Source organism: Ptiloglossa arizonensis, chromosome 4 (genome assembly GCF_051014685.1).
Source record: "Ptiloglossa arizonensis isolate GNS036 chromosome 4, iyPtiAriz1_principal, whole genome shotgun sequence".
Lineage (NCBI taxonomy): Eukaryota > Metazoa > Arthropoda > Insecta > Hymenoptera > Colletidae > Ptiloglossa > Ptiloglossa arizonensis.
This window is the reverse complement of record NC_135051.1, coordinates 28,330,683-28,454,902: the sequence shown is the minus strand read 5'-3', so window position 1 is coordinate 28,454,902 and position 124,220 is coordinate 28,330,683. Positions and strand designations below refer to the sequence as shown.

Sequence of the window (124,220 nt, the reverse complement as noted above, 5' to 3'; positions counted from 1 at the left end):
GGAGAAGAGTTTCGGAATCGGGGACGAAGAATCGAGAAACGAAAGGGAAAGGAGGAAAAAGCGAGCGCGTTCGAATCTTTGTACGGATTCGATAACGATCCGAAGAACGGCGTAACGACGATCCCCTTGGTGGTTTTGAACGAAACTAGACGGAGAGAAGATTGGAGAACCGGCCGTAAGAGGACGACGAGGACAGAGCGGAAGGAATAACTGGAGAATCCGTGATGGGTCGATCAAGGGGCACGGTTGTCGGCGTTCCGTCTTTTTACGGTTTCTTCTACTCGATCCCGTGAACACGGTCCGTCTTTTCATTTTTCTTTTCGGCTCGTTTTTTCCGTTTTTACCTTATATCGAATTCCTCGGTGTATCTCGGCTAGGGTTCAACTTCTATCGGAATTCCTTACACTCTAACGGGACCTGACGTCAACCGTGGATCTTAACGATCGATCGAACAGCGAGAATATTCGAGGCCTCTGAACGACCTACGAGGAAACGGTCAACGAAACGACGAACACGGTATCGTCGACGAGAAACCGAGAAAACGCGTGGATATTTTTCACGATATAGAAATTTTGTACACCGTCGAACCGCCAACTGGCTAACGGTTGTCGGTTAAACCGATATTCTTGTCACGGTTTAACGCGGTGCTGTTACCCGCAAGGGGGCAAGGCCCCTTTACGCGTGCGCGCGTGTGTATGTCTATGTATTATGGCAATGGACATCGATCGGGGGAAGGTTTCGATTTCCAGAGTTCACGTTCGATAGCACCGATTCTATTGCCCGTTCGGAGCTTTATTAAGTACCAGCAACAGTTTTTTTTCTCCAATTGTACATTGTACATCGATCGATGAAAAGGGCCGACTCGAAGAGCAATGTACACATTTGACGGCGATGCGATTCGAATCGTCTCAACGGATCTTGTACCGAGGATAGAACTTGGAAAAGTCTTTGAACGTGTCTCGTAAACTTTGCCAAGTATCCACCGAGTTCGGAATATCTTTAAAGTCTCGAAAACTGATGATGGATATGACTGATGACTATGGATATCTCGAAAGAGATATCCAACAAAGGTGAGAACAAGAATTTAGTCCGAGTACCACCGTTTTTCGGTTCGTTTAATTTTCGATACCGAGAATCGTATCGTTGTTACATCGTATATTGTACGACAGGAACGAATCTTATCGTTCCAAGATTTTCAACAGTTTCGATGCTTACGAGATCGATCGAGACCGTGAAAACGTGTCGCTGTACTTTGGTCTCTTTGGAGATGTTTTGAAAATTTGTATCGATGTCTCGACATTGATACGTGGCTTTAAATCGATTAAAATCGACCAAGTAACGTGTACCTAAATGGTATCCGTGAACGTTGCCATTCGAGGTCGTTGAAACTTTCCCTCGACTTCGCGTCGATGATACAGGGTATATCGTAAAATCATACGATACGTTTCTTCTATTTACAACAGGGCTATTTATATTATACACTACACTCGTCCTAATCATCGGACAGATGCTCCTGATGGCAAGGTGGAAGAGGATTTACTACCCAAGGGTTCCGTACGAGAAGTTCCGAAGTCATCGTGTTTTCCAGTTATCGAGATACATACGTGGATACCAGGATTCACGCCATAAAATGTGAGCCAACGGTTAAACTACTTGAGGATTTCGTGGACGAAATTTAACAACGGCGAATCGAAACTCGTTGCATCTTTGGCCCGAGCGGCGATGACAACTGGAAAAGGTATAAACGATATCCGGGAACGTTTCTACGCGAAACCCTTTGGTTTTCTCTTCGTAACAACGTATGTACCTATCGTAAATTTTAGGCAATCGCGCTACAATATGTATCTGTATACACGCGTGTGTATATATATATATATATATATATATATATATATATATAATATGTATCTAGGTATATCTACTGGCGAGCAGCACTTGTATATATGTTTCGCTTCACGGTACAAAACTCCGATTCAATGTGCATCGTCTTTTTTACCACTAGCGTGACTGGGCGTTCTTCGAAAGACCGCCCTTTCTACCAACAGTGTGTATCGTACTTTACAAAGTTTCGCTATCTTACAATGTAACTTTAGAATTCGAACTGTTTCTAGAATAACGCATCGCGATCGTTCTTATTTTTTTCTCTTCCTCATTGTTTTTCATAAAGGGACCGATAATTTTCATTCGATCAACTTTGAACAAACAATTTATTCTAGATAGACAGGGAACTGAACTCCGATGGAACTCGATGCCCGCTCAAGGCCATTTCTTCCCGCTCGTAAATCACCCAGAGATCGCACTCCCTTTTATCGCCGAATAGCGGCGGGGGGCGGGGGACCTGTTCGTGGGTCTTGAGCGACCGATCGATATTCGTTCAACGTCTACGTCCAGACGAGACGATTTTATTCGCGTCGAAAAAAGAATCGAAACGTCGATTTTGAGAATAATTCTGGTTTATTCTTTGTTCGACCAATAGTTCTTACTCGTGATCAATTTCCACACGGATCGTACAATGTTGCAACATTTCGCTCGGACAAATAAACAAGTAGATCTCGATCTTTTCGTCGTCGGAGTCGGAGCGTTCGTTGCACGCGAAATTCTTACGCGTGTATATCGATTCGCAAACACGCGATAAAGTACGCTCAAAACTTCAATAATAATCGTACGGGTTTACGTTTTTTTCTTTTCTCTAGTTACGAGTGCCGTGCAATTAGAGTCGCGTGTAAAGACAAAGGTTGGAACGATAGATCGATAGAGTAGAGTATGCGTAACGTAGGTATTAGAGATAGGAGTACAATCGTATAGTTGATCGTACATAGTTAGAGAAAGAGAGACAATGTGTGTGTGTGTGTGTGTGTGTGTGTGTGTTTACTTATATACGATAATAGGATCTTTGATAAAATCGAATAGAAACATTGGTAGGTTAAAGTATATTGTATTTACAGAAGGACGTGGCCAGCCCCGTGGTTCATACGTGTACATGTATGCATACCTGCACGTACGTACAATATGTATGTATATCTAGAAGAAAGACAATAGTTCGAAGAACGAATTGTCGAGAACAAATTGTCTTATTCTTGCGTTGACCAGGTTCGATACCTACTGTTTTTCGCGTTGTGCGCGAAAATTTGAAAATGGAAAAATTCATTACACCAGTTGCACGAACCGAAAGTTTTGGTTCGACAGTTCGCGCATTGATAATTCAATCGACGGGCTCGAACATTAAACGCGGCCTCGTAACGCCGTGTAAGTGTGTATACGATTGCGTGGAAAATTGAGTGGACGGGTAGCGGAAATATTATTGCGTACTTAAGTTTTATACATATATGTGTATTATAATATATCTTTACGGTAGATAAATTATTCAACGAACGATCGAAATCACTATTTTTGCGTTTGCGTCGAAATAAAACGTACTCGAAGAAAAAGCTAGCTGCTTTTCGAGGGATAAAGATGAGTGGACACTCGTTTGAGTCGTTGCTTCGAGGCAAACGATGTAAACAAATGCGTAGCGTTCTTCCCACATTGCGGTGTAAAATAAACTATTTATGAATGTAGTTGTTGTTCAAGTTTCGTATAGGACACGCTATTTGTAAGGAAATATCAGAGTATCGTTAAGAGAAGAAATTTCACCTGGAATTCGTTACTCGGTTGTATCGGAGTGCGGCGATCGATCGAGTTACCGTGTGATAGCCAAAAAGTTTGGCGTTTCCCAGAGGGCGGTAGAGAAAACGTATACTACGTAAAAAATAATTGAAATATAAAATCGTTGAAGATTTAAGAAACCGCGGACGAAAACGTCGAATTATTCGTAAATGTCGAAAAAATCCAAGAATCGCGTCGCGAAATATTGCAGAAATGTTAGAATTAAGTGCGTTATCGAAAACAGTACGACGTACATATATAGGTTGCGGAAGAAGGGATTAAGATAACGTAAAGCCAAATGTAAGCCACGCGTTGATCGAACCGATACGAAGAAACGTTCAACTTTTGCGAAAAAATATCTATGGTAAATACGCCAATATCGTTCTGGAGAAAAATAATATCGAGCGACGAAAGTAAATTTGAATTGTAGCGATTCAAATTGCGTTCGTTGAAATAATAAACGAAAATTTAGAAGCGGCAGTTGAAAAATGAGCGTCGAAGCGCACTGCTAAAAAACAAAGAAACTTGTCAATGATTCGAATATTAAATCGTTGGAACGGCCGGCACAAAGTCCGAAATTGAATCCAATAGAAAACTTACGGAGTACGTGGCAAAACTTGTAAAGTGCCGTTAGAAAATTACATTGAAAATGTAAATCTGATGAATAAAATTCCACGACGTTTACAAGAAACTGTTGAAGCAAAGAGTGGACATATTGAATATTAATTTTATATTTATTCCATCATTTATTACCCGTTCGCGTATTTTTGTCCTTCGAAAATCGGTCAACTTTTTCTTAAAGTGCGATGGAAATGTAAATATTAATTTCAATTATTCGCTAAATAATCTATGCAGGTACCATAAAGATATACTAGTATACCCTGTATGTAAAACACAAGTACACGATAACGGAACTAAATTTGAATCGTACCGATTTTCGCTACCTGTCCACTCAATTTTGTCCGTAACTGTGTACGTATGCTACAAGATCGAGCAAGTCGGAGAGGTAACAGCGCTGGAGTATTATTTATTCGCTTCCAGATTCCCGATCGCGAATTCGAAAATTTGTAAATATTGTACGCAAATAGAATAATTTGTTCGTAACGTAAAATCATTTTTCGTTGGTGGTGTAACACGGTTCGAGGAGGTCGAGTCGGCCCTTGAAGAGAAATGCAGATGTTTTTTTTCTCGCGAGATATTTCCAGAACGGTAAGAGATATCGAACGAAAACTATACGTTTTTGGTTTTACGTTTACGAAGCTGCGAATAAATAATTATCGAAAAAATTCATGGTTTTCGAACGGTTGCTTTCCGCGAGAACGATTTCTATCCAGTTTTCTAGATATCCGAAGAAGCGAGCGTAACTTTTCTTTCAACTTTCTCTCGATATCGTTTACCTTTCCAGAGATTGATATTTCGTGCGAAAAAAGATGCCACAGCCGCGCGAACTCTATTATCGAACCAACGAAAAATACTCTAATTCCGTACTTTGTCTTTCATTTCGATCCGGATTAAAATTTCTCTTCAACGTTGGTCGTTTCGCGTATACGGTTGACTATTGGCACACGCGAAATCGGTGTACAACGAACAATTATCTCGAAAACTATACGAAGAACGGACGATAAAATTTGTTCCTTTGTTTCTTTATCGGTCGTAAAATAGACAGACGCGCAGACGCGCGCGAATACATGGGTACAACTGAAACTAGTTCGGATACTAGATCCGGTTGTTCCGCGAACGTTTCGTTTGTTTTTTTAGTTTAAAGATACACTGGTCCTGGCTGTGCGTATTGACCGTAGGTTTTTACTATACATCCTGATAACTTGCTCGATTGTTCGCTCGATTGTTCGCTCGATTGTTCGCTCGATGATCGATGATAGCTATTTTAATTTTTAGCTTCGATCGAACGAAACTATTTAGAACCAGAAACGAACTTGCCACCACCGAGTCGCACGATTTTCTTATTACTTTCGAACGTTTAATCTCTACTTACGTATAGAAACGCTAATTACGAATTCCATTTACTAAATACTACTTGGTTCTCTCTTTTCACAAAACATCGGGCTAAGTGAAAACATCGAAGACAACCAAGTTGATCGGTGATAACGGTTGATATTAAGTAAAGATCGCTCGGTTATCTTTCTACACGGTTTTAAAAAGATTGTAAATACAATTGATCCTTGTCTGATTGTCGTTGAGAAATAACTAAACTCACCTTAAAGATATACATATACGAGACCAAACGAGACGAGTATAACGTGGAGTAGAATTCATTGTCGCGGTAAAAACCGAACGATTACGAAATCGTCGAGTTTCGTACTCGTAATTGGCGAAAAATAGCAAGTTAACGGAAATCGGTCGAAAACTGTGATTCGGCGATACTCGTTTGCGAGAATCTTTCATCGCGGAAGTTTCGTCTGTCAGTTTTCACGACTCTGGATTTACCGTAACGCGCACGTTCGGGTCGGTTCGTTTCCGTTACCAAGCTGACCTTATCGAAATCTAAAAGTGCCAATTTTAAATTAAAATCCTCTCCTGATCGATCGATCAGTTCGTGTCGCTCTGTTCGCGAATCGATCGGCTCGTTCGAAATAACGATCCGGTTGGCTAGTCTTTTCGCAAAGTATAACGAGTAAGTAGATAGAAAGTGGAATAAAAAGGAGAGATCGACGTCGATCGTCGAGTCATCGATATCGATCAGCGCGGGGGATTCGATCGCGCGCATCGCGACGAGGGTTTTAGTCGGAACGGAGGTTTATTTTCCATCTCGATGTCGATGGAAGTCTCGGGACTGGCCACGCGAAACGGAGTTGTTGGGTTGTCGAGCAAACGGAGCATCGCGCCCCTCGGAAAGCGTATCGCGGTTTTTCACAGGTTGTCGTTCGATTCTACGTGTACCTACGTTTACAGCGTTAACGTTAAACGGAACGCTCGAGTACCTTCCGTTTGTCCACGTTTCGATTGAAATTGATTTCGATTCGCTACCCCGAGCGGCCCGTTGAGTCGCTCGTCGTCGGTTCATCGAGAGACCGAGTCGAAATTGTTTGCTTCGCGACGGTGCACTTGAAAAGGAAAAAGAAAAGAAACCGACAAACGGAAACGAAAGAGAGAGTACACGGCGGCTTTAAAAACGACTCACCGTGAACGAAACGAGGGAATTCGAACGGCCATTCGCGGCACAAATGCGTGCGCGGCGATTGAATTTGTTTAGTCGTGGGTCCGCTCAGCGGGATCGAGAGTACTAGCGCGGAGGGCCGTGTGTAGAGTAATTGGAATAAATGCACGAAGAAGAGAGATCGTCCGCTTCCAGAAATTCTCGTCGCGAACGATCCGCTGGACGTTTCGATCGTCGAGGTACGCGTACACCTTTTCGTTTCGTTCGTTCGAACGACCGGTCACCTTCTCGCTCGAGCTTCCCCCGTTGTTGATATTTCTCTATCGTCGAGCACGATTCGTTGCAGAACGAGAAACCGATGCGATCTGTGTACGTATTTGCTTACTCGAGCCGTCGCGGTACTCGATCGGTAAAACGCGTGCGGTGCGGTGCGGTGCGGTGCGGTGCGGTGCGGTGCGGTGCGGTGCGGTGCGGTGCGGTGCGGTGCGGTGCGGTGCGGTGCAGTGCGGTGCTATACGACTAAGAAATACGTTAACTCGTCGGTGATTCGGGGCCGATTTCGTCAAAGAGTGTACACCGGCCAGGCTGCGACGCGTTAACGATGCTTCTTTTCGAAAAGAAATTGAAGCACGAATCAGGTACTCGGCAGCCGAACGTACCGTTTCTAGAGGCGCGACGTTATTCGCGTTGAAAAAAATAATCGATCCGCGCATCGCATCGGTTCTCCTGCGGTGACCGGACCGGATCGTTTGATTTCGCGGTTCTCGAATGACGATCGTTCGCCCAGCAATCGCGCAACGAGAACTTGGTAACGTTCCGGATCCCATTTACGGTTTATCACTTCAACGCTTTGCTACCGAGTGTCGTCTATGTACGCCCTACTATATGTAAATCTCTTTGAACGATCCTCTTATTAAAATATCTATATCGTATGTAATACATACAGCATATACTTTTTTCCTCCTCTATACGTACGTATGTATATCTCTGTGATGTTTGATTGGCGTCGCGGTGGCGATGGCGATGGCGATGGCGATGGCGATGGCGATGGCGATGGCGATGGCGATGGCGATGTCGGTGGCGGTGGCGGTGGCGGTGGCGGTGGCGGTGGCGGTGGCGGTGGCGGTGGCGGTGGCGGTGGCGGTGGCGGTGGCGGTGGCGGTGGCGGTGGCGGTGGCGGTGGCGGTGGAGGTGGCGGTGGAGGTGGCGGTGGCGGTGGCGGTGGCGAGGGCGATGAGGTTGCGGCCACCGCAAGGTCGATTTCTCTGCTGATCACCGACCGAATACTTTTTCTCGCAACAAAGTCGAATAAAAGGCGAAGCCTCGGCCGCCACCGTTGTACGCGAAAGAAGAAAGCGTTCGCGTGATTGGCTGGGTCGTTCAAGGGTAGCGCGATTCCTTAACCGTTCGGTTGTATCGTTTCCAGCCGGTTAAAATAAAAGAGATTCGGCCATCCCTTCCGGAGGATTCCTTCGATCGGACAGAGGATCGAAAGTAAATCAACGTCGAGGCTCCGTTCGATTAGTAACCGTTCGCGATCCGCTTCGTCGGCGGAGGCGCATCCGCTGCTTTCTGACCGCGGCTCGATCATTGTGTACGAAACACGGTACTTACCGACCATGATCGTTCGAACGGTATCGGGGATCCGACACTCGCTACCCGATCGAAATTCGTCCATAAAACGAGATAAAAATCTGTTTGCGATGTATTCGAAGAAACGCGCCTATTGTGTATTTATCGTGCCCAAATTTCTTTCGTCGGCGCGCACGTTGCGTTCGTTGCGATTCAACGTCGCACGCTGATCGATGTCTAATGCCACCTGTCGTCCACTGTACGAATGTTCACGATTTACGATCCAGCTGCACGATATGTCCAAGCAGGGCCCTATTTCGAGTTCTCGTTTCGAAGAGTTCCACCGTGTACCGCGTAGTGGGTAAAATCTGGTCGCATCGGCACCGAAAAACTCGTCCTCGTCGAGAATCGCGTATCAGCCGTTTTCTGTTTCTATCGTACTCTCGATTCTGGCACAAGTGTAACGGAAGCGTAACCGTAAGAACCGAGCTAGTTTGACTTTTACGAATCGCGGAACGGGGAAAATACCCGGTGTACGAGCAACGTATCGGATCGTTGTCTGTATTTTATCGGATTATCCTTGTACTCGGTTAGTTTCCTTCGTTGTATCGTGTTTCGTATTCCGTCGGTTGAACTTATCGAGCGTTTGCTCGTAAATGCCGGCGTGGAATTTACCGAATCGTTGCTTTCCCGAGCCACCGAGTCGTTCGAGTAGCTACGAACGGCGGTCGTGCACGTCGCGTTCGATAATTCCGATTCGTAGTTCCGACGTACAAGGGAAATTTCCGAGAGGAGCTTTGGCTCACCGACGCGATTGCTGAGTACGATCGGTTCTCCGAAAGTGTCGAGCTCGACAAAAGTCTTCCTCGGCGGAAGAAAATCGTCCCCCGGATAAAAACGTGGCCCGCGGACAGAGAACGATAGCCTCGAGTATCCTGTGTGCGTTTGGCATTCGTCGGGCATCGATGCTTTCCTCCTACGAGCTCGCTCCGGGTCGATCTTGCGACGGATAAGCGGGAGCCGTGTGCGTGTGTTTTTGCAAAAATGGAAGCAGTGATCGTTCCCCTTGTTTTTCGTTCGAAATCTCTACCATCGAACACCGGGATCGCAAGTTCTAAACGCGTTTCGAGTATCGCCATTGAAACGTTCTTCCGTGTTTCCTTTGTCGGAAGAAACGCTCAAAGAGCGTCGAAAGAGGTATCGGAAACGGATATTCGACGTCCGGGTATCAAGGTTCGTACAAATGTACAGTGACTCGAAAAAGTATTCGTACGCTACATTACGAGGAAATTCTTTTCACCCGTAAGACCGATTTTAACGAGTTTCCGCGACACGTAGAGCGCAATGGTGCGTACGTCGAGAAATGTTTTCGTTCGCAGGAAATTTCTTTAAGAAGGTGACATCGAGTCTCGAAGATTTCAATGTTTTTTCTTAACTTTTTTGGCAACTTTCCTTGGGACTTTTTTGCGACGGAACGATAAAGCACCGAGAGCCTGAACATTTTTCGTACGAAAAGTTTTCCTCTGTTTCGCACCGCTACGAAGTCGTATTTGAAAAGTCGAAGAGAAAGTGGCACCGATTTCGGCCGATTTCAGAGCTCGCAACGATTTTCATTTTCTTTGTCGCTTCGTAATCGTGCGAGACGCAACGAAAGTTTTCTTATATTACAAAAGTTCAGTTTTTGGTGCTCCGTCTATCAATTGCGAAAGAAATCCCCCGAAAGAATTGTACTACGAAAACGAAGAAACGTAAACTTTTCGGGTCTCGATTTTATCCTCTTGGAAACGTAAGAATTACGGCGTATACGGTCCAACGTGTCTTAGACGCGCGAAAACTTTCGTTAAAATCGGACTCGCAAGTTAGGGGGATTTCCTTACAATGTAGCGTACGAATACCTTTTGACCGTCCACCGTAGATGGAAGCTTTTCGGGTTTCGCGGTAGAACTCTTTCGATTCGAGATACGTGTACATTCGGTTCAATTCGATCCCGTTTGTCGGATTTTCACCGAGCTTTGGAAAATTGTCCGGTTCAGCCGCAAACACGGTCCAGAGCTCGCGGACGGTTCGCTCGCTCTTCGTAACGTTTCGACTCTTCCGCGAATTTCCATCCGACGTTTATTCTCACCGTGATTCGATCGTATCCTGGGAACGAAGAGGAAAGCTCGTCCGTGGCGCGAGAACGACCGGAAGAATCAGTCGTTCCAATGCGAACCGGACACTTGTAAATAATCTACCATCTCGCTGCCCGGTTTCCCTTTTTCTCTCGTTTTATGGGTTTTTCTCCACGGAGAAACGACGAAACCGAGTACCGATCCAATGAAATCCCAAACGAAAGATAAATCTCTTACGAGTCTCGAGCGAAAGGAGTACGCAAGGCGTCACCGAGCGAAACGGTGAAAACCTTTTCGGATAATAAATTCCGACAAGGATGGATGGATCGAGGTAGCTGGTCCGGGGACCGTGTCGCTCTCGTCGCGAGTAACAATATTTGGTACGGTAAGTCGACGCGACTCGTACACAAATGAAATCGCAAGGCAAGGGGTTAAGGGGCTCTATCGTTGGCCGCCTTGGGAGAGACGACGCGGGTCTTCTCTCGAAATGTTTTCGATCGACGTAGCGGGTTCGCGATCGCGTTTTTTCCACGTGCCCGATATACGCGTCGCGCGTATTAAATATTCGTTCGATCCTCTGAACTTTATTCGACGCGTCGAGAGTAACGTCGAACGACCCTCGATCAAAGTCGGTCAACACGAACAAAAACTTTGACGTTCGAACGAAGGCCGCCCTATCGGTTGCGAGCCGCGACCGCGACCGCGAGCCGCGACCGCGATCGCCCAAGTACTCAATTATGTTTCCGGGACTACCTACTCGTCTTTAACGATAACAACACGTATTTCGTCGTAGGTAGCAACGATCCGATCGACGAATATCGCGAAAGAGAAGCCTTGTTATCGCGATCGCGCGATACCCTTGATTTTTGCTCAACCTTTCGAACCTTTCGAACCTTTCGAAAGTAACTTTTTGGACTTTCGACGGTTTTTCCTTTTGGGAAAGTAGTTTCTTCGAAACGATTCACGCCTCCGTTGTAAATTGGCCCGCTTTTTGCGTGCATATCGTTAACTTATTCACTCGATATATACTCTTCTTAAAGTTGCGACCCGGATTTTGCGATTCACATCGGTCCGATCTACGTCTTGTTTCCGATGCAACGCACTACGATTCTCTCGGGTTTTTATCGCAACGATAATATACGTTTATATAAAATTAGCGACATCGTTCTCTGGCGAAAGAGGACATGCAATACAATCTTCTATTAAAATACCATGGAAACCTGAGTTTCTCGAGAGATTAAATAAATACGCTATTCGTGTGTGTGTGTGTGTGTGTGTGTGTGTGTCCGTTCGTTAATGCGTGTGTATGTTTGTACGCGTGTTATATATTATTATATTCTTTTTTTTTTTTATCGTATTCGATAACCACCGCGAACGAACGAGGCACGGTTCGAGACTACATCGCATTTTTTTTTTTTTTATCTACGTGTCTATCATTTTCGTATCTTGTATATGTTAAATTATTTTAAGGCAAACTCACTTTTCTTTTCCTCGTTCTCTTTCTCGTCCGATTTCGTCTTAATTCGCTCCTTTCCATCGTTCGTTCTCAGACATACGATCTTACGATCTCTTTCTTTCTCTCAGGTATCTACAACATACGCACACGCACGCATTCGTACTAACGTTGCGCGATCACGTTCGTTGTCAATCGTCCCGGTCGAGGGAAGAGTAAAAGGTACTACGTGGTAGCAGTTTTTCGCCGCAGTACGGAGAGTTCGTTCGCCCAGCGAAATCACACCGTTGATTCCACTTCCCTTTTATCCTGAAAGGAGAAACGATAAATCGGTCAGATGAAAAGAGTTTCTCCACCATCGCCACCTATTTTCGAACCCTCCTAGCTACTCCTCCCAATTCTTTTAGGGAATTCGCGATACCGCGATATCGTTGGCTGTGCGTTACGCGAGCGTACACGCGTACGTACTAACCCACATGTATACTTGCTCAACGCGATGGGTGTCCGTTACTATAATATTTATACGGTATCGGAGTAACTCGCGCGACTCTGTTCCTCCTTACGCGCCGAGAGATCAGCCCGAAACGTAACGCGAAAGATATTTAGGTGGATCGCTTCCGGCGGGGCACCTTTGAACAACGATATTATCGTATACTTGCCGAGAGAACGTTTCGTTGAGCACACGCCTTGGCAGACGTAAGTGATAAGATGACGCGCAGCAGCGGGTAGGCCGACGTTTGGCGTCGCTCGGGCTCCTTAGAAGCCCTCGATAACGCCGTAGGCCTCGAGGGTCGACATAACGAGGTAGAACACCCACAGGGAAAAAAGGGTGAGGGACGTTAACAGCTTTGGTACGAAAGGTCCGCCGAGTTCGCCGCCGATGGCCTTTGTCCGCCTCAGTAATAGAACCAAGATCACCAAGCAGGCTTCCGTGCAGAATAACGTCACGGAGAAGGCCAAGCTGTCGCAAACAGAATTATTTTCGTTGTTCGTTAACTTTCTTCTTTTTATTCTTCTTCTTCTTCGTCTTCTTCTTCCGCTGGTGAGGGCGGTGGCGGTGGCGGTGGCGGTGACGGTGATGCTTCTTCTTCTTCGATCGAATTACGGTTAAACACACGTACAAGTTGTATTCCCCGTCGTTTCCGTAAACACGTTTTCGCGTAACAGGGGTCAAGTCGAATCGATCGATCGGTAAGTACTTGGCACTATTCGTGCTAGCAAAAAACGATCGAGGAACGTTACACGACGACATCTACGTTTACTTAACGCGATAAGAATCTTTCTGCGTCGTTCGCCGTTGGCGTATTCGTTGCGATTGAAACGATAGGTGACCTCGAGGACGGATCGACGTGGAACAACTTGTGTTCGAGAATCAATTATAACGACGCGATGCGTCGCGTTTTTCGTGCACCGGGACCTCTGTAGCGAAACGTTACGTCGGCAAAGATGCGCGATACGCTGTCCTGGGTAACGGAATTTAGGCGATGCGGAATCCCGGTACCAGAAGCGTACCAGGTGACGGAGAAAATTGAACGCGCGTTCGCGATCCTTTGCATAGAAAATGCCTTATTATCGCTGGGTAAACGATTCGTGCGGCGATCGAACCGCGCAGTCTGCACCGCGTAAATACCTATTTCTTAGCCGCGCCGTTCCGATCTTTGCGAGAGAGCAACGACGTATTTTCGATGCGCGTTGCTCGAAGATATTGCACCGATAAAAACAAAATTACCGTACACCACTGGAGAGCCTTTCTTTCCAACAAGTTTTTTCTCCGTCGATTCGATCGTACGGATCTTCAACGACGAGTCAACCACGATCGCGTAACGGATTCGGGTCGAATGTCGAAACGAGGACATTTGTATTATACAATCGAGCGGTGAATTTCACACCGATCGCGTTCAGTTCTTGGATCCGTGCGATCGAAACGCGGTTTCGTCTGGCGAGAAAATAACCGGACCGAGAGCGATGAAAAGCAAACGGAACGAAAGCAACGTTCGTAGGATCGCGGAAACCGACCGTTGGTGCTTACGGAAAATCTGTAACGTCGTTGGGGCAAGCGCGAGATTCGTTCAGGAACGATCCGTGCGTTCGAGTTCAACGAGATTCTCGTATCGAGTTTCGCGCGAATCGACTCGGCTGGAGTTATCCGAATGCGATAAACGTTTGGCAAGAAAATTAGGATCGAGTCGAAACGATACAGACTGTCGAAAGATACGCGGTACGTTCCGGAGTCGAGCGCGTCTGTCACCGAAGTAAATAAATCTAAAATGGCAAAGTGTATTTCGAAACATCCGAGATATCGGTGTGGAAATGGAAAAATAAAAGCGAATCGGTACTGACTTGCCGGGTTCCACTTGGAAACGATCGCCGTGGCAGGCATGGTAAATGGCTGCGATGCTCCATGCGATACCGATTCCCAGAAAGACGTTTACCGCGTTACTTCCGGTCACGTTTCCCACGCTCGCGTCGGCGTACTTGTCCTGGCAGGCGGCCACCTTGCTCGCGAACGTGTCTGCAATCAAATCACGCGTTTAGATTCGGAGCTTTACCGCGGCCGAATTTGCGCCTCGTCGACCGTTCGAAGAAGCGGAATCTCCGATCGCAACCCGGAGGTTCTAGAAACGGAGAACGGGTCGAGTTTAGCGGACGCTTGTGGACAAACGAAGCCGGGGGAAACAATGGTATTTTCGAGTTCCGCGGAACCCTTCGATCGTAATAGGAATCGTGCCTCGCGGGAACAACTTTCCGATCCGCGATCGGTGAGATCTTGGATCTTCTCGAAAGTTCGATGAAAGGTTACTTCAGGTTTCCTCCACCGTTTCCGAGGTACGCGTCGACGGTGGTTTTCGGCAGCTCTCGTTATCGGCAAATTACATCGCCGTACGGGAACAGGTGCGATGTATGACGCGAAAGGTCGAACACGGGCTGACCGCGCGCACCCGCGCGCCCGCGCACCCGCGCGCCCGCGCACCCGCGCGCCCGCGCACCCGTGCGTATACGTGCATTTGCGTATATCCTCGGATTGAATTCGGTTCGATGCGCACGGATCGATTTCACCGTTTAAAGGTGCGTCCACGGTTGTATCGATTTTCAACACCGCGTACTCGACGAAACGAAAACCGTTCCGAGTATCGGAAGAGAATCGAGATCGATCGAAAGTGGTCTCGAGCGGCTCGGCCTTTGTCTCCGCAATTACGGCACAATGACCACGATTGTACTCGTACCGGTACACAGATACGGTACATACACGTAGGAGACTGGGTGGATTCGTTGCGACTCGCGACGGCCGTCCCGATGGATTCTTGCGCGTGTACTTTCTTTCGACGAGTCGATGCGTCGATTAACGCGCGCGTTACGTTTCGCGGTTAACGAATCTCGTGGGTTCTGTTTCCTTTCGAACGAAAGACTCGACGGACCGTGTTCCAATCCGAGCTACGTAAAATTGGATAACCTCGATCCGGACGCTACGCTCGAATTCACCGGGCTCGGTCGGTTACGGTGTCCTCGATCGAGGACGCTTATAAATCGAGAGCTAAATAAAAGTAGTCGAAACGGTACGGTCGTACCGGCGATATTTCTCGGTAGTTTTTATAACCGTTTCGATCGTTCCGAAAACGGATCGAACGGTGTCGAAACGTTCGAAAGTAGGCAAACGAATTACGACGCAACGTTCAAGCGCGAGTAAAATTTCTAAAAGTTGTTCTCTCGATCGTCGATCGAACCTTCGAATCGAACGTCGCGCTTCCGATATCGCCGAAAGAGAAGGAAAAGTTGCTCGGTTTGTACGCGTGTACATACATACGTATGTATCTATCGCGCATCGGCCGAGAGATACGGAGAGACGATCGCGATACGATCGTTGGTACGAGCTCGCAAAGGTCGAGCGTAATGGAATAAATTCTCAACGGATTCTGATCCACCGGCGCGCGTATTACTCGACAACCAGATTATGTATACGGGTACCGATACCGATACCGATACCGATACCGATACCGATACCGATACCGATACCGATACCGATACGATAACCGATTGTTCGCAGGTAAGCCTCTCGAAATTGTCGCTACCGAGACCGAAACTAAGCGCCCGGAGTGGCCGCGGTGGCGTACAGAGGGTCGACGAGTATGCGTTTCCGGTTAGTACGCGTACGAGTATTGGAACGCTCCGTACGCGTACCTACCCACGTGCATACATATACGCTATAAGTACGTGCAGCGGTATCGTCCGAGCGTTGGACGTCAAAATTGCTCCGGAATTTTCCGACTTTCAATTACGAATTAGAGATACGTTGATGCAAACTTACCGTTTCGCGGTCGAAATAAAGAAAATTAAGGAAAGAATTCGGGTTAGCGAGACCGAGGAGCTTTTAAAAAATTGAAAATTGAAAATTGAAAATTGAAAATTGAAAATTGAAAATTGAAAATTGAAAATTGAAAATTGAAAATTGAAAATTGAAAATTGAAAATTGAAAATTGAAAATTGAAAATTGGTCGGATGCTCGTTGTTTCGGAGAAGAGGATCGATTTTGAACGAGTTCGTTCGCAAGAGCAGGCCCGGGCCAGGATTCCGTTAAATTCGGAATGTCCGTATTTTTGTACCCTTTGAAAAATGTATCATCGCGGCGATATTCTTCCGTGCGTCGAGACGGAGATACGTACTCGGGTGCATAGCTGGTAATATCGTTGAAAGAAATTCTCGAGGGCGGTTTTTTTTTTCGGAGAAGAAAAGTTCTGAAAAGCTTCGGCACTCGAAAGCGCCGAAAGAGACTCGCTTATCGCGGCTTTTCTCTCCCTGTACACGATAAGCTGATACTCGATTCCCTCGAAAGAGCTCGGAGAAAAAGTACGCTCGTTGACCGCGCGGTTACAACTTTCGGCGAGCTTCTCTTTCGTAACGGTTCTTCGCGTTGAACGATCGTTGGATGAATGGCGAAAATTCGTTGCAGCGAACCGAGGAGAATATTAACGCGATAATGTTTAATTAAAATATTCGTTAAATTATACGCGCGATTCAGCTTGCTCGATGAATGCCCGACCGAATTCCGTTTCGTTTTGTTTCGTTTCGTTTCGTTTCGTTTCGTTTCGTTTATTCGATGTACCGAATACGGAGCTTGGTATCGTTGGTAGAAATTGAAATTACACGGTCGTGGACTGTACGAGTTCGTCCCGATACGTTGGCCAAGAAAGTAAGCGACGAACGCGGGAATTCGGGGTACGGGCGGTTCGCAGGTTTGGCGAACCGTCGCTATTTCGATTCGCAATGGCGGGTCGAAAAAGCATCAACGCGACGCGACGCGAAGAAGAATCGCTTGTAAACTTAAAAGTACACCTATGTACAATTTTTACGAGGGGAACGATCGCTTCTATCGGTTTTCGCTCGTCGATCGAGTTTTACCATAGCTGCTTGCGAACGAAATAAAAGAACGGAGGGTAAAAAGTTACCGAGAGATGCGCGCGTGTACGTACGTATTGCGTTGATGTCGAATCGACCAACGGGTCGAAGGATATTCCGAATAAAGTTTCGCATCTTCGAATTACGAAAGTACCGTTGGAGTTCTCCGCGATTTGGCCGTTCGCTCGAAAGGTTTACGGAATACACGGACGGACGTACGTATGTACGTATTTCGTTGGAAGGTTCGATCGTTGTTACTCGCGAGAGCGAGGAATCGTTGGGAAAAATGCCGGTAGCTGTACACATGAGTAGATTTGTACGTAGGTCTCCGTCGCGATGTCCTCGAGAGCGGGGAAAGCTTTCGGGTTGCGCGCAATTAACGCTAATTGTAGTCGCTCTCGTGGTTCGTCGTTGAGAGAGAAGGAGTTATCGTCGTGTAAAAAATAGCTCGCAGGTTCCAGGTGTTCGGTGGGTGAATTGCCGGGATAGAACGGGTACGCGTTCCTTGGGCGTTTTCACGCATGCGAGATTACGGTGCTCGACTTACCGGGAATGCTTGTACCAAGAGCGACGAAGGCCACCGCGGTGACGGAATCCTTGATTCCCAAAGTGCATCCGAAGTAGGATGCGATGTCCCCGATTACCGCAGTCACCACGCCGATACCGCAAATGCTGACGACGAAGCACAGGTAACCGCCGGCGATATCTGAAATCCGAGGCGATCCGATTTTTCACCAGTTGAAGCGATCGCCCGGTCGCCTTTCGGTAACGTTTCGACGTTTCGAAACGCCGGGAAAAATCTATCGATACTTTCTCGTCGAGAGGAACCGAGTCCGATGGTTACGCGGATATAGCGTTCCGAGACGCTTGAACGCAGACGCGCTCGAAACGTTGTTCCGAAACGAGGAATTTACTCTCGCGGTAGGAATCGCTGCCTCGACGGTTCGTCGATCGATGCAACGTACGCGGAACGCTCGCAAGCGTCGCGTTCTTTCCACAATTTTCATTTCGCGGTCGCTACTTTCCTCCGAAACGATTGATCGCTCGAAGGTTGTTCGCGTTCGATCGGCTCTCCGCTGTCGCGTTCGTCGAGGCGAGCGAGCCGAGTGTTGACGAACCGAGAGTGGAACGTACGTTTACCACGTGCGCTGGTGAACGCGGAATCGTCCTCGCAACGGTGGGAACGAGGACGGGAAAGGAAGGAATCCTCTCCCTGTAAACAAAGTGAACATTTTCCACCGGAAAGTAAACGGTTCTTCGAAAACGGTACCGCGAAATACGTCACACCCACCCCCGACGGTGTTTCGCGATTCGGAACCCGATGGTAGGGCTCGGGTTAGGTCGCAGCAACTCGGACCAATTTTGTTTCGCTGTCCGAAAGCCTGACCCCGGTTCGCGTCCGGTCCGAGTTTCCAAACTTCGTAAACAGAGTCGGTTAACCGTTTCCACTGTTTCGGAATTTGTATCCGACGTCCGATCCTTCCGGAGATCCTCGAAATTTACCGAGCCACGGACGAACTTTCCGTCCGTCCGATTTCCAAAGTTCGTAACGACCGTAGTTTACTCGGCCACGTGCGAATCCCCGGAGCACCGAAACTGCTCGACGGTGGGAACGATCGCTCGTCTCTTTCGAGAGAGGAACCGAAAAAGGAACGAGAAACGATCTTTGCGAGCGGTCGCGTCGTATCGAACGGAGCGGTCCTTTCGCGTTTCGAGGGTCGAGCAACGAACGGTGGATCAACGATGAGAGTCGAGTTTCCGATCGGCGCGTTGCGTTGATTCGCACTACTTCCGTACCACTTGCCGATGGTACTTGTACAGCGATTTTACTCGGGCCAACGAACAACGATACATTCGACCAACGGGTAGGTAACCGAGAGAGTTTCGACGATCGGCCGGTAAGTTGCCGCTGCGCATTTCTCGATTCCCGAACTTTGATCGTTCCGTTTCGATCGATTTCGTCCACTTGGCACAATTTCACCGTTAGAATGTCCGTTGTCTCGATTTCGATGTCGCTCTATCCTTCGCCGTTTACTTTTCTCGGAGATTTTCCGGAGAACTCGATTACACGGAGGAGGAAAGTAACACGTGTTCCGTTGGTGGTTTTCCGTCGCGTCTCGGTTAAAATTATTTCGGAGATCGGGGTGCGCGGTGGTGGCGGCTCGGCCGAGGAAACGGCAAACACGGGCCGAGTGTTTGCAAACGCGCGTTTCGCGGCTCGGCGGCCGAGTCGGTAAATAGCCGCGTTCCGAACGAAAAGTCGAGGCGCGTCGAGGTTCGGTTCGGTCCGATCCGATCCGATCCGATCCGATCCGATCCGATCCGATCCGATCCGATCCGATCCGATCCGATCCGATCCCCTGCCGGGAAATACATCGAAACGGTCGATGTAACGCTCTTTCGTACGAGTTTTCCTTCTCGTACTTGTTCAATTACGACGTCGCGACGTCGGTAGGAAAAACGTAGATCCGCGTGGTGCACCGGGACATTTGACGCGACGTTGATTCGTAGGCCGTAACGATGGCGGTGGCGACACGGACCATAGAACGGAAATAAACCGAGTAAAGCTCCGACGGCTCGATACAGTACCTTCGAGGGGTTTTGCCGCCGGTTCGGCGGGCAGACGGGCAGACGGGCAGACGGGCAGGCTTTCGCGCTGTTGTTCGATCGTACACGGCAAAATAAAGCGCATTCTCTCTAGTCGACGTCTCGCCTTTCCTTTTTCCGTTTCCGTTTCCGTTTCCGCTTCCGTTTTCGTTTTCCGTGACAAAGTGCGCGTTCGAAGGAATCGTATCGGGTATCGAGGCAACGCTTCCTTTTCCACGTACACGTTCTTCCGATCGGTGATCGATCAAACGCGCTCGAGATATTCTTCCTCGACGTATCCCGCAAAGTATTCGTCTCTGGGTTTTGAAAGTTCGTTGTACCGATCGTTCGCGAAGAAAGATTCGGCACGGCGGCGGTGTTTCGTCGATTCGCGCGATCGCGAAATCTAAGGTCTGGGTTACGGCCGCTACGACACGGAACGTATCTTTTCGGACGTTCCGTCCATTGTCGCGGTGTTTCGCTCGGGGACGTCGGAAATGGGAAAGAATGAGAACCGATTAGGAATTTCGAGGACGAAACGAGCGGTGTTAACGAAGAACGGAGTAGATCGATCGAGTACGCGACGGCGCGGCGCGATGCGACGGCGCGATGCGACGCGGTGTGGCGCGCTACCCGAATAAATTGAACGGGAAGGGCCGCACCCGGCCGAGAGCGCAACAGCGTATCGTAATCGCGCGGATATTTTTCTCGATTAAAAGCGTAATTCCGTTTCTCTCCGGGAAAAGTTGTCGGAGCGACGGAGGAGAAGATCGGTGTAAAAAGGAGCGGCGTCGGGTCGGCAAGGTCGATCGATATCCGGTAAGCTGAGCCGGGATTGCGGCCCGTGCGGAAATTACCCGCGGAAATTTCATTTCGCCGGGTTAGGCTTTAATACCGGTCGAGAGGTATTGCCGTACACTGGCTCGTAACAGGAAGATACGGTAGACGCGCTCTAGGGATCATCGCTGCTCATCGTTCGCCGGGTTTGCGAATTTCCCGACATCGGGTAAACGGGGAATCCTCGATCGTTCGACGTTTACGCTGGTTCGTTTCGGCAAAGTTCGCGAGAATGGATCGGGGATGCCGACGAGTGGAAAGATTATTCTCCGTTCGGAGGCCGATGTATCCTCTCGCTCAGGGTTTACGATCCACCGGTTTATCCGGAGCCGAGCGAGAGAATAACGCGCGAATAACGAAAGTTTTCCCGTTCTCGTAAAATTCGAAATCATCGGAACGATGCGTTTCGCAACGAAGAAAGCCGAGGAAATCGTATCTCGCGACGAGGAACCGTTCAACGGCGGTGTCGAGGAACCCCGAGCGTTCTCTCGGTCGAAGATGATTCGGTAACGGACCGGGAACGTTACGTTTCGTCGAAGGTTACGGATCGGCGAGAACTCCCTTCGAAAAGTTTCGCGTCGGCCCGGTAGGAGCGATTCGTCGATGCCGCGACTCACCTGTCGGTGGAACGAACGCGAACAGCACCTTCCAGAATATCGTGACGGAGTGCATGAGATAGTCCAGGGCGGAGGGGGCGGCCGGTGCACCGGCCCCTTCTCCTTCCTCGGCGTCGTCGTCGCCGCCGCCGCTGACGGTCAACGCCTCCGTGAACTGCTCCTTCCACGAACTGGTGCCTGCGAACCGATCGCGGCCGTTTCGGCGATCAACGCGACGAACGAGATCTCGCTTCGACGATCGTTCGAACGTACGCCCGCGAACCGGAAGGAGGACATCGTACCAAGAACGCGAGGGTCGTCGAAGGTAACGCGAACGCGCGAGTCTCGATATTTCGATCGCGTTCGAACCGGTATCGACGGGAGTCGACGCAACGGACGATCGAAATACCAACGAAAAACGAACAATGTTCGATCCAACCTCGCAGCGTATCTCGAACGTGGAATACGTCTCGACTCGCTTACCGAGCAATATGGACGCGTTGGCCCTTTGAACCAGTTTGTCCACCGTGTTTTTGAACTCTTTCGACTCCTTGATCCTGATCTGCGCCTTGGCCACCTCGCCCAACTTTGGTTTACCCAGGAGTGCCATCTTCTCGTCGGCCGTTCTCTCCTCCGGTTGTTTCATTTCCGCGGCAACCGCGATACCTGCTTCGGCTGAAAAGAGAAGGCGCGTAAGGCGCGCGATCCTCGCGGAACGCGTAATCTCCGTGCGCCGATGTCCGACCGTGTATCGGTTCGCGCCACTCGCCACTCGCCACTCTCTTCGTCGATGCAGCGATACGCGTGGTTGGTGCGCGAGCCGCTTTCGAACTTTTTCGCAGACTTTGTTCGCTCCGCGACTCCGGTCTCGCGCTCGAAAGTCTACTCGATCGGGGGTAACGAATCCGAGGAAGAAAAGAAGAAAAAAGAAAAAAGAAAAAAGAGAGAGAAAGAAAGAAAAGGGAATTGCGCGCGTACGCGTAGACAGGGATCCGAGTCTCGGAACGCGTATCGATCGGCTTCGATGCGAAGGAAACTGTTCGCGGTCCTGCATCGTGTGCGCGTTCCAGGGCGAGGTCGTTCGATTTTAGGTGCAGCCCGGTCGAGTCCCGAACTCCCCGCCAGAGGGCGTTCGAACCGATCCCGATTCTTTCGTCCGGATACGCGCGATAAATACCTACGCGCGCACTCCCGCAGCCTCGTCTCCTAATCCGGCCGGGAGCGAACCACTCGACGCGATTCTCCTCGAGATCGAGGAGTCGATTAATTTCGTCCGGTGTCCCTCGAAAGGGGAGATGCCCCGTCCGACCGCGTACACGCCTAAGTGTCTACCCAAAAGCGAACCTCGACGACGTTTTTTTTCCAGTTCATCGTTCGTCGAAGTTCGCCCGTTAAAAGTTACTCGTTCGTTCGTCGTTACGAAGGAACGCGATCGAAGAACACGGCCGCGTACCGGATCTCGGTTATTTTCGACCGAGACGGGAGGCGGACCTACGGTGGAATCGGAGCAACCGAGAGAAGGACGCTCGACGGGACATCGAGCGGGTTTTTATCGGACATCGCGGGGAGCTCCTGAGCAATTATTTATCGCGAGACGAAGGAGAATCCGTTCGATCGGCGACGGTGCGTTCGTCTCCTCCGTGGTAGGGACAAGCTCGGCAAAGTTTCCATCTATTTTGGATTCGGGGATTCGTTGCCGCGTAGGCGTAACGAGGGAATCGGCGAGTAGCGGAACGCGAACGTTGTAGCTATCGATCGAGCGGGCTCTCGGTCCGAGTCCCTCGATTTCCTCCTCGGAGGAACGATCGACTTGGTCGCGAAGCTGCGCGGAAATCGGACGAATTCCGTCCGAAAGTAAGAATCTCGCGGCGAGAGCGTCGTCCCACGCGAGGGTCAATCGAGTCTAACGACCGTGTCGCGGCCAATGATGACCACCGCGGAGAAACTCTCGCGTTATCCGTCCTACCTACGCGTACAAATCGAGACGAAGGAGACGCGCGAGATCGCGCAATCTCGGTATCTCTCTCTCTCTCTCTCTCTCTCTCTCTCTCTCTCTCTCTCTCTCTCTCTCTCTCTCTCTGTTTGGTCTCGCCAGAGGTGGACGATCGTCGAAATTACTTTCCGCGATCGGGACGAGTCGAAACCGGTCGAAACGAGTCCGTCGGACTCGAAAACATGGCTAAACGCGAAACGAACGAGCGTCGACGAACCGTCGACGGCTATCGGTAAACACGATTACCGCGACGAAACGGAGATCGCTCGCGTTTGTGAAAACAAATTAAATTTTGCGGATTACGGATCGGCCAGGAAGCCCGACGGAGATTCTCCACGGACTTCGGGAAAGGTCGCGACGCGTACCCGTAGTCAGAAACGGAAGCGAGAACGAGCCACCGACGAAGGTGTCGTCCGAAAACCGAAACGATCCGCTCCGCTTCGAGCCGCGCCGCTAATTCCATCGAGGTATTTCCTCGGCGAGCGCGCATCGTCGAGCGATTCAACGGATCGCGCTTTCGCGGAGGATGCAAGCTCGATTCGAACCAACCAACTATCGGAATTGTTACCGAGCCATCCACCGGTTTCTGCCGTCACGAGTTCGATTTGCCTGCCAATCGTGGACGCGCGAAATCGCGCAAATGGAATCGATCCTAACGCGACGCGATCCTCGACGGTGAAGGGAAAGGAACGAATCGACCGCTCCGAGTTTTTCCAGTTTTTCTCTCGCGATCGATAACTCGGTGATCGCTCGTCCCGATGGGCGAAGCGATTCGCGATCTTGCTCCGAAAGCGATCGGATGAACACCGGGTCGACGAATCCACCGTTTCGCTCGATTTCTCACCTCCTTGGAGCTGCGGGTCACCCAACTCGACGTAGAACAGGGCGTCCTTCTCGTACGAATCCTCCTCGATTATCGACAGAGAGATCGTCTTTCTGAAAGAGAGAAACGGACGAGATCGTGAATCCTGGTGGTCGCTCGCGGGTCGCGGGAAACGTATCGCGTGCAACGTCGAGGTCGACTCGGTGTTCGATAGATCGAAACCGGATTTACCGTTACTCGGGCGCGCTGCAGTTTCCCGCGGTAAACGCGCTCCGGCGCGTCAGTTTGCTCGCAACGATCGCAACGGAAGGTGTTGCGCGTTCGGGAAAGTAAGCTTTCGCGGGAACGGAGGTTGTACGAACGAGCCGAGGAAAAGGAAAGAGGAGCGCGGGTGGCGGTTCGCGTGACCTTTTCGATCGGTTCCCTCCTCGAGGAAACAACTTGGACCTCGTACTCGAAGCCGCGTCGCGAGGATCGTAGCCACCGAGTCGGAGGGCACGGAGAATTCGCGGCGATAAACTGGCCGCAAGTATTATACGTATCCCGCGTCGATCGATGCGCGCTCGTCGGTGCGCAGCCACGCGAACGGATCGACGCTGGCCACGAGGTTGCCCGCCCCTCGGTGCAACGATCGCTTCGAGCAACCGTCCGACTCGTTGCGAACCTTAACGACGGCCTCTCGGAGAAACCGAATCTTTGCAATTTCGTAGCTCGTTCGCGCGGAACCCACTTACCCGTCCGGCTGCTCGTTACCGCCGTACGATCGAAAACGATTACGGTTACCGGAACGTTTCGACGGATGTTCTCCGCTGTTCTCCGCGTACACGTTCGGAGCTCCGTCCGTTTGCCGGGGCTTCGTTCGGCAGTGCGATTCTCGAGCTTCTTCGAGCGGATCGCGGATCGCGAATCGCGGATCGCGGATCGCGGATCATCCTCGCTTCGTTTCGACGTCTCTCGACTTTGAAAATCGAATCGTACGCGCGTCGAGGAGCCAGGAAGCTCCGATGGCCGATTTTTCGCTGAACGTTCGAGGTCCGACGAGACACCTCGGTGGGATCCGCAAAGTCTGGCCGGCACCGTTCCTGGAGCTTGCCGCGCGTCCGTCGACGGATGCTGACCCAGCACCGATCCGTCGGTCGATGCCCCCTTTCGAGCTATCGAAGCGGAACGATTCGTTCAACTACGCGGATCGAACGCGAACGATTCGAAGGAAGCCGACGCTCTTCGCGATCGCGCCGCTCCGCTCCGATGAAAAAAGGAGAGAAGGAAAGAAAAACGAGAGAAAGGTTTTCTCGGTGAGACGCGATATCGACATCCGTCGTTGTATCCCCGTAGGCGAAAGTGGTATTTTATTAATGCCGTGACAGCCCCTCGGTACCGTTTGTTCGCCGTAGGGTGAGAGCGTACGCTTTAAAGGGTGCTAACCGACGCAGCGGCTGCGGCTGCGGCTGCGACTGCGACTGCGACTCGCTTCGGCTGCTTATCCGTGGCCCTATTACGAGACGCAAAAGCTCGTTAATTGGATCCGTTCGCTTAATCGGTGCAGTTCGCTGATCCATAAAACGACCGTTTCGACGAGCATTTTTTTTCGCGAGGGAATTGATTACCGTTGGCTGGAAAAGGAGAAACGATCTCTCGGAATTCTCGTTCCGGTCTCGCGCGACAGCGAGGAAATTGCTCCCTACCGACGTAATTCGCCTTAGCCTGGTCTCGTCTCGTCTCGTCTCGTCTCGTCTCGTCTCGTCGTAATGCCGATCTTCGTACGAACGGCCTTTAAAATTTCAACGTTCGAAAGCCCCTGGCGAGCGAAAGCAGCCGGCACTGCTCGAGTACGCGTTCGCCATTGCGAATCGAAACTTCCCTGGAAACTCGTTAATTTCGATCAAGTTCGATCTTTCGTCGCCGTTGGATTCGAAAGTCTTCCGAGAGCGGGTAGCCCCGTAACTTCCGAGTTTCTCGAGAGCGCGAAACTCTCCGGGGTATCTCGGAGGAGGAAACGGGCGTAACGCGTACGTCGCGGCGATAACGCGAACGCGTTAATTATACGACGCGTATCGATCGATCGCGGTCGAGGATACAAGGACAATTAGTTTTCAGGGGCGGTTATCTCCGCGGACGTTTCGAAGCGCATCGGTGACGCGAGTTCGTTAGCGTCGTTCGAGCCTGGTAAACCGATCGATCGGATAGTCGAGTGGGTCCGGGTTAGGTTTATTTAAACGGAAAATTAATTATCGCCGCGTATACTCGGGAACGGAAGATTACGGCCTTCGGAGCGCGAAACCTCGAAAGGTTGCTTCCGCCTCGCTGGCCAACGATCGCCGAAGAATCGAACCGCGATTACCGCGATTACCGCGATTACCGCGATTACCGCGATTACCGCGATTACCGCGATTACCGCGATTACCGCGTCGCAGCGGATTCGAGTACTGCACTTCCGAGAACGTCGAAAGAGAGAAAGAGCTACGGATTCTCCGTCTTATCGATCTTACGTACGCGAAATATTTACATCGATTCGGCGGTTAAGAGTCGTCGAGGGGGATAAATCCGGGAGAGAATCCCTCTCCGTGGTCGTCCGTGTCGTCTCCGGGGAGGTGAGACGGGAGATGCGAAGACGGAACGATTTCTCGCCACGCGTCCTATCGATTTTCCCGGTGAAATCGGATCGTTGGAGGGGAAGAACGGTGTTTCGATGTCCCAAAGAGAGTAATCGGAGGCGCGATCGGATACGGTCGGTGATGCGCGTCGACGAGGCGACGCGCGGCGATCGGTCGTTTCGACGATCGATCGGAAAGCGATGCGAGAGGAAGAGGAACGAAACCGGTAGGCGGGGCACCCTCCGGAATATCGAAAATTACGACCCCGAGGAAACTCTTGCTCGTAAATGTTCGCCCGAACGATCAAAGAACGACAGGGTGCCGGGGGGATGGGGGCGTAACGGTCGGCGAAGCGGAGAGAGAACGATCGATCTTTGCTCGTAATCCGGCCACTTTCGGAGACGATCGAGTCGCCCGGTACCCGAATCGATCGCCCGTCGATTCGCGCTCCCGCGTATCCAAATACTTTTAACGTTCCTGCCGCCCGAAGTGATACGAGTTCCGTTTACCGTAATCCCGTATGTAAATCGTCACCGTGGGAACGGTGCGCAGCAGCGGTGCAATTTACGCGGCAAACCTCGAGTCTTCGCGGAGAATCCGGCCGTCCGCGTTTACCGATGTTCGATCGAGCTCGACTTTGTCCGCTCGAAACCTACCGAGGAAAAACGGACCGCGAGCTCGCTACCGGAAAACTTCCCGTCGAATGAAATTCCACGCTCAACTTTCGACCCGGAGCCCTTTCGAACTTTCCGCGCCATCGACGATGCTCTCCGCAGAAAAGTTTTCCGATTCGGGAAATCTCTCAACGAGCGCCACCGCGCCGGACTCGTTGGGACGCTTCGAAGCCGCTACCTCCGCGCGATCTTGGATCGACGAAGCGCGAAACTACTCGATCGAAATATCGAGCACCGACCGAAACGATCGAAGTTTCAGCGGTCTTGCAACGCGACTGTTAAAAAATTGCGAATCGAATTTCGTCGGACCGACCGTGCTTCGAAAGCTTCGAAAGCGTTCACCCTTCGCGTAGAAGCGACGCAATGTCGATTTCATCGTTGGTGAAGATGGACGCGAATCGACGTACGACCTTTTTCCCAAGGACCCGCTTTTTGCATCGAAATGGAAGAACAACCGACAAAGATACGAGAGCGCAAACGGGGTTGCCCGACTCGGCTCGACGCGGTGCGGTGCGGTGCGGTGCGGTGCGGTGCGGTGCGGTGCGGTGCGGTGCGGTGCGGTGCGGTGCGGTGCGGCGATGGAGAACCAAGTGTGCGCAGGGGCATAACACGATGCATTCCAGGGGCTTCCCGTCCTATTGGCCCATTTACGCGCTCGCGCTTTAATTTTCTTTTTTTTTTTTCCCTCGCTCGTTCGAAGCGCCTCCTCCCTCCGCGCACGCACACACCCTCGCTTCGTTTCGCTTCGTTTCGCTTCGCTCGGTTTCGCATTGTCGCCGTTACGATTAAATCGCTCGAGACCGCGTACGCTTCGCGTCGCTTCCGATTTCGAGCTTCGAACGACCTCGGGAACGAATCGAAGGAACGTTTCTACGTATTCGTGGTCGTTGGAAGTCGAATCTCGCGACGCTAACTCCCGGTTGATCGTTAGGGTCGACGCTAAGACGTCGGGAATAGGTTTTCTTCGATGGGACGAGCGACGATGAGCTCCGATTCCGAGAGAGAGAGAGAGAGAGAGAGAGAGAGAGAGAGAGAGAGAGAGAGAGAGAGAGAGAGAGAGAAGAGAACCTCGATCCGGGCAACGAATCGGACCGATTGCGCGCGCCAAGGTGTCCCGTTGGAAACGGTCCGCTTTCTCGCATCTTGACTGCTTTATGTAATAGGAAGAAGCGATGCTCGCGCGAGTCGTACGGCTTCGCCGTGTACGGGGGCCGGTGTACGATATCGCGGCAAGATTTTCTTTGCGAACGGAGGCGCATCGTGGGAGGTCGGGAGGTCGAGATCGATTTTTCCTTTGGTCGTTCGCGATCCACGATCGAGGGACAAGGTCCGCTCGGTGAACGAGCATCGAGGTTTCGGCGTGGAGTTTTCGAGGAAAAATTCGAGGGAGCTTCGTCCCCGGCGGTCGTTGCTCCGAATCAAGAATCTAAGAAAACGCGGGAAAAGTCGGACAACTCGATAACCGAGCATCGGCGATCGGGATCCCGAATTACCTAATCTAAAGCTCTTTACGGGCCGGCGTTAGTCGCCGAGAAACCAATTAAGGTCACCGATAAAACCTGGACGACCGCGCGGTCTTCGTTGCGTTGGAAATCCTTTCCCGAGTTCCGATCGCCTCGGCGCGTACACGGGCCGAGAGTTTCGCCCGAAGAAACGCGATCGACTCACTCGGTCTGATTGTCCTCGAACGTCAGGGTGCCCTCGGTGTGCAGGTACTGTTTCCCAGGTTTCGCCGTCCCCTCGATCGTGCGATAAGGGACCACGACGCGTCCCCTGGCGCCGCTGTATCGCACCACTCGCAAAAGATGCTGTCCCACGCTTTCCACCAGGTCGACGTCCCTCTCGGGAAACCCAAACACGCCGCTGTGATCGTCGTCCAGGATCATCACCGTGGCCAAGCTGGGCGACACCAGCATAGCCGGCTGCGAGGCGTTGCTCAACCTGAAAAGGAATTTTCATCGGTTTTACTCTTTCCCTCCTCGAGACGAAAAACCGACCTCGGCATCGGTATCGGTGAAAGCGAATCGCGACGGTAGTCGAACAGACGCGAACGAAAATCCGAAGAATCGGTAAATTTTCGATCTTCTTTTTCAAATCGGACTGGTTATTTTTGAATGCGGCGTACGTTTTTGCCGCATTTGTGCGCAAATGGGTCACCGATACGCGCGCCTACCCCCCTGCCCGCCTGCCCGCCTGCCCGCCTGCCCGCCTGCCCGCCTGCCCGCCTACCGTCGTGTGTTTACGCCCATGGAGTATAATTTCGTAGTTTTCAAAGGCGATTCCCCGGAGTTTCGAAAGCGGTGGTCCGGTGGGTATCGCCGATCACGGTCGAGGGATCAAAAGAGATTCGAGAATTAAAGTAGCGCGCGGTCGGAGATAGTCCGAGATGGTCGAGAAAGGAGCAATTTCGTCGCTCTTGATTCGAGCGGGTGGTGCTCGTCTCGAGCACCCCGGAGTACCGTTGCCGTCTTCCACTCCTTGAAAACGTTCGCTCGCTCGCTCACGGACCGTGGATTCGCGCGCGGGAAGAGACATCGGATCGGATCGGATCGGATCGGATCGGATCGGATCGGATCGTCGAAGACGAGAAACCGATCGATCGACGATACGAGACGTCTCGAGGTGCGTCGAGCTCGCGATCGAGTCGATTCGGTAACGCGATTGCGCGCGCCATCGAAGGCCCGTGCTCGATCGAAAGACTCGATCGAAAGAGCTCGACCCGACGACGATTATCAATTTATCGTCGCGGCGAGCTCGTCCAGCGGGAGTACCTCGAACTCGAAACACCGTTAACGTTTTCCTCGAGAATCCGGCCGTCGGCCGATGGTTATCGGACCATTGTTTTCCGAGGGGACGGACGAATCGGTTACGGCGATGCTCGAAACGATGCGCGCAACGGCTCGTTTCGATATCGTTCCTCGACCTCGACCCAATTCCAACGGTTGCGAGGAACGCGTTTTGCCTTCGGGCTCCGATCCCGTTCTCGAAACAACGAAACAACGAAACAACGAAACAACGAAACAACGAAACAACGAAACAACGAAGCGGTATTTTTTATCGTTCGCGTCCCTCGCGGCCGTGCACGAAACGGTGGACGATTTTTCAAGGTCCGACCCCGTCGGTTGTTCCACCGATCGAACGCGACCGGGAGCGCGGGGAAATTTGCGAGAAAAGCGTCGGCGAACGTTTCGACGGGAACTCGAGGATCGTCGAGGAACGCGCGCGTTCCGGCGCTCCTTCGACCGAACGAACCTACCTACTTACCTACGCTTCCGTAGTCGGAAACCGAGGGGAAAGAGAGAAAAGATTTCGAATCCTCTCCTCTCGTTTTCCGAAAAATCGGAGAGTCGAAAAGAGAAACCGGTCCCTCACCTGACGTAGAAGTGCTCGTCCTCCTCGAAGAGCTCGTCGTCGATAACGGAGAGCTCGATGGTCTTTTTGGTCTCGCCCGGATCGAAGGTCAGAGTGCCCTTGGCGCTGATGTAATCGGATCCAGCCTCGGCGGAACCGTCCTCGGTGCAATAGTCGACGGAGCAAGGCTTGGTGAGATCACCGCCGGCTCTGGTCACTCCCACTTGGAAGGTGCCGACGTTCTCCATTACGGTGTAATGTCCGGGTTCGAAGAAGATTCTCATAGAGTTCACGTTCTCGATGTCGACGCTCTCGGCCTCCTGTCTCTGAAGCTCGGCCTTGACCTCGCTCAGATCGCTCTGGGCTCTCTCGCTGATCTTCTTGCTGAGATTCCCCGCGCCCACCATTTTCCTGGTGGCCTGTACCCTGTAGAAAGCCCTGCTCTTCGGCCCTTTGCCGAGCACTTCCTCGTGAGCCAATACCTCGAGTTGCTCGAGCGGCAAGGTCGGATGTTTCTTCCTCAGTTCTCGCAGGGTGTTGATGTAATCCCTTCTGGTCTGCTCGAACTCCTTCGCCTCGGGCGTGTCCGCGTCCATCATGCTGTTGAAACTGTCCTGTTGCGGCTTGATCTCGAGCTCCACCCCGCCGTCCGAGTCGCCGCCGGCCTCGGCCTGCACGATCACTCCTCTCTTGTTCATTCTGTAACCTTTGTGCAGATATTTGTAGATCAGTAGCCGGCGATCGGCCACGTAGGCCGTCAGCACGGTCGCCGGGAAGAAGGAGAAGGTGAGCACGCCCTCCCATACTTCGAGCACGCCCGGGCTGGACACCGCCAGGATCACGTAGAGCCAGACGTACGCGAAGATGCTCCAGGTCGCGGTTACGAAGAACACGCGGAGGTGTTTGATCTTTCTCGTTTCGCCGTTCGGTATCACGAACACGCAGAGCGCGATTATCACGAACAAATTGTACGCCGCGGAACCGACGATCGTACCCGGGCCCAATTCCCCCGCTTGGAAGTTTTTCGCCCAAATCTCGATTATCGAGAGGAGGATCTCGGGCGCGCTGCTACCCAAAGCCATCAAGGTAAGATTCGCGACCGTCTCGTTCCAGACTCTCACCACGACGATCTGCGGTTCCTTGCCCTGTCGCCGGACCACCAACTCCTTCTCCTTGGACGTGATCACCTCGATCGCCGCCATGAAACGATCGCTGATTATCGACACGCCGATGAACAGATACAGCAACACCAAGAAGTAGACCGAGCCGCGAAAGATAACGTCCGAGAGATAGAGATTCTCCTCCGGGTACCATATCGGCATCACCAGACCGGGCTCGCAACGGACCGTGTAATTTCCCGACATTTTTCCCTCGTTCCTTCGTACGGTTTCGCGTGTACGCCGATTCCGCGGGGCTCTCTATTCTCTCCCGTTGCCGCCGCCACCGCCACCGCCGCCACCGCCACCACCTCCGCCTCCGCCTCCAACGCCGCCGCCGCCGCCGCCACCACCTCCGCCTCCGCCTCCGTCTCCGTCTCCGTCTCCGGCTCCGGCTCCGGCTCCGGCTCCGGCTCCGGCTCCGGCACCCGCTCCGGCTCCGGCTCCGCCTCCGTCTCCGCCGCCGCCGCCGCCGCCGCCGCCGCCGCCGCCGCCGCCGTCGCCGATTACGATCAACGATGATAATCGCATACGAGTCAACGGATCGAGTACCACCAGTACGCAAACACGGATTCTCGCGATTTCAACGCGTACGTCTATCCGCGTCTTCCAACCGTTCAAGGTTTACACCATCGTTTCCCCATCGTCGCGCGTTCGAGAGTTCTCCTCGTCCCTCGAGTGTCCTCGTTTCCACACGCAGCCTCCCTTTCGAATTTCACACCCTCTCGCGCCGAGTTTCCTACCCTCTCGCGCGCGCGCGCACGCACGCACGCACGCTGATCACGCACGCACGCACGCACGCACTCGCGCGCGCGCGCGCACACTCTCTTTTTCTCTCCGGCTCTCTCACGCGGAGACACGCGAACACGCAGCCAGCCACGTTCTCCCCGTAGCTTTCTCGGTTATTTCCCTCGTTCGCGTCCAGCCGATCTTCCAGTCCCCGTTCGCCGGGAGCGATCTACTCGCGCGTAGTGACGTAGTAACGTAGTAACGTAGTAACGTAGTAACGTAGGAACGAGGAACCGTGAAAGAAGCGCGCGCGTCACCCCGACGAGGGCCGCGACATCGGTACGGTTCGGGGAATCGGGGAATCGGGGAATCGGGGAATCGGGCTACCGGGGCGAGTTGCCGATACCACCGCGATCGCGAGCTCCCATCGCGAGGAGAATCCTTCGAGAACGGAGCGACGGAACCGTACCGAGTCGCGTTCGAACGAACACTGAAAGAGGAGAGAGAGAAAGCCGTGTGGGAGGCGGCGAGTCTCGAGCTGGCTAGACGCGAGCTGGGAGACCCTCGGTCGGTCCCTCTGTCCGTCGAGGGATTCCGATTCTTCCCCGTTCGCACCCTCTCGGAGGCTCGTCGCCGCGTTCCTTCTCTGCCCGCAGACCGACACCCTCGCCGCGTCTTTATCGGCCTCGTGCCGCTTCGCCGATCCCTCTCTCTCTCTTTGTCTCTCTCCGTCTCTCTCCGTCTCTCTCCGTCTCTCTCCGTCTCTCGACGAGCATCCCTGCCAACGGACCGGCCTCCCGGCAAGCCGCGCGCGCATGCGTCCCACCCTCTTTCTCCAGCCCGACGAACACCCCCGATCGGTAGGGGAGAGATTCCCACCCCGATATCTTTCGCTTCTCCGGGTGGCTCGCTCGACCTAGACCGGATCCGACCGGATCCGGCGTCGCGCGAAACCTCCTTCTTGGTTTTCGCGCCCACCCAGCGACCGGAAGGAATCGGGTACACCGATCCAAACGATTCCGGCGGCAACGAAAGAGACGTTTCGTTTGGTCGTTCACAGGCCGGCTCCCAACTGGGAAACGTTCCCTTACGTTCGACGAGCTTTGGAACGGTTCACCGCGCGGGGACGAGTACGCGCGAGTAAAGACAATGCGAGTAAAAGCGCTCGTTTTCGATCGCGATGCGCCTCGTAAAGATCGATCCACGAATCGGAAAACCGGTAATTACTCCCTCTCTCGTCCGTTTCTTTTCGCGAGATCCTTTCTCCCGTCTACGGCGTCGCCATCTAGGAACGCGAAGCGAAATCTTCTCGAGGAGGGAGTCGGTCGAACGTCTCGTTACCGAACCTGGATGGATACACCTTGCTCGATAGATATTTCGCGTCGCGAAAAAATTCCACTCGTTTCCAGCGGTCTGGTCGAAAAATCGAAGCGGAACGAGTTCGATGAAACCTCTTGAACGTTGTCTCGATAATTATCGGATCCGAGTGTTCGTTGTTCGCGATGACTCGTGACTGGCAAGTTCGCGGTCGATATCGTTGATCGATCGCCGCTCGAACATTCTCTCTTCGAAATCCGTGGATATTGGAAGCGTATTCGAGATAACGCGAAAGTCGATAACGACTCTTTGTTCCTTGTGCGATACGATTGACACGAATCGTTTATTTTTCAAAGTTTCGCGTTCCGAAAACGTGCAACGTGCAACGTGCAACGTAAATCGATAGATACCCGCTTCGCGCGGCCAAGTTCTGCTTCTCCGTGGAAACGAAGCTCTCGGCTTTGAACGATTTCCTCGACCGTTTCGTTCGTCGCTCGTATTTCGTACACCGTTCGCGCACGATCGATAGGTATTTAAGAGCGAGCGATCGAACCGCCTCGTCTTTCCCTTCTTTGTCTTCGACGAAAGAGAATGAATAGAATCTACGAGGAGATGCGAGTGAGAGTAATTTATTTCGCTTACAGTAGGGTTGTTCGCCAGGAACACGTATTACGGTTTACAGGACAGAGCGGTACGATTCGAGATCAAGTGAATCGACACGTTTTCCACAAACTTGTTCAACGCGCTCTTCCGAACGATCTCCAAAGGATTGCCGTCCACGTAGACGTGCTTCAACGAACGATCGAAATTGAAGAAGATGGATTCCAACGAAGTAATTTGGTTCCTCGAGAGGTCCAAATACCGAAGGTTCGTCGTACCAAAGTTCGAATTGCACGGCAGATAACTCAACCGATTATCGTTTAGACGCAGTTCCGTCAATGTCGTCAATCGTTGAAAGGTGTCCGAATCGATGCGTTCGATCTTATTCCCACCTAGAAACAGCGTTATCAAGGATGGCAAGTTCGAGAAGCGATCGGCCTTCAGTAATTTTAGATCGTTGCAGTTCATCGATAGTATCGTTAGATTCGGCATGGGTATCGTTATAGGAACGACGTCGAAGAGATTCGAGTCCAGTATCAATTCGGTAAGAGAATTCAATGTTTCGAGGATCTCCTCGCGGAGACTCGATAAACGGTTCCCGGCGACGTTCAACGATTGGAGCATCGTCGTCTCTCGAAATGCTTCCTTGCTTATAAAATCGATTTCGTTGTTGGCCACCGAGAGAGAATTCAAATTTTTCAAACCCGTTAGATCCAGACCGGTTTCGTTCCCCAATACCTGAATTTTATTACCGTTCAATTCCAACGATATCAAATTGAGAAATTTTCTCAAGGAAATTTCGCGAAATTGATTCCCGTTCAGATAAAGGTACATTAATTTCTCCGTTAACGAGTTTCCGATCTCGAAGCTGGCAATTCCGTTGCTCGAAAAATTAAGAAGCCTTAATTCCGGGAACGGATCTTCCGTTCCGATGTCTAGACCGTTGGCGTTGCTATTCTCTAAATTCAACGATCGAAGCAGAGGATACCGGTCCTTCACGATTATCCGATCGCTCGCGTTGTTGCGTTGATCGTTGAGCCACAATCGAACGAGTTTCGGAATTGGACCGAAAGAGAACAAATTCTTCGGGACGATCTTGTTTCCTTGAAGATTCAGGGACATTAAATTCGGTACCCCGTCGAAAGCTCCTCTCTCGCAGTTTACGATTTCACTGTATTCCATTCTTAGATTGGTCAAAGTGTCCGACTTTACGAAATCCTTGCCAATCGTTCTCCCCGACAAAGGTAACGGAGAACGGTCCTCGTGGACATCCTCGGAGCCCAGATTTCGTACGTTTCCTTCCAATGTGGACGATATCAGGGAAACGAATATCGTGAACGCGACGATCGGTACCCTCATCGTTCCGATTCACTGTAAACGAGACGCGACTTTCAACGGCAAACACGTATCTTCGAATTTCATCACCGAACTCTACTATCACACGACGCGACGCAACGCAACGCAACGCGACGCGACACGAACCGACCTGACGATTCCTTCTATTCGATCGGGCGAAAAACACCGCCTTATATCACCCTTCCAACGAAGAAACGATAACAAAATACGTTACGTATCTACAATTAGAAGAGGACCAAAGTTTCCGAGATAATTCATCGATCGATCAACAACTATCTACGCGTGCCGGATCGCGGAGATCGTTCCTCCTATTTTGATAATAACGAATTTTCAACAATTTTTATCGCCCCTGTTACAGCGTACGGTGTGCTTTAAAGAACTTTTACCGCATCAGTTTCTTGGGAAATTCCATTTTACAAATGTTCGCCCAACTAACGACAAGTGTGGGGCCCGGTGCTAAAGGCACACCTTCGGTCTACCCAGCCTTCAGAAATTTAACAAGTCCGATCAACTGTCCATTCCTCTTCTACCTGGAACAACTGCCCGTTCATATTTTTCAGTTTCCTCGATCCTCCTTTACACGCTTCTCCGATTCTTTTTCGGTATTGGATGTACCTGCTTCGGCTAAATTTAGTTTGTAATTCAATAACTGCGATCGATCTTCGTATTTATCTTTTATGTGCGTCCAAAGTCTCTACGAAAAAGAAAGAACGAACGTGAACATCCTGTAACGTAACATCGTACCGACGAGTCGACAAATTCTTCGTCAGAAGTCGGAAAGATTTGAACGCTAGTGCGCGCAACGGTTCATCCTTTGACAATCCGTACGAAATTGCGTACCCCTTCGTTTGACCATTCGAAGATGCTCTCGCAAGCATGGTCGTAAGCTCTTTCGAAGAACATCGAGGTAACGACCACACCGAAAACAAACGTGGACGTTCGTTTGAAAACGTAACGGTAGAGGAAACGCGCAGCCATCCCGATCCGTACCCGCCGGTCCTTTCCGATCGCAATTCGGTCCAGATTACTTCGTTTCGTTCTACGCAAATCTCACTCTCGACCTAACCTGAAACGAGACGTCGTTTCGATGCTCCTACGATCGTTAAATGTTCCTTCGACTCGAATATCCGTAACTCTCGAGATTCGTCCTCTTTCAACTTGTTAGTTACAACTTGCATTTCTAACTAACCGATTTCAATATTTTACGATATCGGAAGAGATCGATGCTTGAAAAAGAACAAATGATTTTTAAACGAAGATCGCGGAGCAATCAAAAGTAACCCTTTTGATCGATCCTCCGTATAATCGATTTATTTAATAATTTGTACAAAATATTATTTACATTACTCGATTGGTACAATACGACACAGACGCGATATGTCGTCTTAAATCTATTTTGTCTAAGAGAGAAAATAGCCTTTTGCCAAACGATTGTGAATATAATTTTTTAAATTGCCAAGTACGATAAACCGATTACTTAACTTTCAAAGGAATAGTCAGATTATTACTATTCTTATTATCAACAGCCTCGTGATCAGCATCATCAGCGTGATCGTCACTGACGTCGTCGTCGTCGTCGTCGTCGTCGTCGTCGTCGTCATCATTATTAACCTTATTGTTACTGTTACTGTTACTGTTACTGTTATTATTTCTATTACTGTTTATTTCGCTCAAATTTATTGTAGAGATAAATGGTTCTTGCAAGACTTTGTGAGATAACCTAATCTGTCCATTCACTGGATCTCGTCCGAAATACTTCACTTCTAACGTTTGTCCAATTACCAATCCGAGCGCACTAGGATGATGAATTTTACGTCGATCTAATTGCGAATTGGGTAGTAACGCCGGTGCCATGTTAGGATGTAATTCGATAAAGACTCCATAGTCACAAATTTTTGTTATTTTTCCCACGTAAATACCACCGAAATTCAGCGTTGGTTCAGTATCCGTGTTCAATATTTGGTTTATCATTTCTTGCGCGTCTGTCATTGCATCTTTATTAGGCGCATACATGAAGTACGCGTCATTGGTTTTCGTGTATATCTGTAAAAGAAAAATAAATAACGATACGAGTAATTCAATTTCTCTTTTAGCAAATGCGTTTCTTCAAATTTATATCTTTCCTCTTGAAACGTACATGAACTCCAGTTTCCATGAAGATCTTTTTCAAATTTGACCCACCTACTCCAAGAAATTTCCCTCTCTGATGCACAGGGATTTCAATACTTTCAAGTAGCGGTTTGTAATCGGTGTTGTCCGTTCTCGGAGATGATATTACATTGTCCATGATACCGAGGATTTGACACGTCGCTTTAGTTGCTCGAGTAATACTTTCCATAACTATTTTCAAAGGGATCCCTGGTAATTTTATATCGACTTGTAACGCGGTAAACCCTTTTCTTGTGCCCGTTATTTTGAAATCCATATCTCCGAGAAAGTCCTCGATACCCTATCGTTTCAAAGAATCGGAATTTCATTCCATACGCGTTACGCGTTATGAATTTCGCGTAATATAATTACCAATAAGTCCGTTAATATTTTATAATCTTCTATTTGTTGCGTATCCTTGTTAAATTTAGAAATTAATCCAAGAGCAACACCGGCAACTGGCATCGCTATCGGCACACCTGCGTCTAGCAGTGCCATACTGCCACCGCATACTGTAGCCATCGAAGAAGAACCTTTAAACGATACAGGAAAATATTTCTCAAGTTATCGGGTTACGAACACTTGCAAATAATAATAATCGTCTCTTTTTCGGCTATACAAAACTCTCACCGTTCGACTCTAATACTTCGCTCGTAAGTCTTATAGCAAATGGATAATCTTTCGGTATAACCGATCGCAACCCTTTCTCCGCTAATGCTCCATGACCTACTTCTCTACGAACGAATTTGGCCACCTGACCCGTCTCGTTGGTTGCATACGGAGGGAACTCGTAATGTAGAAAAAAATTCTTCTCCTTTATTCCGCTGTAAATTTCCAAACAACAGTATCCACATTATATTGGGAAAATATTTCCAAAGTATTATTCTCGATAGAATACCTAGCCAGCATTGACATAGTATCCATCTTTAGAGCACTTTCTATACAATCGAGAGTTACTGTGCATAGCACCTGAGTTTGTCCTCTTTGAAAAAAGGCAGAACCGTGGAGCGGTTTAAATAGTTCCACCTGGCACTTTATATCTCTCAATTCGCTCATTTTACGACCGTCGCATCTGAAATTGTTCAATTATCTACACGATTGCCGATACTCCGAATTCAATTTACCATTCGTACGTAGAAACAAGAATTACCTTGTATTTGTATCCCATATTACGGATCTGAAAGTTTCTTTAAGAAGTTTTTGGAAACATTTCTCAGCAGCCAGCTCCGTAATTTGCGACTTATTGAGCGCCAAGTCGTCCAACATTTTTTTTCTTAAATCAAAAATAGCTTTGTCCCGTGAAATTTTATCGTGACTATAACACGTAAATATTTTGATTAACTCGTTTTTTAAATCTTCTCTTACGGTCTCTATCGTCGTATCGTCGGTCGTTTCTATATTCTCCGTTACGTTCATCTTACATTTTTCTACTTGCTTTTGCAAAGAACTTATAGAACGTATAATTATCTCGCATTCTCTGGAAGCCAATCGTACCGCTTTACGAAGGTTTTGTTCCGTGCAATTGTCGGCCGATCCTTCTATCATAACGACGAGATGTTTAGACGCGCAGCTCACGACAAGATTTAACTTGCTAAGTTGAAGTTCCCGCTTTGTTGGATTAATTACGTACTCGTCTCCTACTAATCCGATCCTTACAGCCCCTATGGGACCGTTCCATGGAACATCTGAAACGCTTAGGGCAGCGGATGCTGCATTAATCGACAATACATCCGGATTGTAAAGTCCATCGACGGCCAATAAATTACATATTATTTGTGTTTTGCAAGAATATCCTTCTGCAAATAGGGGTCGTACAGATCTGTCTATTAGTCGGCTTGAGAGAATCTCTTGTTCCGAAGAACCTATTTCCCGGCGAAAAAAATTTGTCGGTATACGGCCTGCCGCAGCAGCTTTCTGTCGATAATCTACGGATAAAGGAATTCCAGAAGTGTTCTGTACATTCTCTCTCACTACGGTGCTCATGACCGATGTATCGCCGAATTTTGCGACGACACTTCCACTTGTAAATCGCGCATATTTTCCAGTCGATAGTGTCATCTTTTGCCTGAATCAATATGTCGAATAAATAGAATTAAAAGAATAAGGGGCAAAGTAGGAGAAAAGTTTTCATTTAAATAGCCGCATAGATTCGTTACGGTGTATACGTTTTCAATGTTTAGGTTAAAAAACATGTGCCATCATTTTCTTACCCGTTGGACAATTTAATTGTGATCGTATGCTCCCCGGGTGTAGAGTTGGTCGATTGGAATTTAATTTGCCATTTATTTTCATGTTTACTATAATACTTTAAACGTAGAAAAATTAAGTTTCTATTGGTTAACAAACCGTTGCATTTAGACAATATCATTCTCGGAAAAGTCAAAGAAAAGTTTCATTCGGAACAATTGCCACGATGGCCAACGTTTGCGACCAAAAAGTTCGATCCGTAAGATTACTGTCGAAATCGTAATATCGAATCTTGTGTAAATATTATTATTGCGTGTTCAGAACGAATACCAATACGTAGAATTTAAACTCAGTCTGCTAGAAAATCGAAACTGTCGTCAGTTTCGTGTTGTAACGTATTATCGAACGAAGGATTCATTTTTATGAAATACGTACGTACTTGAGTACGTAAGTGTCCAAGTATCGTATCATTATGAAACTGAATTCTTATACATACATTCGTAAACAATGTTTCGTATATTTTATCTAAACGACATAACCGAGTTATTATTCAACTATGGACGTAACAGGAATACGTAAGAACGCAACGATACGTATTTAATGAATAATAATCGGTCGATTGGACCGATATTTATACGACGACATTTATATATGTATAACGCATTGTACAATTTAAATTATATCCCAATTTGAGTAATTTTCATTTACTCGACGGTTAAAGATTGCCGAGAAGGAACCGGGGATGTAAAAATTCGAAATACCTTGATCGTATGACGTCATTGAGCAGACGAATTACAGTGATTGCTTATAACCTAGAAATTTGATTTTTGTAATTTCGTGCGAAATCTATGCGTAATTGCGCATCATGATTCGTGTATTACGACCGTGTTCGAGAATATTGTCCAATAAAAGACAATTTCACAATAACAATGCTCTGTCGCATTTCCACGAAGAGGAAAAGTCAAATTATCCGATAATATATGACAAACCACCGGAAACGAAATCTAGCATTTTTGAGAAATTCCGAGATGGATATCGCGAAACGAAAGAGGAATTTTCGTTATTATTTAATGAGATACGGGACCATTTCAGATTAAATAAACCTAGGATTCAACCAAACGTAGAAAGTATCGTTTGGAAATTTGATGAAAGTGAAAAATCACGGCTCCAGTGGGTTTTAACTTGCGACAGCGATTACAACGAAGGTTTTTCGACTGCCAAGTAAGTATCGAATGTGCGTGCGTCGATTCCATTTTTCAAGAATTAGTCAAAATTGTAAAGTAACAGAATTTCGTTTTAGATTAGAAGTGTCGTCTCGAGGCACTGGAATATTCCACGGTGTATTAAGTACTCGTCTACCCAAAGATGGTGTAATTAAGAACAGCGGTTACTGCAACATAACAACGGTACGGAAACAAAAATCGTTCAAACGAAAAACTACATACGATTGGTCCGATTACAATAGTCTGGTTTTAAGAGTTAGAGGAGACGGTAGATGTTACGCGTTGAATATTTTAGAAAAGGGATTTATCGACTTATTGTGGCACAATACTCATCATTACGTATTATATACTAGAGGCGGACCTTATTGGCAACACGTTAAAATACCGTTCTCGAAATTTGCGTTTGGGTCGAAAGGTGGACTGAACGAGATACAAGGTCCCATTCCGGATATGTCGGTCACGAATTTTGGAATTACTGTGGCGGATAATAAAGACGGGCCCTTCAGATTAGAAATTGATTACATCGGTGTATATTACGATCCGTATCACTTTGAAACTTGTGCCTACGAAGTGCACAATGTCCATCAATAAAATGAGTTTCTTAGATCGAGCGGTTAATATACAAAAGTATCGATGTTATTTATTTTATTGTTATTCGCGATAGACATTTAAACAGCATTTATTATAGAAAACGGGTAATAAATTGTTTAAGAATAGTGCGAACACTGTATTCTCGTATGCGATATCGATTATTAATAATATACATGTTACACGTGACGAGACGACTTGGTTCGAGACTTCTTATTTAATAATTTATACGTATTTTCTGATATCAAATAGCTTATACCCCCGGCTAATGTTGTCAACGTCGTTAGGTAATATAAACCCTTTAAAAGTGGATGATTTACAAAATGGAATATAGGAGCTGCCAATGTCCCGGCGATAAAGGACAGCTGAATAGCAGTATTGATTTTGCTTATATAAGTCGGAGCTAGCTGTACCGTCGCATGCGTAGGATCAAAGTACCTGGCCAAAGTTTTCTGAAACGTTACATGGAAAAGTAACTTGGAAAAACGTTTAACCAGTTTGTACGTTTACGATGCAATACGTACCGGCGGTGGTAAAGATCGATATCTAATGTACGAAGCAGCAGAAACCAAGGCAACGTCTCGCGTAACGACAAGACACGCCAGAGGAATAGGAACTAGACCGACCCAGGCCAGCGAGAGGAACAACGTACCAACGAGTAACTTATCCGCAACTGGGTCTAGAAAACTACCAAGTTTAGATGCTTGGGACGTCCACGTACGTGCGATCCATCCATCCGCTAGATCGGTGAATCCAGCAATTATCGATAACCACAGTGCTACCTGTAAGACCGACGAATAAATATCGATAGGTACGGTAACGTAGCGATCGCTGATACCTAAATTATCAATATTTCGATTACCTGGTAATCCTGGGATAGTATTAAGTAACTTAAATAAGGCGACGTTACGATTCTACCCATACAAAGTAGGTTCGGTATCGTCCAAATGTTTTCCTTTTCGATAATTTCTGCTACTTTCCGTCTAGTTTGTTTAATATCTCTAAGTATTCGCGACCTTAAAGCGCCTCTAACGGTACGTTCTTTTTTAACGATACAATTTTTCTGACGATTATTTATTCCCGTGGAATATAAACTTGCACTGTACGTTAAATATTGTCTCGTACATTTCTCTAGCAAATACTTATTGAAGGTTACAGACTGTTTCAAACTTAATAGCGTAAAGTAGCTCATAATTATTTGTTCCTGTTTTTGGAATAATACAAAGAAAATAGACACTATCGTTCATAATAGATACCGTCTCTTTGCATTCTACAATACGAGAACCATAATTTAATATAAAATTACACTTTGTTGGATTTTCATGTCAAATAAGAAATTTGTATAGCAGCTATAACATATAAAGAACGAGTTTTAGCGTAATGGTATTACTTTGCATAAGATTTGAAAGCCTTTTGAAATCGAGACCGGCGTTAAACTTGAATTTTGTAACGTCGATGCACGCACACGGATCACTAAAACAGAAGTAACCGACAAGCAATACAGTTTAATACGAATACGTATTTCCATGCACTTACTTAATGGTAAGTATGTCTATTCGATTTGGTAGTAATTACCGAGATTTTTATAATAAGCGTAATCCACGAGAACCGAGTTAAAAGAAATCTTATTTCCGAGGTTATGTTTACCAGCGCACACAACCCGCGAAGCTTAATTTATAATTAAAATATCCTATTCTCCTGTGCGAACAAAAAAAGAAATCGAACCTGTGTTGAGAGTAGCTATATATATATATATATACACACACACACAGAGATACATATACATATATATATATATATATATATATATATATATATATATATATTTATTTATATGTATTTATATTTATTTTTCTCTTTCTCTCTCTCTCTCTCTCTATATATATATATATATGAAATAACCAATCACACGACCGATCCTATCTTAGTTTGATTAACAAACGTACTAATATTTCAAGTTAATACAAGAGATGTTGTTACGCGTAATAAATGTTACATACTATACGTAGATGTATACATAGTAAGGAGTTAAACAATATGCCCAAAACTATAGATAGATAGATAAATAGATGGATAGATATATTTATATTCATCGATTAAAGTTAATTTCATTAACAATCGTTAACAAGCACTGCGCCGTAAAGTATTAAAGAGTCGTTGCATTTGATCGATGTTCCGTCATTTAATATTTAAAGTTTCCGAGAAACGGGAGAACCGAGAAAGTAACTTCGTAGAACGCGTTCGTTATTTTTTTCTTTCGAATAAAAGAGTCAGGATACGTTTATAAAACATTGATTATCGGCGATACGAGCTATCATCGTTTTTCGATATTCACGCTTCGGTTCCGACGTTGGAATAATAATTTTAGAAAATATTACTTTTAATCCGTGATACGGACCGATCGAAAATTGTACGAGAAACGTAATTGTACAGTTCCGTGATTAGTCAGGGTAAGCGGATTCAATCGGATTCGATCGTATCGTAGAAATTGATATCAACGAATCGTATCGATCCGTGAAATCGTTTAATCGTATTCCGTGAGTTCGTAACTAGGTTCTTTTCGTAGGAACGAAGTAATGTACGCGACACGAGACGGTAAACGAACGAAGAAGCGTTAGAAAGTAAGTATCCGAACGAATCGCGTAGACGGTTGTACAACGATAAAGCGAAAAATGAATAATTGGGAGCCTCTGTGTTGGAAAGTATCGGAACGGTTGAAATGAGAATCCCTGGGAAAGGAAATCCCCCCTTGAGGGAGCATACGCGCGGCCGCGAGGCGCACGCGCACAGCCGGTCGAGGTATTGCAGGCGCACACGTCCCGACGAGCAACAGAGTGCTGTGTGTATACCCCCGCCCACGTATTATTATTCGGTTGGTCTGTAACCACGCTTCACGGGTATCGCGAACGGCCACGAGTCTCGTGTCGGAGAATCCCGCACCGAGCGGATGATGAGTTCGCTATTCGCGGAGGAAAACTCGCCGCGTCCGATCGACAGAACCGCGTAAAAGGAAGGCTTTAATGCGACACAAGGACGAGCATGGTTCTGGCTGGATTGGACCATTTTCTGGCGGGTAAGTCCACTATATGCCGCGTTGTCCGCGAACCTCTCTAACACGGTTCGGGTATACGAAGGGTAACCCGATTCTCTTTGACGCGAATCGAGGTGTTTAACGTTCACCGTGGTACATCGCGACGATCAACGGTTGTCGGGGGCGGGCAACGAATCGGCAAAAATGCTTTCGTTCGTTCTCTTCCGCGTCACCGATTTCTCATTCTTGTTTCTATAGGTTCTCGATAGTTTTCGAATCGAGTACTCGAAATCGACCCGTTCGAATTTAGTCGCTAAACTACCGATTCTGCGCTCGCGGTTCGCATAATACGCACGAATACGCACGAATACGCACGAATAGGCACGAATAGGCACGAATAGGCACGAATAGGCACGAATAGGCACGAATAGGCACGAATAGGCCACCTGTTCGAACGATCGGGAGTATCTCGAAGGTTCGGTTCGTTCTTCGACACGGACGCGTACCGTGGTCCCGTCGCATTGCGCAAAGCGGAGACTTTTGGAAGCGCACCGTCTCGAACGACGCACGGGTTCTTTCGTCGAGTAGGTGGCAACAATCGTAATCGTGGTTGCTATGGGTCCGATGACGAGACCCGTACCATTGAACGCCGTTCGCCGCGCAAAATCGTAAATCTCGCGACGGTCGTTGCCAGAAGCGACGTAACTCCGACGAGGAGATCTCGGTATCACGAATCGTTGAGCGACAACCGGAGCGACGATGGTTAATCGTTCCGGGTCATTTGGACGCAACGTGTCGCTGGTGCGCGGAACGCGTTCGATAGACCTTTGCACAACGACGCGTGCGATCGTTGCTCGCTCGAAAGAGAAGAATTTTTTAATCGATGCACGAACGAACGCTTTTCCCCCCATACCCGATAAACAACAAATACCCCCCGATTCTGTTTCTCTCCGTGTACCTTTCGATCGTTTTCTTTTCGTTTCTTTTTCGTATCGTTGCACGATATCGATCGTTTCTTACGAGAAATTGTATACGCCTCGATTGTTCGACGCGGTGTTTTTGGTCGAAATATAACCGGAATTTTGATCGCGGAAAACGATCGAACGAACGAACGAACGAACGAACGAACGAACGAACGAACGAACGAACGAACGAACGTCTCTTTTCGTACGAAACGATGAAACAACGATGATCGATCGATTTCAGTACCTGTGGAAGCGACAGCATTTCTGGGTGCCGTTGCTGGCTTCGTGGTCCTGCTATTGGCTCTGTTTTTGTATCTGTCCCGCAAGTGGTGCTTCACTCCACCGTCCGCGGGCACGCTTTTCGGCGGTGTTTGCGTGCCTTTGTGCGAATCCAACGATAGCTCCGCCGCTTCTCAGATCACGAAGAACATAGGTGAAAACTTTAATTCCGTACTCGCGATTCAGTCTTTCGGACGAAGAACAGGCCACCCACCACCTCGACCTCCGTTGTACGATACCGATAGGAAGGAGAGTTTTCGAACTCGAAAACTTTCCGGATCTATGGGAGAATCTATCGACGTCGAGAAAGGTGGCCCGCTCCTAGCTGGAGACTCGAGCGTACACGAACACGGTTAACGTTTCTTTTTCAAATGGAATTCGACAGAAAAGGCATTTTCCTACTCGGACCCAGAGACCAGTTCCGACTCGGAAGAAGACGCCCTTCGTCGATTGAATCCACGACCCCAGCCACCGCCGGATACGTTAACCATCCAAGCGGAGGATGGAGCTACCGTCGACGGTTAGTTGCGCGAATCTCCGAGCGTGATTTTTCATCGTTGAACAACGATGGTTGCGTTTGAATGTTTCAGACGCTGGGACCACCTCCAGCAGCTGCACGGAAGACCATTCTCCCGTCGAGCAACAACAGGTGAACGAGGATCCAAATCGATAAGACGTTCTCGATCTCGTTCCCGGGTATATATACGCGATCGATCGGTTCCCGGTATATCCGTAGGCATCCGTACGCATTGGACGCGTACTCGGATATCTTGTCGCGCGATTCGATCTACGATTTTGCTCGCGATGCTCTACGCTCGTCTAGGAAATATTTAATTTACCACGTTCGGTCGCAGGATCGTTCGAATCCGCGATATCTGACGAGGGAATTTTCGTTTCGATTGATCGCAGTGCGTAGTCGAGGTCGGTGGGTCCAGTGTTCTGTTCGAGAGCGGCGAACAAGAGACGAAAGTCGAACAGAATGGCTCGACGAGCAACGGCGTGGTCGCGACGATGGCCACGCTCGCCGAGGAACTGGGTAGCCTGGAGGTCGCTTTCTTGTACGACGCACCGATGCGAGAGATGACGGTACGTTGTTCGATACGCGGTAACGACAACAACGATCCGGCTTACCGAAAGAGCAACCTTTCTCCTTTACCGTTTAGGTGCACGTGTTGCAAGGACGAAATTACCCGGAGGGGATAGGCGGCAGTCAGGTACGACTGGTGCTCTTACCGTCGAAGAAGCAACGACGAAAAACACGGGTCCGTCAGGGCACGTCTCCCCAGTACATGGAAAGTTTCCTGCTTCCTCGCGTGAACCCGGAGGACGTGAACGCGATGGGAGTACGATTGAGAGTCTATCTATGGGGCGGAAGGATGCGACGAGAAAGACTGCTCGGCGAAGCCAGAGTCTCCTTCGATCGGATCAATCTTCAGCTCGAGACGACACTTTGGTTGACTTTGCAACCACCGCCTTCGTCCTCGGTAAATCGTGACGACGCTCCCTTATCCAACGATCGAGAAACCGGTAGCTGTATCGAGTTTATCGCACACCTAGGTACAAGATTGGGGAACTACCGGTAACTTGACTCGCAGCGATTCCACGGGATCTCAGCAATCCGTTCAGTCGTACGCGTTGCCGACCGTGCCTCCGTACGGTAGCAGCATGAAGGGCGGAAGCGTAGCGGAGATTCTAATAGGGTTGGCGTACAACGGAACGACGGGACGCTTGTCGGTAGAAATAATCAAAGGATCTCACTTTCGGGGCGGCGGTGGGAACGATACCAAACCGCCCGATACCTACGTAAAGCTCGTTCTCGTGGATAGCAACGGTCACGAAATGGGACGGTCGAAAACTGGTTTGAAACGTGCTCAGCCGAATCCTCTTTACAAGGAAACGTTCATATTCCAGGTCCGGGTAAACTCGTACACCGAACGTACGCGGGAGGTCGTATACACGCGTGTATCGTTTCAAAAATGTACACTTTTCGTAGGTTGCTCTGTTCCAACTCGGGGACGTAACGCTCTTCCTGTCGGTTTACAATCGACGACGAGGAGGCATGGCGAGGAAAGGAAGGGAGATGATCGGTTGGCTCAGTCTGGGTTTGAACAGTTCCGGTTCGGAGGAGCTTCAGCATTGGAACGACATGCGCGCAGCACGGCAGCCGACGCAGGTTCAACGGTGGCATTCGTTGTTGCGTCCTTGAGATCTCCGACCGTGAAAGAGTGCCTGTTACGGGGGAAATATATTTTACATTACCGGTAAACGACACGGTTCGACCGACCTGACCGACGCGACCGACGCGACCGACGACCGACCGACCGACGCGACCGATCATTTACGCAACAGCGAAAGAAAAACGATCGGATGCGGTACCGCAGCCGACTTACTGCCCCGAACAAGAACGCACCTCGAATCGATCTACCGGAGCTGTCTTCAATTTTACGCTCCTGAACGACTCTATCGATGCACCGAGTACATTCCTTTTTGATACGCCGGATGGAGTCGTGGGTATTTTCAACGTTCAGATTACGTATGTATATCACGCGTGTATCGAGAAATTGAAAAAGAACGCGAACGCGAACGCGAGACACGCGCGTACGGTACACGCGTATATACGTAAAAGTACACGTTTCGCTCTTCGTGCTCCCGAAAGCAACGGTTGACGTTCGTTAAACGCGATCGAGATAAACGAAATGCGTATATACGCGTATATACGTGTACGGTACGCGAATCGATCGCGCGCGAACCGAAGGATCGTAAAATCGTGGCACGAGACTCTTCTACTCGACGTGTGCCCGTGATCGTTTATTTTTTTACTTTTGCGCCTTTCCCCCTTTTTAGGCCGTGTGTCCGTCGACGGAGAATCGTCGTGGGATGCCCAGCCGAATCGAGAGCCCATTTACGCGTACGATACGCACGCGTACACGCGTTCCTCCGATCGTTCGTTTTCGAACGGGTTAACCGAGCAAAATGTAACAACGTGCGATTTCTCGTTCCTTTTTCCCATACTCTCGACTCTGTGACACTTGAAACGGATACGCACCGTGTTCGATTACGCGGCGCTTCTTGGCGTCTCGAGAACGGATCGTCGCGCGCAACGTTCAGAATCGTGTCACGGAAACCTTACCGGGGAACAACGATTCTTGAACTTTGGTACGTACTCCTCCTCGGTCGGAGCGGAGAACACCGAGAACGCGCGTCGTTCGATCGATTCGCGAGCTCGACCGTATTCAACGACGACGAAGAGAAAAATAGTGTGCACGGTGTTCGGAAAAGTAACTAAAATATTAATTACTACGAAAAATATTTATACCTTTTTTTTATAGCTCGGAAGGATAGCACGTGATTAGCCACGGACCGTGAGGGTGTTGCAACGGTAACGGGAACCGTGAAGAGAGATCTCTCCCGAGATCCAGGGGTTAACGAGTGACCGGATGGCTGAATGGCTGAATGGCTGAATGGCTGAATGGCTGAATGGCTGAATGGCTGAATGGCCGAATGGCTGGACGGGTAGGGGAACGTGTACGAGGATAAACATTCACAATTCAATGACGCACAATAAACTCGCAAAGCGCACTTTGTAAACGCAGATGTGATCGTAGAGTTGAGATATTACTTATTTAAAACTAGAGACGATAAACGTAGGAGATCGTTATTATCCATGCGTTTGTAATATTAGAGGAGATCGACGATTCGATCGGGCGAAACGGGCGAAACGGGCGAAACGGGCGAAACGGGCGACTGATTAACGAACAAAACGGATGCTGTGAATCGTTCGATGCTTGACTTTTTCAAGCTTTAGCGTTTTAGGTAATTAACAATGATCGATCCATGCTCCAACTATTCTCTCGCGTTTAACCGTTTGAACGGTCTCGTTTAGGCACACGGTGTAACGCGATTCCGCGGGGACTCGGAACAAGTTCCTTTCCGGTAAACGTGTACACGTGTACACGTAATTACGCGCAGCAGCCTGTTCATTCGAAGAAACACCTCCAACGCCGTCGACTGTATCGTAGCGTACCGTCGCGTAAGCTATATCGTCGCCGAAGCTATTTCCGAGAGATCGTTTCGGTCTATCTAGATTCGATCGATTGTAAACGTAGCCCGACTTTAGCTAGCATTCAATTAGGATACTTTTCACTTTTCACTTTTCGATCCCGATTACGTAAAACGCGAGCGAACTACAATGCCGTACGCATCGGAAACATTCTCCAGCTGTTTACGGTTCGAACGCGTCTATCCGATCGACGAGTAGGGCTTTTTTCAGGGTAATTTCTATGCCTTTCGTCACTGTTTCCAGTTTGTTACGACGATAATCGGACCGCGATCGACCGGTAGCTTTAGGCTTTGCTTCGGAGCAAAGCGACCGCTGGTAACGGCATCGAGACGGTCCTTGCGCGACCACCGGTAGCCAGCCACTCGATACCGTGTTCCGATACGATAGACGAGCGAAACGCTCGCCCTCGAAAACATTTTCGAACGATTCGATTTTTATCGCGAAAAATAATATTTTCACGCGTTCTTCGATGTTTCGTTCTATCGCGTCGCTTACTTCGAGTGTCGGGTATTGCTTGGTACGCGAGAAAATCGAGCGCAATGTACAAAGAAAAAATAAGGATCGCGAGGATCGTAAACCAACTACCGTTGGATTTTCAATTCCCGCGCGTGCGTGTGCAGGGTGTTTCCGCTTTTACCGGTCATCGTTTCTCTCGTAAATGGTTAATATTTAAAAAAACCCACTCGATAACTGGGACGGCGACCTTCAATTTTCCAAACGGAACCTGGTACAAAATAATATACCGCGATTCATTTGAAAAACCAAAGGTTATCTCCGTTTTTCGAAAAATACTGGAAATATAACAAAATCGATGTACCATTTACCGTCGTGTTCTCGATAGTAGACCGTAACGTTTCGTCCTTCTCCACTTTTTTTCCAACGTTCGCTATTTACGAGACAAACGGTGGCCAGCGATATCCTAAACAACCTGCGTATATTTAGATAGATGCGTGTATGCGTGTGTGTATTTTATCTACAGCACTCTTTCTCGATAAGTATTAAATTGAAGTTTGAACGTCTACTGCACAAAGTAATTAACGTAATCAATGTTGTTAATTATCGTTATTATTATTATTACTATTACTATTATTATTGTTATTATTATTACCATTATTACTACTACTACTACTACTACTACTACTACTACTACTACTACTACTACTACTACTACTACTACTACTACTACTACAACACAACTATAATTATCATATCTGTCGCGTTTTATAAAAGTGTACTCTAATATAATTAAACGAATAAACTTACAAATAGTCGTTATTAAACTCGTATAAAGAAACGAAATAAAACCTGTCAAAGTACATATTTCTCTAACAATTCTTGTTTTTTTCTTGCGAGCAATGCTTCCTGAATATCTTGTTGGGACGGTATCGCTTTTTGCGCGGTCGTTTCGATCTCTTCTTCGATCTCCTCGACTTCCTTCTTTTCGTTCTGGGTGAACCATTCCTTTACCGCACCGTCTCTCGCTTCTTGTTCCGCTTTCTGTTCCAATGGTAACAGAATTCCGTCGTCGTCGTCCCTGTAACCGTAGTAGTCCGCATCGATGTCTTTCATTAATTCCGCGCGTGTTTTACGAGGAGGTGGAGGCGGTTCCTGCTCGAAGAGCTCTCTGACGCCTGGCAATTCTTTGGCAGCCCCAAAATATTTGTAACCACGATTTCCGGGTACCTAAACGTTTCGTTGTTAGATAAGTGCGGGCTCTTGCAACAATTGCGTTAAGACGGATCTATAATCCGATAGACTGTTTACCTCGCGACCCTCGTGATCGAGCATACGCGGCCCCACTCTGGAATAATCGGGGCCACCCAGCTCTTTTATTTGAGCCTCCCAGTGTCGCTTTTCCCTCAGTAATTTATTAATTTCGTCGTTCAAGTCTCGAATACGAAATTCTCCAAGGCCGGCGTTCTGTATTTGCGCCACTTTTTTCGCGATCTCTCTGATTATCTGCATTCTCCATTTTTCCGCTTTTCGCAAATCTCTACACTCGGAAGCTAGGTACGGCCTTCTTTCTTGTTCTTTTCTGGCTCCTTCGTTGCTTTGCGCTGCTCGCCACCGAGCAAGCGTAGTCCTGTTGAACGATTACCATCGAGTTAGAGGAAACGGGGCGAGAATAGAAAAATATGTAACTTTGGACAGACTTACATAGCCTTTTCCGCGTTCCGCGCCTAAAATGAAAGGTAGCGATGAAACATCAACGATTTTCGTATAAATATTTACGGCGCGGTTTATCTTACTCACCATTTTTTATGCAACGATCGAAACGATATAACCTTTGATCGCAACAACCGAATACGGTTTTACGATTTTTACGTATACGATTATACACAATTTACAAAGTAGTTGCTTCGAAGCGTCATCGTCCGCAATAGTTTCGCTCGATCGTTCGTGCCTCGGACATAATAAATATATTTAATTCAATTTCGTTCCACTTTGGAGGTCCGCGGAACGATTACACTTTGCGGTTAAAAACCAGCGCCTTTGAGGTTATGTCGTCGTAAACACAGCGTAGCGTAGTACGCAGCGGTACGGTGATGCGCGTTGAATTAGGTTAGGTGGACGAAAACAACCGACCGAACTTTGTGCACACCACGATGTTGAGAGGGTAATGCAAGATCCACGTTATTTATCGTCAGAAATCCAAACGATCCCAAAGACGAATCCTATATTTTTGATCGAGTACGAAATCTCAGCGGCAATCGTACGTTCACACGTTACGTACGATGTTTGAATATTTTGTGGGGCGAGGAAAAGGGATAGATTTTGATCGATTTCTAAACTGTTTCGCTTTTCCGACAGCGACGTAAATTGTTCCTTCCAAGGTTACAGGACGGTCGTGTTGGGAAACCTGTGTACCTACTCCTCTGGAACGAGTAAAGTTTGGAGCAGAAAGTTTTGCGCTTCGCAAAGTCAAAATATGGTACGTACGTATGTACAGATAATTTCCTACTATACGCAGACAAAGGGACAAACTTTGCAAACAGGGTCTGGTCCAACGTAGAAAATTTATCAGAGGAAAGCTATTTCTTGGACACGTACGAAACCGCTACTACGGTCACAGGAATCGTATCAAGAATCTACCTGCGAAGGCCAAATTATTCGTACACTCTTTTACACGGTACACCGTTTCTAATCTCGGCAGTTACGAGAGATTGTCGTTTCTTGAAAGATTAGAAGATAAGATAGAGAAGGCAGTGCGTCGTCCACTTTGGTAAAAAGAAAAGGCACCTTTGGTTCGGTACCTGTGCGAAACGACAATGTAAATTTGTTCGCATCGCAGACTACTGATCCTATTCGAGCACAGTGATCGAATAACTTACTTTTATTATTATAATACGGATTATTAGATATCGGTCTTAAAGACGAGTAATATTTCTACAGATAGGGGGATACTAACCTAAACGAATCGAGAAGTAAGGAGATGGAAAATTTTGTCAAAACAAGTAGTGGATACTATGAACGATATTAAAGAGTATTATTATTATTATTATTATTATTATTATCATTATTACAATAGAAATATAATACATAAAGGAGTGTAAAATATTCCGCGTTCCGAGTAGATTTTCGATACTAAAATGGCGTAGTTGCGGTACGGTATGGGTTTAACGGTGTTGACGATGTAGAAATAGTTTAGTTTGGAAATACGCGACGAAAGCGAGTCGAATAATGTCGCGGTCGTAGATCGCGAGAAGAAAAGAAGACTCGTTCGCAATGGTAAAGAGTGAGACGAGACCGATCGGAGATGGCGAATTCAAGATGGAATATCGTTCGTGCGGTTCCGCGAGCATTCGAGAAATCGTGATGTCACGGATTCAAGGACGCGACTGGACAGAGGTCAGTGTGTTTGTGGAATTTGCTAAAAATATTCGAGACAAAGGAAAGACGAACGCAGTTGCGTTCGATCGTTCGACGAGACGGAGCGTGGGTAAAGTCGTTACGTACGGTATCGAAAAGGTTTAGCGATCCGTTAGTCGTTTTCGTTGCGATACGACGATAGAAGAATTTCTCGAAGAAATTTCGAGGTATTGCAGCGGCGGTGATTCGGTTCTACGAGGGAAAATGCGCGGTGAGTAACGGAACGTTCTCGAATAATTGTAAACGGAACGCAAACGATACATCGTCGAGAAGGAATCGTTCGAGGACGATTCGACGATTCGACGATTCGACGATTCGACGATTCGACGATTCGACGATTCGACGATTCGACGATTCGTAAAGTTTTTCGGTTTACCGATAATTACGAACGCGCTAGGTTATAAGGTGTTTTTTTTCTTTTTCGTCGTTGTTCGTCTCTCCTCTTTCTTCTCGAAAGGAGGATCGCGAAAGTTCGAAGAAAGACGAGACGACGAGCGTTACGTTGTTGGTTGATCGATGGTGAGGATTCTTTTTCTTTTTTTGTCGCAGAGTTGATAATTTTAACGGTTCTGATCGTTTCCGGGGCGATGGCGGAAAGTTGCAAAGACGATAAAGAGGAACAATGCCCCGCCACGACTTTGGCTCCGTTCGATCAGGAGAAAAATTGGAATTCGGCTAGCGAGATGTACGATTTTTCCGCTCGAGATATCCACGGGAAGGAGGTATCGCTGAAGAAATATCGCGGTCGCGTTTGCATAATCGTGAACGTTGCCAGCAATTGTGGATTGACGGACAAAAATTACAAAGAGTTGGTGCACTTGTACGAGAAGTACAGCGAAAAGGAGGGTTTAAGGATTCTGGCGTTTCCGTCGAATCAGTTCGGTGGGCAGGAGCCGGGCACGTCCGAGGAAATTTTGGATTTCGTGAAGAAATACAACGTTACCTTCGACGTGTACGAAAAGGTGGACGTTAACGGCGAGGGTGCCCATCCGTTGTGGAAATGGTTAAAGAGCCAGGCGGGCGGCTACCTGACGGACAGCATAAAATGGAACTTTACGAAATTCATCGTTAACAAAGAAGGGAAAGTCGTTTCCAGATACGCGCCGACCACCGATCCGCTCGAAATGGAAGCGGAGTTGAAGAAATACTTTTAGAGGTCTTGAGGCGATCGTTGCGCGCGGGCTCGTTCGTCGCTAGATTCACGATACTCGAAAGAAGAAAGATGGGAGCTACTCGATCGTTTTATCCTCGGTATCGGTGGTAATTTTTATTCCACGCGTTCCCGATACTTTTTCCTACGTTTTTTTCCTATATTTTTCTACTTTTTCGTGTACCTTCGATCGCGCACATCTTCGCGATACGAATAAATATTTGTCTCTACCAATTTACGTTCGAACGCGATACTTATTTATTCTACAGATTTCTAACAACGTAAACGCAAACTGTACAAAAATGTAGCCGAGTCGTCGAAATTGTATCCAAGTTGGATCCGAATGTTGTCGCGCAGAGACGAGATATAGCGCGACTCGGCGCTATTTACAAGTTTTAATACAATGCGCAGTTTCACCGAGCGGAGTCTCGAGAGCCGTTAAGCGGGAATTTCTTGGCCCCGCGCATCTGGACGATCCAAGGCACTTTTTGGTATATCATCGTTGGCGTTGCAAATCCACGACGACGACGACGACGACGACGACGACGACGACGACGACGACGAATAAATATATTTGAATAAATTAGAAAAGATCTTAGGCGGTCTCCTTGGCGTCGATGGTGGCCATCTCGTGGTCCGTGGTCTTGTTTCTACCGTTGGATATCGTCACGGCGTCCTCACAGGTCTGAAAGGTCGTAAAGTCGTGTTCGATTGGAAGGAGAGGTAGGCGCATTCGATCCAACGATTAAAGCAAAGACGAATCGTATCGCATCGTATCGTATCGTATCGTATCGTATCGTATCGTATCGTATTAGAACAATGAGAGTAAATTACCCATAGTTTCTTGTTGTAATTCTACCTTGTAGGAAGGATTGTTGTACGCCGAGGTGGTTTTACGGGGCGATATGTCGGCCTTGCTGCTGGTTCTCCTTTTCAATAGCATCATCGAGAGTACGAGGGTGGAGAGGATGGCGAGGGAGGCGACGATGGCCACGACCACTAGCGGGCCGTAGTAGTCGCCGTCGCGAATTGGCAGGGACGCGAACTTTCCCGCTGAAATTCGAAAGAGAAAGTAAGGGTAGAGGGGAAGAACGGCGGAAGCAGAGCGACGATCGGTATCGGGTCGGTTACCTTGTTGAGAAACGGTGGCGGGCAAGAGGACTCCCGGCTTGGTGACAAAGTCCTGGACGTTGCTCTTCTTTATCTTACCGTTGGTCAGGTAAACCTCGAGCCAGAGGCGGTACCTGGTGCCCGGTTTGAGATCGTCGATCACGGTTCGCGGCCGAGAGTCCCTCTTGGCGATTTTGAACGCGCTCGCGTCCTCGTTGCCGCTGTCGCTCTGATAGACGGCTCTGTAAACGTTTACGTATTTGTCCTCCGGGTAGGGTACCCCGGTCCACGCAACTTGCACGTCGGTCGACTCGATCGCCTCGATCTCCACGTTGACGCGGAACGAGTACGGGTCCGGTTCCATCGAGGTGGTCGCGCGGATCTTGAAGGGGGAAAAACGATCGACGGTGAAAAATGTTGGGTCGAGTTGGGTCCGAGACCGAGGGAAGTCGTTGCTCACCGTCTTTTCGCTGACGAGCTCCGTCGCTTGTCCCGGGAACGGTAGGAAGAAAATTCCGACCTCGTAGGCGGTCGACGGTTTGAGGTTCTCGATCGCGTAATTGTTCACCGCCCTGTGAATCAACGGTGTACCGGATGAAAGTTTCCCGTCCTGCTCCTTGTACCTCAGTTGGACACCGTCGACGAACCGTAGCTCGTACTCGGTGAACTTTTTCCAGGCAAAGTTGATCCAGCTGGTGTTGACCTCCGTGGCGCGAAGCTCGGCGTCGATGGGTATCCGGGGGGGGAAGGTGGTCGCTTCGGGCCGCTTCTCGAGAGTTCGGACGCTGTAGATCTTGCTCGAGGGACTGTTGGCCAAGTCCTTGAGTTTCACCGCGATCTTGACCTTGTACTCGGTGGAGGGTTTCAGATCGGTGAGCTCGAACTCCAATTGAGGGGTGGCGATCAGGTCGTTGGACGGAGCGAACACTTGGGATTTCCAGCTGGAGACGTCAAAGTTTCTGCGCGCAAACGAGAGGAGGATCGGATCGGTCGGTGATCGCGAGTCGTTGGACGATCGCGAAGATCGTTGCGTAAGAGGAGTTACGTTTTGTCGTTGGTGTAGCGTAGTTCGACGCGTCCGTGGAGCCCCACCAGAACCTGGGGTACGGTGAATACGAGGCGGACGGTGTTCTCGTCGAGGGCTTGGAGGATCTGCACGGTGACTTGGTCCGAGGAAGAAGGCGGTACGTTGCGATCGAGACCTGGACAGCGATAATCGAGAGAAAGGGTGAATCGGTGTCGGGTGGTCGCGGGTGGTCGCGCATCGGTAAACGAACCTGACTGGTCGAGAAGGGGACGACTCGATTGCGGCTCGTAGCGTTGGAACGGTCCGGCAGGGTTGGGTTCGCGGTGACCGATACGAGCCAATAGCTCCTCGATCCGTTGGGGGGCGTCGAGCCGGGTCTCGGAGGGTGGTTTCCGTTCGGCGATCCGTCGGTGAATATCGTAGAGAGCCGGATGTCCCTCGGGTGGACCGCGATCGAGCCAGAGCAATCCCGGGTGCGATCCGATATCGAGGGGACGACGCGAGAGCTCCTCCTTTTCGTTCGAGGAGGCTGCTTTCTTTTTCGGAGTCGCGGGAACGATCGCGTTCGGATCGCGGTGCTCGGACGGGAATGTCGTCTGGAGAAAGAGGGGTCGATCGGTGTTTCGCGTCGGCGGGGAGTCGGGTACTCGGTTCTCGTTCTCGTTCTCGTTGGAGGTGTCGGAGATCGCCGGGTGTTCGTCTTTGCGGGGTTTCGCGAGGGCGTCGAGCGGTTTCTTGGGTTTTTCTTTGCGCGGAACCGAGCGAAACGGATCGTAGTCGGGACCGTAGGGTCCGTTGTACGGTATCGTGGGATGTCCAGGGTCCATGGGATAATGGAAGAGTCCGCGAACGTGTTCCGTTTCCTGGTTGGGGCCGGGGCCGGGGCCGGGGAACGCAGGCGTCGCGGTCGTTCCTGCAATAAGCAAAGGTCTCCGGTCAGGTTCGCGACCGCGACCGCGCGTTCGGTAGCGGGGATTTACCTGGGATCGGTATCCCGTCGGAGTTTCGAGCGCAACTCCACTCCGTGCAACAATCGTCGCCGGGTAGGTGGGAGAGGGTGGCTCGATGAGAGGGGCAGGGCAAACTCGCGGGCGGCAGAGCTGGAACCGGGGGACACGCGGCTTGGCAGGAGACGTTTCCCATCTCGCAGTAACATCGTTTCTCGCATCCGGTCACGTTCGTCGGCAATTCGCTCCAGTTGTCGTAGGTGTTGCCCTTGTAGTCGCAGGAGCCGTTGTTGCTGCACCGCACTTCCTGCGAGCGCGAGGCGTTCGTTTCGATAATCGTGTGGGAGATTCGCGGCCGATGGTTACCTGTGGACAGCAACGAGGCGGTTTCGGGACGAAGCTCGCCGGCACCGTTTCCCAGTCCAGGCATCGAGGGTCCAGCACGTCGAGTCCAAAATCCGTCGGGCACTCGATGGTCGCGCACTCGGTCTTGCCACCGTCGGCGCACACGCAGAACGAGATGCACTCGTCGTACCATTCGGCTCCCGGGTCGTAGGTCTTGCCTCTGTAACCGCAGGAACCCTCGCTCGAGCTCGGGCTCGAGACGTTGGTTTTGACGACCTCCGCGGGAAGGAAGACTTGGAGCGCGGGTCCGGTTCTGGTACCTTGGACCACTCTGACGTAGTAGGTGCGGGCTGGCTCGAGATTCCCCAGGACGCCGTCTGCGATCGATTTTCGTTCCGTATGGTTCGGGTGGTCGGTCGTCGGTGTGGTTCACTCACCTCGGTCGGGTCTCTGCTGCCGCCATACGCGATTCTTGTCGGATATTTCGACGGTGACGTCCTGCGGGTGGGCGGTAGCTAGCTCGAGTTTAATGGCCGTCGAGTTGAGCACCTTGGCGTCGGTGAGATCGACGCTCGGGTCGGCCGAGGTCTCGGCCCTGATCTCGTGGTCGCCGAGGGTGACGTCGCAGAGGGTGATGGTGCAACAGGAGTCTCTGAATCGAAGAACGCCGGTACGGTTTTCGAAGGTAAAGGGGCGGAGGGGCGCGGTAGGTACCTCGGATCGGTGAGCACGACGCAACGATCGTGTTGAGCGGTCGGCGAAGAGGAGGTTTCGTTCGGCGGGCACCTGGATCGGCACTCGAGTCCGCCACCCGCCTCGCAGACGCAGACCCTCGAGCAGCCGTCCTCGACGCGTTGTCCCCTCGCGATCGTTTTGTTCGCGAAGAGGCAGGTCTCCTCGGGTTCGGGGGCTGGGCCAGGCGCGCAGAGAGAGAGAGAAAGAGAGAGAGAGAGAGAGAGAGAGAGAGAGAGAGGACGTTAGGTCGGTTCGCTGGAGGTTAAAGAACGGCGAGACTCACCCGAGTCGGCGGCGCAGACCAGTATGGCGCAACAGGGTTCCTCGGCGACGAGCTTCTCCTGGCAGAGGGGATCCTCGATTCCTCGGTCGGCTCTGACGTACGGTGAAGAGCAGAGGGGCTTGCAGTCGGTCACCGCGCCGTCCTCGCCGCAGACGCACTTCTCCTCGCAACCCCTGAGGATCTTTTCGCTCGCGGAGTAGGTGCGGTTCCCTTCGACGCAGACCCGCGTCGAGGAGAGGTTCGCGGTCCTCGAGGCGTCTCCTTCTACGGAATGTGAAAATTCGCGAGCTCGAGGTCCAATCGAAAAGGAAAAAGAGCATAGTCACCCTCGACTCGATCGTCCTCTCGTTCGTCCTCGTCGTCGTCCATGCTGACGTCGCTGAGATCGGTGATGTTGGACCGCAACGAATTGGCGGGTTCCGGGGCCGAAACGTTGAGCGCTCTGCCTCTGAAAGGGGTCGCCGCTTCCGTCGCGTTCGCGTTTGCGTTCGCGTTCGCGTCCTTGGGAGTTTTTTGGTACTTTTGATCGGTCTTGGGCTTAAAGTCGACCGGCTTCTTCTTCGGTTCGACGGTGGTCTTGGAATCTTGCTCCTTGATCGGGTAGTCGAATTTGCGGTCGGTCGTTTCGTTTCTCGCTTCGTCGCGAAGCGATTGGACGGCAGTTACCGCCGCCACCGCCGTCGTCGTCGGCATCGTCGGTATCGTCGTGGTCGTCGTCGTGGTCGTTTCCGCGACGTCGGTACCTGGGAACGCGAAAAATGTATCGTTCGTTCCAGGACGAGAGGATCCGTTCGGAAGACGGCGCAACGGTACGCGAGAACGGGATCGAACGTCCGAGAGCAACGGTCGAGGGGCCCTTCGACGTGAACACGCGCGCGCGCGCGCGCACACGTACACACGGAGAGAGAACGAAATTGTCGGTCATCGAGCGCGCGACTTTGACCGTACGGTATTTTATCCTACTTGGCGCGCGATCGTCGCCAAAGAGGATCCTTCCTCGTTCGAGGTTGCCGACTCGCGCGGTGGAAACCAGTTTTCGAGGAGAAGAGGATCGGTGCTTTCGGTTTCCGAAGCGCGGGCTCTCTTTTCGTTTTTCGGTCGCGCGAGGCTAACGGTTCCCATCGAAGGTGGAACGAGCTCGCGACATCGGAATGCGAAAGGCGGATCGTGACGCGGCGCGGTGCGGCGACAGGTGTCGGCACGGATTTCTACCGTTGGAGAAAGATCTCGGTGATTTTGAATCGATTCGGTTACGCTTTTTAGGCGCGCGAGAAACGGGAAACGGATTCGAAAGAGAAATCGATTCGGTAAAGGCGTCCTCGGAGCTTTCGTCGGTAAAAGGCTCCCGTCGAGCTCTCGTTCCAATTTCCGCGGCGGAGAGTTCGATGCCGGGAACGCGGTGATTTCGAGCCGAGCGTTGCTTTTACTTTCGCCGAGTCGGAAAGATCCTGCTCCTCTTTTCGCGAGGATCCTGGAGCCTCGCGACCGCCAAGGACGGAAATACGTTCGCTCGGGTATTTATAGTACCGTTAACCGGGTTACTTCGGCGAGCGCTCGAGCGACGATTTCCTTTCCCGCGAGGGACCGTTGGCCCGCGCGAGAAATCGCCTCGATGGAAAGTCGGATCGGAGACGAACGCGTCCAAGATGGCGCAACCGCTTTCGGAGCGAAAACGATTTTCCTCGATCCTCCCGGAAAGCTCTCGGTTCTCCGAAGGAGCGTTCGAGGGCGGCGAAGGCCGTCCGCGTGCCGGAGGTCCGAGCGATCGGAGGGATCGGAGGGATCGGAGGGATCGGAGGGATCGGAGGGATCGGTCGGTCGGTCGGTCGGTCGGTCGATCTCCCGTTCTGTTTACCTCGGGGTTCTCGGTGTCGTTCGGGCGGTGACCGATTCGCGCGAGGCTCGATGACGTCAGCCGTCCCGAGGGCCAACGAGGACGCGACGGAATTCGTTCCGAGTACCGTTACGAGGAGGGCGCCGAGGGGTCGTCGATCCTTGTAAACGGAGGTGGGAAACAACTCACCGGCGACGGCGACGTCGAGGTCGAGGCCCGAGCTCGACGGGACAGCGAGCCCTGTCAGGAGCCAGAGGGCCGCCGTCGCCGCCGCGCGCAGGAAACCTCTCTCCCGGAGGAGCATCCTACCGCATTCTTCTGGCCGGTCCCTCGGTAACGCTCTCGGACGACACCAGCTGTTGCGCGCCGACCGAGCACTCGGTAACTCGCTCGCGGTGAAACTCGCACCGAACGCGAAACTGGACTCGAGCTTGGCAACGAAACGGCTCGGTCGCGATCCGTGCCGAGGCCGGACGTGAAATGCGCACCGGTGAGCGGCCCTCGCCTCTTCCCTCGCTCGGGGGATCCGTCGAACGGCGTCCTCTGGCGGGAGAGGCTGCAGTCTCGACCGATTTCGAGAACGGTGCCTCGTTCCCCGAACGAATACCGCGCACCGTTCGAACGAGAACCCTCCGTCCCCGGGTCTACCCGGAGGGAGGGACCCGCCGACCGCGGAATTCGACGGATCCGGCGGAACGAGGTCGTCCAACGGAATCGGCGAACGTTTTTTCCTCGGTCGTATCGCGAGCCGCGCGATCTTTCCGCGAACGCGACGACGATCCGACGAGAATCGTCTTTCGCGTTTCGCGTTTCGCGTTTCGCGTTTCGCGTTTCGCGCTCGAATCGAGCGTCGGTTCGCGCGCGGTCGACGCTCGCGCGATCTACCGGTGATCGAAACGCGCGCGGTCGGTAAAGTCGGCAAAGACGGTATCCGTGGGTAACGGAGGGACGACGAGTTTCGTTCGTTCCTACGGACGGTCGCGCGGCTTTCGTTCTCGAGCTGGAAGAGATCGATCGGTACCGTCGCACGGCGCACGGCGCACGGTAAGCGAAAAAGAAAAGAGAAGAGAAACGGTGAGAGGGGGCGATCGAAATAACGGCACGAGCGGGGAATATACAACGTACGACATTTATTCTCTCGTTTTCCTTAAATCGACGTCCTACGCACGGGTAGATACAGAGGAGCCTACAGAGGTACGCGAATTTTGAAAATTCGAGGAGACGCGTCTGCGTTCCGTTCCGTTCCGTTCGGTCGGGATGTGCGTATCCGTGCCGGTTCTCCTCGGCCGAGTTGTATCTCTCTCGTTGGAGTAACGCGTAGCGCGTTGCGATCCTTGGAAGTTGGCGCGGTCGTCCGACGGCCGGTTTCCCCCGGTTCGGAGGGTGGACGAAGGGACGACCGGTCGCGCGTCTCCTTTACCTCGATCGTTCGACGAGAGGGAGAGTTTTCGGAGCGAGGGCGCGCGATCGATGCCCGCTCGAGTAAACGGGAAGGGAGTTACTCTCGCGGTCGCGGGGAACGTTTCGAGTTTAGCGACGAAAGACGGAAGGAACGGGACGGTGGATGTTCGCGGAAGGAGGGATTCGAGGGTATTCTCGGTGGACGGGCCGGCGAGGATTGGCTCGCGGGTTCGCGGGTTCGCGGGGTCGCGGGGTCGCGGGGTCGCGGGGTCGCGGGGTCACGGGGTCACGGGGCCACGGGGTCGCGTTAAACTGGTCGCGAGATCGAGGTTTCGCGTAACGGTTCCGAGCTATTTCGTGGAGAAGGTTCGCCGGTGGTTTTCCGCGGTGGCGTTGGTCGTCTCGGTGGTCGCGTGGCTCGCGTGGCTCGCGTGGCTCGCGTGGCTCGCGTGGCTCGCGGGTCTCACGGGCCTCGGGGTGGTCGTCGACGATCTCTTCTGAAAATAAAAGAACGGACCGAGTCAGAGATTCGAGGGGTAGGGAAAGATTTGCGGATGGGCGCTCACCTCGATCTCCCGTTCTCCGTAGGACCAAAAATCGATTCGTCCGAGAGCCTCGAGTTCGTTCTCCAGAGGATCGGTGAGCTCGACGGGCTCGGCGGGCTCCGTGGGACTCGCGCGAGGAACCGGTAGCTCCTCTTTATTCGGCGGAAAGGCGGCTCGATCGAATTCCTCGGTCTTCTTCCACTCGTTCCCGTTGTACTTGGTCGAGGAGACGGCCGATACGGCGACGAACGCGTTCTTGGACTTGGAGGAGGCTTGGTCGGCCGTGGTTCCCGGTTTGGATATGGGCACAGCCGTGACTCGGTGGTAGGCGAACTGCTTCCACTTGGAGGGCCAGGTCGCGACGACGGATCCGGGTTTGCCGGCGTAGCTCCACTCGTCGTCGATCTTTCGCCGCCAGGGCGAGTCGAGCCGGTTGCCCTTGGAGCTCCATCCGTTTCGATCGTTCGTTTTTCGGGGCCAGGCGTCCCCGTTCTTCCAAGAGTCCCGGTCCTCGGCCCGCGGCTTGGACGCGTTCTCGTCGTTGCTCTTGGATTCGTTGGATCGCGTCGACCACGGTACGCGGTCGTTCCTTTGCTTCGGTTTCGCGAGCCAACCGCCGCCCGGCCCGGACGATCTCCACGACTCCGCGTTCCAGGAGTCGTTGGCCCTCTCCGACCAAGATCCTCCGGTGGACCATTTTTGGGAAACGTCGTCTTCGTCGTCTTCGTCGTCTTCGTCGTCTTCGTCGTCGTCACCGTCGTCGTCGTCGTTATCGTCGTTATCGTCCTCTCGGTCCTCGATCTCTCTCGGATCTACGCGGTACGGTTTCCAGGCGGAGCGGTCGGCCGATGTCGGCCATACGGGGCCGGAGTTGGTCCGATACCAGGGTTCGGTCGATTCGCCGGACCCGGTCTCGCGATCCCCGAAGTCGGTGGTTCCGCGGTTCGGTTTTCTCTGCGGTCCGGTCTGCTCGTCGAGGCCCAACTTTCTCACGAGGTCCGCGTTCGGGTTGTAGGAATTTCCGTTCTCGTCCTTTGGCCAGGGTTTCGCGCCGGGTAGCTTCCGGGGCCAGGTGGCCGGGTCCGAGGTGAGGCTGTTCCACGTCTTCATCGTGATCTCGGGCAAGACGATCTTCCCGTTGGGCTCGCGATCGGTGCCCTCGGAGCGATTCCTCGGTTTGGGTGCCCTCTCGTTCTGCCCGTTCTGTCCGTTCTGTCCGTTCTGTCCGTTCTGTCCGTTCCGTCGCCAGTGTACGAGCTCGGGGGACCTCTCGATCGGTCGGGCGGACCTGCGAGGAGAAATTTCCGAGTTTTCGCGAAACGGTAGGGAAACGGGGGGGGGGGGGAGGACACCGACCTGTGAACGTGATCTCCGTTCCAGGAGTGATGGGAGCGTCGTTGCTGGCGGAGCCTCTTCGATTCCGAGTCGGACTCGGATTCGGACTCGGACTCGGACTCGGACTCGGACTCGGATTCGGAGTCCGATCGGTGGTCGGCGATCGACAACCGGTGGTAGGGGTCGTCGATCGGGGGGAACTCGTTGCGCCTCGGCCAGTACTCGGCGTCGTCCCGAGGCTGCCTCCACGGCCAGTTTTCCGATCCGATCGGGCGCATCGTTCTCCACGGTGGATCGTACTCGTAGGAGACGTCGTAGTTCGAGTCTGGGAAACGAGGTAACGAGGAGCGGGTCGATTCGAGTCGGGTGGGTCCGGCGATAAATACCTGGTTGTCCGAAGTTAGGCTCGTCGGATCCGGAGACGCGAGGGTTCGGTCGCGAGTCCTGCTTCCAGGGCGAACCGAAGAGCCTCTCGGCGACCAGCCGCCATCTAACGGGCGCCGCGTCGCCCGGCGGGGCCGTCGTCGTGCTCACGGAGAAACGGTGCCTCGGTTTCTTCGGCTTCCTCCCGGGTTTCTCGCGCGATTTCCTCGACTCGGTGGACGATTTCCCGTGGCCTCGTCCCGCGAACTCGTTCTCCGCGTTCACTGAAAAATCCGATCTCTCGAGGAAAGAGGAGTCTCGCGGGAGCCCGGGAAATTCGGAAATCGGCTCGATCTTACTTACGAAGAAGCTTCTGGGCGCGTTCCCACCGGCTCGGATTCTCCGCCAGCTTGGCCAACAGTTTCAGCAGGTTCTTCGTCAGAGCGTCCTCTCGAGCCTGCCCGAAATCGTATCGACGATCGATCGTGAATTCTCGGTATCGAAGAATTCTCCCCTCGGAGGGTCGCGAACGGCGATCGGGCGGAACGTTTCGTCGTCGTAAAAATCGTGTCCCACTCGATCGAAATTTCTCCTCTCCCGCGCTGAGAAACATCGAGTATCGATCGTCGCGTCGCGTCCCGTCGCGTCCCGTCCCGTCACCGTTCCGTCTTTTTCCCTTCCCTTTGAGGGAGAACGACGGAACGATCGCTTTCAACCGCGCGCCGCTCCGAACGGTTCCCCGTTGTCGCGCGAACGCGTTCGACTTACCCCGAGCTCGCGAAGCTTTCGCCGTTGCTCCTCCTCGTCCGCGAACTCCGTCGACAAGTAAGACTTGAGATCCTTCAGGACGGTTTCTTGCCTCTTGTCCAACTTTTTCGTATTTCCCTGGTCCGGGTATCGAGTCTCGACGGGGAGTTCGCCTCCGTTCGTGGAGGTCCGCGTCGGCTGGGAAGAAGAGCGCGGTCGTTCTCGGGTCGTTCTCGGCGAAAGGAATGGGTCTCGAAGCGGTCGCTCACCTCGTCGTTGGCGAGGTTGGCGAGGTTTGCGATCTCCGTTCCCCGTGGGTCCTCGTCGATGGGATTCGCCGGAGCCTCGGAGGACGGAAGGGTCTTCGCCGGTCGCGTCTCGTTGCTCCCCAGTAGGATCTCCCGCTGCGTGCTGAGCTCCTTCTTGACGATCGGGACGCGTTTCGCCTTGGCCCCGCGGTTCGAGTTGCGCTGTTTTTTGTACTCGAGGAGCTCGGCGACCTGCGAGATCGAGCGAGATCGAGCGAGATCGAGCGAGATCGAGCGAGATCGAGCGAGATCGAGCGAGTTCGTTCGAGAAGGGGTCGGGGTCGGGGTCGAGGTCGAGCCGCGAACCTTTTGGTCGTTTCCGGGCGATTCGGTTAACCGACGCGTCCTCGTCGATCGCGCGGGTTTCCGTCCGAGGAGAGCGTTCGGACGGCGAGGTCCGCGACTCGATCGGAGAGTAGTCGAGGAGGGTAAGGAGGCGGAGAGAGGAATCGAGGTAGGGACGAACCTCTCGGTCGTACTCGGCGGCGAACTCGTCGGAGATGGCCTCGTTCGAGGCGACGTCCTCGTCGGAACGGTCGACCGCGATCGTCTCGCGCGAGTCGAAGTTGCTAGCGGCGGTGAGTCCCCCGTCTCCGGCGACGTCGCTCGCGGTTGCCGCGGACGCGTTCGAGTTCCTAGTGTCGTCTCTCGACATCGCCTCGTGCGACTCGGCGACGGCCTTCAGCTCGTCCTCGTACTCGTCCCCGCCCTCGTTCTCGTCCTCGTCCTCGTCCTCGCCCTCGTAATCCTCCTGCCGCTGCCGCTCGACCCGTTCTCGTTCTCGTTCGCGATGTCCTCGACCGACCGCGCCCTCGACGAATTTGCTGCCGTTGGTCGCCGTCGCTGTCGCTGTCGCTGTCGCGGTCGCGGTCGCGGTCGCGGTGGCGATAGCGGTGGCGTTCGTTCCTCGGGTGTCGGGACCCTGGAAACCGATCGATCGATCGATCTCTCGTCCCGGGATCGCGACGGATCGCGATTTCGCGATACTTACCGTCGCGGTTCGCGAACTCGTCTCCCGCGGACTGCTTCCGGCATCTGTAACGAGAAACGAGAAACGATTCGTCAGTCGTCGCGGAGCCGGAAAGAACGGCCGCGCCGAAGCCCGGAAGAGTACAAAGGGTAGCGGGAAGAAAGCGACGCGACGCGACGCGACGCGTCGAAAGAGAAAAGAATTTCGCTCGAAAGGCGACGGGGAGCTTTTTCTCTCGGAAGCGCTTCCTCGACGATAGTCTGAAGGAGAAGAGCTCTCCTTCGTTCCTTCTCCGCGCGAAAAAGAATCGGGTCGGCCGAGTTCGCCGAACCGATCGAATTTTCTTCGGGGTGCGGCGTCCCCGTTACTCCCGGCCGAGAGGAGTTCCCTTGTTTTCGCGAACGGCGACCAATCGACGGATCGAAAGCGGAAACGTCGAGAGAGAGAGAGAGAGAGAGAGAGAGAGAGAGAGAGGGCTCGTTTCCGCGATACCGTGTTCTTTCCTTTGAACTGTTTGGTTCGTCCGGCGTTTGGCGTTTGCGCGGTACGAGGCGCGACGAAACGGAGCCTACGGGGACGGTCGACGGTGATTTTTTCCAACGGTGGAATCGGCAGAAACGCGTTCGGCTATAATTTCCGCGAGGTTTACTTCGATCGAATTCCGTACCTCGAACGCGGACTCCGAGATACGGAGTCGGCGGAAATCCGTTCGAGGGGAACTTTTCCGCGACTTTTCCGAGACTCGTCCCGGAACTCGCGGCGAAACTTTCGGCTTCGATCGCGTCGCGATCGATCTCGCGGGTCGATTCGACTTTCGACGAACCGTCGAGGCCGCGTCGAGACAGTTTTCCCCGCTGATTTATCTCCTGCCGATAATTACGAAATATTTTCGCAATTTACGCGGCATCCGAGCGTGATTTACCGGGACGCGCGTACGCGAACGGCGACGCGAGGCGACGCGTATGAAATATTTTTAACGGCGCGTTATTTATGGCTAGATTTCGCCCGTTTACGACGCCTCGGTCGTTTCGCCGACGACCGGCCTCGATTTATCGCGCGACCCTTCCTACGGGCCTCTCCTCCCCGAGAGCCTCGCTCCTCCGTGGAAATTACGCGCGACGACCGTTTCGACCGAAAGAAAGTTTTTCGTCGAGGCCGAACCTTCGACCAACGACGGGAAAGAAGTTCTTCTCGTCGGCGTGGATCTCGGTGTTCGTTGTTCGTTCGCGAACGGAACGCGTCTCCGATCAATCGCGAGGGTCCGATTCGCGGGATCGATTTCCCGGGCAATTTCCACGCTTGCCGGTGTCCGCGAGCGAAACCCTAGATTCCGTCTCGTTCGAGGGATCGGACGCGGGACGAGAGAGTAATTTCGTTTTCGTAGGAGCGCCAGATCCTCGGCAAGGCGTGTACCCGTACGTTTCGGGTGCGCAGATACCGCAATAAGTTCTCTCCGTTTTCCTCGTTTCGCGCGGCCACGTCGTCCGTTACCCACGCGACTGCACCGTTCCACCGCCTCGCCTCGCCGCTTCGAAATACATGCCCGCGAGTAAATACTGCATAATGGAAACGCGGTTACTCGAATTGCATAATTCCGTATTACGTTGGCCGAACGGTATCCAGGGACGGTGGAAGGTCGCGTTCGCTGGTTTCTCGAGGGGCCGATCCAAGTCGCCGCGGTCGCTCTTTCGAAGCGTCGAGATCCCAGGGAGCCGACGTCGCCCGCTCCTTGGAACTTACGGCCGATGTTTCTCTCGACGAGTCGCGCTCGCGTAAACGATCGTTCCTCGCGATATCGGCGTTATTGGATTTCCTCGCGCGGGGGAGGCGCGCGCGTTCTCTCGGTCGCGAGGAGAACGGACCGGAAACGAGGGGATTCCCGGCGCGAGCCGGCGAGGGATCTCGAGAACGGACGAGGTTTCGGGGAAGAAAGTTTCGATCGGCCCTCGCGAAAGGAGAAGGAAAGAGAAGAAAAAGAGGAAACGCCCCGAGGATCGGTCGGAAAGTTCGTTCGTTGGTCGAGATTACGGAGGAAGGAGAGGAGCGGCTCCTTCGAAGCGGTTCGATTCCCGAGTCGACGAGGAGGATCGCATCGAGGGGGAGGACACGGGCCAGGTGTCGTACCGTATCGATTTCTCTGCTCGCGTTTTCGAGTTTCCAGGATTCCCTGCTCGAACGGATGCTCGTCGTTCGGGAAAGGACGAGCCCGTTCCCCGACTCGTCCCGGCGAGACCACGCGCGAGCTTTCGCGCGTAATTTCGACCGGAAGCTCGCGATACCGAGGTCCGAACGAAGCCAGCCGCCAGGGCGATCCGTGTAACGGCGAACGGGAAAAAATCCGACGCGACGCGAGCCGACGGGACGCGACGCGACGCGACGCGACGCGAAAGTTTAACGGGGACGTGGAACGCTGGAACGGGGACGGATCGATAGACACCGTCCGTTCCATCGAAGCGCGCGGACGCTCGCGGACGGAGCGTCTCCGATCCGAGTCGCGAGACGCGAGGCGCGAGGCGCGAAGCGCGTTGCTCCGACGTTAAAGTTTGCCGCGTCTCGATCGACGATCGAACGAAACGGGCTCGGAGCGACCATCGAGGCGCACGCCGAAACCTTGTACGAATTTTTCTCTCGTTCGGGGAGAGAGGAGATCGCTCGAGAGGAGCGACGAACGATCGCGAAATTTCGTCGGAATTTCTCGATGGAATTCCGACCGCGTTCCCCGCGCCTCGAGGGACCGCGCAAAGAAGGGAGCTGGCGCCGATAGAATTCTCTCTCGGTGCTCGTAATTCCGCGAAACTAGCCGCACGGTCGGCTCGAGATTTCGCGGCGACGTTCCGGGGATTCCGTCGAATCGTTTCGGTTGCGAACCGACGGAAGAGATCCAAGGTCGAACGGGATCGTTTTTCGAGTTCGCCGATCGAACGAAAGAAACGTCCGCCCGGAGGACGATCGAAACTTCGAACATGGACCGGTTTTGAGCCCGGGAAAAAACGGCCCCGCAACTTTTAAGGGTTTCCAGCCGCGCTCCGAATTCTCCTCCTCGTCGAGCCGTTGCGATTGTTCGCTAATTAGCAAAGTCGTTCCGTCCGGAAACTTCTTTCCCTCCTTCTTTTTAATAACGGGAGGCAAAAGTGCTGCCAATTACGGTTATCGTCGAAAGTTATCGCGAGGAAAGAACGGTCGAGAGCCGGGGCGTTCGATAAAGCGGAAACGTCGACGCGACGGCGATTCGCGGCCGAGAAACTACCGGCGACGAGGAAACGATTCGAGCGCGCGAATCGCCGTCGCTGTTTCTCGCGAGATTTCCTCGCCAGATTTCCTCGCGAGATTTCCCGTCGAGTCGCGCGCGAAAATATTACGAGCGAAACGGGACGAAAGCTCGTTTTCCGAACCGTTCCGTCAGGGTCGAACAATTAAAAGTAACCGACCGGTTGTTCGTCGTAATTTACGACCTTAATTTCAACGGACGGTCGTTCGTTATTTTCGACGTTGTTAGCGGAGCTCGTTGCGTTTATTATTCGGAGCTTCCGAGCGCGAATTTATTTTCCTCGAACGAAGCGAAAACGAAGTCCGCTTTGTCGCTAAACCGTGTAATTAAAATTGCCTCGGTTTTTAACGTCGCGTTTCGCGGACGGAAAAATCGGCCGCGGTTGCTTCGATGTCCCCTTCGAGCTCGAAGATCGGCCGACGCCCACCGCTCCTAGTTTTCCCCGTCGGATCACCGCGAACGCATCGTGGACCGATCGGAGATCACCCTCGCGGACTTTTCTCGCTGTTTCGCGAGGAAGGAAAGAACGCGTAATTACTTTCTGTGCGCGCACGAAATCGATTCGTGCCGCGTATTGGCGAGATCACGGGTCCGCGGGTCCACGAACGGCGCGATAATCGATCTCGATAGGGACCGAGCGCGACATCCGCGGGACGACGCTCCGCGATAACGCGTTTAACGAAGGTTCGACGAAATTCGATATCGTTCCCGGCGACGAGATACGCACGGAACGGGCGCAAACTGGAAAACTGCCGCATCGTAAATAATAAACGTCCCGCGCTCGCAATAATACGACCTTGCGAATATTTTCGGGAAATATTCGATAACCGACGTTATCGCGATACGCGGGTTCGTTCGAACCGCGCGCCCGACGAAGAGGATCGAATTAACCAATTGTACAATAGAATTCGTCGAACGTATCGGATCGCAATTACGAGGAACCGCGGTGGAAAATATCGGCCGTCCCTCCGCGGGGGCTTGGAATTGTTTCGAGGAACGGTTTCGAATTCCGATGGAATCGCGAGCTTCGCATTACCGAACGTCGGGGAACGTCGGGGAACGTCGCTGCCTCGGTTTTTCCGAGCTCGGTTCGTTCGTCGGACGATCCCGTGACCGGGCGCGATAAAAGTCGCGATCGGCGAGGCGGCCTCGACCTAAGGGAAAGGGAGAGAGAAAGAAACGTGGCCGGGTGCCAGCTCCACGGGCCCGAGAGCTTCCTTCCCATCGGGCTCCGTTCGCCCTCGAAAATAGCCGCGTTCCTCTCCGGCAACGAGAATTTCTCCGCCGGTTTTCGGCCCGCGTTTCTCCGGGTGGCGTCTCCGAAGGTAATTTTCCGTGTCTCGGGCGGAGCCGACGAGCTCGGTGGCGCGAGTCGATGGCAGGTCGGACGAACGTCTCGCACGCCTCGCTCTCCTCGCGTAAAAAAGGTCGCGGGATTTTCGGTAAATTCGAAGGAACGTACCGGTGCGCTTCGCCGAACCTGCGGACGCTCGAAATTAGCCTCGGAGCTCGAGCCGGGTGCTCGAGGAAGCGCCGCCTCTTCTTTTTTCCCGAGTTCCCGCGCGAGTCCGCTCTCGGTTCCGCCTCGTCGATCTCTCTCCCGAAGCGCACGCTCACACTCTCAATCCTATTTTTTCCCTCGGTCCTGTTTTCGCGAAGAGCGCGCCGAGCACGGGGAAACGCCGTCCTCCCGAAGAGTCCTCGTCGAGCCGACGACCCGGAACCGGAATTTCCTCGAGCGCGTCGCGAGTCGAGGAGAAGGACGGTCTTCGAAGCGATCGGGAGGGGAACGCGTCTCGGGAGACCGGACCTTCCGCGGAGGAGATCGGGTGTCGCGGAATCGCCGGAAATTCTCGAGGAAATTTACGAGGCGGAAGTCGGTGAAAGTTTTTCGAGAAGCTCCGAGAGGCTCTCGGTTAGCGAGGTAGGTAGGCGTCGCAGCCCCGATCGAGTCCGTCGGGAGTCTCGAAGGCGGAGGTAAAAGTTTCGCTCTTCGGCCCTGGAAAGGAATCGGGCTCCGAAACTCGCGATCCAAGTTTCGACGAAACGTAGGAAATATCCGAGTCCACGGTTGAAATCGATCGGCTCTGCTCGCCGCGGCGCGGCGTCCGCCCCGTCCGATGTCCCGATGTCCCGATGTCCCGATGTCCCGATATCCCGGTGCACGCGCTCCGCTCCGACACGGGCCGACTTCTTCGGTCGCGCGCCGGAGGACACGGGCGTCGCCCGAAACCGCGAGGAGAACATTTTTCCGCCCGCGAACCTCCGCGAACGCGATCACCTAGGCCCACGGACCGCGTTGCGCCGACCAGGAGTCTATCGTAAAACCCTGCTCGCGTTTTCCCCGAAATTGCCTCCGCTCGATCGCGTTCGGGAGCGTAATTCGACTCCCGGCCTTTGACGCGTACGCGATGGACGTAATCGATATTGCGCGGGGAACGAGACCGGGCCGCGGTAAAGCGTATCGAGACGCGATATCTACGTTTCCGGTCATCCGTGCGCCCGTACGCGCATCAGGGTACAAGTGACCCAGCCGCGCGTCTCGAAAAACCCTCTCCTGTAAACGAGGAAAATCGTTCGGAGTCGCTCCCGTGGCGAGCAACCGCGGACGCCCTCCTCCTCGCTCGAATTCGATCGAAAACCGGTGGCGATCGCGATCGCGATCGCGATCCCGCGCACGCGCACGCGCACGCGCACGCGCGATTACCCGTGACCGCGTCCTCGTGCACCGACCTCGGGATATCGTTCGAGCGCGATACGATCGCTGTGAATTCCGATAGGAAGGTTGGAACGGCATACGGTAATGTGGAAGGGTAATACGATATTTCTCTCCCGCGGGACGTTATCGAAACGACGCGGCCCGGAGAAGGGGAGACCGTCCGCTCGCCCGGACCCTTTCTCGTCGCCCGATTCGTTCCCGCGGAGCACCGCGCGAACGAGCCGTCTCTTCGATTCGGTAGGGAACTCGGTTCCCTTTCGCGTTCCCTTCGACGGCTCGAGGGCACGCGAAGCTGGTAGCTTTCTCGAGCCGAGAAACGATCGCGCTCGCAACGGTGACGCTTGTCGAAATCGTCCTGGGATTTTACGCGAGAGCTCTCCGCCGGCGAGTTTTCTCGAAACCGTTTCTCGGCTCGGGAAAAAATATTTCGTCGCCGTTCGGTGCACCCGTCCGGGTCTCGATGGCGGTGGTTGGCCGCGAATCGTCGGCCAACCTAGGGGGAATACGCGCTCGATAAATGTAACTGCCGCCCGATTTCCCAGAGGCGACGAGCTCGAACAGCGGCGAACTCCGACGCGACCCGACCCGATCCGCTTTTTTCCTCGTTGGACGCCTCCCGGACGACACGACTCGAACCCTCCGAACGCTTCGGCCCTCGACGAACCGTCCACGAAGCCGATAGCCCGAAACTCCCGCGCGCCGAAAGAAGGATGCACGCGCGCGAGATCGCGAAACGGAGTTCCCGGAGAATTCGAAACGTTACGGTTCGAGCCGGATTCTCTCCGCTCCGGAGCACCGGATCGAGAGTTCTTCGACGCGAGGCCGAGACCGAGACCGGAGGAGGAAAAAAGGGGTCCGGATTCGTTTCGCGTCGAGCAACGAGCGCCTTGCGTTTCAAAATTAGCCGTTTCCCGTGAATAGAATTATACGAAAGAGGCGAAAAAGCCGGAAAAGCCGGAAAGGGCGAAAAAGAGGCGCGGCGGCAGGAAGGAAAAAGAGGAGGAGGGGGACCAGAGCGGAGAAACGTTACCGCGGATTAAACCGTTTTAAAAGTGGAAAGAAGTAGACGCGAGCGGTGGAAGCTTCTCCGTGCCGGTTGCATCTCGCGAGCCAAATGATAAAATACGGGCGAAACGGCGCGATGAAAGGGTAGGCAATTTCGCGAGTCCGTTGGCCTCGTCGCGAAACGCTCCGATTTTCCGCTTCGTCGAAAATCGTTTCGAAAATTCGGTCTTCGCCTCCTTTCGATCTTTTTGCGACTCGGGTGGGAATTTTCGAGGGAACGTTCGTTGGAAAATGGTTCGGTCGCGGTACGCGGTACGCGGTCCGTCCGGGTCCGTCGGAACGGTAATCGTGCAGCTCGTTTCGCGGTCGCGGGAATTTAAAGAACCAAATGGACCGATGCGACGCGGCGCGGCGCGGTACTGTGCGGCGCGGCGTTCCGCTCGCGAACACCTGGCTTTCCGGGTAATAAAGATTAATCGCGGTTGGACGCGCGGAAATATGTTTCGGTTCGAAACGACGGGGTATAAATAACGGCGACGACGTTCACCGTCGACCGTTCGGCGAATCGTTCGCGATTTATTCTCGGTGTTTCCAGGACCCGATGACAACGTTTACGCGTTTTTCGTCTCGCGGTGGTTTGTTCGCTTCTCGGGTCGGTCGAAGGTATTCGGATCCGTCGGGGGTTCGCGTCCGCGATCGAAACCTACGCGAGAGCGTCGGTTTCTCTCTTTATCGGGCGGCGAGTATTCGACGCGGCGCGATGCAAGAATGCAATTAGAATTCACCGAACGTGCACGGGATTCCGGAAGGACCGTGGCTCCGTGAACGCGGAACGCCGAGGAATACGAGTAAACGAAAGACGCGGATGCGGTGGCGCGTGCCGAATCGCGGCGAGCTCGCGTTCTTAGAGTTACGCCGCGCATAAATTATCCGGGTTTTCCGCGGAGGCTTCCCCGTCGAGGAGACCGCGCGAACGCGACGAATCGGCGATGCCGCCTCGCCGAGTGCACGCGAAACGCTCGCCGTTTCCCGTATTCTCGTTCCTCGCGTTTCGAGATATTAGCGTCGCCCGTCCGCGTTTTCGACCTTTTCCTTCCCGTGGCGCGCGAAAAACCTCCCCTCGACGAACGAGGCCGAGAGTTTCCGTTCGGGGCTCGATCGAGTTTCCGACGCCTCGCGTCGCCCCGTTCGAGAGCGACGCGAACCCGAGCGCCGGCCGAGACGTTCGGAGACCCGACCGAACCGGCCCCGTTTCTTTCGACGGTACGGGGACTTTCGAAGCCGTCGATCGTTAATCGCGGTATCGTGCTCGCTTTTTTCACCCCCGACGCGACGCGACGCGACGCGACGCGACGAGGCTTCCGGAAGGGTTGGCTCCTCCTCGTTCCGCTCGAAAAGAGAAGAGAAGAGAAGGGAAGAGAAGGGATCGGTCTCGCGATGAATTATGCATGCGCCGCGCGGGAACGTCGAAAATCAAAAGGCATTTCTCCCCTTAAATTTCCAGCGAGCTCGGCAGAGTGCCAGCGCGAAGCTACGCGGTCTAAATGTTACCGCCGAGCTCTAATTAACGTCGACCGCTTTCCAGCCGCTGGCGATCGAACGCCTAAACTCGTTTCGCGCGGACCGGCTCCGGAAGCCGTTACCTTGTCCACTCGCGAACGAAAACTCGCGAGAATCGGCCCAGAGATCCGACCCGAGAACGATCGATACCCTCGTAACGCGTTAACGCGCGAAACGCGGGAAACGCGGGAAAAAGGGGACCGCGGGGATCGAGAGACGGAGAGAGAAAGTGACAGAGAGAGAGAGAGATAACGTCGAGGGGGGGCCTCCGGAAATCGGTGCGATGAATTATGCATGCCAGGAATCGAAGCGTGGCTGTGCATGCAACATTGATCGTCGAAATGCCGCATTACGTATTTGGAGCGTGCACGCCGCGAGATATAGCGAAAATACTTGCTACGCGGCCGAGGGGGACGCCCGAAACGAGAAAAAAGCTCGCCGCTCGCCGCTCGCCGCTCGCCGCTCGCCGCTCGCGTCGCCCTCGTAGATTCGTGCGCGGAACGAGGAAATCGAACAACGGGACGAGCCTCGTTTTCGCGAGCGTTGGTTCGATCGGTGGTCGCGCGAACGTCCAAAGGGTCTACGATTCCGTAAATCGTCCCGTCCTCGACGGACGTCCTACTTTCGCCGAACGGTGTATCGAGCGAACCCGAAAAAGAAAGCCGCAACTGGAACCGTTCGACGAAACGAAACGAAACGATACCGGTCGAGGTTTTCGACGTCTTCGACGCCTTCGACGCCTCCGATTACTTCTGCCGAAAGATTCTCGTTCGATTCGCCTCTACTCGGACGCAAGCAGGACGAAATTTCCTTCCGAGGGAAACTTTCGACGCGCGAACGGAACGAAGCGACGACCGTTCGAAACGCAAGAAAAAGAGGAAGAAGAAAGAGTCGTGGGTTCCGATCGATCGGAGGTCGGGTTAGGTCGTAAAAACGCTTCGTTCCGAGGGAATCGGGACTCGTGGCTTCGATACGCGCGAAAATCGGGAAATCGCCCTCTTTTCGGGAGGCGGCAGGTGAAACGGGACGGGTCGCTCGGTCGTATTTTAAGAAGATACCGGATCGGCCGGATCGATACCGCGGTACGTTGAAAAGTTTGCGAACGCCGCGAGCCCGAACGAATAAACTTTGCCGTTCCGAGTGCACCGAGCGTTGCGACCTTCCGGACGAGCTTTAAATCGCGAGTCGAAATATAGTAGCACCGAATCGCGCTCGAAACAACGGCATCGATCTCTCGTCTCCCCGGCGGGGAAACCCAGCGGGTGCCGATCGGTCGAAGATCGTCAACCTCGACCTCGACGGAAATTCGAACGGCTTCGAACGAACCGGGACGATTCGTTGCGGCTTTATCGGAAAATAATTATCGGGGCGCATTTAGAAATTAAGCGGACCGATAATGCTCCGACGGAGATAATAATTGGATTTGGATCGCGGCGGACGGCTTTCAACGGATCGTCCTTTTCCGTGGAAATTCGGGGCCGGTGATCGAAAAAATAGGGGAAAAGTATCTCGTCTCCTCGCAAACGCGGCGAGGGGGACGGCGACGTTGAACTTGCTCGCGAGCGACGACTTTGCGCCCCGTTCGTCTCGTCGATACTCCCGGTGCTCGTTGCGCGAATCTATTAATTTACCGCTCGATCGTCGAGCCGTCTCGATGGAATTCCAAGGCGGTCGGTCCGTCGTCGAGCATCGCCGCGATGGAAATTCGAGCGAGGTAAAAAGGAAAAGCTCGAGGATCGATTTTCCCTCGGCGAACGAGCTCCTCGGTCCGTCGAGAAGGGTGAAAGGTCTCGCAGTTTGCGGGTTTGCCCGCATCGCCTGCGTCGACGGGATTCGAAGGATTTTTGAGCGGATCGCCGGACCGGGGAGGCGTCGATCGATCCCCGTCGAGGAGGCAAGAAGCTTTCGCGTCGTCTCCTCGAGATATTTTTTCGGCCACCGGCCGATAACGCAACAGGTGACTTCGAAACGCGCGGTTTCCGTTTCGAGAATAATCCCGATCGAAGGTTGGCAGCGCTCGGTGTTCCTTTCGGAGGTTCCGTTTACGTCGGCGATGGGTGAAAGGTTCGAGGAGCTCGAACGAGCACGGTCGATCCTCGGCCAATCGCGGGGAACTAATTGGCATCGAGCGCCGACCCGGGCCCTCCCCTCGCGCCCCCGCTCCGATCGAATTTCGAAATTACGTCAGGCGCGTAACTTCCGGCCAAAAACGAGCTACCGATAAACGGATCGGAAACCGTTATCGACGGTTCGTTGGACCGATAATCGATTTCGCCCGCGGCTCTCCGTGGCCGCGTTTACCTTCGCGCGGATGTCGTCCGCGAATTTTCTCCTCGCTCGACCAACCGCCACGCGAGCGTTTTCGACCTTTCGATTCGTCCCGGTCGGCTCGAGGAATTTTCCGGGCAACCGGTGACCCCGCTCGAGAAAAGAAGTTTGCCGGTAAGTTGCGAAATATTATACTTGCCGAAAATTTCCCTGCGCGGCGATTCCGGTGCGCAAATTGTCGGAAAGTCTCGAATGCAAATTAACCGGCCGACTCGACTCGACTCGACTCGAGTCGACGAGCAACGAGTTCGCTAATTGGGGACGTATTATGCTCGGTAGACGCCCCGAGGTTTATTAGTTTCCGCGTAACGCGGTTTGCCCCGTCGAAAATTGTTTTCCGACCTCGGGAATTATGAAAGATTCGACGGCGATTGTTTCGGATCGAGCGTTGTTCCGCGGTCCTGCTTTCGGCTCCGAGACTAAAACCAGGAGGGCAATTTCGCGGGAAAACTTTCGCCCGCCCTCCTCGTTGGAACGAAACGAAACGAAACGAAACGAAACGAAACGAAACGCAACGCGGTTCGCGGTGCCGCGATCGAGCGCGGCTCTCCTCCGAACTCGAGACAGCGGGAAAAACCAGGAGAAACGCGATACCGTTGTTTTCGTTCGTCGGGACTGCTCGTTCCGACCGCTGAATAACGCATTCGCCCTCGAATTCGAAACGAGAAGGGAAAAAACTGTTCCACCGTCGTCGAAACGAGGGCGAAGAAGGCGCGAGGGGAAAGGAAGGGGAGAAGGATCGAGCGAGTCGTTCGACCTCGGCCTTTGAACGGACTCCGGGGGAATCCTCGGGAGGGATCGAAGTCGCGAAGCGTCATCGGACACCCGCTCGCTTCGGGCGAACTTTCCCCGAGAAAGTTCCGAGGGTAAATACTTTGGGTTTCGCGGGCCAAGAGACGGCGGTATACACCGTGCGCGTACTCGCTTGGAAAACGAAAGACGAAGCTCGGGCTTCGATAACGATATTTATCGAGGAAAAGTTGGTCGCGAGGGTCCGGCGAGCCGAGGTTCCGTCTCGAGGCTCCGTCCCGGCTCCTCCTTCCCGAGGGAAAGAAGCAACAGAACCGCGCACCCTGCGCGAACACGGTTGCCACTGGATACGCGCCAACGACTTTCGGTACTTGGACTACTTACGAGCGAACGGCCAATAAGGATCCCCACCGTTCACCGTTATCGCTCGTAAAAATTTACCCGATCCCGTACGCCCGTAAAATTTAAATACCTATCGGCTCGATTTCGGCCCGTCTTCCTCGACGCGATCCGACGCGATCCGTCGGAGCCGGACGAACCGATACCGAACGCTACCCTCCCGGAGGAACGCCGCGCGACGTCGTGCTTCGCGATTCGAACCTTCCGCGATTCGTAAGTGGCAAATTTCCAGCGCGATCCACCGTTCCCCTCGCGTCGAGGGAAAAAGTTGTCTCGTCGTGGAATCTCGCGGTTCGCGAAACCGGGGATACGGTGTCTCGGGAAGTTGGACGGTATCGTCGAGGCGGCACGGTGGCCGAGGACGGCGATGCGTACCAGTCGTTCGATGAACGAAACGCGGGCTCGGAACGGTGCTCGGGGAGAAAGAGGTCGGCCGGAACGGTGAAGCGTCATCGAGTGGCCGGTGCCGCGTTTCGATCTGGCCGCCATTTGCGCGAAAATTGCTGAGCCGCGAGGCTACGAGGGGCGAACGCGTAACCCACTTTTCCTAGCTGCCGCGACAGCGAGTGCTCAACGATCAAATCCCCGTACAAAGCGGAAATCGAGTTTCGGCTCGTTTGCCGCTGTCTCGCTTCCGCCGCGCCTACGATTCGACCGACAAGAAAAGACGAAAGATGGGAAAGGAACGATTACTCGCGAATTCGATGGCGATTTCGGACTTTCGGACCTTCGGACCTCCGGACCCGTAGACGGTGAATTCGAAACAACGGAAACCGCGCAAAGGAACCCAAAGCGAGCGTGGCACCGGACCGAAAATAAAGAATCGCAAAGCTCGAACCAGTGGCTCGACGGAGGACCGAGAAGCTGCGAATACGCGCCACCGAATCTACCGAGTCGCGAAAACGGACAGACGAAACAAGCATCGCGAGATCAAAGCGTGGAAATAAAGAGACGCGAACGGTAACGGCAAAAGCGACAAAAAAATCCAGGTGCTATTGAAACGGAGGGACGAGCAGAGAGGACGATCCCGCGGAGACGACAAAGTAACAAAGGGAGGACAATGGCACCGAGGAAAAGTCGGACAAAGAGTCGCGACGACAGCCTCGCGAAAATTGAAAGAAATTCCAAGAGAGAGAGAGAGAGAGAGAGAGAGAGAGAGAGAGAGAGAGAGAGAGAGAGATACGCGAACGCATCGGAGCATCGTAACAAAGTTTGCGCGACGAATGTTCGTTAACCGGTGGCTTCGATGTCGCGAGCACCGCCCTCGAACTCGAAACCCTTGGTTCCCTTCTTCCCTTTCTTCCTTTCTTCGCGGCAAAGGTATTACGCGCTCGAATTCTTCGTTACCGGTGTTACGAGAACGAGGTCCGTTTGGATAAATTCCTTCGCCGTGGAACGTTGAACGGAAATTCTCGAGATTCGTCGCGATCGACGCGTTCGCGTTTCGGAAAATTCGAAAACCGAGTTCCCCCGGCGAGGTGTCTCCGTCTCCGCCTCGAGGGAGAGTTCGCGATCGAATTACGATCGTAGCCAATACCGTGGGAGTCCGTTGAACGACGCTTTCCCGAGAATCGCGAACGGGAAAGAGCCAATTAGGAAGAGAAGAAGAAACGAAGGGAAGATCCTGCGATGCAGTGATTTCGGGCGATTCGTTGTTCGAGAGGAACGATCGAGGCTGGCCGAGAGCGCGCCGTTTTCCCGGTGAGGTCGGTTCTGCTTAAATTTCCGCTACTCGGTTCGAGAAACTCGCGACGCTCGAACCCGATCGATCGTACCGACTACGAATCCGATACGAGTCGCGAAGCCGTTGAATCGCGAGGGTTTCGATTAAAGCGAACGAAACGATTCTCGTCACGGAGGAAAGAAAACGTTCGGTTTCGTAACTCGACCGACCGTTTGCGTATCGCCGAGACCGACGCCGAGGGGAAAGGGAACCGAGCCAACGTCTTTGCTCGCGAAAACGATATCGGTTTTCTCCGATGCTCGAAATTTCGAGGAAATACGGTTACCGAGTCTCGTTCGTCGGTGAGCGAAAACGTACGGTCGATAGAATTTCCCAAAGACCGCTTTCGAAGAAACCGTTGCCGTTGAAAACTGACCCTCGAGGAACTTTTTTTCTTTCGTTTTTTTCTTTTTTGTCCGAGCTCGCTGGAATTCCTTCTCGACGAGAGCGGAGCGACGGAAAATACTCGCGCGTTATTTATTTGCCGAGCAGAGCGCACCACTTTTCTTCCCGTCGCGCGGTCGGTGGGAGAAAAAAAACTTTGCGCTCGAAATCGTGCACGGAAACGTGCCACTTTGGTCGCTCGTTGCCGATCTTCGAAACGACAACGGGCCGGGAATCGGCGAATTTCGACCGGTTCGTTCGGTGTAATCGTTGAGCGAGTCGAACGAGATATCGATACTCGATGGTTGGAACGCTCCGTGAAATAAATTACCGAAGGACGACCGGATATTTAGCGGGGAATTTGCGCGAAACTGTTCCAAGGGCTCGCCGAATCGTCGATGTCCAAAAATTGAGGAAAGGTATGGGGCTGCGATCGAATCTCTTTCTCCGGTAGCGTTCCTTCGAGGCGAAAATTGCGTTCAAAGTGCACCGACGTTTAACGAAATTTCGTCCATCGACGCGTTCTCGGTCTCGGTAAGGAGATTCCCGTTGAAAAGTATCCTCCGATGAAATTTCGCTTCTCCGGGCTGTACGGTTCGAGAAGTTTCGCGTTTTCTTTCGACGAGACGAGTTTCCCGGATCGAGTCGAGGCTCCGCATTGCGAACGTTATCGGACAAACGAGCCGAGCCGAGCCGATCAACCACCGAGCTCCGTAAAGCAACGTTGCGGTCCAGCCGGAAGCGACGGGACGGAGGAGTCTATAAAGTCCTTTAAAGATGCCATCGGACGCGACCGGAACGAGGAGGCGGGCCGAATTATCCGATAATTTGGCAGCCGGTGGCTCGTTGCCAGAGTGCCGTCGACGATAGCGACTCTTGGCGAGCGCGTTCTTCGCACGTCGTTGCTCCGAGCGAAACGATTCCAGAAAAATTCATTTTCGAGCGCGGCTCGAATCGTCGATTCGATTCGACGAGGAGCCTCGATCTCGGCCGCGTTTCGTTCTCGTCCGAATCGGGCGCGAGTTTCCTCGAACGATGCTCGATGATTCGCGTCGATACGGTCGCGAAAATTTACGCAGCTTCGGGTTCAACGAGACCGCGGCGTCGCGCGACGTTCTTCGGTGCGCCGAGTATCTCCGTTTCGCGATAGAGCCGTTTCGGTCGGCTTCGTTCGAGACCCTCGCGTTCTTCTTTTCTTCTCGGCGATTATCGTGGAAAGTTTCTCGTCTCCAACGTTTCCAACGTTTCCCGTTGGGAGGCGGAAAAATTCTTACGGCGACGAACCGTACGATACCGAAATTATTTCCGAACCGTGCGTAGCCACGTCGGGAGAATTTTAACCGAAACTCCCATCCGGGCGAGATACGATCCGAATTTACGGGGGCTTCGTTTCGAGGTCTGGTTATCGTCTTCGTCGAGCGTTCTCGAGCCAGCTTCCTCCGTTTCTCCGAGGAAGCTCGTTCACCGGAATTCCCGTGCGGAGAGCGATTCAAATTTCAAGAACATCGTCTCGCCCGGACCGCCGGACGGAAATAAGCGGGATCGAATCGAAGAAAAAGGATTTCCGTGTATCGAGAGGGTAAACGGAGTAGCTGCACCGTTCCTTCGGTTCTAATAAATGGCGACCGAGCGTCGATCTTCGATCTTCCGGATCTCGACGTCCGGGACCCGGAAACCGCTCGAATCGATCCGATCCGATCCGATCCGATCCGATGGCTTCGGAACTTTGAAAACTCGACCGCGATCGATCATCCGAAGCTTCTCGATTCGTTTCTCGAGGGGACGGGACGGTTTTCCGCGTTGTTGGCCGCGAGCGGGATGCATTTCCGCGGATTTTTCCAAACGGGAGAACCCACGAGATCGGTCGGTATCGTTCGAATCCGTCAACGTCGCCCGTTTTCTCCGTCGAGAGAAAGAAAACGTATCGCTCGGATACATCGTTCCGGCTCGGTTCTCCTCGAACGAACCGTCCCGCGAGTGAATTTCAAAGATGGTCCTTCCTTTCGGTATCTCCGGTCCTCGTTGCGACGAAAGGCCGCGTAAAAACGACCATCGGCGCTACGAGTATTCCTTAGGTTTTTGTTTCTCGCCGCTCGTAAAGAGAAACGCGATTCTCCGTTCTCTCCGTTTGGGGAGAAAATCGAATCGCTTCGTTCTCTCGAAACGGGCGAGAGAAGAACGAATCGTTCGCCGGGAAGACGGAACGGAGCGCGATTCTCGGGGAGGGAACAAATCGGCGCGTTCGGAAGAAAAATACGGGAGCGGGTAAACGCGTTTCGAAGCAGGACGGTTCTTGGCTGGTGGCCATTCGCGCGACCAATGTCCCGTCTCCCGATTTCAGTGTTTTAGCTACCACTCGGTCGATCTTGGAAGTTTCCTCGAATTTTCGAGAGAGGGAAACGCGAAGCCGGTATCCTCCGGGGAAGAAACGGCGGCGCTTCGACGCGCGAACGAACGGCTACTCTTTCGTACCGTCGACGAGGTTCGAACGTCCGCGGGGAACCCTCCGAGGTTAACGACCGACGAGTTCGCGATAACGGAGAACTTTCGATTTCGAGGAAGGGACGGAGGCTCGGTGCTCTCGATTTCGCGGTATCGTCGAAAGTTCATCGAGCTCCGTCGTTAACGCGCTCAAGATCGCGTCGATGGGAGAATTTTCCGCGAGGCATCCAATACATATATATATATCCCGGCGTAATCCGCATACGATAGCGACCGATCGCATTTGTATTCCGCGCGGTGGTTTGCTCGCTGCGCTCTACGTGCTCGATCGCGACTTCTCTTCCTCCCCCCTCCCGTGCTCCTGGATACGACGTTATTCCCGGACGTATGATCTCGAGTCGAACTTTACGCGCTTCCGCGAAACGTTCCCGTTGAAAAGTCGAGATTCTCCGGTCGAACGTTCCGCGGTGTTCGGTAAACGGAAACGTTCGAAATTTCCGGGCAGGAGGAATCCGTCGTTGCAATCGATTCGATTTACGCGTAGGATATTGTTCGTTGGCCGAGCGAAACGCTACACCGTGCGTGGGTCGATCGACCCTAACGAGTACGCGGCGCGGATCGAGAAGGCAGTCGAGTTCGTCGGACGGTTCGGTTTGCGTCGATTCGATCGCTTTTCCGAGTCGAGAGAAAACTTTCGATACCGGAAACTCGGTTCTTTCGGTGGCCGTGCGACCACCGGGGCGGGTCGAGGGCAGAAAACGGCCGGGAACGACGGGACGAACCGATCGAGAGAGTCGAGCGAAAGGAGTTACGACGAATCGAGTCTGCCCGGCAGGGAATCCCGTTGCCACGGTGTTCGGTTAATTAACGAGCGAGTCGATACGGGCCGGGCTTTCACGGAGCGTTTTGCAATCTGCAAATGGGCCGCGGTTCCGACCGCGCGATACATTTCTCCCTTGGGAAAGAAACTGCACCGATCCCTCGTCGCCGAGTGCGCCTCGAAATAACCAGCTCCGCGACTCGTGCGAAACGATATCGTTCGAACCGTCGGCTCGTCCGCTCGGTTCCATCGGCGCATCTCGTCGTCGAAGAACGCGATCGCGAGGACTCGGGTATCGCAGGAGGGTCGCGTAATCGCAGCGAAACGCGAGCAGCGTCGCGTTACGCCGGCCCGAAATCTACCAAAGGAGCGGACGCGATCGGGCCTAATGAAAAATCGCGTCGCTATAAGGGGAGACGAAGCGCGTTGCGCGCAAGGTGTAAAGACCGCGATAAAAAGTTTACGAGCGGATCCCCCCCCTCCCCCCCCCCTGGAACGCGTCGCCCTTGGCCCGCTCGAGTCGCTGAAAAAGGCTCGGTCTTCCCAACGGGAGAAAAGGAATCTTTGCGTTCGCGCTCCCTTCGATGCGAGAGTCGATTAAACTCGAACGAGATTACTTTCCGAACCGTTCCGATAACCAGGAAAATATATTCGGGTTTATCGAGATCGCGGTGCCTCCGCGGGAAGCGATCGTTTCTCCGCATCTCCGGGCAATCGTTTCGGCGCTAGAAGTCGTCGTTCGCGCACCCGAGACGTCCAGGCGGTCTCTCGCGACGCAACTCGGGGATACTTTTCGTCATTGGACGTAATTCGGACCGGAGCCTCGACCGCGAGCGAGCGAGCGAACTCTCGTTCCGTAGACGGGATTAAACGAGAACCTCGTAAGTTCGCAGCCGTAACTTTTCCCGCGACACCTTGGCTCGAATCGCGATAGGCCGCCTCGAAGTTTTCCGGGCGGCCGCGAGAGACAGCTGCTCGCTTCGAAGACCGCTCGTCGGCGATCGTCGGCGTCGTTGCGCGTAACGTTCGTTCTTCGAACCGAGGACCGCGCTCAACGATCGTTCAATTTAACCGTTTCGAAGCGCGACATCGTCGTCCCTGCGTAACGAGCGCGTCCGCCGCGGAGCGAGCGACTCTCCCCGTCCCGTACTCTCCCGTACCGTCCCGTACCATGCCGTACACCGACCACCGATTCGCCGTTAAGTGGCTTCGTCCCTCGAGACGTCTACGCGCTCCGCGACGAAATCGTACGCGCGTTACCGATACCTTCGTCGTCGTAGCTCGAACGACGAACGCGTCTCGGTTTATACAGGGTTATTCGGCATCGGCATTTTCGAACGACGGAAGCGCGCGTAAGTAGTTGCCGCGACGCAAACTCGAAAGTTATTCGAATCGATACCGTCGCAGTTCCGGAGCGTGAATAATTCGGCAACGGCGCGTATCACGCGGCCGATAAACCGGCCAGAAACGCCCGGGGAAAATGCATTTATTTCTCTCGACGCCCGGGGAAAAAACGTGTCGCGATAATTCTACGAACGAGACTTTACGACGGATGCTAGATTACGCCGGGCGGACGGTCGCTGGCTCGCTCGCTGGCGTTACATCGCGGTCTCGACGAACGCGACCGGAATGCTCGAAAAAGGAGAAAGACCGCGAAAACCCTGGGAACGAAAATTTCCAAGAACGTCCCGTCTCCTCGTCTCCCCGTCGCCCCGTCCGCTCGTTTTTCTCGTTCGGTTCGAAAACGTCCGAGAGGTAACATCGTCGGCCGCGCCGCGAAAACCCCGATCGACTCGGTGAAACGAACGCGACGGACCTTGATCTCGCTCCTCCTCTTCCTCGTTCGCGTTCGCGGCACCGTCTTTCGACAAGATTTCCTCGCGTTCTCGAAAGGTAGGAACCGGAAGGAAAAAGGAGAACGGAAACACGAGCGAGCGTTAACGGGACATCGGCTCGGACAAACGGAGGAACTCGCGCGAAATCCAACGAGCAGCCGGTTTATCGGAATTCGGATTATAAATGCAAACTGCCTCGGTAATTGGTCACCGTGAACCGAGGACCGAGGACCGAGGAAACGATGGTATTCTTGTACGGTCGCGGCTCCGGTTCCATCGTTCTCGTCCCGTTCGATCGTCGCGAGCACAGCCGCGCGCCGCGCTTCGCGCGTCGCGCACCTCGTGCCCGGAGATCGATCGCGATTCCGTGCAAATTGGAAATAACTCTGGTCGCCGGTGTTAATTTAACGGTGACGAGATTCGGGTGGTTCGCGTCGCGAATACGTTCTCGCGACGAGTTACGATCGGTGGATCGGAATCGCGGACGAGGATTTCTTTCGCGCTGCCGTGTTTTTACGTTCTCGCGCGGTCGTTGTTCCGCGTCGCAACGATTTACGAGAAACGGTAACGAGGGGAGCGTTGCGAGCTGCCGATACCCCCGTGCGACCGGTGAAACGATCGCCGCGAGGGGACAACCTTCGAGAGAAAAGTTTGCTCCTCCGTGCGGTCCGCGTCGAAACCGGGGCAGAATTTCGTCGGTTCGTAGGTAGTCGGTGGCGTCGCGCGAAGAGAGAGAGAGAGAGAGAGAGAGATCGAACGAGGCATCGGTCGCGCAGGGGACGGTGGTTCGCGCAGCGGATAGAAATCCTCCCGGCACGGAGCGTAATTTATCGCGGTGCGGCCCACTTAGTCGCGGCCGGGAGTCATTAAGGACGGTCGGGTGGTGGCGCGTCAGGAGTTACACACTTTGTCACGGTAAGTTTCTCCGGCGCGGCAATTTTGCCGGGCGGCCCGGCCCGGCCCGGCTCGATTAAATTACCCGCCGCCGACCATCGTCCTCGCGGTCCTAGACGGTGTCGGAGAAGGCCCGAGAAACGAGAAACGAGAAACTTCTCCGGTTACCACCCTCGTTTGTTCTTTCCGCGTTTCCCGAACACCCGATCCCCGCTCCCCGCTCTTCGCGAAAGAGGGACCTCGAGAAACGAATCCGGGTTTTCGCGTCGAGAACTCGTTGGACGCGATCGCGGTCCGAGCACCGAAGGGGGTACCGCGAGAATCGCGAAGCGGACGACGAGATCTCGTAACTTTCCGAATGGAAAATTATACGCGCAACGGTACGAGTAGGTCCCGTTTCGCGTTATCGAGCGCTGTTCGAGTTCCGAGCGGAATTATTCGATCGAAGTTCTCGAGTCCCCTGGCGTTGGTCGCGCGACGGTACTCGGAATCCACTCGTCCGGTAACGATTCGTCGGACCGTCGCGGTTCTCGTCTCGAGAGAAAAAATGTGCTCGATAGAGGGGAAAACGGCAGGTTTCCGCGTTCGCGTACTCGTCGGTCGACCGGGACTCGTCGAACGTGGCGAGAAAAATCGATATCGAAGAGGCGAAATTCCTCTCGGGTAATAAGTACGAAACGTTTCTTCGCGACGAGAGGATATTACGCGACAACCGGTAATGCATGCGAAGAAGGGAAAATCTCCGAGACGAATTTAGATCGAAACCGCGAGCCGAGATACGGACGTACTCGGGGCTCCGCGCCGATCCCGTCGAACGAATTCCCTCTGCCACCGAATCCGCACGGACAGAGATACGCCCGGCGTATCCCCGATACGGAAACTGCTCTCGAGTTTCGCGACGTCTGGCGTCTCGACGTTCGCCTAAAATATTCCCGTTCGCGCCGAGAGACGTTCGACGTTGTTTCGCGAGGAAACGCGTCTCGCTTCGCGATTCCGGTCGCGCGCACCCCCGACGCGAAGGATTCGTCGCGCGGACGATACGGAGGGGACGCGACGGACGTAATTTCGAACTCGACGTCTCGCGAACCGAAAATAGACGAGAGAAAAACCAAATTACGAGTTTCCTGGCAACGTTGCGCCGTTTAATCACACCCTGGTGACAAAGGGCGGCGCGGCGCGGCGAGACGAGGCGAGGCGAGGCAAATCCTCGGAGCGTTCGAACGGCTCCTTCGAGGACTCGCGAACGGAGCAAGGAGAGGGATCGACAGGAAACGGAAGGAACCCGACTCGACGCGACGCGACGCGACCACCGAGAGGAGACTTTTCCCATTCGTCTTCGTTTCGCGAATTGGACCAACACCGTCGCGGGAAAAGCGTCGGACGCTCGAGTAACCTGTTGTACCGCTGCGACAGCTTCGCGATTTACGATCTCTACTTAATTAATGCCAATTAAACGGGGCCGCGCGATCGACGCGCCCCCGTCTATAAATAACTTCGCCTCGACCGTGACGGCAGTTTATTACAGGCGTCGTTTCCGTCCGCGTAAATTTACCCCATTGGCATCTGCAGCGAACCACGGTGTTGCTTCGATCGACGCGATATCGATATCGATATCGACGTCGACGACGACGTCGACGTCGACGAGGCGTTTTGTCCCGCGCGCGAGTTTCGCCAACGAGATTCGAAGCTCGTTAGGTTCGAGGCGAGACGAACGAGACCAAAATCGTAAAAGGAACTCGTCGCCCGCGTCGACGACGAACGCGCGGTTTCGATCGTTCGTTGATTCACGCGAGTCGCGGAAAAACCGAGGAATTTCCCTCGGCCATCGACCCCGGAGAAAACGCGTTTCCCGGCGTTGATTTACGGCGGTGCTCCCGGAATCGCCGAGCCGTAAAATGCTCGGATAATTTCGAAGAAACCTCGAGCTCCGCGGCCATCGTTTCGCGTTGCTTCGCCGCGTAATCTCGGTGTAGGTGTACCTTTCGGAGATTTCCGTGCTGTTTCAGCGGCAACGTTACATCGTTCGGGGAGCTCGACTCGGGGAGGAAAAACTCGTAGGCGGTATTTTTCGAGGAGCGGCGTTTAGAACGCGCGGGAAGGAAAGGAAGAGGCGGTCGATGGTTACCGGTGTCTCGGTCGCGAGACCCGAGTCCCGCGATCGAGCGAAACCAGCGAAACCAGCGAAACCAGCGAAACGAGCCAAGTCGCGCGGCTCGAATTTACGCGCGCGTCGACGCTTCGAGGGATAAACGGGCGAGAAACACGGCCGCGCGCGGAGGGTTCGACGAACGTTCCCACAATGGAGATTCTGCCGCAATAGCGGGTTCCAGCGAGCCGCGTATCGTATTCCCGGTAACGTTCTTCGCTCGCGTAAAAGCTCTCGATATCCCCGGGAGAATAAAAAACGGCGGAGAAGAACGGAAGCGGCGGAGCGCGCGATAACGGTAGCGGAAAGCCGGCGTCGGGCCCGGTCGTTTACCGTCGCTCGGCATGGAAGCGAAATCGGAACTCGACGGAGAGACGAAGAGACGAAGAGACGGAGAGAGAGAGAGAGAGAGAGAGAGAGAGAGAGAGAGAGAGAGAGAGAGAGAGAGAGAGAGAGAGAGAGAGAGAGAGGGATTCGCGCGACGATAAAACTAGGTTCGTTCCCGTCGAGGGCCAATAATATCGAGCCGGTGCATCGCGCGAGAGAAACGACGCCACTTTGTAACCGATTCGTCGCCCGTTCGCGCAAACATTCGCGAGGACCGCGGGGAACGAGAAAGGGTTCTCCTCGACGAAGGTGAAAGGTTGGCCCGCTCGTTCCCTCGAATCGCTCGAGACGCTCCGCCGATTCGCGCGGACCCGAAACAGGAGAGAAACGAACGGATCCGTCGACTCGACGGATATTCGTGGACGCTTGCTCGCGGTCGCGCGTACGGCTGTTGGCGCTCCGTTGCGCGGAAAACGGTATTTGCTCTCGAAATTGTGATCCAGTCTGGCCGGCTCCTCTGGCTCGTAACACGGTTATTACGCGTTACGCGCGCGCTCGACGCGCGGATCGAGGTCTCTCGTTTTCGCCTTTGAGCCGTCCGAATAAAAGGATAACGCGCGAAGCGAGTTTCGTAGCTAGACGACGCGCTCGCTCGAACGCGTTCGAGCGTTCCGCTCGAGAACGCGGAAAACATCGAAATACGCGGTTTCGGGGATTATCCCTCCGGTTCCGTGGACCGCGATGTTCGGCGAGGAAGGGAATCGTCTCGAGCGTAACGGGGGAGCGAGGCGGTTCGGTGTTTCCGCGGACGTGTCCGAATTCGCCGGGAGGCGTGGGAGAACGGCTCGCCGACAAGGGTAAATAGGGAACCGAAGACCGATGCACGTTCGCGACGCGCGATCGAACGCGGCGAAAATAAATTATTCGAAATACGTCGGAAGCGAGAGACGGCGGCTCGACTCGACTCGACTCGACTCGACTCGACTCGACTCGGCTCGGCTCGCGCCCGATCGATGAATATTCCTTGCACCGAAACCGGAACGAACTTCTACCCGGAGAAAGAGAACGACGTTGGACCTACCGGGGAAGAAAGGGAGGCGCGCGTAAAAGATTATTCGCGCGGGACAAACGCGCTCCGCCTCGAAACTCTCCTCCCGAAGCGAGCGGTTTTCCTCTCGGCGTTTAGCGAGCCCGTTTGCCCCTCCGTTCCCTCGTACCCGCGACGGTTCATTGTTCGCTTTCTTCCCCCGGAACGAAACTTCTCTCCTACGTCCGCGATATTTCAATTCCCGTGTAACGCGGAACGCTCTCGTCGCGGCATCGCGACGAAAAACGACCACCGAGCGCGCGGATCTTTCCCACCGACGATTTCCCTTTTACGATCCTCTACGCGGATCGTCGCGATTTCGAAATCGAGGTTCCTCGAGTCCGCTCTCCGAGCAGGGTCTCTCCCCTCTGTACACTCGAGCGTCGTTACCACCGACGGAAATGGATAATTTCGAGCCGCCGATCGATTTTATTCCAACTACGAGGACGAAGACGATGGCTACCGCGCGCCCAGCGTCGCGTCGCGTCGCGTCGCGCGAAACCTACGTTTCGAAAATTTGGAAACACTGTCGCGTTAAACGAACTCGGCCGCGTTAACTGGAGGAAAAAGAGCCACCGCGACGAAGCGGGCATCTGCGTCTCGCGGCCGGAAACGTCGAAACGGCTGCCTCGACGAAGCGTTTAGCCGGCGCGCACGAGATCCGACCATTTCCGGTTACAGCCGGAACCACGGCAAACGAGGCGGCCGGTCGGCTTCCGTGCTCGTAAAGCGAACGAAATACGAACGACTAGGATCGAAGGGAGAAAAGAAAATCACCGCGCCAAGAGCAAGAATATGACTTTTCCGAGCGCGCGTTTCGATCGATGCGCGATGCGGAACGCCGCGGGACGAACAATTTTTCCGTTCTTTTTCCTTTTCCCCTTCCGCGTCCTTTCCCTCGTAGCCCGTTTCCCGACTAATGGCAATTTCGCCTAGCGCGAAAAATATTCCTTCCCGACTGCGCGAAAAAGCGCGAAAAAGCGCGAAAAAGCGGGAAAAAGCGGAAAAAAAGACGAAAAGAGGAGAGGTTCCGTGCACGTTCATCTAACGCGTGTACGTACATCGGTTCGGTCTCGATCCGTGAAACGCAGCCGCTGTCTCTCACCGTCCGTAGATACGTAGTAAATCGTTCGGGCTCGAGTCGCGCAAACTTTACCGTGCGCACTTGTTCGCGTTTCGCGATTAATAAATCCGCTGCTCGAAAGGAACGGATCGGTGAATGTTTTATCGCGAGAGCGTCTCGTTTTGTTTCCTATCGGAAAAGCATTCGATTACGGGCGTCGACGACTCTACCTCCGTCCGTGAACGTACGAGCACGGAAGATCGCCTTTAGACGGGGCACCGGGCCGCGCGCAAAAATCTACAATTTCCTTTGAAAAATCCATGGATCGCTTCGACGAACGTTCGAGCCCGCTCGACGCGTTAAACGTCCAACGAGGAAACTTTACCGCTATCGCGCGCCGAGAAATCTTTCTCCCGTTGGTCGATTCGCGAACGAGACAATTCGAGGTAAATATTCGAAACTCGAGCACAAACGGATCGTTAACCGGGAGAAGCGCCGCGCCGCGCCGCACCGCGTCGCGTCGCGTCGCGTCTGGTAGTTATACACTTTTACCGTCGAGAGTTCTCTTATTTATTCGCGTGCATTCCCGTTTGTAGCGACGAATATCCCCGAGACTCTCTATCGTCCTCCTCGCCCTCTTTTTCTTCCCCTTTGCGCGTCTCTTTTTCGCGAGGAACTCGTTTTCCCGCGACTCGGACGAATTTTTAAAAAGCTTATTCACCGTACACGGGCAATTGCGTCGTTTCGAAGGAAACGTTGTAACGTTAATTAGGAAAACCGAAGCAACGCGTGGTCTCTCGACAAGGTTCCCGACGCGCGCCGCGATCGGTCTAGTTTTCATCGAGAATACCACTCGAATCCCCTTTCGTCTTTTCTCGATCGTTTTTTACCTTCGCAGCCGTTACGATTTCCCATCCGCGGCGATCGGGCCGCAGAAACGGAACGCGTCCGATAACGGCCGTGTCTCGCCGATTACGCGTTTCTACGCGCACTCGTTGCAGTTGTTTCCGCGTGTTGCGTAACCCGGACGTTGAACGGCCGAACGGAATCGATCCGTCGGTTGCTTCTTGAAACGCGACTCGTAGCTCGAGGAGAATCGAAAGAGGTGGACGCTCGAAAGAGAGGTCCGAAACGCGTCGTTTCGATGCCGAGGAAAAGATAATCCGCGTCCGATTCGAGACGCGTTCCCAACGTTTGCACGGAGAGCCCGAAGAGAACCAGTTTCCGCGCGAAAAATTGTTTTAAATCCACTTAATACCGAGCCTCGTGGCGCGAGCATCTTTTTTCCCGCTCGGCTCGAGGTTTCTCCGGCAGTCTTTGGCATTATGCCGGCAAAAGATTCCCAGCGTCGAGCGTGTATCGTCTAGCTCGCTCGTATCGTCGAGCGTGTATCGTCCACGGAATTACTTTTCCAGTGACTCGGAACTTTCTGGGAGATAAACTTTCCAACGGAAGCTCTCCCGAGCTCCCCTTCCACTCTTCCGTTCCCCGACTCCCGGTTTCCTTATCCCACTTTTTGCTCTCGGTCCTCTTTTTCCGTCGTTCGTGTCGTTCGTGTCGTTCGTGTCGTTCGTGCCGTTCCCGCGGCGCTGTTGCTTCGCAGCGTTCGTCGCACCGTTTTCCGTTTCGCTGCTCCACCGCCGTCTCCGTCCCGCCAAATATCCCCTTCATTTTCCACCAATTTTTCCCATTTTTTCAGCAATTTCGGCGCTCGGCCGATCGTCGTCCGCGATCCTCGACGAGGAGAAATAAACTCGCCAAGGAAGCCCGCGTTGCGCGAACTTACGGACCGAACTATCCCTTTTTCGAGTCGCGCGGAAACTTTCCACCGAGGAAGCTCGAAAGTGCTGCGAGATATTGCTAGAAACGAGTCACGACTCTCCCGGAAAAATGATACGAACGTTTGCGTCTCGACGAGTCGGCTCTCTCTTCTTTGTCGTTGCTTTCAACTTTTTCCTCGCTTGTATTTTATTTCCAAAACGGCGACAACTTTTTTTCTCTCCTCCTTTTTTACTCGAATTCAATTACCATCGATCTCCCTTACGAGCGAAACATTTTTCCCGAACGGGAAAAGTTTTTTGCTCTTTCGGCTCCCGGTGGTTCCCGGCGGTTCCCGGTGGCTCCCGGCGGCTCCCGGCAGCTCCCGACGGCTCTTCGAAATCCCCTCCACGAGGTGGAAAAAACTTGCTTCGTTCTCGCAGTCTTCGTGCATAATATCGAGAACGCGGAGAGATAAAAAGCAGCGAGTTCGTGCGCGGAGAGTAGACGCGAATGCCGGTTGGTTGTTCTCTGTTCTCGGGGCGAGGAAGGAACGACTGCCGATCGAGGGGAAAAACAGCTGCAACCCCGTGTTGGACGGTCGAGGAACACTGTTCCGTTCCCACGAGTAACGATACACTTTTCCGGTGCTCCTCTTTTCGAGCAACTTTCCAACTATGTATATTTCATACGCATTGCCAACAAGGGACGTAGACCGCGCACCCGCGCGCCCGCGCGCGCTCGTATTGTACCTACCGTAGAAGCGGAAAGTGCGGTGCACGTTCGCCGAACAGGCTCGAGAACGCAAAAGTCGATACGTTCCGGCCGGCAAGGTATCGCGAATTACGTAGCAACGCGTACGCGAAAAGGGACGACGCGATCGCTGGAAAATCCTCTTATCGCGTTCCTTTTTATTCTCTGTTCCGAGAGCGGTTGCCGTGCGAACAGTTGGCACTTTGAACCTTCGATGGAAACGATGTCCGCGCGAACTTCGAGGAGCGAGAACTCTCGCGCTTCGATTCTCTCCGAGGATCGAGTCGGGAGCGGAAACTCGAGAAAGATTCGATTCTCGTAATTCGCGACCGCGTCGAGAGAACCGACTCGTTAAAGGACGTAGCAAGGGAGAACCTCGCGACTACTATTTCGCGCGAACCCCCCCTATAGTTTCTCTTCTCCGTACACGCGACAACAAGATCGATACTCGTTCCCGTTTACAATTCGTCACGGAACGCTGCGACCTCGTCACGCCCACGATCGCGATTGTTATTTTCCAAAGACCGTATTTGGGACAAAATGGACGACGATGTCTCTCTCTTTCTCCCGTGGAAAATAAAGTTCGAGGACCCGACGATCGATCCTCGTTCCCCTGGAATCGGTATCGCGATTAACGAGCCCCTCGACGAACGAGATCGAGTTCGTTTTGTTCCTCGTTGACTTTGTAAAACAAAGCGGTCAATTAACCGTGAAGACGACAGAGCGGGCTGACTCGATGAAAATCGGCTCACAGTAACGAGGGTAATGTTGTAATTCGATATCGATAATCCTGCTTTCCGAAACAAAGCCTTTGAACGAATTCAACGGGTAGACAATGGAGACGCGAGCGAGCGAGCGAGCGACCGACCGACCGACCGATCGACCGAAGGGAGCTTCGAAGAAAATTTCGGACGAACCGCGTTCGCGTACGAGGTGTTCCCGAAACACGGAGCAAAGTTTCGAAAGGTCGGGAATTGGTTTATTTCGATCGAGACACGCGCACCGGATCGCGAGGGATCGACCCGGTGGTGTACTCCGTTAACGGTGTTAAAGGGTAGAGAGCGCGGGAGAAAAAAAATCGTCGAGCGATCGGCGTAATTGGAAATTCGATAACGGTGCGTTGCCTCGGGTCTCGATTTTATCGAGCTCGTTGTAAAAGGTCTCGATGGCGCGCGATAATTAGAGCCGAAAGCCCGGCGAGCGAGCGAGCGTGAACGGTGAATCGTGTCGCGGTTCGCGGCGACCTTTGCGAGAGCCCTGCGAGGCTCGCGCAACCTCGAACGTGTCTCGAACGTGTCTCTCGTAACTGCCACTGAGAATCGTCCGCGATAAATCCCGGCACGAACGACCTCCGTAGTCGCGGACACCTCCGACGTGGCTCCTCGATATTTTCAGACCCGAAGAATAAGCGCTCCGCAAACACGGTCTGGCCGCCTATCCGGTTGGAATTTTTCTCATTTCGCGCCAAGTAGGGCGACGCTGGTCGACGAGTTGCTCGCTTTCCGCCGACTTACGGAGTGGCTGCTATTGAAACTCGATCCCGACCGGAAGTCGACTCGATAAAACTATCGATTCGACGCCAGAAATACGCTCGGATCGGGCAGCTCTGCGGAGAGAACTTGGAAAATGGTCAAAGGAGGCTTAAATTCGGTAAGCTTCGCTCCTCGACCGACCCGGATCGTTTCCTATCTCGATCGTTCCGCAAACCTACGGTACGCCCTTCTCGAAAGAACGTCTCCGATCGTAAACCGTTCCTACGGCTAGACCGTAGCCACCGAGGGATTTGAAAAAATTTCCGAGCCGCTCGGTTCGCGCGACGACACCGGCTTCTAAATCGATATCGATCGCAACGGAGGAAAAACTTTGGAACCGCCGACCGAAAGGGAATCGTCGAAGCTGTACGCGAGCCAATAGCCGCGACCACTGGTTGAATGCTATTTTCGCGGAGCAACGTTTGTACGCTCGAACCCGATCGAGGAAAATCGGGAATCGCAAAACGAACCGAACCGTCCCACGTACCTACCCTACACCTCCATCTTCTCACGGACCCTGCGATACGAAACACGAGCGACGCGAACCGCGCTTCCTTTTCGAGCAGAATACTCTTCCGCGACTTACTCGCCGCTATCCGTATCGATTCGTTTAGCGGCCAGGTGGAAAAGTTTTTTCGATCCGTGGCAAAGTAATCGGATCGTAATCAAAAGTAACGACCTTCTGGAAAAGGACGTTTCGTAACGCGAGAGCGGCGGCGACGACGACGAGAAAGTCGAGCCGACGGGAGAAAGCTCGAATCCGAGGAGCGTCGTTCGTTTTCTTCGCGAAACGATCCGTTCCTCGAGGACGAGGAGGAGGAACCCGTTGCTCGGTGGGTTTGCGGTGAGATTTACGGGGGCGGGTTATGCTCGCGGTCGTAGACGGTTCCGCGAAGAACGAACGACCAGCGTCGCGGCCTCGTAAATTCGACCACGCGCGGTTCTGGAACGCGAACCGAACGAGAAGCAAACTTCGCACCGAGGAAACCTTCGAGCCTTTTTCCGCTCCGCGATAAAGAACGAGAGAATCCCGTGGACGACTACCGATCGGTGAGAACGGGATTATTTCGAGCATCTGCGGTCTCCGTTAGCGATCGAACGCAACGATCGCGACTCGACGACAAGAAGGAATCCTCCGGAGGTTCGAGAGGGACGTTGGCGAGGAGACGCAAGGCCCGAGCGAAGACCGGCGAAGCCGAGAAATCCCCGACGACTCGACGACTCGACGACTCGACGACTCGACGACTCGGGTTCCGGTTCCGGTTCCAGTTCCGGTTTCGATTCCTCGCGAGCGCGAGAATATTGCTACTGAAAATTTTACGAATGCGCAACGCTACCGTGACGCGAGCCTCGTTTCGCAACTCTACAGGAATTTCCGGGCAATCCTCGTTGATTTTTCTTATTTTCGCCGCGAAGCTGACGGCTAGGGGGAAAACCGGCGAGTTTTATGTTTCCGGAGCGCTAACGAAAACCAGGGACGGGTTTTAGCGCGCGATTGCGCGGCGACGGGATGGAAACGTTCCACGCACCCCGGTACCTATTAAACGCGTATTTTTCGAGTCTCGGTTTCGTTCCGGGAATACGCGCCAATCCCGAGAGCGTGTAATTACTGTTACAGTCACCCCCGCTACCGGCCATTGTATAATTGCAGCGCGAATAATTTGTTTCGGCAGCGTTAACGCGGCCGCCGTTGCTGACAAATTGCTCGCGTCGGCAAACATTTCCGACGGGGGGTCGCGGTGCACGGAGAATGCGAGCGATATGAAAAATAGATTATTTCCCGGGACCCTAACTAACGCGCACCGAGCGCGAGGGAAAGGTCGTCTCGTCCGTTGTAACGACTCTTCCTCTCCTTGGACCGCGAGTTGCGCAAAGTCGACGCGCTGCGGAAACTTGGAACGAAGAAGCCGAGAAAGATCTCGCGTCTCGTCGATGGAGACCGCGGCGATGCGTGTCGCTAGCTGGCTCGTTTTCGCGATTCTCTCGCGCGAGGGAAAACCTCGTCCGGGTCGAAGTTACGTGCAACCGGAGCGGCTCGAAGCTCGGGCGTCCAACTACGCGGGAACTCGATTCGTGGCCACCTTTTCCCGGGAAGGGAACTCGCGGTTCGAGATTTCGGTTCTCCGCGACGGAGGAAAACTCGTCGCGAGAATCGGCGATCGACGAAGAGGATCGAAAGCGATCTCGATCGCTTCCGGTCGAAAATGTGGAGGTTCGGTGGTTCGGTGGTTCGCGAGGGCCGAACGTCTAGCTAGGTAGCCGCGTATAAGCAGCGAGTCGGGGACGCTTTCACGAAATTCCTCGATCTATGTACAGAAGGAGAGCTGGTAACCGCAAACGCGATTCTCGTAAGCTGGATTCGAGAATGCGTCTATCCTGGCTACTCGAACGGCTCTCGTTGGAAGGACCGGGTCGGCCCGGATTACAGGAGTAGCTCGCATCAGCGCTAAAAGCTAATGGACCAGCGTCCTTTGAAGGCAGAGCCAAGGCTGGCAGACAGCGGCCGCTTAGCCGAACCTCTCGAGAGACATTCTAGCCGAGGGAGTGCATCGGACCGTTCGTAAAAAGATTACCCACCCGATGAGAAGCACGCCGGTAACAATTAACGTTCGACACGCCGGGAGAAAGTGAACCAGCGAGCGAACCAGCGAGCCAACCAGCGAGCCAACGAGCGAGCCAACGAGCGAGCCAACGAGCGAACCAACGACCGAGAACCGGAGAGAGAAGAGACGCGGATCGATATACGGGTAAATCGGGGAAGGCGCTTAAAGGGGACTTTGTTGGAAATTCGATCTTGTTCAACGAGTCGGGGAATTAACTTCCCGTCGAATGAAATCGGGGATTGCTCTCGTCTGTTTTTTTTTTCCACCCGAAAAATAGTCCATGAAAAATCGTGGAACGAGCCGCGCGCACGGGACTCGGCGACTAATTGAATTTGCTTTTTGAGATGGAAATCAGAAGCGGAGAACGCGTTGCCAGCGTAATAAAAATTGCCGTGTACTCGTACGCGAACGACCAAAATTTTAACATTTATAGACTCGCTCGAGGTCTCGATCGCGATTCCCGAGAAATCCGACCGAAACGAAATCTACTCCGAATAAAATAACCCGTTAAAGATCGGGTTTCGTTGGAAGCGGCGCGTAATCGGGTTTCAAAGTCTTCGTAACGGCCGGAAACGGAAAGTTATTACGTCGGAGGGAAAATGTCGTTTACAACGACGGAACCTCGCTGAAAGGAAATGCTTTCGCGAAACAACAACGACGATCCGGGAAATGTAATTTCTCGGAACGGAATCGTCGAGAAGCGCGGCGAGCGAGGCGAGCGACGCGACCTAAACCGTCTCGGTCGTTTCGCCGGTGGCGAAAACTCGAGCGTGCACAGCTAGACCGAGAGTCAGCGTGTCTCGTCCCTCGGAAATATCGTGGAATTCGTTTAAACTCGTCGGGGAGCTACTCGCGATTCGAGGTCTTCGAACGGCATCGCGAAAACGGAGAGTTAGTTTATCGCGCAACGATCCAGGAACGATCCGATATCGTCGAGCACACCTCGAGCAACGGATATCGCGCGACTTGTTTCGCAACGAATCTCTTTGGAAAAAGGCTCGCAAGAACGAGGAAAGGGAACTCGTCGACAATTATCGCCGATTATCGACAATTATCGACGATTTCTCTCGGAAATGTTTCTCGTTACGAGTACGTATCGAAACGTATCGCCAGCTTCGCTGGCCGATGGAAAGAAACGCGTTGCGTCGAGATCGTTCTCGAACGCATCCGCGAGCAAAGTTCGAAGCCGACTCGGAGAGTAAACGTCCTTTTGTTTCGCGATATTTAAAAAACGAAGAAATCCCTCGGGCGAACGGTTTCGAGGGTCCCGGAGTACCGCGACGAATATTGGGAAAGAAAATACGCGGGGAGGTTCGCGAAGTAACGGGGACGCGTCCGTGTTCTCGTCGACGAGCCGGAATGAAAAAGATCCGAGGAAAGAACTCCGATAAGAGGGAGGACGTCGAAGCCCGACACGATTGGAACGAGTTTCCTGCTAAGATAAATCACCGCGTGTCGGTCGAGAGCTCGTTCGGTCCTTCCCCTCGAGAAAGAAAAAGGGACGAGAAGACGAGGAGACGAGGAGACGAGGACGAAACGGACGCAGCCCGAAGAGGGGTGCGAAACCGAGAGGATCGCGCGGTAATTCGCAAAAAGAAGAAAGGAATAGGAGAAAAGAAATCGCTCCGTAAGGAAGGAAGGAAGGAAGGAAGGAATTCGAGCCTTCGGCGAGAAAAGGGAGGGAAATGCGCGACACGGGGAAAGGGAGCGCGTCTTCTCGTCGGTGAAAGGGAACGAGGCGAACACACGCCGGACGTTATTTGAAACGCAAACGAGATCGGGAGTGCAATTAGTTAAATTCGAAAGCTCCGGCGCACAAAGCTACGGAGGAACAAACCGGGGAGGAGAGACGAACGAAAAAAGCAAGTTTCGCTCTCCCCGTGCACGCAACTACGGCCACTGTGGACCACGGTGTAACTTTTCCAACTTTGCCAGCGCACTTTCCTAATACCCGGTGTATAGTTTATGCCGTTGCTCGGCAACTTGGCGAACCGCGATTCGCGATTCGCGATTCGCGGCAACGCGGTCTGGCAATGCCGACCGTGTTCCCCTACAGCGTCCAGCTAGAATTACGCTAAATCCGAACTTTTTCCCAACGACGAAAATTAACCGAGACGAAACTTGCTCCGAGTTTCGAATCGACGAATAGCAAGATACGTAGACGGTGCGTCTACGATCGGTAAACGGGACGGAACGTTCGCTCGTGAATCGTAAGCGTTAAAAGGGTAATCGCGAACGCGAACCGAAACGAACGATTCGCATCGGGGATTTCACCGGCGAGGAAAACATCGATTTATCTCTGATAAAATTCAATCCGCTTTTGTTCTCGAGCGAATGTTCGCGCGGAACGCGTCCCAAGGAGAGCGCGATAAAATCGACCCGACGAAAGAAAGAAAGAAAGAAGTACGTAACTTGGTTCCCTCTCGAGCCGCGAAATTCTCTTCGTACTCGAATTTCCTTTCGTTTCGCGGTTTTCTCCGCTTCGAAATTCTTCGGAAATAATGTGGTAAACGTTCGTTTCCGGAAAATGTGAACTTTCTAGGTTCGATACAGCGACGAGAAGTCGGCGTTTCCAAAGTTTCTCGTTCCCCGAGGAATCGGAATACTCGGAAGCGGTTGGCTCGTTAACGCGATTCGAAGCTGGTCGGGCATGCGAAATCTTCGAGGAAGTTGGCTCGATTCTTTTCTTTTGGACGCGCGACGAAACCGGGTCACGGCGTTGCGTCGCGAAGAAAACAGTCGTTTGGCCTGCTTTCGTAAGGAGCCAGCCACGGTATTTATCGATCCTTGGAGCTCTCCGAAGCCGAGAGCGCGTCGACGTTGCACGGTCCTTGGGAACGTCCGTCCGTCCATCCGTCCGTCCATCTCTGTCTCTGTCTCGTTTTTCTACGCGTCGTTTGTTCTCTCTTCTCGCGAACCCTTGAATTTGACATTTGGCCAAGGCAGCCGGAACAAAGACCACCCCGGGCGATTGTTTCGAGGTCGTTTCTTCCTGGACTCCTCGTTTAACTCGACTCCGGCTCTCCGTCCCTCACCGTCCCTCTCCGTCCCTCTCCGTCCCTCTCCGTCCCTCTCCGTCTCTCTCTGCCTCCTCGCAACGCGCCAGGGAACGTGTTTCGTAAAAATTGCACGAAAGCGGCGCTGCGAAGCGACGCCCATCGTTAGAGGTTTCCCGTTTACCGTTAATCTTGGTTTTCGTCCAAGGGGATGGCGGATGAGAATCGTCGGGGATCGTTTGTCTCCTACGAACGGACCGTTTTCTGTAATTTTCCGCTGAAAAGCGTGTACAGCCTTTCGACGAGAAAGCAACGCGTCTCGCTCATCCTTGGGACACCGAGCAAACACTTTTCAACGATTTCGGTGCCGATGAACGATCGTCGTGGCACCGCACATTTTCGGAAGTCGCGGTCGAGAGCTCTTCCTACGAGTCTCACTTTAGGGGAAAGAGACTGTAACGGAGGTCGTTCAACGCGCCGGGTTTATCGCCGGTGTTTCTCGAATATCGTGCACTCGACCACGGTGTACATTTACCGACCAACGAAAACAACGGCGAACCTTCGGCCCGAGTTACAACGGATCGAAAGAAATTCGTTTACGAGCTCGTTGAAACATCCTGTTCCCGATATCGTATAAATCGTCGCGAGTGTCGCTCGCGTCCTCCGAGTGTACTCCAAAGTCTTTGTCGCTCGTCGTCGCTCGTCGTCGCTCGTCGTCGAGCAACATTGAAAAAACCGATAAAAGGCTCGCCTTACCGAAACAAAAGTCGAGGAAAGTTCGGCGAGTAAACTCGGGAGTAAAGTCCGTCGCGTCGACCGACCGTTAATACCCGTAACGAGATCGATCGGATCGACGTTCCCCGAAAGTATCGAACGATCGCGAACTAAGGGTCGGCCAAGTTTTCTCTGTCCCCGAGGATCGAACGGACCAAGGCCGCGAATTCGAGTTCGAGTCGAAAGAGGGTCCAGGGGGCCGAGGTCGGGCTGGCCGATCGATGAACGAGGAAAACGAAAAGTTCCCGGCCCGGCCCGGCCCGGCCCGGCCCGGTCGCCCATCCTTTACGAAGGACGCGACGATCATTCGCGGGTTTTGCGTAACCCCCGTTGTTTCGGCGGCTCGCGAGCAATAGTCTCGTTTACGGCTTCGAGCCGGCCGAAAACGTTGTTGCGCGATATTACAACGCGCGACGCCTTGCCATAATTTCCAGTTAACTCGCAATTTAGTCGCGCTGTAACTCGACGTAGGTGAGAAACTTGTCCGTTGCGCGAGCTTCGAAACGGGAATAAACGAGGCAACGCGCGAACGTATCGACCGTAATATCCTGGACTCGCTTGGATTTTGCTGAAGCGATCGACGAGAGTATCCGCGAACTAACTTCCGGAACAATGATTCCGTTCGAACGGAACGCCTCGAGGGCCTTTGCCGTGTTCAAAGGAAGCTTTATAGGTTCCGCTTGCGCGGAAGGTGTTTGGAAAAATTGGAATTAAATTGGAATTGAAACGAGAACGAAGCGGGTACTCGCGAACCGTCCCTCTAAATTCGCAGGATGCAATCGTTCGGGTAAAGTTCGAAACGCGTCGCTTTCGTTCCCGTTCAAAGCCTCCGCGTCTCGGCAGATGTAATTTCGAAGGAAGCCCCGCGAGCCTCGCGACGACGTACCGGCGTCTCGGTTAAGAACGAGTCGAGACAGCGACGAGGATTACCGGTTTCCTTGTGTACGGAAAGTGACGCGCCAAGGATAATACGAAGACGCCTCCAGGCGGCGACGACGACGACGACGACGACGACGACGACGACGACGACGACGACGACGCGTTTCAGTCACCCGGTGGTGTTCCATCGACGAAATTCTCGCGGGAAAGAATTAGGAGATCCATCTCCGAAAGCGTGAACCGCTTTTAATTTGATTTTCGATCGCAAATAGAACGTATCGCCGCGTCGAAGACGATCTAACGGCTTCTCCGGTTCGAGGGAGCACGATCGAGGAAACGGCTTCTCGACTCGAGGTAAACGTAACGCGATCTCTCGAACGGAATCGAAAGAAACGTTACGGACGGCCAGTGTTGCGCAATTTTCCTCGGTAGCTTTCCGAATGCGAGGCAACGGGAAGAATCGACCGCGGTGGAGGACACGAGCGTTGTCGCTCTCGGTACCGTTTCGTGAAAACGTGCACCCTCGCGCGAGCACCTTCGAACGAATATCCCGACTCGGGGGTAGCGCGCCGCTCTCGAAACGATAATTATCGTTACCGAACGTTATCGATCGAAAAGGTACGTTGCGCCGAACTACGCGCTAATCGATTCGGAATTAATCCACCGACGAGGCTTCGGGCAAATACTCGAATATCGGGATCGAGATCGGATCGTGCGAGTGCAAATTCTTACGAATATCGCCCACCACCTGCTTCCAAGAACAACAACGGGGAACCAAAGGGTGAATCGAATTTGCCCGATTGATCGGCCTCCCTCCTCCTCCTTCTCCTTGGTGGATCGTCGTTAGGATGATCCCAAGTTCCGGCGTCCGAGGCAACTGCTCGACAAAACGGCCAGGGATTCGTTAGCATTCCGATCGGAAAGCACGGAATCTCCGGCCGGAGCAATCGGAGTCTCGATATTCCCGCGGCAATTAAGAACAACTGCCTTTCTAAGTCTCTCGATCGTGCTACCGAATTAGGTAATTATCGTGAATCTCCGACGGCGGAGAACTTTCGAAAATAATTATTCCACCGGGAGCTCTTTGCACGGATCGTCCCGCCAGAAACAGGACAGCCGTCTGTCTCTTCGATCCTCGTATTTTTCAAGATACGGACCCGCGAAACAAAAATATTTCCCAATTTTCGCCTCGTCCGGAGCAAGAAGTGCGCAGGCTCGCCCTCTTCGAGTATTTGCCCGCGAATCGTCTCACCGAAGAATCAATTACGAGGAGGGTAACACGGGCCGGTGAAACAAGCCGAAAGAAGGGATTAATCGATCCTTCTTTTTTTTCTCACTCGTCGAGAGTGACCCCAAAGGGAGCTTCGTCCGCGCCTTCGACGCGCTACTTTGCAAATCTAATTTCATTTCCGGGTTTAGTTCTTCGGAACGCTTCCCGGTATCCGTGGAATAGCGGAGACGCCTGGGGATTTCCATTCGAGACAGAAACACTCCTCGGCTAAGAGATTAAAGCCGAGCTCCGCTGGGATACCTTCTCGCCCAAAGACGGTTCGATCTCGCAAAAGCTGCGGACCAATTACGTCGAACGCGAATTTCAGCCGCCTCCTCTTTCGTGGACCGCGAAAGGAAGCCGGGGGGCGAAGGGGCGAGGGGGAGAGGACGCTCGATCGACGAGTGTCGGTGTTCCCGAAATTTGTTTTCGAGTCGCGCGGCACGACGAGGACCGCGGTGGTCCCGGTGTCCCTGTTTACTTGGACCGAAAGAGACGGATTCCGATAGAAGGCCAGATCTTCTCGGGATCGTGCACTCGCGAGGATTCGAGCCTCGGAAGAATCGATCCGACAACTATTTCCCACTTTGTACGAGATGCACGGGATCTCGTTCGTTCGATTCGTTTCGCCGGTTTCTTCTCGCCTCGCGTCCCGTTTGAGTAATCGGAAAGAAGCGAGAAAAAGTATCGGGACGCTTAACGAAAATTTGTACCTGGTACGTAGGTAGGTGAAACCGCGAGTCCGTAGCGCGATAAATTCGCATCAACGGCACGGAGAAACGAGAGCGAGTGAATCGAGAGAACTCGTTCAGTTATTCCTGGCGGGCTGCGCCGATAAATTTACTCCGTTCGGACGTTTAATCCTCGGAGCCCGATATTTCACGGGAAAACGGATTCCGAGCTATCAGCCTCCAATTTTCTTGAAACTTTCGGAACGGCGATCCTGCAGTTTAACATTCTCTCCGCCATACGTCGATACGTAACGCGTTTGTCAAGACCGATTCATCGTGGACTCGGATCACTTCGGTCCTAAAATTCGAACGATACCCCTGCGCTGATCGAACGACCGTAAAACCGAATGGTTTTCGGAAGTCGAACTTTGCCTATTTTTTCGTTACGCGGTAACAAAGAACATCCGCGAAACGTTCGAGGCTAATTTTTTACCATTCTTTTCGGGTACAAGGAGCATCGGATAAGAAGAACGTGTTTTTTGTAGCTGCGAAAACACAAGCTCGAAGAGTAAAACTTCCCTCCAAAGTAAATGCAGGTTCTCGAGTTTCTTACAAATTGTTCCCATCGATGGATTCGTGGAAAATCTGTTAAGAAAACTTCCGACCATCTTCGATAGTTTTCGAGCTAGTATCGGAAGGGTAAACATTTCGGGAGCAGATTGTTCCTTCGCGAGAGATACTTACCTACGTACTCCTTGTTAGCGCACGAATGCGCCGAGAAAAAGATTTCAATTTCGATCGGTCGATCCGTTACTTTGGAAAGGTATAACGAACCGCGAACCGGTAAACCGAAAAGTGACCGGAGGCTAGATTCGAGCACGTTTCGCGTACTATATAACGAATCGCGTTCGATCGCGCTCGTAAACCCAGCTCCGCTCGCACATTTCGATTTCGATTTCGATTTCGATTTCGGTTTCGGTTTCGGTTTCGATGTTGGTTTTTTGCGCGCAAAACCGATCGTTTAGAACGATTCTCGCTCGGGGAAAATCTCTCGGCGCGACGAGATACCATCGTGGCACGTGCAAAGGCGTGAAAAAAAGAAAGACAAAGAACAACTCGATGTTCGAGGTGAACGGATGGAAAGAGAAAAATACGAAAGAATGATTTTCAATAGGGGCATCGTCCTCGAATATTTGCACGATCGTCGATGGAACCAGTCCCGTCCCGATCGAGTCGATTCCAACGGCCGAGAGCCGTTCCCAACGATCGATTTATTCGCGAGAAGTGCGAGCAGAGACGAAAACCACAGGGCTCGGTCGCACAATTTTTGCCCGTCGAAGCCAATTAACCGTCGTCGCCGATAACGAAATCGCCGAGCGATCCGGTAATCCTATTAAAATGGACGATCTGCACGCGTCCACTTCATTATCCAATTACACTACCTATCCAGTGACAAACTAGAGTCGCTCTATTACGTAGACCCCCGGTTTGCCGAAACGAATCGGTACAACGTTGTTGTACAGTGTCGCGCACAATTCTCGCGAACTTGTAAAAAAAATCTTTCCAATTTTTCCGTTCGATACGAAATTTCCGAGCAACTTTCGTGCCACCGCCCCTTTCGAATATTTCGCGTTAAAGAAGAAGGAAGGTTAACGCGTCGACGCGATCGATTCGAAGGAAAAAGGCAATTTCGCGTAGTTCGACGTACGGAGAACGCCGTTAACGTTTATCCTGCGAGCAATGGGGAACATTATCCGTCGCGTCTAAAACCGGCTTAATACGAGTCTTAATTAATATCGGAAGCGATCTCTGCCGAAGCCGTCGGCGAATTTCACAGAAGCTACAAGTTTCCAGGACATCCAGTAACGCCCGAGTCGCTCCAAGATTACTCGCCCGCGATAGTGATTTATATCGGTTCCCCGAGTAATTAAATTGTACGCAAACAACGTGGCCCAACTATGCGGGATTATATACCAAGTCGGTGGGCGTTTCGCTTTGATCCGTGCGGCAAAAGCGAGCGCGAAGCTGGATCCACGCTTCCAAAGACGAAGACCGTGAAACTCGGTAACCGCGCGATCCAACAACGATCGAACCGCGCCGGAAAAGAAATCTAACGCTACCCTCTCGGAGTTTACGCAACGCGCGAGACCTTCTTCCTTTCTTATTTCCGATCGACCGATTCGACGCGCAACGTCGCCAGAGATCGGAAAACGTCTCGACGATATGGAACGTTCCAAAGTTACTTTCGTCCTTGGACGAAAAGCTCGAACGAGATCAAACGTTCTTAACTTGGCCGAAATGCTGAGAAACGCAACCCGTGTCTCGCTCGCTCGCGATCAACCGAATACGAGCACCGCGCGACGAACGTTGATTTCATCTACGCAAACAGACCGAACCTAATTGCAAACTGTCTTGTAAATATAAGGATTTCAGACGTCGCCGACTAATCAACGAGAGTAAGACTTGCGGCGTACCGTCAGGATTTGCGAACAAACTCGGCCGGTGCTTGCTGTCGCGAGTACAACTTTCGGTATTTACCGATACATTTGCGTAAACGCGGCAAACTGCGAAACAAAAGTCCGAGGCATTAATTTCGCGACATAGATTCGCAATCTCTTTCGTGCACGCTTCTCCGAGAATTCCAGTTTATCGTGCCACCGACTCTCTCGCGATCCTTGCTCGTTCGCTTCGAGCCACAACGAGTTGCCGTTTAACCGATTCGCTAATTTTATCAGCGATCGAAACCGATAGAGCGAGACAATTGTCGCTTTCGAGGTTATCTTTCGAGTAAACGAATTCTGAGCGGATCCCTTCTTCTAAAAGAAACGTATACGTCCGTTCGATCGTTTTCGAGGGTAAACGCGAGAATCTGCTCGCAAGAGATATCCCCCTTTTCTGTTGGGAAAACTGAAACGATGCTGTTTCGTAACGTTAACGAAGGGTTCGCTCGCTCCGTGTCACAAGGAGACCGACGTTTCCGGAGTACGTCCTGAAAGTACATCGTCGAGGATCTTTTTTCGCTGTCTCTGGATTTCTCCTGTTTCTCGATCTTCGACTCGTGGAATCGTTCCTCGCTCCGAGGACGAGAGAAACGAGAAACGAAAGCTAGCAGGGAAGTCAAGGTTCGAGCGGTTTTCAGCATCGGACGTGTCAACCGCGAGGCCACCTCGATAATTATCTGGAACGGTGTAAGGGTTGAACAGCGTCGGTTCGTTAAATCCAGCGTGCGCGGCTCGAGGATGGCGAGTCGGTTGATGCGCGTGCACACGGTCCCTGCGGAGATGTGTAGCCAACTTTCGAGGAAAACTCGCGTTGCCTGGCTGGTTGGCTGGCTGGCTGGTTGGCTGGTTGGCTGGTTGGCTGGTTGGCTGGCTGGTTGGCTGGTTGGCTGGTTGGCTGGTTGGCTGGCTGGCTGGCTGGCTGTTCGCCTCCTCTTTGTCGAGCGAATTACGTCCCGAGCAGGCCTCTGTGTTTACGCGGAGGGCACGAGTCGACAATGAAAGAAACCGAGCGGAAAGGGGAGTACATACATTACGAGTTAACGGGTCGAACTGTAGAGCGTGCTTTCGAAAAGCTTACGCGCGACCAGCTACGGAACCGTTCAAAAACGCTCAGGACCGTTGCGTCGCACGGTAACGTACGACGCTTCGAAATATCGAAATATAATACATAATGTATTCGGAGAAGTTTGTCGTCCGACCGGAATCGATCCGATCGATCGATACGAGCGAACGATCGTGCGGCAACTTTTTCAGAAGATCGTGACCATATTTTCGAAAATATGTGTGCAAGCGGTAAGCCAATTTCGGCGGATAATAAAAGAGTTCTGGTTCTTCGAACGGGTGTTCCGTCAGTGTCCTCGACGGAACGTTCCTCCGTCTAACGAAAGGAAGCCGAAATTTCTTTCGGCCGACCCCATTGTTGTTTTGTATACGGTTAATTGTTGCGCCACCCGGTATAAAATGAAACAGCACGAGGGCGTGCTTCTCCCTCGAGACTCGGTCATACTTCCGTATTCCATTCAGTCAGCGAATAAACACGCGACTACGCGAGTCAAGTGCAGTTACAGTGATGAATAACTCGGTAACTATTATGTCGTGTATATCTCGGTGTAATTATGCGTCGAATGCGTAACGAGAAGAAAATGTTACGATTTAGATTAATAATAATAATAATAACAACAATAATGACAATAGTAATAATAATAATAGTGACGACGACGACGACGACGATGATGACGATGATGACGATGATAATAATAACAACGGTAACGATAATACCGGTCTCTATTGCGAAAAGCTACCATTTAACGCGAACCGAGCCGATTAAACGAAATACGTTACGTAAAAATATAGAAAAAATATACGTTTACGATGTATAGGCGAGATTCGATCATACGTCGCGTTATAGTGCGCAAATTAATCGGTTCTTTGACCAGCGTAGTACCGTCAACGGACTTTACCGAATCGATCCGAAACGTACCATGGATCGCAAGTTTCGACCTACAAGTTTCACGCGTTACGGCACCTTATCGCGGCCGCGTCGACACTTCGATAGCATCGGTACAATCTCTACGTATACATCGTATATTACGTTTTTCGACCACGATGGTCCGAACACCGATTTCTTATTGTACATTCCGTAATTCTCAAAGTTCGATATCGATATATATATATATATTACTTTGAACAGATTGAGCAAGAGTCTCGAATTTCAAAGTAAATGCACACATGTATACGGTAAGTAAGGGAAATAACTGACCAGAGGCGACAACAACGACGATCAGCAACCAAACGATGGAAACGAAAGAACCACCGCGTCGATCCATGCTTCCGTCGCGATGATATACCACTTCGTAGCACACCAAAGTTCGATCACTTCATTTCAACTTCGGGAGAACCGTTCGAAACGAATGCGGATATCCACGAACACGTGAACAGATCGAGAATACCACGAGAATGTCCAAACAAAATGAAGAAACTCCGTACGAACCACACAACGTGACAGTTGAGCGCGTACTGACAGGTCTCTGTAGCTCTCGCGTGCGCTCCCACCACCACGTTACCCCCTTGGCGACCAATCGCAACTTGCTCTTCGTCTCCCTCTGTTCGGCCGCGCACCCCCTGGGTTCGTCTCCGTTTAACCAACACGGTGTTTTCGTGTATCGCAACTCGTGCCAACTCGTTACCGTTCTCGGCCACCGGTGGCGCTGCTACTCTCGTGAAATAGGAAATTTCAAATTACAAAGTAACGAACCGCAATTATTACCGGTGCGTTCTGTGCACCGGTGGTTCGCGATTGTTGGCCAATATTGAATTAGAGAAATGTTGCGCGGCCGTTTCACGAGCGGGATTTTTACGGTCGAAAACTAACCATTTCCGGTCCATATTCGCGAATAAAGTTTTTCATAGAAGTTATCGGAACGGAAGGAGAAGAGAGTTCGAGCGAAACGATTGCGCGGGCGGCAGAGGCAAAGGATAATAGCACGGAAATTCCGTTTCGACGTAGCACTTGGTACGCAAACTTTGGCCATAAGTTGTAACGTAGGTACGACCGTTCGACAAGAAACGGAAATCTGAACTAATATCGAAGCGACGAGACACGACGGGACACGATGGGACGCGCGGGCGTCTGCTCTGTTCAAAATGGCCGGACAGGCAAAGCGGAACGGAAGAACAGATTGATGGAAGGCGGCGAACAAGCGAAAGAAGCGAGGGATCGCTTCCTAACGTAATATATTTCACGCACGACAAAGGCAATAACCTTGATTTATTATTCTTCCGGGAACGAAAACGAGAAGATACGCGTAGGTAAAGCGAGGCGAGTTAAAATTATTTAACGAGTACGCGACTCCTTCGACTCGTCGTTACTTCTCCTCGTTCCTTCTTCGTTTCTCGCTGGTTATTCGGCGGCATAGACGGAATGCCGGTTCAACTTTCTCGTGGTCGTTCTTTCGTGTTTCGTAGAGAAAGTGACGTACGTACGTGTACACGTAGACATTAAAGGTACTCGATCGAACGTTGGATCGCTCTTTTTCGAAAACGATTCGATCGAAAGAGACTCGAAGGTAAAACGGTAACGGGTCGCGGCGGTCCCATCCCGGACTTATCGTTTCGCGCGACAGGTTCTTTACGAGCTCGTTTTCTTTGGATAATGCGTCGTTCGAGGCGACAACGAAAAATGACAAAACGCCGGAACAAATGGCCCGCAAGTAACGTCCTCTTTTTCGCGTTAAAACCGAAAAGAGGAGATCCCGATAACGGTCGGAGCGCTATCGATGCACGAGCGACAAAATGAAAAAGAAATATCATTTTCCGATCGCGGAAATATAAATCGTAACGATGATCTCACGATCGACAGTTACCGGCAAAAGTATTAGCGTTATCGTTAAATAATACGCCAGAATGCTGACCGAATCAACCGTTCTGTTCGCGCGATCGAATGGAATTAATTTGCGCGTGTAGAACGATAGCGGATAATCGATTCGTTCCACCGCGCGTAGATATACACTCTTTTAATCGCTTTATAATCGTACAATAACTGTCGCGTTTTCACCGCGCGTCACGCAAACAGAATTTATCGAAATTCATCGGCTGGCCATTGTCGGACCATTATCGCGACCGCAATAGTCACCGGGCGTATCTGTTGAACCTTCGACATTGTTTCGCTGGCCGCAAAATTCATCCCGCGCGCACCGCGCGATCTCCGGTGAAACGAGCCCGCTGGCAAACATCCTGCTCGCCTTGAGCTCGAATTAATTTCGCCTACGGGCGACCGTCCGAATCAAAAATCGCTCCCGACGCCTCGACGAATTTCAATAATTATCGGCAACGCGGCACAACCGCGATGTAAATCGGTAAACTGGCTCTTTGGAAATTACCAGGATTCGTCTCTACGTTGGGCGCTACGTCGCGCCGCTGCCTAACAACCGGCGAACCAAAAACCATCCACCAATTATCGCGACGACTGTTATCGTTGTGTCCACCTAACGTCAAGTACATTGCCGCACGGATTCTGTGTATTGCGCGCGTATCGTGTGCTCGCGGTGCAATTTAATTGATACAGGTATCGCGTTATTGGTGACCAGTTGCTTTCCACGGCCTAAACGCAGAGAACGTAATCCACTGTCGGACGAAGCGTCGAGCGAGGCTACCGGCCGACCAAATCCGTACGCGACTACTGCGCGAAACGAATTCGTTCCCATTATCGATATCATCGTACGTATTTCCCGGAAATTTTCACCGATCGGGTCTGGATCGAGTTCGATTTCGAAACGATACGATAAATTATCCTCGAAATTGTAAAAACGCTTAACGGGGGCCCAACGACGCGGTTCGAGTAATTTTCGGCGGGGACGTTAAAGAAACGTAGGAAAAGGTGACTGGACGGTAGGGATACGCGTACACATCGAGCGTATATCGAGCGAGCGCGGACGCGGACGCGGACGCGGACGCGGGCACACGCAAACAAACAAGCTCGAGTTACGGAGGTATTTAGGTTGAAACGGGTCGAAGAAGGGGTTTGGACGGAACTAATTATACATCAGCGCGCACACACACAGTGTGTGTTAAACGAGGTGGCCAGGATAGGACGAAGTTACTTCGGTGCTACGTAACTTCTCCTATCGCGGCAACCCCGGTATCCACAACTTCCGGCTTATTCCGACCCTATGTCTGGCCGATCCGTCCAACTTTCGGAACGCGCTCGCCGTTACGCCAGGGACGAATATTTCCGCTCCTAGCGTAAGACCGGCTAGCAAACGATCCGTCCATCCTACGTGTTTCTCTCTGCCGACGGAAGAACCTGAAACAAGCAAATCGAATTTAAGCCCGTTCGAACGATACGGTACCTCCTCTTTGTTTCCGTTCGCCCCGGAACAATCGCTTCGCGAAATTGAGAAAAGACTCGACGTTAATTAAGAAATCGATAGCACGAGCCACTCTTTTGTACACGGAAACGCGCGTGGTGGTACAATATTTCGGAATATTCGGAGATCCTCGTTAAACGCAAAGGAGCGACGAGAACCGGAAGGATCGTCGCGTCGTCCGCTCGAAAGTTTTCAACTGAATCGAAAAGTTTCCCGAAAGTGATGCCGTTCGCCACTTTCCGCGTCGCGGTTACTCGTACCGTACGAGTGTGCAACGATCCGCGTCCAGGTTCGATAGACTTTCGAAATCCCCCGTTTCTTTGTTCTTCGTTCTTCGTTCTTCGTTCTTCGTTCTTCGTTCTTCGTTCTTCGTTCTTCGTCCTCGAACGCGCGAATCGAATTTAGTTTCGTCCGAGGTTTCGGTACAGTTCGCGCCGGGAAACGAATTAGCAGTTTCGAGCGGCGGGAGTAATCACAGGTATCGACGTTAATGGTACCGAAACGATTAGAAGCTGTCTCCGCGAGAGGAGGTTGTCGGCGAAACACGTATCTCGGCACGAGGATTGCAGATGCGCTCTCTTCGGACGCGTTACCGTCGGGTCCAGCGATGCGTTAAATGGAGCAAACGAGGAGTATACAAGGGACTCCTTCGGTAGCTCGAACAAAGAAGATTCTGGTCTACCGAAGTTGGGTCGGGCAACTTCCGGTTACTCTACTTCCGACTAACGACCCATCTAACTTCGGGCACGCTCAAAGAGTGGACCGGAGCGTCTGTCGCAATGCCGGCGACGATGCAATTACTTGGCGCGCACTTCGTGCCGTGCAACTAGCAATTTCCAGCGATGTCGTTAACGAGACCCGCGAAAAGGACGATGCCAGGGAATCGTAATGAAATTGTCAATCGCGACGTCGTGGTTCGATTTTACTTTGATACTCGTCGCGAGAAGCTTCCCTTCCGGAGAAACTCGCTTCGTAATTGTTCGATCGATGTCGTCCGATCGGACGCAGGCTTCGATCGGAGCCGCGACACGAGGAATCGCAGAGTGTTTTATCGCTAAAAAAAATGTCTTCCTCTCGTTCGGTTTAAATCTCATCGAAATACCGCTCTTCGAAATTGTCGACGTTTCTTCGAAACCGAGCACGGAAGAGAAACGGACGATGGGAGACGAGAGGCGAGAGGGGAGAGGCGGGAGACCGGTGAAGGGAAACGGGAGAAGAGAGAACTCTTGGAAAATTAAATCGATTTCGGCCCTGACGTCGTATCTTTGGTCGAACGCTCGCAATATACGAGTACGGGAACGAGAATGAGAATGCCGAGCCTCGGGAGACGGATAAAAGGCAGGGAAGAGCGGTCGATTTAAAAGGCTCGATTCCCACGGTGGTGGACAGGAGGCGAGAAAGTCGAGTCTCCGGGGCATTTGCGGACGTTTCGAGCAATTAGGCGAGACGCTGCAATTAACGGCGTTGCTCATCGACACCCCCAAGCTCCGTTACGGTGTCCTCGTTGTTTCCGCCCTCTTGTTTTTCCTCCGCAACCGCCGTTGGCCGGTTCGACCGAGAAATCCGGTCCCTCCGATTCGCGATTAAGGTTGCCGTCGGCAAACCCGCGCCATGAAGATCAGGAAACCCGATTATCCAGGTTTTGTCCCCGCTCTCTGCGGCGAATAGATCGATCATCGCGTATCGGAACCACTCCGACGATATGAAATTTCCAACGGTTTTTCCAGGATTCGAAACACGAGTTCTCGACTTTTGGTTTAAAACTTGGCCGGTGGTAGGGGGAACATTCACGGTCCGTGTTTCGAACAAATTTGCGTTTCCAGCGTTTCTTACGCTCTGGGAGGAGCGGTCGTGCAAGAACCACGGAATCGCTTCTGGCGTATAATTTCCTCGGCGGAAAAAGCACGGATGTTTGTCCCCGTGGTCGGGGAACGAGGTACACCGATAAGTCCGATTTGTCGGGAACTCGCGAAGGGAAAACCTTCGAAGGTAGTAGCCACGGAGAAAACGAATACTAACAACGACCGGGTAGTCGCGCGACAAAGAAGGAGAGAATCGGTTCCCGTCGCAAAACTTCTTTTCCTTTTTTTTCTTCTTTTCCTTCTTTTCCTTCTTTTCCTTCGACTTGTTACTTTTGGTTCTCGGCCGACTTAAACGCGTTCAACGTCTCACGATACATGGTCTCTCTCTCTGTAAGTACGTCGATCGATCGGTACGCGGACGAAGAATATCTCCAGCCGGTCGATGAAACATTTTTACAGAGGTATACGTATTTGTATTTGTATTTCGACTCGTTTTCCGCGCAAAACAGATATTTGCGCGACGATTGTTTACTTAACGGAGCGAAACATTGGTAAAATGTACCGATATTAATTCCGCTATCTGACCATTAAAAAGTTTGCAACCGTTGGCTGACTACAGCCAGAATATTCTACTGCGCTGTTTGCGGCGCGCGGCCCCGCGAGACCCCGCGAGACCCCGCGAGACCCGTGCGTCAATCGGGGTACCGTTTTTGCGTAATCCGATTTCGGATAGTCGCTACCAATTCGAAACGATTAAAATCCGACGAAAACAGTTGCCCCGATAATCGCCGATTTCTCGACCACGGAGAACAAGAATCTCTCGGCCCTCGTTTCTCTTCCGTTCTCCTCTGTTTCCCGGTATTTCGAGTTGCTCGATTTAAGACGAACGTCGGTTTAAGCGAAACGTCGATTTTCCGTTGGGTCGGTCCGGTTGGACGCTTGAAAAGAGCATCCTATTGGGAAAGAAATCAGCCGGCGCGGTGTTCGACGCGTTCGTCCCTTAATTGGAAACACGAAACATCGATTTAAACGGACGAACCGTCATCGAGCGGAGCAAGGATGGAGTAGAACCAAAGGACAATTAACGACGCACCTGCACCTGACACCGACGAGATCGCTCATACTACTCGATCACTCCGCGATGTGACGGCTTTTCAAAACACACCTACCGCGTTCAACGCGGACCTGCATTGTGCGTCACGCTGTGCCGTATCGCGTCGACGTTTTCCCGAAGGAGTGCTCGTGCTCTCGACACGCTTTTAACTCGCGAACGATCGCGAGCGAAATTTAGTTTCGCTCGTACGTGTGCATTTTCTCCGTAGCCGCGCGTTCGACCAGCGATACACGAGCGTGATTCTTTTTACAGCGTGACAATAATTTCGACGAATTTCGACGAATTTCGACGAATTTCACGAATACCTGCAAGTTCCTAACGCGAGAGAAAATTTGTTCTCGCTTGTTCCAAGAACAAGTATACGTTTCGTTCGTCGAAATATTGAAAAGGTTACGCGGATCGCGTCGCGGAACGTCGGGGATCGCGCGATACGATGGGAATTACGGTGAGCGAAGTAGTATTCCGAAACGATTACGAATTAGCGATGGCGCGTTCGAGCATGATCGCACGATGCTCGCGGCGGGCGTGGTGAATTAATTGTACGAAATTGCTCGACTGCACGCGCGGTGCCAGCGAGGCGATCGAGCGGATGCAAGGCAAGCCGCACGCACCTGCGGCTGCGACCGGCCGAGTGCACATGGCACCCGTTTAATATAGAAAGTGCCCTATTCGTTCGGCGCACCATTACGGATGAAATTTTACCCCGCGATACGCCGAGGGACGTTACAACTACGGACCGTATCGTCTACCCACCCGTCTACCTCGCTACCCCTTTCTTCTCGAGAATCTTCGAGTCGCGCGCGATCGAGAACGACCAACGACCAAATAATACGCGCAATCGGTACGATTCGAGAACATCGCGATCGCGCGATGCCAACAGGAATAACGAGCTTCCTGCGAAACGATTTCGACCTCTGCGCGAACTGTCTCGATATCGGTCGAAAGAGATTCAAAGACAGCTTTAAATGCAAATATTTATAGAGAGAATACGCGAGTTCCAACCGGTGTTTCCAGTGCTCGTCGCTTTCGGGAAATTTCGACAAATTTCATATTCCGCGAGGAGGGCAACACATGGTAGCTGTACGAGCGATCGTTTTCCACTCTCCGGCACGACCGACGGTGATATATACGTAGGTTGCTCGTGACCAATTGGCTCGCGAATTGTCCGGAAGACTCCCGACTTTTCCAATTTCGAGCCAACGGGATTCGGTGTATCGTACATAAATCACATCGCGTTCGTTCCCGGATAAAATAATATATAATGGATCCATCTCTTCTCTCTCTCTCTCTCTCTCTCTCTCTCTCGCTTGTTCTTTTGCACGAAAAAATGCGAGCAATAACGCAAGGAAAAGAAATGCTCCGTAATGGGAAAGAGTCGAGTTCTTTAGCCTCGTGACAATTCGTCCGAACTGAAATTCCAATAGGATAATGCGGTTTTCCCCGGATATCGAGTATGCGTTCAATTGATTCGAGAAGAGATTTTAACCGAGCGGATTTACCTTGGATTCGAGTTGGTTCTGGTAAGCATCGATCTAGTTCGATTGGATCCGGGTTGCCGAGAACCGATCGTTCTTACGCGTAAAACGGATGGATAAATAGATTCTCCGTAATGGCGTGGTAATATTCGTTTATTATAAATAACTATTAACACGTTCTCCTGCCACGTACATCAAGTTACGTGTTTTCGCTTTGTTCATTGCTTAGGAATCCATGCAATAGTATACGTTACATCGGAGCATTTTTATCCAGTTATTTCGGAATTACAAACATTTACTTGTAATGCGGTACAATTATTCGTGTGACGTTTATTTACAGAACGAACGATCATTGTGATACTGGCGGGGGCGCAATTCAACCAGCAATTTTACAGCTAACCGTAATTATTCGCTGACAGAGAAAGGACAAAACTAATTGTACGAACAGGAATCAGTCCGTTGTCGCGTTGCGTGTTCGCGATGCTCGAGAGGATCGCTGCGTCAACGGTTTGCGTTGATATCGCGTTTGTCGGATGGAACGGTGCCTCGGACAATCCGAATATTCAACGTTTGCTCTTTTCTCTGCGAGAAGTTATCCGACCGAGTACAATCTTTCCTGTTGCTTTCTTTCGCTTTTGTCAGCGCTATTATCCAAGTTGATTAAAAATAACAAGGCGGAGAAAGAAACGCGAATGCTTCGATGAGAAGAAAAGTGTATCGTCGTTCGAACGGAAGTCGTAATTGATTGTTTTAAAAGGTTACGCCGTAAAATGTCTCGTTCTCCCGATGAATTTGTCAAAAGGAATTCGCTGTTGCAAGATAGGCGATCGTTTTCAAGCCGAACACGTCCTACTATTATTTCTCGTAAAAAATACAGTGCGGACCGTAATCGATACCGACACGATAAATATTAAATCACACTGCGCACACACGTATCAAGTGCTAACTGCATCATGCGTTACGGAGCAATTTTCTGCATCGTTTTCTACTCGCGAGTCGGACGCAATGCGACGCTGCGTTAAACAGCTGAGACGATTTACGATGAAGGAGAGAAAAAAAAAAGATCGATTTACCGGAAAAAATGAAAAAAGTGGAGGAGAGTGGGGGGGGGGGGATAAAAGGAAAAAATAGAAAAAAAAAGGGGAGAGAAAGATGAGAACACAGTCGAGAGCGATAACGAAACTGAACGTCGACAAAATGATTCCAATTAGCGTCGATCTACCGTGTGTTTTTCTCATTCGCTCGCGCAATATCGTTGTAGCCTTTCCTCGGCTAGAAAGAAATTTCGTATCGTTGCTCCATACAGTTTCGTGTTACCTCGAAATCGTCTCGCTCGCTGTCAACGTGTTGTCGTTCAATGTCGATCGCATTGCGAGTAAGGGGTGGTACCGGCTACGTAAACGAGGAACACGTACAATAAATATCGAATAACAGTTGTTACTTACAGTAATACGAAGTAGTAGAATGCAGCATACGTATAGTATAACAGTAGCCACAGATAGTACCTACTACGTACGAGTTTGTCACATTCATACTTGCTTTATAATTGTCGCCTGATTCTCACCCTCTCCGGTTCCATTAAATTCAGTCCCTCCGCTTCCTCTTTTTTACTTTCATGCATATGCATCGTATCGGCCTCCTCTCTTTTTCTGTACCTCTTCCTTGCGACGTACACACGATCGGCCATACACACAGACATACACATGCCCACGTCCACGCCCACGCCTACACGCATACGCACACGCAGACGTATCAACACGCATCGACACGCATCGACACGCATCGACACGCATCGACACGCATCAACACGCATCAACACGCATCAACACGCATCAACACGCATCAACACGCATCAACACGCGTACGCACATACGCACAAACACGTACGCGCACGCGCACGCGCCTATATTCCCACGTTCTTCGCTATCCTTCTCTTTTATCGATATATCGTCGTGCGTTCAACCAAAAAGGTCACCGTAAACTTTCATTCGACTCGTTCGGATCTCCGTCAATCATCTGAAATTCGATAAGATACTAGGATCTTCATCTCGCCTTCGGTCAGTCCGTTATTTGTCCGTCATAACACAAACAATATAGACTTTTCAAAATGTCCAACAATGTCTATTAACATCCTGTAGCTATTCACACACTTTCGAAACCATCTTCTCCATCTCAACGTCCGTGTCGATATCGTGATGTACGTGATTGCTGGCACTGGCGTTGTTCATGGAAACGATAGAGTTACTTATTGGTGTGGAAAGTGTGGTGGCCGGGGAAGCCGTCGACGTCGGTGGCGTATTCGGTGTGCCTGGGGTGCCGGATAGTTCGTTGGGCGAACCCGAAGACGCGAGTGGCTCTACCAAGTCCTCCAAACCCTCGGGAGTTGGCAGTTTACTCAACTCTTCTCTCAATAATCTATAATGTCTCTGAAGAAACGAAGACGTTTGTAAATGTTCGCTTCGTTCCAAATCGATCGATACCACCGTTTCGTGTCACTTACCCTTAAAGCTAAAGCGTTCAGGGAAAGAGTGCGACCGAATCTACGTTCCAACCCGTGCATTTCCATGTCCCTTATCCAGTCCTCCAATTGTGCAACGATTTCGTGTCTCTTTATCCAAAAGTGGGTATGTATAATCTGCGAAGGTAAGAGTTACGAATGAGTAGAAAGATCGTTCGATGTTGAAAGAGGGTTATGCGTATCGTGTCGAGGATCATCTCCCGCTACGATTACCTCCTTGAAACAGGGACAAGGATTGCGAATTTGATCAAGCATCGCCCATTTGGCAGTGGCCTGACAAATGTTCGCGTTATACTCTTGACTAGATTGAGCTCCGCTCGTCGTGCCTCGTGACCGTTCGTATCCCGGTTCGTTGAAATAGGGATCCGATACCAGGATCAGCGACTGTATCGACACCAAGACCTGTTTCCGCGATAAATCGAAAATTATCGTTTCATCGTAACGTCGCGAACCTCCACGTCGCTCGTTACTTTCGACTCGAATTAATTACCTGAAGGAAACTACTAGTGTGTGCATTCCATTTTTCTTCAGGGCGACCGTGCCACGTATTCAATACGCTCAGACAGACCTTCCCGTCGTTGTACAGATTTGGATTGAATCGCACTGTATGGCGACCGGTGGTTTCTAGATTAATCAACATCGGACTGTTGGGATAGTCCGGTGGGAAGTACACGTCGAACTCGAAGCATCCGTTCGCGTACGGCGTTTCTGCTGGACCTGTTATCAGCACCTGGCAACAATATTTAACACTAGAACGATAGCCCCGCAGAGCTTATACCAGGGCGCGGTGCGGCGCGGTGCGGCGCGGTGCGGCGCGGTGCGGCGCGGTGCGGCGCGGTGCGGCGCGGTGCGGCGCGTTCGAAACTCATAGAATCGAATCGTGTACCTTCATTACGTCCAATCTGTCCGCGTCGCACCTAACGAAAACGCTACTGCTATACGACAAAGGTAAAGCCGTGGAGAGCGTAACGGCCTCTTGCGCCAGTCTCTTGACCCGGTTCGGGTGACTTCTTTCGCCCGCTGCCCTCATGTTCGATTCAAAATAATACGAGACGGCGAACTTGTATCCACCGGACTCGGGGTTCTCGGCAATCATTTCGTACGTATCTGCAATACATTTAACCGTATAGAACGCATAAATATTAAAATGGTGATCGGACAATTTCGCACGACTTGGCACGAGTTCGCACGGTAATCGTCTTACCAAACTGCAGATTTTTCATGACCTCCAAGTATCGTTGTTCGACCGAACGGAGAAGTAATTCCGGACCCGCGGGACTCGGTCCCGGCAATTCTTCTTCGATCCCCGACAATCTGGCGGTAGCGTTCTGTACTATGGTGGCGCTTTCTTGAATATCGGGGATCAACGTTGCCAAACCCTCGTCCTGCTCGGTGTCATCCGGATACTTGAACAATGTCTTCGACTTGTTGCCTCTGGTACGATTTATTTTGTGGACGTACGTGTCCACGCAGACCCTCATATTCGACAAAAGAGACACGACGCACGGTTCACCGGACTTCACACCACCCTTCGGTAGCAGAAGAGGGACCAACTGATTCGAACGAGCCATAGCTCGGAGCAATTGCAACACCGCACGGTACAAAGGAATGTGCCTAGCCATGTCTAACACCGAGTCGTTCCTTAAATACGAGGACAAGGCCGGAAGCAGACAGGACAGAGATAGCAGATCGGGAAAAGGCTCCGGAAGTTCCCTTTGCTTTTGTCCACCGGGTCCGATGTAGCTCACCAAGACCTGTAGTAATACTGTAACGTGCTCTTCTTCGGATCTTTGTCGTAGCAGGGCCTGTTCGACGTTCCACGACTGTTGAGTAGAACCGGTACCGAAACCAGTACCCTTCGCCCAGTAGAGTTGCACGTTGTCGTCGCTCCGGCCCACCTCGCCCTGCGTACCGGTCGGTTTTTGTTCCGAGTTCTCGTTCTGGCTAGTCTGGTGTGTGAATATGGCCAAGCAATTGAGTAGAAGCAGCATGGCGCCCACCTCGATGGTCGTTTTGCGCAGAAGGAGACCGTCGTCGGTAGTTGGAGGCGTGGCGTCGAGTACCTGTCTCAAAACTTGAAACGGCAATGTCGGCAACGAAGCGGCCCACGGTGATGTTAACACGTATCCACCTTCGCCGTCATCGGATACGCCCAGAGCGAGACGTAACAAACACTGGGCTCGTTTTCGGTGTCTCAACAACACCTCCGCGTAACCCGGGAGTCTGAGAAACAGACCGAAGGCCGCGAGAGAATGTGGCGGTACGTAAGGAGCCGGAGAGGATGTCTGCGTAGACGTGTTGGCTCTGCCTATTTCCTCGTATATATCGCCGCTCTCTTCCAATTTCGTCCATTCCTGGCACGTCAGCTCCGGCGACGGAGACTTCTCCGCGACCGGTGGCGGTCTTCTAGAGTCTGGATAGACGAGCGGCAAATGCCGCGCCAATACCGCTAAACCACCGCCAGCGCTGAACACGCCCAACGAGCTCTCTATGCTCCTATAATTGAGTAACTCGATATCGTTTTGTTTCGATAGGTCCTCTGAAAAATAATTGAAATTTATAGAGTACTGAGCGATCCACGTCCCTGAACGATTCAATCTCGTCGGGCGAGATTACCTTTCGAATCTTTATTACGTTGACGTAACATAAGATGCAAGCAAGGCTCTGACAACGATATACCACTGTCTTCGGCGATAGCTAGAAGCTGAGCAATAGTCAATCGCGGCGGTAACGGAGTGTTTGGACGCGACGAATGTATCAGATACTGTTGATTGCTGGAACTGCCAGGATTCGGTTGCACGTTATTGCTCGATGGTTTGCTCGTATTCGCTGTTCCTTCTGTCGATAAGATACAAATTTCAGCCATATCATTTTCCATTGAAAAGTTTTAGTAGCTGCCAGACAGCAGCTGGTACACCTTACCGGAATTTAATCGCGGCTTTCTCACAGTAGGACCGCGAGCTTGTGACCTGTTACTCGCCTCCTTGGCTCTTTTATCTTTCGCTGTATTTCCCGCGGCTACGCTAAGGGTATCTACTATAAAGGCCATTCCAGACTCCCAAAGTTCTCTGGACCGATTATTGGTCGATCCAGCTTCGTTACCCTTATACGTATTTGGTAGCAGCAGAAGAAGCCAAGTGCCTTCGAACAGAGACGCGTAGCGTTGGTAGGAGTTTTCCCTTAGAAAATTAAACGCTTAAATATCAATGCGTATTGAATGTAAATGCTCACCAGACACTTGCTGCAATATGTCCGCAACGGTTGATTGCGTAGACATATACAATAATTGATGATAATGACCAAGGGGATGGGCCGGGTGCGGAGGCATAGACGGCATACTGTAATTGGTCGCGGTGTTTGAAACTTTCATAGGTGCTTCCGAAGTCACGGATACCAATACTTTTTCACCTTCCAAGAGCAATTGCAAAATCAACCGTCTCGTAAAACCGGAAATTCCATAAAGGTATCGGGCATCTGTTCGAAGAAAAGGAATACCATTGGTGGAAAAAATATGGAAAACGTCGTATACACCGGAAAAATAAGTGGCAAACGCTTACTAGAAGTTGTTCGTTGTTGGGAAATTACATCGGTTAATAATTCGGCCAACAATTTTTGATTCTCGAGGTGACACCAACAACACCTGGATAAAAATTTGATCATGGCATTCTCCAACGCGGCGTACGAAATATTTGTTTTCGAACATCTGTAAAGCGTAAAGACGTTTTCAGCATCCAATTTGTACAACATTTGTATAGAATACCATCAAGTTTCTACCTCGAAGAGGACACAGATGGATTTTCTATAGGTCGACTGCTAAGTAGCGAGAGAAGGGGTAACCAGAACCCACACCCCTCTTTTCCAAGCCAATCTCGCATTCTGCCTTCGGAACACACGAGTGTCAAGAATTCCAACACCATCGCTATACTTTCTGGCTCCATCATACACAAACCACCTAAGCAACAGTTACCCGTATTGATAGTTCCATTGGCAAAATTCATAGAAATCACAAATCTTCGAAACGTATCCGTGTATATACTGACCAAAGTGATTGTTCGTTTGCATACAAGTTTCGCCAGCTTTATCGCTATCTGTTAAACTAGAACCTCC

At 52.0% G+C, this 124,220-nt stretch overlaps 12 protein-coding genes across 22 annotated transcripts in view; 4 read left to right on the top strand and 8 right to left on the bottom strand.

Annotated features, from left to right (window-relative positions):
• Positions 1–12,074: 12,074 nt before the first annotated feature.
• Positions 12,075–32,177, bottom strand: Calx (sodium/calcium exchanger 3). 2 transcript variants are annotated; one of them, XR_012991780.1, is made up of 9 exons: positions 30,763–32,177; positions 29,059–29,331; positions 24,144–24,235; positions 21,790–21,981; positions 21,328–21,504; positions 17,835–17,993; positions 14,237–14,408; positions 12,556–12,857; positions 12,075–12,205 (listed from the first exon to the last, which is right to left on the bottom strand). XR_012991780.1 is itself a non-coding variant. In XM_076309611.1 (8 exons), exons 1-8 carry the CDS (start codon positions 32,103–32,105, stop codon positions 12,653–12,655), a joined length of 2,613 nt encoding a protein of 870 aa, XP_076165726.1. In that variant the 5' UTR covers positions 32,106–32,177; the 3' UTR covers positions 12,555–12,652. The 2 variants fall into 2 exon arrangements, 1 of the variants encoding a protein (XP_076165726.1); XM_076309611.1 differs by lacking the exon at positions 12,075–12,205 and having other exon boundaries at positions 12,555–12,857.
• A 4,279-nt stretch (positions 32,178–36,456) lies between these two features.
• Positions 36,457–36,878, bottom strand: LOC143146162 (cytochrome b-c1 complex subunit 9-like). Its single transcript, XM_076310174.1, has 2 exons — positions 36,741–36,878; positions 36,457–36,594 (listed from the first exon to the last, which is right to left on the bottom strand). Exons 1-2 carry the CDS (start codon positions 36,876–36,878, stop codon positions 36,457–36,459), a joined length of 276 nt encoding a protein of 91 aa, XP_076166289.1.
• A 281-nt stretch (positions 36,879–37,159) lies between these two features.
• Positions 37,160–40,869, bottom strand: Pnpase (polyribonucleotide nucleotidyltransferase 1). Its single transcript, XM_076310318.1, has 7 exons — positions 40,259–40,869; positions 39,199–40,113; positions 38,947–39,120; positions 38,679–38,872; positions 38,421–38,581; positions 38,038–38,349; positions 37,160–37,943 (listed from the first exon to the last, which is right to left on the bottom strand). The coding sequence occupies exons 1-7, from the start codon at positions 40,414–40,416 to the stop codon at positions 37,374–37,376; spliced, it is 2,484 nt and encodes an 827-aa protein (XP_076166433.1). The 5' UTR covers positions 40,417–40,869; the 3' UTR covers positions 37,160–37,373.
• Positions 40,511–42,240, top strand: Cia30 (complex I intermediate-associated protein 30). The gene is made up of 2 exons (XM_076310320.1): positions 40,511–41,456; positions 41,536–42,240. The coding sequence occupies exons 1-2, from the start codon at positions 41,101–41,103 to the stop codon at positions 42,047–42,049; spliced, it is 870 nt and encodes a 289-aa protein (XP_076166435.1). The 5' UTR covers positions 40,511–41,100; the 3' UTR covers positions 42,050–42,240.
• On the bottom strand, positions 42,089–43,763 carry Cls (cardiolipin synthase). 2 transcript variants are annotated; one of them, XM_076310321.1, is made up of 4 exons: positions 43,622–43,763; positions 42,909–43,519; positions 42,571–42,828; positions 42,089–42,498 (listed from the first exon to the last, which is right to left on the bottom strand). In XM_076310321.1, exons 2-4 carry the CDS (start codon positions 43,236–43,238, stop codon positions 42,226–42,228), a joined length of 861 nt encoding a protein of 286 aa, XP_076166436.1. In that variant the 5' UTR covers positions 43,239–43,519; positions 43,622–43,763; the 3' UTR covers positions 42,089–42,225. The 2 variants fall into 2 exon arrangements, with proteins under 2 accessions (XP_076166436.1, XP_076166437.1); XM_076310322.1 differs by having other exon boundaries at positions 42,909–43,748.
• Positions 43,764–44,570: 807 nt separating this feature from the next.
• On the top strand, positions 44,571–51,673 carry Syt14 (Synaptotagmin 14). 5 transcript variants are annotated; one of them, XR_012991861.1, is made up of 10 exons: positions 44,571–44,667; positions 44,750–45,119; positions 46,284–46,475; positions 46,707–46,841; positions 46,912–46,970; positions 47,231–47,407; positions 47,485–47,805; positions 47,879–48,232; positions 48,315–48,828; positions 49,651–51,673. XR_012991861.1 is itself a non-coding variant. In XM_076310319.1 (9 exons), exons 2-9 carry the CDS (start codon positions 45,086–45,088, stop codon positions 48,525–48,527), a joined length of 1,485 nt encoding a protein of 494 aa, XP_076166434.1. In that variant the 5' UTR covers positions 44,571–44,667; positions 44,750–45,085; the 3' UTR covers positions 48,528–51,673. The 5 variants fall into 5 exon arrangements, 1 of the variants encoding a protein (XP_076166434.1); XR_012991859.1 differs by having other exon boundaries at positions 49,166–51,673; XR_012991860.1 differs by having other exon boundaries at positions 48,315–48,854.
• Positions 51,401–52,892, bottom strand: LOC143146228 (pre-mRNA-splicing factor ISY1 homolog). Its single transcript, XM_076310324.1, has 4 exons — positions 52,635–52,892; positions 52,539–52,561; positions 52,146–52,464; positions 51,401–52,064 (listed from the first exon to the last, which is right to left on the bottom strand). The coding sequence occupies exons 1-4, from the start codon at positions 52,635–52,637 to the stop codon at positions 51,690–51,692; spliced, it is 720 nt and encodes a 239-aa protein (XP_076166439.1). The 5' UTR covers positions 52,638–52,892; the 3' UTR covers positions 51,401–51,689.
• On the top strand, positions 52,514–54,220 carry LOC143146230 (uncharacterized). 2 transcript variants are annotated; one of them, XM_076310326.1, is made up of 3 exons: positions 52,527–53,094; positions 53,216–53,313; positions 53,378–54,220. In XM_076310326.1, the coding sequence occupies exons 1-3, from the start codon at positions 53,002–53,004 to the stop codon at positions 53,565–53,567; spliced, it is 381 nt and encodes a 126-aa protein (XP_076166441.1). In that variant the 5' UTR covers positions 52,527–53,001; the 3' UTR covers positions 53,568–54,220. The 2 variants fall into 2 exon arrangements, 1 of the variants encoding a protein (XP_076166441.1); XR_012991862.1 differs by having other exon boundaries at positions 52,514–52,998; positions 53,216–53,512.
• Positions 53,512–62,438, bottom strand: Sas (stranded at second). 3 transcript variants are annotated; one of them, XM_076310315.1, is made up of 13 exons: positions 61,872–62,438; positions 60,175–60,591; positions 59,849–60,112; positions 59,545–59,740; positions 59,268–59,482; positions 58,852–59,207; positions 58,519–58,792; positions 57,789–58,451; positions 57,557–57,713; positions 56,972–57,470; positions 56,533–56,893; positions 56,236–56,454; positions 53,512–56,086 (listed from the first exon to the last, which is right to left on the bottom strand). In XM_076310315.1, the coding sequence occupies exons 1-13, from the start codon at positions 61,984–61,986 to the stop codon at positions 56,079–56,081; spliced, it is 3,744 nt and encodes a 1,247-aa protein (XP_076166430.1). In that variant the 5' UTR covers positions 61,987–62,438; the 3' UTR covers positions 53,512–56,078. The 3 variants fall into 3 exon arrangements, with proteins under 3 accessions (XP_076166430.1, XP_076166429.1, XP_076166431.1); XM_076310314.1 differs by having other exon boundaries at positions 56,261–56,454; XM_076310316.1 differs by lacking the exon at positions 57,789–58,451 and having other exon boundaries at positions 56,261–56,454.
• On the top strand, positions 54,322–55,639 carry LOC143146229 (uncharacterized). Its single transcript, XM_076310325.1, has 2 exons — positions 54,322–54,462; positions 54,801–55,639. Exons 1-2 carry the CDS (start codon positions 54,456–54,458, stop codon positions 55,403–55,405), a joined length of 612 nt encoding a protein of 203 aa, XP_076166440.1. The 5' UTR covers positions 54,322–54,455; the 3' UTR covers positions 55,406–55,639.
• A 359-nt stretch (positions 62,439–62,797) lies between the features above and the next one.
• LOC143145983 (uncharacterized) lies at positions 62,798–110,337 on the bottom strand. Its single transcript, XM_076309885.1, has 10 exons — positions 110,099–110,337; positions 67,373–67,416; positions 66,848–67,303; positions 66,343–66,573; positions 66,095–66,271; positions 65,690–65,783; positions 65,350–65,610; positions 64,985–65,288; positions 63,650–64,916; positions 62,798–63,580 (listed from the first exon to the last, which is right to left on the bottom strand). Exons 1-10 carry the CDS (start codon positions 110,163–110,165, stop codon positions 63,434–63,436), a joined length of 3,048 nt encoding a protein of 1,015 aa, XP_076166000.1. The 5' UTR covers positions 110,166–110,337; the 3' UTR covers positions 62,798–63,433.
• A 7,393-nt stretch (positions 110,338–117,730) lies between these two features.
• Positions 117,731–124,220, bottom strand: part of Bruce (BIR repeat containing ubiquitin-conjugating enzyme) — a 22,838-nt gene continuing 16,348 nt past the window's right edge. For both annotated transcript variants that reach the window (XM_076308401.1, XM_076308403.1), the window contains 12 exons: positions 124,154–124,220; positions 123,888–124,065; positions 123,671–123,816; positions 123,345–123,587; positions 123,036–123,254; positions 122,730–122,951; positions 121,318–122,652; positions 121,000–121,220; positions 120,604–120,843; positions 120,327–120,515; positions 120,096–120,230; positions 117,731–120,021 (listed from right to left, as the gene is read on the bottom strand). The exon at positions 124,154–124,220 is cut by the window's right edge and continues 86 nt beyond it. In XM_076308401.1, the coding sequence (XP_076164516.1) occupies positions 119,734–120,021; positions 120,096–120,230; positions 120,327–120,515; positions 120,604–120,843; positions 121,000–121,220; positions 121,318–122,652; positions 122,730–122,951; positions 123,036–123,254; positions 123,345–123,587; positions 123,671–123,816; positions 123,888–124,065; positions 124,154–124,220 (3,483 nt within the window). In that variant the 3' untranslated portion in view covers positions 117,731–119,733. The remainder of the gene's footprint in view (positions 120,022–120,095; positions 120,231–120,326; positions 120,516–120,603; positions 120,844–120,999; positions 121,221–121,317; positions 122,653–122,729; positions 122,952–123,035; positions 123,255–123,344; positions 123,588–123,670; positions 123,817–123,887; positions 124,066–124,153) is intronic.

Bases quoted from the DNA above. Each gene is read 5' to 3' on its own strand.
- Calx (XM_076309611.1), bottom strand. From the start codon at position 32,105: ATGTCGGGAAATTACACGGTCCGTTGCGAGCCCGGTCTGGTGATGCCG. The intron at 21,982-24,143 runs GTGAGAAATCGA...TTCTCTTTTCAG, and splicing joins TGACCCGCAGCTCCAAGGAG to CCGAAGCAGGTATCGCGGTT. The intron at 21,505-21,789 runs GTAAGCGAGTCG...ATCGGTTCGCAG, and splicing joins CAACGCGTCCATATTGCTCG to GCACCAGTTCGTGGAAGGAG.
- LOC143146162 (XM_076310174.1), bottom strand. From the start codon at position 36,878: ATGGCTGCGCGTTTCCTCTACCGTTACGTTTTCAAACGAACGTCCACG. The intron at 36,595-36,740 runs GTACGCAATTTC...TCTTTTTCGTAG, and splicing joins TCGAATGGTCAAACGAAGGG to AGACTTTGGACGCACATAAA.
- Pnpase (XM_076310318.1), bottom strand. From the start codon at position 40,416: ATGATATTGTCTAAATGCAACGGTTTGTTAACCAATAGAAACTTAATT. The intron at 39,121-39,198 runs GTAATTCTTGTT...GAACAATTTCAG, and splicing joins ATATGGGATACAAATACAAG to ATGCGACGGTCGTAAAATGA. The intron at 37,944-38,037 runs GTACGTTTCAAG...TTTCTTTTACAG, and splicing joins TCATGGAAACTGGAGTTCAT to ATATACACGAAAACCAATGA.
- Cia30 (XM_076310320.1), top strand. From the start codon at position 41,101: ATGATTCGTGTATTACGACCGTGTTCGAGAATATTGTCCAATAAAAGA. The intron at 41,457-41,535 runs GTAAGTATCGAA...ATTTCGTTTTAG, and splicing joins GAAGGTTTTTCGACTGCCAA to ATTAGAAGTGTCGTCTCGAG.
- Cls (XM_076310321.1), bottom strand. From the start codon at position 43,238: ATGAGCTACTTTACGCTATTAAGTTTGAAACAGTCTGTAACCTTCAAT. The intron at 42,829-42,908 runs GTAATCGAAATA...TCGGTCTTACAG, and splicing joins TACTATCCCAGGATTACCAG to GTAGCACTGTGGTTATCGAT. The intron at 42,499-42,570 runs GTACGTATTGCA...GTAACGTTTCAG, and splicing joins ATCGATCTTTACCACCGCCG to AAAACTTTGGCCAGGTACTT.
- Syt14 (XM_076310319.1), top strand. From the start codon at position 45,086: ATGGTTCTGGCTGGATTGGACCATTTTCTGGCGG. The intron at 45,120-46,283 runs GTAAGTCCACTA...GATCGATTTCAG, and splicing joins ATTGGACCATTTTCTGGCGG to TACCTGTGGAAGCGACAGCA. The intron at 48,233-48,314 runs GTCCGGGTAAAC...CACTTTTCGTAG, and splicing joins AGGAAACGTTCATATTCCAG to GTTGCTCTGTTCCAACTCGG.
- LOC143146228 (XM_076310324.1), bottom strand. The intron at 52,465-52,538 runs GTAAGTCTGTCC...ATCGTTCAACAG, and splicing joins CGGAACGCGGAAAAGGCTAT to GACTACGCTTGCTCGGTGGC. The intron at 52,065-52,145 runs GTAAACAGTCTA...CGAAACGTTTAG, and splicing joins TCGATCACGAGGGTCGCGAG to GTACCCGGAAATCGTGGTTA.
- LOC143146230 (XM_076310326.1), top strand. From the start codon at position 53,002: ATGCAAGATCCACGTTATTTATCGTCAGAAATCCAAACGATCCCAAAG. The intron at 53,095-53,215 runs GTACGTTCACAC...GTTCCTTCCAAG, and splicing joins ACGAAATCTCAGCGGCAATC to GTTACAGGACGGTCGTGTTG. The intron at 53,314-53,377 runs GTACGTACGTAT...CTTTGCAAACAG, and splicing joins CTTCGCAAAGTCAAAATATG to GGTCTGGTCCAACGTAGAAA.
- Sas (XM_076310314.1), bottom strand. From the start codon at position 61,986: ATGCTCCTCCGGGAGAGAGGTTTCCTGCGCGCGGCGGCGACGGCGGCC. The intron at 60,592-61,871 runs GTGAGTTGTTTC...TCGCGTTCCCAG, and splicing joins CCTCGACGTCGCCGTCGCCG to GTACCGACGTCGCGGAAACG. The intron at 56,455-56,532 runs GTAACCGACCCG...TTCGAATTTCAG, and splicing joins CGCCACCGTTTCTCAACAAG to CGGGAAAGTTCGCGTCCCTG.
- LOC143145983 (XM_076309885.1), bottom strand. From the start codon at position 110,165: ATGGATCGACGCGGTGGTTCTTTCGTTTCCATCGTTTGGTTGCTGATC. The intron at 66,574-66,847 runs GTTCGTCCCTAC...TCGATCTCGCAG, and splicing joins CCGCCGAGTACGACCGAGAG to GTCGCCGAGCTCCTCGAGTA. The intron at 65,611-65,689 runs GTAAGTAAGATC...CGGATTTTTCAG, and splicing joins ACGCGCCCAGAAGCTTCTTC to TGAACGCGGAGAACGAGTTC.